The sequence below is a fragment of the Lepisma saccharinum genome, chromosome 2, assembly GCF_977018435.1.
Source record: "Lepisma saccharinum chromosome 2, izLepSacc3.1, whole genome shotgun sequence".
NCBI lineage: Eukaryota > Metazoa > Arthropoda > Insecta > Zygentoma > Lepismatidae > Lepisma > Lepisma saccharinum.
The window spans coordinates 8,897,766-9,028,038 of NC_139230.1; the positions used below are offsets into that span (position 1 = coordinate 8,897,766).

Sequence of the window (130,273 nt, forward strand, 5' to 3'; positions counted from 1 at the left end):
TTTATGCGAATGTATTTGCGTGTGAGCTTTATTGAAACCATTTCCTACAAGACACTTAACTTTGATTGAAAAATTATACTGTTTTTTGAAGTTCGATTTAGGAGTTAGGGTCCTTTGGTTCCCTGGTCACAGATTCGAATTTCGACAGAAGTGATGTCGTTTCTTTGTGATTGTTTTCATTGTGTCATTTACTCCATCAGTTCGTCATTCATGCTCATTGCAGGAAATAAGCTATTATAACCTGTAGTTACCTGCAATGAACCACCTGACTGAAATACAACATAATACATATAATTTGTGTCCTCTTTCAATTTTTTTCCAATTTTGATAATACTGGAACTTCTTTTTGACTATGCGTAGGTGTCAGATTTCACCATTGGAAATCATCGGTAAATTTCATAATTTTCAAATAATATTTACTGTCAAAAGTCGTACAATTTTTTAAATAGTCGATAGAGAGTTTCAAATTGTAAATAATCAATACTGTATATAATGGTGACAGTACGATATATTCCATTAAAATGTAACAGACATTAACTGAATTGCATCCAATTCGAAGATTCCTAGATTAATTACATTTCAATGCCTTTCGCATTTTTCTAAAAGCAAAGTATGAGTTTCTTTTTTAAGTCCACTTTATGCACAGATAGGCTAATTGGGACTGGAGCCTTAACTTAAAGTAGAATCCGAACCACTGTGAGCATCCATCGGGTATCGAACCCGGGACTCTTTGATTACAAGACAACTAAGAGCAAAGGATCCAGTGTTCGACTACATGAGAATTATTGCATTACAGTTACAATTACCATGTAATTTTAAGTAAATGAATTGGAGATACGTTTAAAGCATTATTACCTATCGCGATCATCACCAAGTATGGACCCACAGAACATCTCGAGACGTATGTACTGTGGGACCTTGAAGCACTATTACCTAGGTACAATTTCTGTACTCTCCTAGTCCATTTTGAATTTAATTTAAGAAACATATAAAGAAGGAATATTAATACACTAAATATAATTTTATATTCATCCACATACCACTGTTAAGAATTCTGGATATCGTTATGTTGATCGGTGCAGAGAAAGAGAAGAATCGAGCAAAATTATGTACGTATGTCCTTGTAGCGATATTGGTTCCTGAATTATGGATGGTTGACATTGACTACTGCACCGTTGCCACTTTGTATACATAGCAAATCTCGAGTGATTCTGGTTTTAAGATACAAACATCATTTGTAATTCGGCAACGTCACATGATAGCTTATTTCAGTTCTTATTTTAGCAGCATACTGATCATGATCAGTGATCAGAGTGCTAACAGAGCGCTCAGTTGACAATAGCTGCTGATCACCGTGCACCAAATTGCAACGTTGCACCTTTCCGTCGTGCACCAACAGTTGAATACCTCAGTTCAAGGACATGATAGGCACGACAACATTGTATGAGAATTATCACAGCATGTATCAATCAACAAAGGAGGATGACCCAAAGCATATGGCCTTCATAGTGTTCAATTCATCCCCCCTTGCATCTATCCCCCCTGAAAACACAATATCTGTCCCTACCATCATTTTGCATGCATGACGATTCGGCCTTGAGCTTTATGTAGCGTGAGACATCGAGGGTTGACAAATGGTCGGCTCGCTTCTGAGAAGGACGTAACCTTGGGGGGAACAGATCTAGAAGTGATAACCTGTGGCTGTTTTCATATCCAAACACGTGAAAGAAGAGAATTCCGGGTTCGATTTTCACCTTCAAAATTCACGCTTTTCAGGTTATAAAAATGAGACATGTCAACGAATCCATAGAATGTTACCCAATGCTAGAAACAATATCTGAACTTTTATTTGTCTAGTTACGACAGATCTCTTCCGAAGATAACCAGTGCCCTTGCTTACAATGACCATGGGTGAAGCTTGCCCAGAAATAGGTCGGATGTGGCTATTTTCCACGTGTTCATTTGTTGACGCGGACTGTTCAAAATATTTCTGGATATACGCTAGGGAAGTTCATCAGGAAAGGCGCGTAGAGAAAATTTTCATCTCAGTACTGCATCCACGTTGTGACGCCTTAAGCACAGCAACTATATACGGTTAACGAAGCTTTGGCGACTAGGACAAGTGGGGAAACCATGCGTGGTTTTACCCTCATTTGGGATAATTTCTCCGTTTCTTCTATTCCTATGCTATGGTCTGTAAAAAAAACCTCAGTAAGTTTATACTAGGATTGATTGATTGATTGACTTGGTTAATTTTACTTGACTTTTCTGCCACTTTTGGCTAATCGAAAAGATGAGGATGAGTGACGACATGATAAAATTGACGAAGGGGCACTCCTAAAGAAAACCCATGCCTAGGCCGGGATTCGAACCCGAGACCCCTGGCGCCGTATCGCGATGTGTTAACTACTTCACCACGGATGCCGGCTTTATACTAAAGAGACTCACTGTTTACACTATAGACTGTTCAGTTACAATGTCCCATTCCAGCACACGCGAGGAACAAAGAAGGGAAAGCCCAGCAAGATTAGAATAGTGCTCGTTTTTTGCACAGTAAGAAATTTCTCGCTTTTTTCGCAGTTGAAGAAATTTTCGCATTTCATAAGGAATTTCCCTCTCTACCGCAACATTGCCAAGTTCTCCGAATAAGTGTTATTAAAAAACACCATAAATCCAAAGGACCTAGTATCAAATTCCTTAAAGGAACTCGAAACCAAAACTTGTTGGTTTAAAGTAAGCGAGATCCTTGCTGGAGATCCTTGAAGTGGCAGTTTTCGCTGCAATGACCTTCAAAGAGCGCCTTAACGATGGCAACCCACAACACAGCTGTAAGAAAGTGCGAGATTTCTCATGGAATGACAAAGGAAAATATCTTCCACGCCATGCGTAGTTTTTTAAAGTTTTTTTTTTTACGGTAGGATATAAGCCCAAATATTGAAACGCCTTGACCAATTTCGTTGAAATGTAATACCAGAGAAGGGATCCAGGCATCTCTTTGCTACATGAATTTCAGCATAAAATCTGTAAATTTATTGCAGTTCTCGTGGTCACGATATTAGTGACTTACCCCTTTCCATCTCCGCCCATTTTAAACAATGTACTGTATTACGAAGTTTTTACTAAGAACATATAGCTCGAGTGATGCCGTAACATAGTTCAGATTTTCATTTCCCAATCCACGAAATATATTAGTGGAATTTGAAGCTCTCGCAAGAAATTAAACTCGGGATTTCTTCCGCTATCTTGAATCAGGTTCACCGATTTTGATAAATATAATGCAATAGGAAACCAATTCTACAAAACATTCAGTTTATGGTATTTGTCGTAGTTCACAATAGTGGTTGCTTGGTCTCCACTCCACTCATAAACTACACATTACATTCAGTTTCCCAGAAGAGACATGGTTGTTTGGATTCTGCTTTAAACGGTAGGCCCCGTCCCGATTAACCTATTTCTGAGCATAAAGTGGCTTAAAAACAAAAAAACATTACATTTTAAAAACGTTTGCTTGCAAATTGTGTAGCTAAAATTAGTTTAGGTTCCTTTACATTGAAAATTTAGTCTAGACAGACTTTCGAAATATGTATGACGGTTGCATATGGCAAATTGTATATCTTCTGCTTATTGGCCAGTTACGCTGTTGGATGCATTCCTTGTTCTTTTTACCTCTTCTTATGCTCAAACAGCAGCGGCGATTGGGTTCGAAAACTTCGGGGGGGGGAGGACAGTTTACTTTCCCTTGGTAGATAAGGTTTAGCATAATTCGGGGGGTAAAGGTGGTAAAAAGTGGGGGAGGGTCACGCCCCCCCTAATCGCGCCGCCACTGTTCTCAAATATGACAGTCTACAGCTGTAAGCATCCCATCTCCCTATAAACAGTTCCATCTGTTGCTTGCTAATGGAGACAGCTACACCATCTGACGGTGACAGCATCATCAACGTGCGGGCACGGATACGTCGTTCTATCAGCAAGTTGTAAACTACTGCCATCTGTTGAGAGGAATTTAGAACACCACATCCGCTGTTGAGTGATCACCGTAACTGCGCATTCCATTAGGTTGTCTTTCCGTCACTGCCACGTTCAAATGCCTTTATGTGCTTTACAAGATGTCATTGCACTTCAGTGGCGGGAACTGGAGTTTGATATTTAGAAATTTAGAACTCCAGGGAGACTTATATTTTACTGTACTTGCATGTAAAGGGAAAAGTTAGATTGATTGATTGATTTAGTTTATTTTACTTCGCGTTTTGTGCCTCTTGGCTAATTGGCGAAGATGGGGATGAGTGATGAAATGATGAAATTGATGAATGGACATTCACAAACAACCAAGCCCGAGCGGGATTCGAACCCGGGACCCTTGGCGTCGCAGCGCGATGTGCTAATCACTTTTTTTTTTTTTTAAAAAAAAGGAAATACCCCCTACACGGAGGTATCCCCCACCATTCACTCTTTTTATCACTTTTACACTTTTCAATTCTTACATTTTTCTTTGTTTCTTATCAACTGGACGAACACAAATACCCATGCCTTACCCGGGACTCAAACCCAGAACCCCTGGCGTTGCAGCGCGCTGTCCTAACCACTCCGCCACGGAGGTCGACACCACTCGGCCACAGGGTCCGGCGGAAAAGTTAGAACATGGTAAAACTGTCCCCTGTTGATTGCACTGTACTATGAAGAGGATTCAGAGGTAGGGCTCCACATATTCTCGATCTCAACCATAGTGGAAGCGATGTGATTAGCATCCCCCTCCGGTTACCCAGGTACCCATTATGAGAGGCTCGGTGAGCATAGGAAATACTTCCTTTATGAGATGACCCTCCCCGGAATCGAACCTATGTCTCCCGCGTGACAGTCAGACGCCCGGCCTACTGATTGACCTCTATCCGTGTAAGTTGCTCCTCTTGTCAATCAGCAGTAAAATCAAGTCTGCTTGGATTTGGTTAATAAAGGACTGGCTATTTCATATAGTTTGCTAAATAGAATATATTGTCATCTCAGTGGCCGAGCGTGTTGATCTTGATCTCACCAGTGAAGATTCCAGGTTCGACTCCCGGCCTCGGCATGTGTGTTCTTTGTGAACGTTCCTTCATCAGTTTCATCCAATCATCAGTCATCTCGATCGTCGCGATTAGCCAAAAGTGGCAAAATAACGAAAATAGAAATGGACTGCTCTAATATTTCAAAAACATGGAATGTTCATGACTACCTAGAAGTTTTATATCTTCTTTTTTGAGTAACTATTTCATTATTTTCTATCTTTATAAGTATATGACGTAATTTTTTTAAGTTGGAGCAAAGTACAGCGATTGTTGTTGTTGTTGCGTGGAGTTTTAAGTTCACTTTCGAATCCTGGTTTGGGCATGGATATTTGATAGTGTCAATTCATCAATTCATCACATCATCACTCATCCCCATCTTCGCAAATTAGCCAAAAGTGCCACAAAAAGCGAAGTAAAATAAAGCAAATCAATCAATCAATCCAAACATTCTGAATTCGAGTCCCCTCATGGAATTTTAATCGTTTTCACTTTCATGCCATTTGTCTAATGATCATTCATCTTCATTGCCGTGATTAAAGGTTGTGAATACTTCGTTCTGAGGACCCCTCCCCCGGTTTCGTTAATTTTCAAACTCTGTACTGATGGCCAGGAAATGCGTAATTCAGATAATAATTTTTCATGCATGGCTACCAAGTTCCAAGCAGAAATGTACATGAGCTCTCCAATTGGTGTGATAGTGGTTCGGAACCTACTTTATACTGTAGGTCCAGACCCAATTTACCTGCACATAAAGTGAACTCCAAACAAACTTCAACAACTGGCAACATTTTTCTGCCTAGCATCAAGCCCAATATTATCTTTGATTGTCTCAAGTTGGCACGTGGCTGTTGTCTACATTATATCTATGCTTACTAAATCAAGATCAATTATTACAATTAATAGCAAATTACAAATAAACTTGCTTTCATCTTTATAATTTTTATTATGACCATTAGATGAGGATTGGACGTACGGAAAGAGGTAACGCAAGCACCCAATGATAACTTGCTGAAACTACCTCATATATCATCAATTTATCATCGTTAAGATTAACGAGAGGCAGAAAAGCAATAAAAAATAACCACAATACATTACAAATCACTCCTGGGGCTTTCAACAGCGGAACAAGAACAGTTACGACAGAACTATTGGATGAACATATGATTTGGCTTTCCATTTCTAGAAATCCATTTCTGATTCTAGAACAAAAAAAAGAGAAAATAACAAAAGCGGGTTGCTTCATTTTCGGCAAACATTGTTCTGTGATGCTGCTGGACCATCCTATTAAAGCATGTCTCCTGTAATCAAGGACGGATTACTTTGATGACTCGAAATTACCCGCGCGAGTTGGGTACGCACATGCAAAATCCCCCCCGTGATTGTGCTCCGCGAACAATGAAATCGTTGACCCAAAACCAACATCCGCAGCCGCTTCCTAACAGGGCGGGAAGCTTCGCCCAGGATTCAAAAAATATTTCTATATCCTGGTATTATAGGTAGTTCCCGGCACTTCATGGTAAATTTGAAGAGGAGGAAGTGAAGAGATGTGTCAGGGATGGAGACGGCTGGGGTTGGACGTCCATTCAGAGCCTTCGGGTAATTGCAGCGTTCGCAGCCGTTGCCCCACATGGCTGAAGCACCGTTACTTGGATTTCGTCATGCCACTTCGGGTTTAGGTGTTGAGCAAAGTTTGTCGGGACAATTTTCCTTGCAACACCCCTGCATTGAATCAAACCGTATGGATACAACACAATGGGCATCGACGCTGGACCATCGGCGCTAAGAGATACAAACGCGGGAGTTAGGTCATACTTTCACAACACAATCAACATTCACATTCATAGACTCAAGAGGAAAGGCGGGAAAAATTGTTTCATCTAGCAGCCAATTACGACTTGCTTCGCAAACAAGCACTTGGCTTGGTAGTAGTGTTGCCCACGGGACGAGACGGGACAGGCTTTTAAAAATTCGAGACGAGACGAGATTGACCATGTGTCATAAGACAAACGAATATTTTCGAGACGAGACAGCATTTCCACGAGACTCCACGAGACGAGACAGACCAAAGTCTCGTCTCGTGGGCAACACTACTTGGTAGTAGAATGGAATCAAATACTTCAAATAAACCTTTGGTTTGTAATCGCTCGCGCGGATTTATATATATGAAGGTCTGGGGCTAACAGCATTTGAATTTGAATTTAAAATTTTGGGTGCGTCAGCACTTAGGCTATTCTGCACCCGTCACATTATACGGGGGCCAGTCCCTTACCATTACAAATAACAACTCTAACGTTGCATAACTAAAAATTTTAAAATATTCTGACTTCTGTTAAAAGCAAAACAGGACAACACACACAAAATTATACTGGTCATAGTGCCAGTCGCCAGAGCCTCGTTCGTCTGCAAAATGCAGTCCAGGTTGTACTGCGTGAAAGTGAGGTTGACTTTTGGGCGCCTACTTGGAAGGTACCCCTTACATCCCTGGGGCTAAGAGCATACCGAGTTTCTCTATTTACAGTTTTAGTTATCACTTTTAGTCGGTAGCATACCAAGTTTTTTTTTTCGTAGGGGGCTGGAATTGTAAAGGTGAATACTACATAGCTACGTTCTAGAGGTAGCGGAATACGGAATACAAGAAATAGTAATTTCCATTTAACCTTCGTTTTAAAAGTTGTTCAAAAACAGATATGGTAATAGGGGGTCGTAAGAACGGCCCACGAGGCCGAAACACGCCTGCTTACATAAAGACCATTCTATTCTATTCTATTTCAAGGAGGGTTTGCATTTATCACTTTGGTTTTGTCCGAGTTTACTGATTCAATTTCAAACTTTTCTTCCTCATTTTTTTTGGGGGGGAGGGGCATCAGCTTCCCTCTGCGTGCGTCAGTGCTTTTAGTAGAGGTCAGATGGTTAGGTGTATATTTTTATATATTTACCACATTTTACATTCAAATTTTTAAAAAAAATTGTTTCATTTTTCGAAGCCTTCCTTAGTGAAAACCTCTTTGCAGACGGAGACCCGGAGATGCAGCCCCCCCCCCCCCCCAAGCCTCACCTAAATCTCGGCCTCTGGCCAGTCTGAGACGTTTAGCATCCATTGCGTTACGCTAACCGCTCCGCCACGGTGGCCGACGATCATCATCCATTCTCATCGTTGCGATTAACCTTGAGAGGCACGCCTACGTCATCGGTGCTTGTTACAGTACCAGCGGAGAATGAGGTGGTACGTTGTCTATCTCGCTATTTGTAGTCTATATTATGGGGATCGGGACTACACTGCGTCTCAAGGTAAAAATAAGAAGCTGAATGAACATAATCTGGAAATCTTTCTCTCAAGAAAATAAAAGCAAAGAAACTTACATTAGTATATCCTACAAACACAGTCGGATCCTTTGTGTGATAAGCTAAGAAAAACAAGATAAACAATAAATTAATAATTAGCGGTTATCTTATACATTGCTTGAAGAAATCAGGGGCCGTGTTTCGAATCCCCAGCCCTTTCTTCATTTTTGTGAAGACCGAGACACCAAAGGACTGGGACACAAAATACTGAGGTACCAAAAGACCGTCACATCAAGAGACCGGGGTATGGCAAGACCAGGACACGAAAATAACGGGGCTCCAAAAGAGTGGGACACGAAATGATCTGATCACCTAAAAACTGGGACACAAAACAACAGGGCATCGAAAGCTCGGGACACAAAAGGACCGGGGCATCAAAAGTTTCCACTGATTTGTGCAGAGTTTTTTGTGCAAAATATGAATATTTACCAGCACAAATTATAGATAGGTAGACACTCGAAGTTCTTATATTTTCTCGTAACAAAACACTACGACTAAAGTCATATATTGTACATTAGTCATCGATGGTCATCGATAGTAAAATTGATTATTGAAAGAAGAAACCTATCAATGAGACATCCAAACAGGTCATACATTCAAACTTCGAACATTCTTGTGTTGCATCAAAAATTGCCTTTCTCGTTGGAATAGGTGCCTTAAACATAAATCCATCATTTTCAAGAATTGAAGCATGCTAAAAAAATATGGCCTTGATTTGAAATCACGTTAGAATTTAACGTTGGAAAGAACTAAAGAGTAAAGTTCAAACAGCAGTGCCATCGGCCTGATTGGAAGACAGTATCGCTTCATTCCGTGCTGGAAGAGTTTTATTTCGTTTTCAAATCGCTCCACGCGAAGGGAAGTAGTGAGAAATCATAATAATGATTTTGAAAGGACACTCCTGATCGTTATCTGTCTTCCGCTGATTGAAGGTCATTTCTCAGGCCATCCGCTGTGTCTATCTCTGGAACATCAGTCCCTTCCAATAGAAGGATTATTTCATACAACCGTCTACATATTTCTCAACTTTATTTGTCCTTTATAGATGTTCTATTTTTCTCAGTATTTGGAAGTTACCTTTTTTTGAGGAATTGTAACTGTGACTAGTTGATTTCAAAAGTAAGTAGTTTAACTGTAACAGATTTACTTATTTGCAGAAACGTTATCAACAGTTACTCTTGCTACACTTAAATTATTAACTTGAAAACCCTTACAACGTGGGGGACGGTGGTGCGCCCAAGGTGCGTTAGTGGGAGTCATGACCACCCCTTTGACCAGTATTCCTAAAAAGGAATGTCAAAGGCAGAAAAATATGGCAAAACGAGGGCTGACTTCTGAACCCCCTACGCAACCCCCTTTCGAAAATCCTGCGCGTTGCTGGTGGGAGAAGAGCAAAATTTGGCAACTGTGTTTCCAACTATGCATCTTCTCTGGATGCTAAGGTGAAGCGATTTTTGTGGAATTGCCTAAGGCAAGGAAGCTAGGCTTCCACGAAGGTCACACTCGGTACCAGCAAAGCGTAGTTCTGCCGTCTTCTACGTTCACATGTCTATAAAGTCTCACACGCAGTCTGTGTTGTATTTGGTGCTCTCCCTTCCCCTCTCTATGTATAATTAATTAAAATGTTCACTCTTTCCGCGAACAGTCAATTCCATATCCACTCATATCCACACCCACACATCCTTCACTTACGATTTCTTTTCAATATATCGGGTGGCCAGAATTAAAGTTACCCAACTCAGAGCCCTCTGTAGCCTGTTTGAGGCATCGTAGAACTCTGAAATTTGGTGAATCCACTATGCAGACCATGGGGAAGAGGATGACGATAAAAAAGTTCAATTTTCCGCCACCATGTTGAAATGTGGCAAATAATCACGTTAAGTGATTTAACTGAGTTATTAATTAGAAAGACATTTGTTAGTGGCTGCAAGTTGCGAGAAAGTAATCTCTCGTTTATTGCAAGATTGCAAGGTAAAGGCAAATCCATAACCAATTGGAGCAGTTTACGTCATTATTACAACCCATCATGGAAGTACAGTGTGTGTATTATCTCAACAAACAGCAAGAAAACTGATTTTTCTGCATCTGCATATTATATCAGTGGTTAGATATGAAGATATTGTAGGAACAGTTATATTTTAAACAGTTTGTTGGCTACGTTTGATAAACACACTAAACTTCACAATAATTTCAATCTAATTCCTAACTATAGGACCATCATATCTTTATTATCAATGTTAAGTTAATAATTATATTCACAGTTTTCTGAAAAATTCGTAAATTAAAAGAATTTTGAGTAATTTTATATCTACAAATATATTAATATTAAAAATAGTATAGTTATTTTCCAGTAATAAACAAATATTGAACTCTGTAAATTATCCCCCTCCCACAAAAATTAATCTTAAATACGATTATTCTGCTGGTAGAATGTAGTGGGAATTTCCGCAAGCGCGGAAGTGTAAATGATAGAGATTTACTATCTCCATATCAAGAATTTGTTGGCAGTTATCACAGGTTTTGAACGCAAGAATGGTGACTACTATACGATATAGCCTTGAAACCGAGGGAATGCGGAACACGAAAATATTCAATGCGCCTTGCACTTGGTTTCGATCGATGAGATAACTGATAATGCATGCGAATCCATTTTACCTTCCTTGAAACTGTAATACAATGTGTGTGTCTTCCACTGCTGTTCATTCTATAATATCCATTCGCCCACCACATGATAATTCTATTCGTATGTAACAGTCGCGCAAAAGAGTAATTTGAAGTCCAACTAGAGGGGGGTGGGGACACTGACGTATGCATGAATTTTTTCGGAGGGGCGGGAATTGTAAAGGTGGATAGATATTATATAGCAGCGTTCTACGAGGGAAGATACAGTACAACATATTTCGTATTATCCATTTTAACATTCGTTTTAAAAGTTCTTGAGAGACAAAAATAGTAATCGGGGATCATTTTAAGCGGAGTTTGAATTTAAGACTTTTTTCCACGAGATCTTTACTGCTTTAATTAGAAAATTTTGATTTTCTTAAAATTTCGGAAGGGGCTGTAGCTTCATCAGCCCTCCTCTGCGTACGCCAATGGGGGAGGGTGTGCAGAACATGATCCTCCTGTTCCAGGAAGTTCAAAAAAACACTTAACATGTACATTTTTAAACCTGGAAATGTTGAGGAGCGAGTGCCTCCACTGCCCCGCCAGGTTACGCCTATGCAGTCACAAATTACCTCCTTGACTTTCAGTGGGCTTGTTATGAGCCAGAAGGTCAGTGACTGTACAAGTGATTTTATAGTACTTAAGTCAATTATTCACTTGTATTTTTCTAACAACTGTTGTAATTTCACTCAAATACATGAAGCCTAGATCTCGCGTTTTCAGGAGATGAAGGCTAAAATCTTAAAATGGGCGAAAACTTAACATCTTGGAAAATTTTATAACGTGCAACTTTATTCGGACCATGAAAGATGAATGTATGATATGTGAAATTTAAAATTCAGGTTACATTGAGGTTCCACTGTATTTATAATTCTACCAAATAATTTTATTTGGAGCTTCATTTAAATACATTCGCCATTCAATATGTTTTATGGTAGTATTTCCATTTGTTAATTTTATTCCATTTATTAATATCCATTACAGATAATTGGCACGCAACAACTGGCGGAACTGAAGAAAATTAAGCCCCGCTCCAGGACTATGATATATGTGTAAGTATATGCAAGTTGATCTTCAGTATATTTTAACTAAAGAATTAATCTTCAGGTATTGCATATTACTTATAATTAAGTATATTCTGCGCATAATGAACACCAGTAGTGTGCCGATTAATTAGTACGGGAGGGGAAGGGGAAGTATTCTTTGTTTTGATTGTTATTTTCCCCATCTTTCTTTGCATTCATCGCTCTTTTTTCATTATGTCAGAGTGGATGGTGTATAAAATCTTTTTAAACCTACAGTGGACACTAAGTTTACAAACACTATTTCTCACACATTCCATATTGTAAAAAGACATCTGCGCGAAGACTGAAAAGTTCAATAACGGTTGCCTATGTTTCATATCATACAAAGTCTATACAAACTTGTCGTCAGTGAAACAGACGAAGAAAATAAATGCCTGAAAACAGTTTGTATATGTTCCTTAATCTAAACTTCCATTAAATTCGGAACACATTAAATTGTCCTTTCCCGTAGGGCGCAGTGGCGCAACTACGGAGGGGGCAGGGGGCATTACCCCCAACCTTGGACGGAAATGAGTTCTAGGGGGGCAGGGGGGCCAAACATTGACGACCAAGTGTACTTGCAGGGGGCAATTACCGCCCACAACTTCAAATTTTATGCAAATAAAAATACTTTTCGTAAAATTTTCTTGCTCGCTTCGCCCGCAATACCTACGCTTCTTAGTCTTATCAAGTTAAGGACCGAAGCTAGGGGCTGCGGGAGTCGGCCCTGGGTGTCGAACGATCTAAATGAAAATAAGTTTAAAAATGGATTGATTGATTTGTGGTTTTAAGTCCACTTTACGCACAGAAAGGTTAATCGGGACTGGTCCTACAGTTTAAAGTGGGATCTGAACCACTGTGCCATGTGCCTCCACCGGGTATCGAACCCGGAACTCCTTGATCACAAGGCGACGATGTTACCATTACACCATCGGGGAGGGACAAAGTTGTAAAAGAGACAATGCGTTCGCGTCTCGTGAAGTTATTTACGCCCTATTAAGTCAATATTGATTTCAGCCGGCAAAAAAATTTGGATCCAAAAATGTTCTTGATCGCTTCGCTCGCAATATATCTTTCTTCTCTGTAATGCATTGCAAATTACCAGACAGAGAAATAAGACAGGTCTTAATTGATTTTGTTTTAAATACATAAACAATTGTTTTGAGGAAAGGGAGCATGCACAATTGAGAGAAAATTAATGTAATTTTTGCTGTTGGTTTATTGTGAGGTGGATGAATTGGTTGTGTAATGTATTCAAATAATATATGTTGTATGTAATATGTATTAAAGAAACTTTGAATACCCTCCATGTTGCATATATGTGAAACATATATCGTGCATGAAAGTTATACATGTTAATGTATAAAAGAATTATATTTAGAATGCATTTATCAAGCATTTTCTGTCTTTCAAAAAATAGTTTGTGTGCTTGTTCTCCATTATTAATGTCAAATTGAACGTGTTGAAAAAATAATTGAAATCTTTTGTTCGAACACAAATGCTTAAGCACCAACTTCTACCCCCTTTTTGCATAATTTTCAAGGGTAATAACATCTTTGATACTACTACTACTACTACTACTACTACTACTACTACTACTAATAATAATAATAATAATAATGTTGGTCTCGGGTTTGAATCCCGGTTTGGGGATGGATGTTTGTGAGTGTCCATTCATCAATTTCATCATCCCCATCTTCGCAAATGAGCCGAAAGTGGCACAAGAAGCGAAGTAAAATAAAGCAAATTAATAATAACAGCAATAATTATAATGTTATAATAATAACATTACACAACCAATTCATCCATCTCAGAATAATAACATTATTATTATTAACATTATTATTATTAAAATTATTATTATTAATATTATTATTATTATTATTGGTACGTTTATTCTGGTACTTGCCCCCCCCAGACAAAAATTCGTGGTTGCGCCTCTGGTAGGGCGTAGATACTGGACTGTCCATAAAGTGCGTGGACTCCATACTGTGGAGATAAGGCTCCCTATATTATCGATGTTGGGCGTATTACCAAGCTGAAATTTTGCACATAGGTGGTACGAGCGTGTAGGGCCCCACACATGAGCTTGCTGCCACGGCTACATGTCAAACTGGGTCTTATTTTGTTAACATCATTGACAAGAATGGTCCTGGGCTCCCATAACTGGACGACAATTTTTCGAAGCTGAGTGATGTATAAATTGAAGAAGGTGCGTTTCCTGTCTCACATATTTGAACTTCGCACCAATATGAGTACTTAGATTGCATTTTCAGCCAGGATGATTGATTGATTTGGTTTGTTTTACATCGCATTTCTGCCACCTTTTGCTAATCGCGACGATGAAGGTGAATGGTAATACGAGAGATGGATGAAGAGGCAATTACAAAAACATATGCCGACCTCCATGGCGGAGTGGTTAGCACAACCCGCTACAACGCCAGGGACCCAGAGTTCGAATCCCGGTCTGGGCATGGGTGTTCTTTGTAACCGTTCATCCACGTATTTCATTACATCATCACTTACCTCAATACAGCTTGGCATAAAGTGACCTAACCACAAGGCACAATTAAAAATGCCTTCTAATTTGTTTCACCAAACCTACAAATTTTATTTCAATTTTTTGGGACGCCCTGTATTCATCCGTTCCATATAGAAAGTACAATCCACGCACATGAAAGGAAATAGTAAATATGGATGTCATTTTTTTCTCTTCGTACATTGAATCCTAGATTCAGTCGTGGGCTTACGGTACCGGATATGGCCTTTTTTAATGCCTACCGATCCTATTTCCGCTGCAGCAAAATGCCTTTGCCCGAAGTGCTATTGAAAAGAGGTTAATGATCTGTATCGAGAGCTATTACAGTTCGTAATGTTTAAGGGTTAAAAAATATGAACAGTGTCAAAGTCCTTATAAAATGCAGGAAGTACGAAGTGATCGAACCCAAGTCCATTGCACTACATCTTGCTTAATAATATACGTATGCAATTTTTGCAGATACCGATAGTATACCAATATAAAATTGACAGATACCGATAAGTGATATTCTACTGACGCTATTTAATATCGCAAATCTCCAAATGTTCCACGATAAGTTGAGTGGTTTAACATCCTTAAATAATGTGTGTAACAAGTGACTGGAATATATCTTCATCAGAAAAAGAGTCCGTGAATTATATCTTGGATCCTACACAGAGCAATTCCAGAAAAATGTCAATATTTGATGATCAAAATTATTTATTAGTGAAGAGCAATGTTTGAATGAGTCTTTAGACTGCGAATATACAATACTTGTGTTTCTCAACTTTAAAATTTGTCTGCAAAATTTTACCTCACAATGGCTGCGGTTAGGTGCCAAAGCTGGGGGCAAGTACAGTTTACTTTCTCTTGGTAGACAAGAATTAACATTTAGAGGCCATAGTGTTGGACAAAAAGTGGAGGGGGCAACTGCCCCCAAACCCACTCACCGCTACTGTTACCTCATCAAGCACTATTCCACTAACTTTGATTCAGAAAATCCAGATTCATACGTTGCCAATTGTGTCAGTCTTTTACCTTGAAATTTATTTTTATATACAGGGTGATCCGTTTGAAATGCCAGAAAAGTAAACCGTTAACTACAAGAGATTAATGTACGTATCTCTGAGCAGTTTGTTGTAATGTAAAAAGAAAGGAGGTAAGTTTCGAGAGAGTTGAGGTTTATTGACTTCAGCCGCGTGGCGGCACTAGCGTACAGATAACACTCGATAAATTCGATTGGTGTAAAGAAAATTGTCGATGCTTGTTTTGTGCTCAAATAGGCTAATCAGGACTAGTTTGCAGTTTAAAGTGGGATCGGAACCACAGTGCAATGTACCTCCACCTGGGATCGAAGCCAGGAATGATTAATCTGTCGCCATTCAACCCTTCCAAACTTTTAAAGTGAGTGAACTTCAAGATAAACAGTTCTTTAAAAACAATTCTTTGCTCCTGGAGGCTTTGTTTTGAAGTTACGACCCTCCGAACTAACAGTGGTTTGGATCCCACTTTAATCCTAGAGAGGTAAGGTGGAAAACCAGTAACGCTGAAGCTAAGGCGTGGTCACTTTGACGACCTTACTCTTTAGCTTTATAGGAAGAGTTTTATTGGTTATAAAATTGGCTACTAACATAATTTGTTTCTGATAGTATTAGTAACAAACAAGTAAAAGTTTTGACATGATTTAACGTTCGTAGTTAGATTTAAAATAGCAATTTGTTTGGTATTCTTCACATATTGTTTTGGAACAATGGCTGCAATTCATTCTTGTCATCTTCTGTTCGTTTCATGGTTATCATAGGTTATTCGGAAGTTTGATAGATGGATGCTGTGCCATGAGTTGTCTCAAGCTAAAAAACCCTCTTTTTTAAAATTTTTGTTTTGCAAGATACCAAAGGTTTTTTTTTCCTCTTGTTGCAATGCAGATAAAATAATATCAAATAATTTGTCAACTGAACAGCAATTCAACCCAGACAGTATCACTCCCTCCCCAGTTCAAGGCCAGTTGAAGGTACTGAGGGTGCCAAGCGCATCATATGTTAAGAAAGGGTGGGGGATACCTTTTTGTATTTAGGCGTCGTCAATTTGACCGAGCTTTAGCTTTCTAGGGTTAAACGGTCCAGTTCCGATTAGCCTTACTGTGTATAAAGTAGACTTAAAACCAAGGGCGCCGACATTCCAAAATTTCTGTGGGTGCATATCAATGGCGGTTAGATCTGCAATTATCAAGTATTTTATACTTTAAACAACTTACATGCACAATGATTGCAAGAGGCAATGATATTATCAACACGTTACTAAAAGAAAATACCACATTCATACAAATTAAAATGAAAAAATCTTCATAAATGCAAATAATTTTAATTGTATTGCAGAAAGAACTATGCAAGGATTTTGTTGTGAACAGAAACTACAAAATGACTAACTTTATGTACCAAACAATAATAATAATAATAATAATAATAATAATAATAATAATAATAACATGTTAACTTTCAATATAAAACACATTCCTTCTTACGTCATTTGCACTTATGAATTTGTTTGCAATTTTGGTAATGTCAATATTTTTAGTCATTTCTTTATGAACTTGCAAAATTGCCAAATCATTCAATCTTTTTTGGGTCATTGTTGACCGCAAAAACGTTTTCAATCGTCTAAGTGCTGAAAATGACCGATTAGAGGTACAAGAAGTAACAGGTATAGTTCAAATCACCCGTACAAACTTCACAAATTCTGTGAGCATTTCACGCATACGACCACTGTTTTCTCTACTTAAAATATTTGTAATGTCTGACAAGTTGGCCACTTTTTCTTTGTTCGTTCTGCACACATCTAGAAACATGTCCCTGTGCAATGTTAGCTTGTCTTTATCAGAGTATGTCCCATAGAACTGCAGAATTCGATCAGCACCAATTTGACCGATAGCAAAAGCTTCAAATTGTGAAATAAGTTCCAAAACCTTTGTTTGAAATCTACGATTTAGCAAATCCACAGCCACATCAATTATTTCAAAAAATATTTGTCTGTACATTTCCTCCGGCGTTTGATACGTATGAGGATCACTACCTTCGTCGTAGCGTTCTATCATCTTGCTTTTTCTAGGCAAAACTGGTTTATCAATGTTCAATTCCTTCCCTTTCCTCATGGTTTCATTCCACAACTCAAAAAATATATCCCTTTGTGAAGCTAAACTTGCAGACAAAGTTTCCACCAAAGTTTTGATTTCTCGGTATGACAATGATTTCTTCTGAAAAGAAGAATGAAGTTGTTCAATTCTGCCGAAAACTGAAATTAACATTTTCAGGAAAATAAGAAATCTGAATTGATGTAGGTTTGAAAAATATCCACTAGCCTTCCCACCGACTTCACTTTTTTCTTCTGACAGATCTTCCAAAAATTTCAAGAGAACGTCATAATTACTTTCCAACGATTGTAGTGATTTTACCCTCACACACCACCTTGTGGGACAGAATGGTCGCAAAGTCAGTCTGGGAATGTTTTTTACAACACCATCTTCGTTGTCTTCTTGTAGCGATTGAAACACTGCTCGCCTCTTTGGCGAATGTCTTAAAAATTATATTAATTCACGAAGAATCACCATTCGGTTTATTCTTTATTAGTGCTCACTATCTGCAAGTAGTTATTTTAAAACAATTGTTGACGAATGGAGTGGGCGTATTGTAGTGTGTCACTTGTAAGGAAACATCGAAGCAAGCCGAGAAGACGGGATTCTATTCACAATACAATACACTTCCATTGTTATTGTGGGGACTGCCTTTGACTTGGCCAGAGACAGGCAAGGAAGGGGGGAATGTGTTGCTTGGTTGTCTTTGCACAAACACATTTGAAACAATAATGTTTTAGAGGTAAGTAATTTTAACTTCCATCTCAATGTTTAATTGCTTATTATTTTTTGATAATGGCAAGTGAGAAATATTTATTTTATTTTGTTTTTATCAAACTAAAAATCTTGTGGGTGCGGCGCACCCACAAGATTATTTATGTGGGTGCTCGAGCCCCGGAGCACCCACGTAGTCGGCTAAGCTATCGCCTATCGAGCTATGTTCAGTTCCCACCAAATGTAGCTAATCTCTAGTTGATGCGCCACCGGACGACAATCGAGAAAAACTGCGTGGTGACAATGACAGATTTATATGAAACTAGTTTAACTCGTTGCCAACAGATGGCAGCACACACCAGACCCGACAATTTTTCTTCAATTTCCGCTTTGTTGTATTGCTGACTGTGCTTCTTTGTGGTGCTACGCACCAATTCACAAGAGCTGCATGGGTGTTTCGGTATTCAAATACGCACATTTTCAGCATCTTTTCGAAAACGAACTTTATGAACAAAGGCTGGTTTTCACCTACGATGTTAGGAAGTTTGAAATGCTTTCATTCATTTGATTTTTGTTATTTAACTTCGCCTTTCTGCGATTTTTGCCTAACCGCGACGATGAGGATGAATCATGATATGATAAAATTGATGAAGGGGCATTCACAAAGAACACCCATTCCCACGATGACCTGACTCATGGGCTGAGTTGAGTTTTAAGTTCACTTTATGCAGAAATAGAATAGGACTGGACTCGCAGTCGGTTCTAAACCACTTACTTATCTGCTGCAACAACACGAGCCCCACATAGGATTATACCGGTTGCGGGTCCAGACGCCAGAGCCTCGTTAGCCTGAAATTGCAGTCCAGGGTGTACGTTATTTTGTGCTCTAGTGCCGATATTACAGGCAGTTTCTTGTGTTTGATGTTGTGAGAATTAAGTATTAATCACGGGAAATTGGTATTCGTTTCGATTCTCTACTCCTCTTGAAATCGAAACTTATCGATACTTGAGTTCGGATGTCAGCTAAGCAATGAAATTCAGAGTATTTTCCCACCTTAATTAAACTTTTCAATTAATCCATTTCCTTCTTTGTGCGGCGCTTTTCTGCCATTGCTATCTGTAATGGTTCGTGCATTCGAGTTTTACACACTCCAGGCGAATTCTAGTATGGTACCTTCAATGAAGGCCATGGACGTTTCAATTTCTTGTAGCTGTCCTTCCATTGCCTCCCAACAAACCGTCAATAATGATACAATCATGGCCGTCCGGAAGGGGAGCAAGGGGAGACATCCCCCTACCCCGTGGAAAATGAATATCGACAAAAAAAAGTATGTATTTCACACATATAATTTGATTCCAGTGACAGTAATTTATGTTAATTATTATAAGGGCGTTGGAGGAACATAACTTGAAACTGAAGGAGTATTTTTGAGGGGGGTAATGCTATTATGGGGGAAAATATGCTATTGTCGCCCCCGCCTCACTTTCTTTGAAAAATTCCTTGCTACCCTCTCACTGGCAAAAAACCCTGCGGACGTCCATGGACAGTGGCGTGCCCAAGGGGAGGGTTGATGGGGGTCGTAACCCCCCTTTGGTTCAGTATTCCTAAAAAAAGAACGCAAAAAGCAGGAAAAAATGGCGAAGTGAAGGCTGACTACTAAAAATGTATACGTAACCCCCCTTTCGAAAATCTTGGGCACCCACTGTCTATGGATACAATTTATAACCAGTTGTTTATACTCAGTCTGGTGAAGAACTTATTTCTAAACATCCTGTCGGAGAATGACTTAAGAACAGGCAAGTATCTAGAAATATGTTTCAAGGGGGTCCGAACCAAATGTCTCAAAATAATAATAATAATAATAATAATAATAATGTTTAAACTAAAATAACTATAAATAAATTAAATTAATTAAAATAGTATTAATTAAAATATTCAAATTAATTAATGTATTTGTATTACATGAATAGGTTAAAGGACGGTATAAAATTAGTAATATCACAGTACGTATTAATTATCTAACTTATGCGTAGTTAAGGTCGGCAAAATTTTGCAACAAAGGAAAAAAAACTGCCCCTGCCAAAGGAAATTAATGTCAAATAGATAAAGAATTGAAAATTTATCGAATGTAAAGAATGGATGTTAGATCCAGTTGACGACAAGTAATGTTCCTGTTGATATTTTATGAATGTTACGTTATATGTACTGTAGTAATAAATCTTGCATAAATCTTCTTTGGTACTGTCATTCAAAATCGTATGATCACAATATAATTCTTGCCTTCCAATGAGTTTGGCGGAAATAAATAATCCTAGATTAAACAAGAAATATAGGCCTATTCGTTTTTTTTATTATTATTTCATTATTTAATTTTTTACTTACTAAGTTTTTCGGGGAAGGGAGTCCGGACCCCCTGAACCTCCCCCTAAATACGTCCTTGTTTGAGAACTAAGTAGTTAGGGCATGTGGGGGTGCTTCTAGTAGAAGTCTTGAGGGTAGACGCATTTATCGAACAATACTGTACTGTTAAGACTGAATGACGTCACCGGTATCGACCTTTCCAAGCAGAGCAAGTGAACATCTCGTCGGTGTTTCGACAGGGAACTGAAGGCCAAGCGTAATATGAAACCGGATGCACGTCCATGAATAGGACGACGTGCTGCTCAATACGGTTGCATTGGCAACCGTGCCCTTTGACCTAACCCTGTCGTAAATTAACGAAAAGAGTGAGACCGCTGGAAAGCTTCTATCGTGTTATTCAGTGGTGCCAACTTATATGGGCCTGTGTAGACTTAGCTCACCCAATAATTTTCCTCGAATTGGTATTATATTTTGTAAATAATGTCCGCGCGTTAAAAAAAGAAAGACACGGTTTCACACACAAAGAATTATCATCCTAACTTAATTGCTGTTCATAATCACTTGTTAGATCCCCAATTTGATACCTGTTAGGGTTCCATATAATTTACAATATCCGTGGCAATGTCGTTATTATGAAAGTAATAAAGGATTGGATTTATATCCAATGTTTTTCAGAAGTTGGCGCCACTGACTTCTTATTGATATTGTATCATCGTGAGGATACATATATGTCTTTGAAATATTATTTTAATATTTGTTCGGGCTCTAAAACAGGTTATCAAATGTCTCTTGCATTAATTATGCATCCTCTAAATTCAATTGCGAATCTTAAATAGCATACTGGATGAAGTTGTTGTTTCGTAGTCAATTATTTATTGTCTTGATTGGTTCAGATCTTACATAGGTTAATTTACCCTGTTTGCTCCATGTTGAGTTCAATGCAAATTTTGAATAACAAATTATCCTTTTCTACCAAAGTCATGTGGTAGGCTTGCAGAAACTATGGATCCATGCGTGGAATTCAAGCCGGCCTCCGTGGCGGAGTGGTTAGCACAGCGCTCTACGACGCCAGGGTTCCCGGGTTCGAATCCCGGCCTTGACATGAGTGTTCCTTTATCAATTTCATCATATCATCACGCATCCTCATCTTCGCGATTATCCAAAAGTGGCAGAAATGCGAAGTAAAATAAACCAAATCAATCAATCGGATCGCTCCTAAAGTACAGTAGAATCTCGATAATCCGATGTTCCGTATAAACCTTCGGTGCGTTTGAAGCGGTAGTGACAGTAAAGCGACGCTTAATAACCAATCAATCAATCAAACAACGTTCATAATAAACTGTATATCCCATTGTTTACATACTATAGTTTTCTGTTACATTGTTTTTTCTTTCGTCTCTTCAGATTTTCCCTGGGTTATTCCGTAGCGCCAGAGATTTTTGTAATTGAAGGTGTTCTTGGTCCCGTCCACCTCGATTAAATGATTCGGTGCATCAGCACTTAGGCTATTTGCGCCCATCACATTATGCGGGATCTAGCCCTTTAGAAAAACTAAAAGCAACGTGTCTCTGAGAATTAAAATATCCTTACCCAGACCAAAAGGCTGTAAAGGGACACTCAGCACATGTAAGGAAAAAAAGGAAGGGCAACACACAACTCTACAGAGAATTATACTGGTCGTACTTCCAGACGCCAGGGCCTCGTTGGCCTGCAGAAATGCAGTTCACCAGGGTGTAATACGGTTTTAATTGATTGATTTGGTTAATTCACTTTCTGCCTCTTTTGGCTAATCGCAAAGGTGAGGATGATGGAATTGATGAAAGGACACTCAGGCCGGGATTCGAACCCGGGACCCTTGGCGTCGTAGCGTGCTGCGCTAACAACTCTGCCAAGGATGTCGGCGTGGGGTGTTCTACGGGGAAGTGAGATTGACACTTCAGTGCCTACAGCGAAGGTCACCCCTTTTATCCCCCGTCCACCTCGAATTGTCGCGACTACTCTTACTGTATGTGGATTCCTGGTGACCTCAGAAACTAAGTTTTCGTCCAACATGAATGACCGTAGTACGACACACGTGTCCTCCTCCATGCCACCACCGTCACACACAGGAACACGCACGCACGCACAAATATTCGCTGCTTTGTGTCCCGTGGCTCGTACTCAGGAAATGCTTTCGTCGTTTATTTTGTGCGTCTACAGTTCGGTGGTTCCTTTTCTGGGAGATGTAACGGGGTGAAACAATCCCCATCCCCCTGCGCGACACTTCCTGACGTCCAGTGGAGCACGCAGTCAGGTGCGTTCTTCCGCAATGCGTGTTGATGGGGTGTTCACCAAACGTTCCCAGGCACTTGCCTGTAAACGTCGCTTCGCAGTTCGGTAGCAAAGTAATTGGGGTTGTTCGATGCATCATTCTGTTAACGTTTCAGTTCTGGCATCGCCTCTCGTAGTCCACCAAAATGCTTTGATGCTGAACAGAATATAACTTCATAGATACCATGAATTCATATTGTAACTTAAGTTTCTACGTCACGTTTTTTACCTCTCAAGGTTAATCGCGACGATGAGAATAGAGGATGAACTGACGAAATAGATTTGTATTTGTATTTTTGTTATTCTACGTCGGTTTTCTGCCACTATTGGCTAATCGCAAACATGAGTATGAGTGAATATATGAAATTGATGAAGGGACTCTTACATATAATATTCAGGCTGGGGTTCGAACCCTGGGACTTTGATGGCAAGATGAAAAGTGGACCACTTAACGAGCTCGGACACCGTATCGGCAGCAAAATAGATGATTGGGCAATATACGAACCTTACATTCGAAAGTTAGTAAGCCAATAAATAACAAAAATAAAAGTCGGCTCCGACGCCCACCCAGAGTTGTATAAAGTGGATACCTGGAGGAAACTCTGGGGGGCTAAATGCGGTGCTGATCACATCACCCACACCTTCGGCCGTGATCAAGAAAGTGTGAGGCCTTAACTTCACACCCTCTACTAGCCTTCATGGCGTGGTGCAAAGCACAGGGGAGCACTTTATATTTTTATTCGAAAGTAGGTTCCTGTTTCTGTAATCACTTTGCCATTGAGACTGTCGACATTATCCGCCCCCCCAGCCTGGGCATGCTTGTTCTTTCTGAGTGTCCCTTCATCAATTTCATCATATAAGCAGTTATCCTCATCGCCGCGATTAGCCAAAACTGGCGGAAAAGCGACGCTAAATAACAAAAATAAAATAAAATAAAAATCAGAGGAGAGGGATTATAATTAACCATCAGGTTACACATCGCGCTACGACGCCAGGGGTCCCGGGTTCGAATCCTGGCCTGCGCATGGATGTTTGTGAGCTTCCATTCGTCAATTTCATCATATCATCACTCATACCCATCTTCGGAAATTAGCCAAAAGTGGCACAAGAAGCGAAGTAAAATAAAGCAAATCATCATCATCATCATAATTAACCAGCAGAAATAAACTGGGACACCAATATTTTAGTGAATAATGTCGTCCTCTTGTAATGAAAGGCTCCCGGATTAGACAACAAATGGGGAGCACGCACATTTCACTGGTTTATACTTTAAGTTGTAGATCCGCTCCAGATTAAACTATTTGTGCATGAACGATAGAAAATAAGCGGAGAGTAATAGTAACACTTAAAATATGGAAAAGTGCGCTATACAGTTAAAAATATGTAATAAAATAAATGGAGAAAAAATGGACGGATATTTATATGGATGGATATACACAGCCGTTATAAAAAATACTCAATGAGAGAAATAGTATAAGAAAACAAGGAGGGAAGGCATACGGGCCGTGTTGAACAGCAACACATAGTACAAGTGGTTAACAACAAAACAAATCAATTTGAATAAAATAAACTTCGCTTCTTCTTCCTTGGCAAAGTTCCTTATTATCGAACATCGAAGCCAGGAGTCGTAGGTTCTAATCACATATTTTGAGTATTTGTGTTTGTGTTCCCCTGACTATTTGACAGATTTGCCATTCATCCTCATCGTTGTTCTTCAATTACAAAGAAAACGTTAAATAATCAGAATGCACCGGATGTTACTAATATTGATAAATCAACATTTGTTGTTTTAAATATTTTTTGTAAGTAATAGCTGCCTCTCCCAGCAAAATTATCAAAATATGCAGGACGGCTCACGGATCTTCTTTGTAATTTTGTTTACTGCCATTGCACAGCATAGACTTGCTCATAGACTTACAGAGAAATAGTGAGTGGATGGGCAGCAGCTGTTCAATGATATGTAAGGTAAAGTTAAACTCCCCCGTACATGTAGCACCGTGCCATGAAGGCATGTCTAGGGGATGTGAGGGTAGGGCCCCACACATTCTCGATCTCGGTCAGTTTGGGGGTGATGTGATGAACACCACGCTCCGGCCGCCTTTACCACCTAGGGTTGTCTCCAGGTACCCATTGATTTGAGGCTCGGTGAGCTACAGAGCCGCTTTATGCGGGGAACAAGCCGGATAAATTCCGACCTGAATCACCCACCCCGGGAATCGAATCCGGATCTCCCGCGGGGCCGTCAGACATCATACCGGCTAGACCACCGCGGCTCACATTCTTTTTGTTTTTAGTATTTATTGACTGATTTGGCTTATTTTACATCGCATTTCTGCCACTTTTGGCTAATCGTAAAGGTGAGGATGAGTGATGATATGATGAAATTGATGAAGGGACACTCACAAAGAACACCCATGCCCAGGACGGGATTCGAACCCGGGATCCCTGGCGTCGTAGCGCGCTGTGCTATCCACTCCGCTACGGAGGCCGGCGATATATTATGGTGGGCAGGAAAGAATCACGAATCTTGTATCCGCCGTATGGTTAGCGCTCTCGCCTTTGGTGCGTGTGGTCCCAGGTTCGATTCCCCGTGGGAATTAAACAAATCGGTGTTGATCCAGTATTGTGATGACAATAAGGGAGCTATTATAAGTATAGATGTAGCGGAGTCCAGCCTCGAAATACAGAAAACAGCGGCGGTGGGCCATGCCGTTGTTAGTCCTTGATAGCCAACCGTAAACATGAAGTTGGAGTTGGTATTTCTTCTTTCCGCCATATTTCTTCCTTGACGTTTACTAGCTGTTTTCTAATTGCCTTCCCTTCTAACATATTTTGGTCGCATTAAGTAACATGATGTTGATATGCTCGTAATGCCTGCGAGCTAGAATTGACTTGGTAACAGAAACTGCATGTGAGGGGAACCGTCAGATTGGACACGAGAAAAAAAAAATCTCAAGAAGGAAGAAATAAACAACAACCCGTAATGTGAGATACCATTGTTCTCGATTATCGCGTTTGTTTCTGTTTTGGTTCAGCCTACCCTTTCTTACAATGAGTGGCTGTCATCTCCAATACACCGCTGAACATTAGCACGTGTGCAAACATTTTCCACACAGGATGTTTCCACTGGGGTCTCCATAGTTGCCAACTGTAGCGACAAGGCGCTAAATCCTGCTTGCAACGAAATTCTTGAAATATTGAAGAACGATTTCCCAGGCTTTAGGTGTCCTAGCAACTAATCCGGAGAACTTGGCCACTGTCTTTCCTGATTCAATTCAGGGGTTTATCCAGAATTCTCCATCGTGGAGAATGGAAGGGTTATAAGTATGGAACGGAACTTGTAAATAAATGTTTTTTTTTTTGTTTTTTTTTTGATAAGATAGACCCCCTCGTTTTTGCCATAATTCTAATCATAGCCTTATATGTCAACACAGCAAATTTTATTTTACATAAAAACACATATTTTCCAGTTTTCCTTATGTAAATACATATTTTGCGAATTTTCATTTTAAGTACATAAAATCGCTCATTGACTTCAGCTACCTCGAAATCCTCGAAGGAAAAATGTTTATTCTCCGCACCTCTTTCATATCGAGAGGGTTCGGTTTGTTTTGTCTTTGAACACGCTCGCTAGCAGACTTCTCGCGCCTCGCCTACGATCGTATTGGGGGAAAATGGATCTAACGCACAAGTGCTAATATCTAAACGTACAGAAAGTTTTGGGAAAAATGAAGGTTTTCAAACTTTCTGTCAAATTGCACGTGTTTTGGAAGGTGAAGTAGAGGAAGAGGAACCCTTGGAAAACTTCAGCGTTAGTGCATGGCATTTCGTGCTTCAAATATGCAAGAATTGTTTCTTGTGACGTGGAGCGATCTTTCTCACAATATAAGATGCTTTTTAGAGATAATTGTCACAGATTTACAGTGGAGAATTTAGAAAAAAACTATGGTAATCCACTGCTACTTTTCAAAAAAAAAAATAGCTCACTAAGGGTAAGCATTTAAAAACTGATTTCAGCTGTTTAAAATCCATGTAACATTATGTTTTTGTTACCAAATGTTTTGTTTTATTTTTGTCACATATTTTCCTGTTTCTATCACATGTTTTCAACATTTATGACACATAAAAAAATAAATATTTCTGAGTTTTTTTAGCACATAAAGTTCCGTTCCCTAGTTATAAGGGTGACCCTTTGCGAAGACAACCAAATGCTGTCCTTCCACGCAGAACGGCATTTTCCATACTAGCGAGACACTGGTGTCTGGATTCTCTGAGAGCATAATCATCCGTGGAGCTAGTGCTGTGTGCGTTGATTGTTTGCCAGTGTCCCTTTCATCTTTACCCGATTAGCCAAAAGTGCCAGAGAAGCGAAGATAAATAAAACAAATCCAATCAATCCATGTGCGGGTGTGAGTACGTATTTAGGGGGTGTACGGGAAAATTTAGAGCCACAATGACCATAAATTGGGCCTTTGTGAAAAGAAAATTAGGAGATTAGGAAGAACTAAAGCGGCGGTCAGACTTGTCCAACTTGGATACACTGGTACAATTGCATGCTGATCAATGTATTTTTCATGCGAAGATCAGTTTCTCACTTAAATTAGTCAAGGCGAGTTTTCTTTGTAAATGATGAAACCTGGTACTATGCCTAGTATGGTGAGAGACACCGTGAACTAAATTGTTGTTAGGCGAAAGATATAATCCACTGATAATAATCCATTAAATTTTCTTATATACTATCTATGTTATTAGAGTATGCTTATTTAAATAATCAACTGCAAATTTTCTGAAAATGCGTTTTAAAAGCGTGACAGTTGAAATTAACTAGGTAAATGTAAAGCTCCCCACTGCACATTGCAACCATTGGCGGTACAGACTTTCAGTTGTGTTTAGTTTGTTTGAGTTCTTATTTTAAGTTCACTTTATGTTCAGGAGGTTAATCGGGACTCGACCTACAGTTTAAAGTGGGATCCAAACCACTATGTACTTCCAGCGGTGTGGGCGGGGGGCCACTGTTGACTGGCAAAGATTGACGGAGGGAGCATGCTTTTAAAATTGGAGATTGAAGGACAATAAATTACACAAATATTAAAAATGTGTTTCATTCTAGGTTCGAGTAATCACAACATGTACTAACAATTACAAATTATAGCCATATTAATAGTATAATTTGTTAATGGGAAATATAAGAAAATACTATTATACTACAGCTCAACGATCCAAGGGTTTGCATGTAGTGAGCTCTTAATCTAGAGGTCCTAGATTCGAATCCTCAAAGACTTCCCATCATAGTCATCATTATCTGTAAGGCATCTGATGTTTGTTAGGGAATTTGCCTACATTACAATAGGGTGGATTACCGTTAGCCTCATCTTTGATTGCAAAATGCCGTGAAAACATTTGGAGGAATGTGAATGTAAATGTAGTTATCCACACATTCACAATTTTTGTAGAGGTGATATAATCAGCACCACACTCCGGCTGTCTTTATCCCCCTCCCTCCCCAGGGTTTCCCCCAGGTACCCATGTATTACAATTTCGTCGAACCCCACGCTTGATGCAGGGACATTGCTGGAAGAACTCCTACCTTTCCGGAATCGAACCTGAGTCCCAAGCGTGCAGTCAAACGCCATACCTACTGGACCACCACGGCTTTTGAAATTAACTGCCGTGTGAAAATTGATCATAATTAAATTAGATTTTTCATTTTTTAATATTTATTTAAACACACATGCACTGTAATTTAATTTATTGGTTGGAATTATCTGGCTCTATTATATTTTTAACATGCCTGCAACAAATTGGAGGAATCTCACTTCACGAAAGGATATTTTGACTTAAAATTTGAAAAATAAAAAATAAAAAAAGAATCCCTGGAAAATCCGGAATTTATCCTGAAATTACAATAGCAGCTCTAAAATCAAATTTTACGACACGATTTTTACATGTAGACAGATGCAACTTTCTTTATATTTTATGTGAAGATTTAGCGTCTTTCTCGTATCAACTGTGGCAACACTGCGAGTGAGGCTAGATCAAGCCAACTTGCTTCGTAAAAAGCTCGCTTCATACGAGGAAGTAAATTTTCTGTATTTAAACCTTGTGAGAAGTGCTGCACACATTTTCACTTCTGATAAACTAGCTTAGGAAGGGAAGAAAGCCCAACATTGATTGATTAATTTGGTTTATTTTGCTGCCACTTTTGGCTAATCCAGAAGATGAGGATGAGCGATGATATGATGAAACTGATGATGGAACATTCACAAAGAACACTCATACTCAGGTCGGGATTCGAACATGTCGTGGCGCGCTGTACTAACGACTGTGCCACGGAGGTCGGCAAACCCTAAGATAGGGAAAGTGGGTTTTCTGCTGTGTAAAAATTTCACCTCCAAAGTTTTGAATTTACAGTGTTTTCAACTGTGCAGCTTTTCCTCGAAATTTTCGTGACGTTGTGTGATGCAATAGATACCTTGAAACTACCGAGTTTCGTTCACGTATACTCCGAAAGTCAGGGACGGCGCCAGAAATTTTCGACCGGGTGGGCAGAAGCTCCTTATTGATAGATTAGGGTGGGCAGTATAAATGTAAGACCATGTATGTGTACGTATGTATCCCCCTCTCTCTTACACTCCCGATTTTCCTCTTACTTCTTTTTCCTTTCCTTGTTTTCCTCTTTATTCTTTTCTAATCTATTCTCGCATATTGTTCCATTTCCTTTCGTTTTGTCTCTGATGGACACAAGGAAGTGTTTACACATGCGGAGCCATACCCCAGCCATACATTCTAAAATATGCATGTTAATACAGTGAAATAAATTTGAATTAGATTTAAGTTTGTGTTGCAAATACAAGGCACATACTTGATTTTATGTATTCGGCGACAATAATAGAAAGTGCGATGGTAGACAATCGTGAAGTTTCTCGTAATTTAAATGCATGTTCCTGAGCATAGTATTTTCATCGTATAAATTTTTGACTGAAAGAGTTTTCTTACTCCTTGGGGGTAACTTTTCTTAGCTTACAAGGTTTGTACAACTGACAAATCTATCTGAATGTTTGTAGTAGCGGCGATTGGGTGCCAACATTTGAGGGGCAAGGACAATATACAACTTTTTCTTGGTAGAAAAGGCTTAGCATAAAAAGGCCATAGTGCAGGGGCAAAAAGTGGCAAAATTTGGAGAGGGAACCGCATCCCCCACTTCCCGGCTCTCCTAATCGCCGCCACTAAATGTTTGGATTAAAATGAACGTCTTATTAGGAATGATTTAAAACACACACGGAAATCAAAGTCTTTGTTCATTGTCCATGAAGTATTCCTAGGATAATGAAAGGCTATTTTGACAGAATATCACTCACAAACAAGTAAGATCGAAAAATCTGTTCAGAATTGAAGAGATTGTTAGCTAAGTTGTTATTCATTTTCTGAACTGTCATGTTACTAATGCGGGAGAAGCAATACACGTATGGTTGGTTACATGAACATATTTTTTGAGGTAACAAAATGATTTAGGACACAAGGAATTCATCGAAGTTGATCACCGTGCCAGTAATAATTCATCTATTTTTCATAATGACTTGGGTTGCATGGCGTGACCATTTCGAACACACTAGAATGTCAACCTCTATACTGTGCAGCACACCCTAGAAACTTGATTCTTTCAGGCAACGAGTCCCTGGTGCTTGGAACCACTGTCAAAGTAATAATTTATGAGGGTTTGTATTTTGAGTGTCAGCTTGTGTTTGTTTTCGCCCCTTCGTAACTTTAATCTAATCACCATTGAACCTTATCGCCGTCATTATCAAAATTAGCAGAAAAATGACTTAACCTTTAAACAGCCAATGGGTCATATATGACCCATGGTGCGGATTACAACATTCACGTGCTTTTAGGACCTTCATACTTGTATGTGAGGTTGTAAACGCTGACAGATGTTGAGACAAGACATTGAAATGTCATGTGGAAGAAAACCCACCCCTCCCCCTTTCTCTAATATGCAAATTAGCTATTTTTAGCCAAAATGCAAATTGTACATATTGCTTCATATTTCAGCTTGTATGAGAACTAGAACTTGAAACAAGTTTCGCTTTGTTGCAAAAAGTCTACTCTTTGAAAACAATGCAAATGTTTGCGCCCTTTTTCCAAAATAACGGGAGAAGAGGGTGAGAACGCCAGATTTTTTTTCATTAAAATTTTGGGACTTGGCCCCTCCCAACCCCGTTTTTCTCACTTGGGCTTTCTGAATTGTACACGGTCACGTGCTCTGATGCTTTTGCTTTCAAACAAAAGTTATCCGAAGTAGATTGCTCAAATAGTATCCGAGATATAACGTTTTTCTGAAATAAGTGTAAAAATTTAAAAATCGCGTGCAAAGGCGAGAGAGGGGTTACTTTCGAAAACCGGCTCGGCTGTTTAAAGGTTAAATATAACAAATCAACCACAACTTACTGTTCCAAAAATGGAGTTGCATTAGTTCATACCTCTTAGAAAGTTGAGATGGTAGTTTCAATTGCACAGCGTTTCATTAATGGATCAAGTCAAGGCAGCTAATTCCGTGAACAATGATGTTGTTTTCCCAAAGTCTCAAATATTTGCTTCAGACAATCACCCTCCTAAAATGGACGCACCTGCTGTGGTGATAAAATGCCACGTTTGGTGCGAGTTCTTTCTGTACATTTTTCCCCAAAGGCATAACGCTGTCGCATTATATTGAAGACGTCCTGTGTTCGACTCCCTCCTCCTCTGGTGGAAGCGCAATGCACACTGGTTCCACGTTAAACTGTAGGTTTAGTCCCGATTAGCCTATCTGAGCATAAAAGTGGATTTAAAAACAAACTAATAAAATCGTCTTCTGGATACTTCGTGACATAACTTTTTTTCTTTACTTCAGCTGCATCTACAGATTCTGTTGACATTTTAGGCTGATTCATGTGGCAAAATTTATGTATGGAACGAGGATTTCTAAATAGGATAAGCCACTCATTAGCAATTGAATAATTCTGTAGCTTTTTCCATACATTACTGGTTTATTAAAATTTATTCACTGCAGTATTGTAGTGATTATTGTGATTCCTTCTTATTAGTAAAATGAATATAAAGTTGATATTTCGCATACCATATTGATATTTGAAGATAAGAAGTATATACAAATTGTAATGAAATAAAAAAAGGGACACTTCTGGAATTTTAATGCAGAGCTAATTGAAACTATATTATACTCTCTAGGTTTATGGCTTCAGCAACAGAAGCCTTCCATCTGTCCCTATTCGGGGCAAGATCAGTCCAATCTTTTCGATCCTTGCCGATTTCTTTTAGGTCCATCTCAACGTTATCCCTCCATCCTCGTCTTGGCCTTCCTACTGGTCTCTTACCATCAAGTTTCCCAACAAGAATCCTGTAAACTATTTTCTTACTCTGCCATTCGGGTCACATGGCCTGCCCATCTAAGTCTTCTTGATTAAATTATTCTAATAATAATAATTAAAAAGTCAAAATAATGTATTGTGTTGCCGGTAGAAGTAACGCTAAGATGATGATTTTATTTGTTTATTTAGAGATTATTTTAACCATGCCCAGGCCGGGATTTAAGTACATATGTGGAGGCCCGGAGCTGCAGTCCTCAAGTTCGACCTAAATTCTGATATAATCTTGATCATACCCTGCATAATTTTGAGCCTCCTAAGCCTACTAACTGCTTTTAATCATGGAAGTATTCATTTGATTACAGTTTTTGTTTCAATAGCTCTAGTATTTACTTTCACTTTCTAATGATAAAATTGGCTTTTTATGGGTTGATAATATGTGAATATTTCTAGCATAGATAATATTCACAAGTAAAATATATATGTTATGAACACCAGAATACACTTATTTATCGAATTATTCATATATCTCCAAGTATATGTACTTATTGAATTTGATTGGGTGGGCAATCGGGTGGGCACAGGAATTTTTGGGTGGGCGCTTGCCCACCCGTGCCCACCCCTGGCGCCGTCCCTGCCGAAAGTGCATGCGAGACAGTGCTTTGAAAGAAAAATTGTACAGCTCACGTAACACAACGAAAATAGGCTTCTTGGATAAAAAAAACTGGACAGTCATGGACACTTCTGGGTTGTAATGATCCCATTCAAAGTTAGGCCTCCCCGATGGCGCAGTGGTAGCGTCATCGCCTTGTAATCAAGGGGTCCCGGATTTGATACCCGGTGGAGGCACATAGTGGTTCGGATCCCATTTTAAACTGTAGGTCCAGTACCGATTAGCCTTACTGTGCATAAAGTGGACTTTAAACAACAAATCAATCAATCAAACCATTCAAAGTTAATGTGAATGTTACAACCCAGTAGTGTCCGTGACTGTACAAAACTCACCAAAACGCACGGGCCGAATTGAGATGGTACCAAAGATTCGACAAGTAACAATAGTAAAGGTTTGTGCAGAAAATGATCTAATTATTTTGTGTGCTGGCAACCGTGGTTTAGTAGTCACGTAAGCGCTGCGAAGCCAGAGGTCCCACGTTCGAACCCTGGTCAGGCATGTATATATGACCTTTTCAACAATTCATTAACTGTTGTGCAGCATGTGATCGTTGCGATTCCGGTATGAAGCATATCAACTCAGATAAACATAAAAAATAGCGTGACACCAATTCATTTCGTTTGTACTTCTGTCTTGAAGACCTGAATATAAGTTTATTTTTTCACACATTCAATTTTCAAATTTATAGACAATTTTAAAAAACGAGATATTTCAGGTTCTTGTTCGAAATCTTTCATCGATATTTTTCATGTTTTTATTTACGCGAATTTTTCAGGTGCTTATTTATTGGACAGCTTTCAAGCAAATTTTGTTTGTAAACACTTTTTACGTGAGTCACCGTATTCGAATGGGAGCCCAAAATCTGGTTTCTTTACATGCTGTAAATTCGGAACAAACTATTATTCTGGATCCGGGAAAAGTGATTATATGAACAGAATTTCATATTTTTTCCTATTTTTTATTTACAATGATTTGCCCAGTCCATGCCCTTTCAAATGCACCACGTATTCATAATACACCTTGACCTAATACAAAATTACAATGATATAAATAATGAAAAGTAAGTTTGTGAAAGTCGTTATTTAAACAAAATTCATCTCCATGTTTGGGTTAATCATTTAGGTTGACCATGATTTTGAGTGACAGCCCTTCAACCTCTGAATAATATTCGAGAAGAGTATTTAGACAATTACTTCCTCTGAATAAAAAAAAATGCATAAAGTTGTTCAAGCAAGTTTCTAAGGGCCCTGATTTGCTTTAAGCTGACACAGATTGAACACGTGATTGATTTAAGTATGTGGGTACCGAAAAAAAAGAGGGAACACCCTGATTTTCACACATAAACCTAAACGGTCTTGACAAGAAAGAGCACTCTGTTTTCAGCTCACAACTATTCATTCCGACATTGTGACACGGACACGGATATGCTCAAACACCCAGAATCCTCAGCGCCATCACTCTTGCAACTGATGGCTCCACGTAGTATCATCCGCTGAGGTTAAAGTACTTCATTTAAAAAAAAATGTGAGGGGGGGAGGGAAGAGGACAAAAACATTTGTATTGCTTTTAAAATCGATCAGGCGCGTCGAAATGGCGACAGACCAATATATCACAGCAAAAGAGTTATGTGTTCTGCGTCTGTCGTACATACACCATTGGAACGAAGCTTCGAATAATTTTCAGAAGGTGGAGTTTATCGCGGAAGAGGGCGTTATTGAGATGGCCGCCGGACAATAAGAATCGCTACCTGCTATTCAAATTCCGTTCTTTTCACATAACTCCTGTCTCCCCCCTCCACTTTCGTGTTTTGTATCGGGGGGAAGGATACGGCCAAGTGATTATGAGCGGAACATGTCAAAATAGTGTGTTGACCTCAGAGGTGCAGTGTCCTGTCGTTATGTCCTTTCAGGACTATAACGTGTGTTATGGCTTCCTCCTCTATGTTACACGCAATCACCTCCCCCCCCCCCCCTAATCAGAATTACGACTAGATCGGAAATTTTGTTCCTTGTTACTATATGTTGCGTGATTTCGCCGTTGTTTCTGTCTGCTGTGAGGCCTTGGCAGTGATTGTGGAAAGGTCCTTTGTCCGTTCGTTGCCTCACTGACACACAAGTTCCTTATCTTGGGATCAAGATACATGATATTTAGCTGCCTGTGCACTTTTGACCGGAGGGAATTATCCTTTCGACCTTCGAAATATGTTTCCATCAATGTCACTTGAATGTGAGTTGGCTTTCAATAAGGTAGATAGATATGGGGGGGGGGGAGATGTTTGAAATGTCTGTTTAAAAAAAAGGGATATGGATGATTTAAACATTCTAATTCAATTTACCAAATGAATATAATGATTATGAGGTCCAAACAGTCTCCCGTAAAACAGATACTAGCCTGTAACTAATATATACAGTATAACGTCGTTTATCCGCACGTCAATCATCCGCACACTCAAAAAAGCAATATTCAACGAGTGCTTTCTCATTTTCTCATGTGTTTTGTTTTCTTGTACATGTATACGTATGTAGTACTGTGTATTGTATGTATAAGATAAACCTGTACTGTACGTGCTTTTGTTAGTTAAATAAACACATGTTTGATTATCCGCAAAAATCGTTATCCGCACAACCTTCGGTCCCAATTAATGCGGATAAACGACGTTCTACTGTATAACTATAGTATAAGTGATTGAAGCCAGGACCAGATTTAGGCCTTGGTCCAGTGGGCTCGATTGATTGATTGATTTACTTTACTTCATTGATTGATTAATTTAGTTTGCTCCATTGATTGATTGAGTTAGTTTACTTCATTGATTGATTGATTAATTTAGTTTACTTCATTGATTGATTGAGTGATTTAGTTTACTTCATTGGACTGGATTCAAAACTATTCAACTTTCCTGAGATGCTCTCCAGCTTCCCAATAAAGAAGAAATAAGGCATAAAGTACACGGTGCACAATAACAGACAACTGATTGATTGACTGTATTAGGTTATTTTACTTCGCTTCTCTGCCACTTTTGGCTAATAGCGATGATTAGGATGAGTAATGATATGATGAAATTGATGAAGGAACGCTCACAAAGAACACCCAGGTCGGGATTCGAACCCGGAACCCCTCGCGTTGTAGCGCGCTATGCTAACCACTCCACCCCAACTTAGTTTATTACACGACGCGTTTCTGTCACTTTGGATAATTGCGAAGATGAGGATGAATAATGATAAGGCGAAATAGATAAACACACTTGGACAGGACGCAGCACATGCTCCACATTGTATACATTGGCTCTGATTCGAGTCGCCAGAGCCTCGCTAGATTGCTAAATGCAGTCCAGGGTGTAGTACGTGGATGGAAGTTTGACATTTAGGCGTCTTCTCAAAAGGTCACCCCTCACACCTCTCCAGTGGGCTCGATCTATAGGGGTGCACAAATTCGGGGTGGCCAAATTATCATATGAGTCCAAGAGATCCTTCAGACTCCTTAATTTATTTTACTTCCAACTACCAACGATTCAGACTGGCTATGTAAGTGCTATGCTGGCACAAATACATTCCTGAGGTCTATTTTGGGGCATCAGAGGCTCACATCTTCCCCATTTCATTTAACGGTTAAATTGAAAGAATGTTAACCACCCCTTTGTGTTTTATTTTGTTCACACTTTACACATTACAAGTTGCAAGACGGTACTGAATAAGCAATTCTAGCAAATAAAACTCTTCCGTAATATGGCATTATTATGTTAACCAGGAAACTCTAATGACGCCCCACATAGCTCTTATACCAAGAAGCTGTTGAGATGTCCTGGCGCGAAGACCTGAGTCGATGATGTCTTAAAAATCGACAGTTTGCTGCATAAGTTGGATTGATTGATTTGCTTTATTTTACTTCGCTCTTTGTGCCACTTTTGGCTAATTTGCGAAGATGGGGGTGAGTGATTATATGATGAAATTGATGAATGGACACTCACAAACATCCATGCCCAGGCCGGGATTCGAACCCGGGATCCTTGGCGTCGTAGCGCGATGTGCTAACCATTCCGCCACGGGGGCCTGCTGCACTGTGGTGCGAACAGGGTAAAGAGGCAGAAGAATGCCGGATAGCCCGAAAGGAGGGGGGGGGCGAGGTCAGTTTGCATAAAGTTTCAGTTTTTAAGTCCACTTTTTGCTCAGAGAGGCTAATTGGGACTGGTCCTACAGTTTCAAGTGAGATCAGAACCCTATGTGCCTCCAATGTGTGCGTCCAAACGGGATTACAAGGTGACGACGTCACCAGTACGCCTTCGGGAGGCCAGTTTGCATAAAGTGCACACTTAAATCTTTACTGGTGTAAATCTCACGTCACGAGTATTAAAAAGCCAGGGAAGAGTTTCACATTATGTGCATGTATCTTGTCTTATTGCAAATGTAAGAAGAACCCGAAGTTGATTATTAATCTTTAATTATCTGTGTTTTAAATTAATGATCAACATACATATTCAGAATCCCGAGTATTTCTTATGGAGGAAATTAATGTCTGGACTTTAGTTTTATTTTTAAATAAATAGTTGCCTTTCTGGACTTTGCTCAACTTAGGATGGCACGATTCGAATCTCTACCTAGCTTTGCATTTACGTTCTCATTAATTTCACACAATCATCATTAATCCTCACCATTGTCGATTGGCTACAGTAGGCAGAAAAAAAAATCATGTGCTGTGAGATAAAAAGAAACATTTTCACAAATGAAACTAAGAACTGAGGATAAAATCTGCATACCCTAATTAAAAGCTAAGGCTGTAAAGTGGCACTCGCACAAATAAGAACACACAGGGCAACATGACCCCCAGAGAGGATTATACTGGCCGTGGGTTGAGGCGCCAGAGCCTCGTTGGCCTGCAGTTTTCTAGGATCTAAGTGTTTTGCGTGGAACTGAGGTTGACTTTGGGTACTTCTCAGGTCACCCCTTACACAGACCCCAACTATGACTCTCCGTAGTCAGTGGAGGCTCAAGCCGGGGGGTTTATAATCCCCTATCCTCCAGTCTTTCTTCCAAAAGATAAACGCCGCATGACTGAAAATATGTTGAAATATGACAAGGACATTTTGAACTAAAAGGATTACCCCCGCCCCTTATTACGATATTCCTAGTTACTTTTACAGACTTGGGCATAGAATATCTTTGGTGGCGAGGTGAGTGCTTTGGAGGAAAACGAAAATGAATATGATTTGACAATGACACAGCTGTAGGTATGACTGCTTCAATGTTCCGGCAAAGACAGTTCACATTAGGCGACAAAGTTTTATTCAGAGCTCCTTGTGTGACACAGTGTCATACTTCCGGTGGAAGGTGGGGAAGGTGGAAGAGTAAGCTTCATTATATGATCGGAGTGCATCGTTCTGCATGCATGTCTCTTGGTCGAACTGCAACTCCATATGCTTTGTTACAAAGGGTGTACTTCCATTACAATCGGGACATGCAATAGCCCAGTCTAGTTCGCTGCCCTTTTTGACACTAGGTGTAGTGCAGGTGTATCCCGGTGTCAAGCTGGTGCAAGGAAATGACGTTCAACCAAGGAGACGACTCTCGGTGTTCAAGTTCTGAAGATTCAGCAAATGCCTGTCTGCTACTTTAAACGTTCATTTGATTAGTCAGCATAAACGTGATTATACACCACACGGGAAAAGAATGGAAAATGTACATGAACACACAATCTTAAGAAATGATTTTCGTACAAATCTTACAATTAATGCATGGTAGTTTTCCAATTCAATTAACCTAGTCAGCAATATAATTGCCCCCAACCCATCCTATCCGCTGGTGATTCATTTTAAGAACTACAACGGATATGCGATAATTGCGAAGTCTGAATATATCGTATAACACCCCTATAATATCGTATTATTTACTTTATTTTTTCTCGATTTAATAAAATATACGATATTATATGGGTTATACGATATGTTGTTTTTTGTTTACATACATACCTATTATCAATTTAGTTAATATCAGCTGCTAAAGTGGAAAGGGTTAGCGGTGGGAATGTTTGGTAGAGCTTTGGAGTTAGATGGAGGATGCTCTTATGGTGTAGTATGGTGGCAATGAGACAGTTGTGTGGATGCTTTGTGAAACTTTTGCTGACTGGGAGCATACCATCCCCCCCGCATCCCCCCCTCACTTCGAGCACTGGTTAATATATGCTAAACGCAATAAGACATTTTAAAGTGCGTTTTTACCTTAACTAACACTACAATTCTGTTATGAAATAGATAGTGATTCGGATCCCATTTTTAACTGTAGGTCCCGATTAGCCTCTCGCCAACCTCCGTGGCGGAGTAGTTAGTACAACGCGCTACGACACCAGGGGTCCCGGGTTCGAATCCCGCTCTTGGCATGGATGTTCATTGTGAGTGTTCCTTCATCAATTTCATCCTAACATCACTCATTCTTATATTCGCGATTATACAAAAAGTGACAGAAAAACGAAGTTAAATACACCAAATCAATAATACATGAACCGATTAGCCTCTCTATGCATAAAGTAGATTTAAAAGTAAAAGAATGCAAATTTTGGTCGGTGGGGCGCGGTTAACTATCTCACCACGAAACCAGAGATTTTAGGTTCGAATCCCAGGTAAAGATATACGTGCTTCACTATTTTATTCACGTATTCCATCAAGTCACTAATTATGTTCATCGTTGAAATAAACCCAGAAAAGTAGTAAATATACAACACATATAATACAAGAATATAAAGAGCAACAACAATAATGACACGACTTATTGTTATTACAGTTAGAGGTAAAGTTCACTTGTTCCACACAATGTATAAGTTGAGGTACTAATCGCGAATCAAAGGGAGTGGGTGAATTCCCTCGCCATACAATCCTTTAATGATGAGCATCCCCAAACATCACCACATGGAATAATAGGAAGAGAGAATAACGAGATACTCTCTGTACGGTCATGGGCATTTCTGGGTTGTAAGGATATAATTGACTTCAATGGCACCATTACAATTGTGACTGTACAAGTGATAAACAATTGCGTTGTGATCATTTTCGGATCTCCCCGATGGCGTAGTAGTAACATCGTCGCCTTCTAATCAAGGGGTCCAGAGTTCGATAGAGGGTAGAGGCACATAGTGGTTCGGATCCCACTTTAAACTGTAGGTTCAGCTCGATTAGCTTATCTGTGCACAGAGTGAACTTCAAACAAGAACAAATATTTTTCAAGAACTTGATTTTCTCGGGTACCTATGTTGGGTTTGAAAACTAAAGAATGCCAGCTCTCCATACTATTTGTTGTATCTATGTACTTACGATCAAAACCTCAAATATAGCAACTCGACACGTATATATAACTTTTAAGTACAGTATAATCTATTTTTGCTTCTGACGGTATATACCTCTTCACTTGATCCGTGTATTTCTTTGCGAATGCAAGCTGAATTCTGGGGAGAAACAAATACTATACTTGCTTATCGTTTCAAATACTTAAGCCAACACTCGTTGTGGAGTGTTTAGCGTGGGGTCTTAGATTCAAATCCTGGGTGATATTTGGCCGCTTCATTGTGTTGTTCATCACATGTTTCATCAATTCATCATCCATTGTCGCGATTATCTTGTAAGGTAACCAAGATACAGTACGTACTATTTAAGGGGAAATTGCACAACAATAATATTCTGTAACTACACAACTGATCACAATAGGGATTAGATGAAACATTGTAACCTTTTATCTAAAATGATTTCACTTCACACACATACCGTGCTACCATGGACAGACACAGACATGATAAACACGCTGCAACCTTTGTGCTTACCAGCCGATTCTAAAGTCTTCTGAAGAACGCTGGAAAATAATGGAAGTGAATTTTATACTTCAGGATAGGAAATAATGGAAGGTTTGTTTGTTATTGTACTGCAGTCAAACATCGGGGCCGGCTCTGTGGGGCACTATAGCAACGAAACCCTGAGTAGTAGGTTCAGATTCTTGGTAAGGCGTGGTTATGTTATTACTCACAGTTTTCACAATTGGTCACTAAACCTTGACATTTCTCATGAAAAAGACAAGCAAAAACTGGTACCAAGAAATATCTTAGAAACCTAAAAATGAAACAGTGTGCACTCAATACTCAATTAAATTTAACGAGGAGATTTGTTAATGAATTATAATTTTTCAATAACAAGAAGCAGTTCGTTTTCACCCTGTTTCTTAAGAACCCAAGCAAAATTAACACATATTGCATCATCATCACCACAACTGTTATGGTTTGTAAGCATTTACTTTCTCTCTATGCTCCAAACGACAAAGCAAACTCAAAAGAATAACTGTCCAATGCTTGTGTTGATTGTTTTGTCGCCTTACAACGCTTCACAGCCTTTTGGAAGGGGGTCGACCCGCCCACCTTGTCATTCATGTCTCGCGTCTTAGTCAACCGCATCTTTCAACATCTAAGGGAGAGACTTATTACTTTTCGTTTCCAAAAATATTAGGTGGGACAGGAATTCCAACATGTCCTCATCTTCTCGGTTCTCAATAATGGAAAACTCAGTCTGACAAAAGTTTGGCGAAGCTTGTTTTAAGCCCACTTTATGCTCAGATAGATATGTCAGGACCGAACAGAGTGGCATGCCCAAGGGGGGGGGGGGGGTATGGGTCATAACCCCTTTAACCTAGTATTCTTAAGAAAAAAATTAACGTTAAAGGCAGGAGATAATGGCAAAATGAGGAGTGACTACTAAAGAAAGGTATACGTAACCTCCACCTTTCAAAAACCCTGGATACGCCACTGCCTTTAAAGGAGCATTGGAAAATATCTTTCTGATATGATACACGAAACGTTAGCTCAATAATTACCAATCGCAAAATCATTTACTCCAGAAATATTACTCCAACCAAATAAGAAATCTTGAAATGCGTTTCTTTAATTACAACGACAAAAATAAAATAAAAAAATTGAAGAGCAAAGGATCGGGCATGATTATTGGTACATTTTAGAGACGATGCACATTTCATACATTTAAAATCCACAATAATTCTAACATCTACTTAAAAATACTGTTAAGAGTTCATGATTTTTTTCTGCTCATCTTGTAAATCAAAAGAATCACGCACCAAAGTAGCAGCTAAGTGCTTTTTGCGTCCAAGAAGCAAGTAGCAATTATTTGATACTTTTGGTGTGAGAGCTCCTTAAAGCAACACTTGGTTCCTTTCGGGAAGAGCAATGTAGGCAACTAGCAATGCATAACATTGTAGAAAGGTTAGCAACTTCGATCGTTTTAATTACTACTCCTTGAAAAGAAAGTGTTCCCAAATAAACATAAAAGTGATAATCATAGTTATGCTTTAGACCACACACACACACAAACAATAATAAATAGTTTGATATGCGGTATCCACATGGTTTTTGCAATACCGCTCAAGACCAAAGAATAAGTAAGACAAAATATACATTGTATACAAGAAGTAGAAAAACTATACAAAAATATAATATTGTGCCACGATACAGATGAGTGCAGTGAATGACAGTACTTATGTTGCAGTATGTTGCGCTGGCTGCTAGGTAGTAGAAGCCAGCTACAACAATACTACTACTATCAATGGTGAAAAACTTGAAATATTCTGTGAAATACACACTACCATTAAGAACCACCTCAATCAAAAATCCCCGAAATGACCGGAAATGGCTCTTGGAGACTTAGCTATCCATTAATCACCTCAACTGATGAAATTTTGACCCACGCTTAAACTCTAAAACTAGGCTTGTTCGGTGAAAGCTTTTATTTCACAGTATCTATTGTCAATGTTTCTGAATGTTCAGTGTCTATTAAAATTCAAGTTTTAATTGTAAATCCGTTTTATCCACAGGTAGACTAATCGGGACTAAAACTATAGTTTAAAGTTGCATTCGAAGCACCATGTTCCTCCGCCGGGTATAGAACAATATACGCCTTGGCTACAAGGCGACAACGTTACCACTGCGCCATCGTGGAGGTCCAGTCTCTATTTGAGAGTGAATGAATTTGCCTTTTAAATCCACTTTATGAACACATAGGCTAATCTGGACTGGACCTATAGTTTAAAGTGGGTTCTGAACCAGTATGTGCCTACACAGAGTATCGAACCCGGGACCTCTCGGTTACTTTACCACTACGCCATCGAAGAAGGTAGAGAGAGACAGTGAATGTTTTCCATTGTTACGATGTACGTTGTTGGCGTATGGTATGAGTTTGTATCTATTGTTGTACGAGGTACAGACGAGAAGAGACGGAAAGAACAACTTTCTGATTCGTATTGTACTAAATTGTAACAAACACACTAAAGTTTTGCTGTTTAGATAATGTTCAAAAGCTTGAGATAGTAGAAGAGCAGAGAAATGTAATTAATTTGTCCAACTTTTACTTTCTGTGACGGTTTCATCAACCCATCTCCAACTGCGCCGATGCCAGAGCCATCTACGTTGACATGGAAGTTGCTACATGTTGGGTAAAGAACTGGGAGTGGCGCAAAAAGTCAGGGAACCGTACAGGACATCCGACTGGGGGAAAGGGGGAGGGGATTCAATTGACTAGAAACGAGGTGTTTGTAACGAAATAAAACGCCAAGGACAATAAATCTACACGTTGGTTCGCTGGACAGCCAGCAGCGAGCCTATCAAAGCGGCTTCCTCTTTTACGTCACAATTTGACCATTGTTGATGGCACACGCGAGTAGGATGCTGGGACATGAGCGCCATTCTATTATTATTGGTGGCTTGAACTGACTGCTAGACCACGTATTCTATTATATTGTAGCTGTGTTTGTTCTAGTATATGGGTTTTTTGTTGTGTGTGTGCGTGCATGTGGAATTTCCGAATACTGAGGACGTACTGGAAGGTACACAGTTTATCGTCGTAGCCTTGTTACTTAAAAAAAGTAACATGCTAACTTAAGTACTTTTTTCAGGTGATCAAAATGAGAAGAAAACACTATCTTCCAAGCATGGTCCAAGCAATCACAGTTCTCACTGTACTGAAAATGTTAACAGATGGTAAGTACCAAATTTTACTATGCTACTTTCATTGCTTTCTAAGCTTTGAGATGTTCAAAACAATGGCAGCTTGGCTACTCGTTTTCACAGCTTCTTACTTGCACTTACTATTGTAGATGTTTTTATAAAATGTACAGCACGATTTGATAAATAACATGTTGCAATTCTAAACGTGAAAATATTACCATTTTAAATTTTAAATTATTTAATGATACTCATGTTTGAGAGGAATCGATGGAACATAATAACTATATGATCGCATGATGCTCCATTGATGCCTTCCTAATTTCATTTCCATTTTCTAGTCCGTTCCACAGTTTTAAAATACTCATATTTTACTCAGTTATATAAAATGATTAAATGTTTATATGCACAATCTTAGTGTACTTTGATCTTATATATATTTCGTGGAAAGATCAATGAAGCAATTACTATATATGTTTTCTTTTGTTAACTAGCATCATTTGTAAACTTGTGGTTTATGAAAGTTAACTATTAGTTATATCCATGAAGATCCTCACTGCGCAGGAGTTAAATTGCGATGGTACGAATACAAAAGCTATGGTTCTAATTCTCGGTATATTTCTCGTTTTGTTATGTGCTTATTATTTACAATGTGTTTTTCGGAATTGTGTACTGTTCAATCATTTTGGGTTATATTCCGGGTTCGATTCCTGCTGGAAGCATATGACGTATTACACAGTGTTACTTTGAACTCTGTTCCAGTCTAGATTAGTCTATCTGAGCATGAAATTGTGACAAAACAAACCTTAGCGCCTAATCATATCTATTGTAAATATGACTCGCAGTGCATCACCTTTTGCTCTTTTGACAATAATGGTTCGGAAATGGTTCGTGCTTAGGAAATTCATAAGGAATTTCCGTAAGAAGGGGATGTTGTGACTTCTTGGTTTGATTGATTAATTTAGTTTTTTACTTCGCGTTTTGTGCCTCTTGGCTAATTTGCGAAGATGGGGATGAGTGATGAAATGATGAAATTGATGAATGGACATTCACAAACAACCAAGCCCGACCGGGATTCGAACCCGGGACCCTGTGCTAACCGCTCGGCCACTGGGTCGGGCTTCTTGGCTATCATTGGTTAACAATCAGTGTTTATTTGTTAAAAGGTTTTTACCATCGTTTCGTGCATACATTTTATTTAGAAAATGTAAAGGTTGGTGTGTTTATAACTTCCCGATTTGCGGACACGCTGTAGATGCTTGATTCTCTTCTACTGTCATTCATTATTCAATACTGCAACTTGAAACAACGTAGACCTCCGAAAATATGAAAACCGTAAATATTTAACATCCCATACTAATTTCAATTAACAAAACAACCCGTTGAATCCTTGTCGAGTCGTAGTTACTGCACGTCATCTCAAGTTTCTAATTATTTATTAGTTAGTTCGTGGACGTAACTCGGAACTTAACTTGAGGGGGTGGGGGGCAGGTACGAAATTCAAGCTTAACTTTTGGGGAGGACTGAGTCGGAAAGTTTTTCATCCCTTAAAAATGGTGTCCAAGATTATTTGCTAAATAACTGTTACATTTGCTAAATCACAAATATTAATATTTATTACTGAGCTCATCAGTTCTCAGGATGCCAACAAAAGTATCATTGACTTGTAAATTTTAACAAACCTGAAAATTTGGAGGGGCAAATACCCCCTTTGCCCCGTTAAGTTACGCCTATGAGTTCGTTACTGCCATGAAAATAGACGGAGGCTAGAGTTCACACGTTCTTGATCAAAAACACTTCGTGCACAGATAGGCCAGTTGGAATTGAACCTACAGTTTAAAGTGGAATCCGAACAACTATGTAACTTCACCGGGGATCGAACCGGGAATCCCTAGATTACAAGGCAGCGGCGTAAGAACTACGCCTCCGGGAATGTCTTCATTCTTGATCACGAGTGTATGTGAAGGAACCCTTGTTCGTGTACCTTACATGCCCCAAATACTCATCTGATGAGATTGGACTAATGGCTAATAAAATTGGACCAAGATCAAGTAATTTAATAAAGACAAAGATGCACAGACAACAGACAGGGTAATAAGAGCAGTAACTACAGTTGAATATGTGCCGTTACTCGACAGAAAACCCGAAACTTTTTTATTGTAAGGGCAGAAGATGCTAATCCAAATGTTTCAGTTCCCTTATGCCGCCTTATTTTCGTTCTTACAAACTCCACAAGTGACATGGGGGTTTTTGTGCTGTTTTTATTATTTCGTTTCTAATTTTGTTTTAATTTTAATCACTTGATGAAAGTTTCAACCAGTGTGACGATTATTTTCTAAAAACATTTCTAAGAAACATATAATGGATTAGTCGATTCGTCATTTAGTGAAAGCCCAAGAACTTCTGGTTTAATTACCGGAAAGTTTCCAACCTTGACGATATCTCGACTTGAGTATGTTACATAAGAGGGCGCCGCCACACGACAGTTTTCAACCCTTCAAATAAAGAACACTTTATTGTCACTTCCTGGGCATGGTTCGTGGTTTACGGTCTTCCCCAGCAAGGAAATTCCAAGCAATTAGTTGTCCTGAAGGAAGCTCAACAACCTTGAACTTCACAACGCAAGGCTGTTCAGATCAAGAAACTGCTAGAGCTTGAAATAGAGGTCTCATGTCTGTATTATACAGTTTGAATTCTTTAGTAATTACTGATCCGTCTTGATGCTTATGACTTTATGAACTTTAAAATGTATATTTCTTCTCAAATTTCATCTTGGGGTCGAGTTTTGTTATCCGTTGGGGCGTGCTTCCAAACCAGAGGGACTGTGATCGAATGTCGTGTATGGCACGGATGGTTGCGTTTATTCAATTTACAATGTAACCATTAAATATTCCCACTATCACGGTTAAACTAATGGTAGAAGTATGCAATATAAAATACGTGAGTAGAGTTGGGGGTTAAGTAAGCTTTCAAATCTCTGTGGAGTAGTGGTTAGAAGAGTGCAACTTGTTGGTACGAATTATCCGTTTCCAACATAGAGTTGAATGTCACAAGTTTGTCAAAAGTACACTTTATGCTAAGTTAGGCTAATCGGGATTGGACCTTCACTTTAAATTGTTATTTGATTGATTGATTGATTTGGTGTTTTAAGTCCATTTTATGCACAGTAAGGTTAATCGGGACTGGCCATACAGTTTAAAGTGGAATCCGAACCACTATGTGCCTCCACCGGGTATCGAATCTGGGACCCCTTGATTACAAGGCGGCGACGGGGAGGACTCATTTTAAATTATTATCCGAACCACTGTAAATAGGCCTCCACAGGGGATCGAACACGGGGATCTTTTATAGATGAAGGCGTTAAATTAATTAAATTATAAAACTTAAAGCTCTAATGCGAGAAGCTCGTACAACGTTATACTAAAATATTATAGTGCAGTAAGATTTAACATATGCTTCTAATACGAGTGTAGATATTTAAAATGTACCTCTCTGCATTATTCTAAATTACCAGTATCTGTCATTCATATTTATTTCTATGAGCAAATAACATAATCAAACACATGCATACACACACAAACACCACATACACCATCACACACACGCTTGTACGAAATTATGACAGGACCGTTATTTAGGTTGTCTGGCGGTTAGGAGTAAAATTATAGGTAATTCGAATTTTCTATGATTTCTTATGCTGCAAATCGTTTGACAAATTTTGACTTTGATTCTTCATTAATTTGAAAGAAAATATGGAATTTCTTATCTGTCGATTGTGACAGTTAACAATAGTCACTGGTAAGTGGATAAAATTGTCTTTAAATACAAAATGTCAATCCTGTTCAGGTTTTGGGATGTATCAAATCGCGGATTATTCTCGTTGGTGCAGAGAAAAATCTGTCCTTCTGTCCTACATGTACGTACTGTATGACATGGCCTTGGTTACGAAACAACATATCCTCTCGTCCTTTTTTAGTGCACAAGGAAAATATTCAGTTTTTTTACGATTGTGAAATACGCTTTTTTCAATGGAAATGTTTCCTGCAGAAAAAAGCACATTCTCTGAGCAATGGAATTTTTATTGAATCAATATACTCCCCGATATTTCAAGCAAAAATAAATTACCAGGGCTCTTAAAATGCATGTAAAACTTTTACAAATCAGCGTGTCGAGTGCCAATAATCGTTGAAAGTACAATTTGACCTGAAAACGAGTCAGCTCTCAAAAGGGTGAGCTATTTTACCCACGCAGTGGACCCAATTTCAATTCACAGCGGCTGCTGTGGGTATTTCCCATGGTTGCCAACTTTTTGTTGCTTCAACGCACATTGGGCCTTACTCAAATGGCGCGGGTGGCATATTTAATTGATAAAATCGATTTAAGCGTTGTGATGGTCATATGATCTGCACCATCGCCGGAAAACGAGAATATGCAAACATTCGAATTTCTAAGGGGCTCCCCGATGGCGTAGTGGTAACTAGGGAACGGAACTTTATGTGCTAAAAAACACAGAAATATTTATTTTTTATGTGTCATAAATGTTGAAAATATGTGATAAAAACAGGAAAATATGTGACAAAAATAAAAACATTTGGTAACAAAAACAAACTATAACATGCATTTTAAACACCTGAAATTAGTTTCTAAATGATTACCTCTTAGCGAGCAATTTTTTGGAAGAGTTGCAGTGGATCACCATAGTTTTTTCCAAATTCTCCATTGTAAATCTGTGACGATTATCTCTGAAAAGCATCTTATATTGTGAGAAAGATCGCTCCACGTCACAAGAAACAATTCTTGCATATTTGAATCACGAAATGTCACTAACGCTTAAGTTTTCCAAAGCTTCCTCTTCCTCTACTTCACTTTCCAAAACACATGCAATTTGGCACAAAGTTTGAAAACCTTGTTTTTTCCCAAAAAATTCTGTACATTTAGACACTTAGATCCAGTGAGTTCTTGCAGTTTCGATTCTACTATACGGACTTTAACAATGGAAGCTGCCAAAGTGTTCGCGGACGATTCAAGCTTTCATATGGAATTAGAGAGAATGGACAGGTTTGTTGAGATGTATGCCAATTCGACTTTTACGGAGGGCTCCATCAACAGTTCTTGCAGAATTCTTCTTTGTCGAGATCATTTACAACAGATACAATTTTTTCAAACTTCTGGGCATAACATCTGCATCCAACCAAGTGCCCCATCGCGTAACTTCAGGTGTAGGGGGAAGGGGAACCTCAGGACATTTTTGTTTAAAATTGTCTATTCTTCTAGCCAACTTGATAAAAACTTTCTTGCCATTTGAAACCAGTTTATCGACATTGGGATAAAGAGCTCTTATCTTTTCACATATTCTATGCAACGCATGGGCCACACATTTAACGTGCACCATTTTGGGGTAGCTAACGGCAAGGCCTACTGCAGCTTTTTTCATGTAAGCTGCAGCATCTGTCACGAGGAGAAGAACATTGTCAAATGTTATGCCTTCCGGCCACAATAGCTGCATTGCTTCATTAAAAAGCCTTGCTATCATTACGTGTAGCCAGCCCCAGCTACTACTTACAGCTATTTTCTCCCAATAGGATCGTAGGCGAGGTGCCAGAAGTCTGCCAGCGAGGGTGTTCAAAGACAAAACAAACCTAGCACTCTCGATATGAAAGAGGTGCAGAGTAGCCTATAAACATTTTTCCTTCGAGGATTTCGAGGTGGATGAAGTCAATGAGCGATTTTATGTATTTAAAATGAAAATTCGCAAAATATGTATTTACATACGGAAAACTGGATAATATGTGTTTTTATGTAAAATAAAATTTGCTGTGTTGACATATAAGGCTATAATCAGAATTTTGGCAAAAATGAGGGTCTGTATCTTATCGCAGAAAAAACATTTAATTACCTAAAGTTCCTTTCCCTAGTGGTAACACTCTCCTCGCTTTGTAATCAAGTGATCCCTGGTTCGATCTCACTTGAAACTGTAGGTCCATCCAGTTTCGTTTAGTCTATCTGAACTTAAAGTGGACTTAATACAAGCCTTGGCAATCATTTGACAAATATATTGACAAATATATACATGAAAAATAGAAAAATATTAATGGAAAGTCATTATTCGTATACTTCTACATTCTAAAATATTGGTATGGTTCAACTTTAGATTTTTTCATTTGCTTTTGTTTCTGAAGAGATATTTTACAATGGCGTGGAATCTTTACATCTTATAGTTCCCTAATATTAGATAAACTTATTATTAATATTATTGAATGATCAAGATCCATTATTATTAAGATTCCATTTGTGATTTACACAATTTGTCTATTTACTGCTAAGTGATATCCCTCCAAGTAATTTGTTTTTAGGTTAGTCGGAATATTGAAAAGGAGAGAATAATACGAACAAAATGAGTAAAATATTTGTAAACTGGATGCCAATAAAATTGAGCTGTGCTGGTTCAGTCTGAGTAACGCAAAGGTCTGAAATTTTGAGGTAATAGGAGGGGAGTTGAGAGCTAGTATAGTAGCATGGTGTTGATCACACACCTTCATCTACGATCAACCCCTAGTCGCCCCGTAATCAAAGGGTCCCGGGTTCTATATCCGGTGGAGGCGCATAGTGGTTCGGATACCACTTTAAACTGCAGGTCCAGACCCGATTAGCCTATCTGAGAGCATAGCGGTCTTGATAAAAACGACCATGGTCGAGAATATTTGCAACCTTATCTGTCCTCACAACGTCCCTATTTTCAAGGGATATCTTGATTTGGATGCTCAAGAGCCTCTCCTATGGAGTAGTGGAACGTAGTATAGTGGTTCGGATCCCACTTTTAACTGTAGGTCCAGTCCCGATTAGCCCATCTGAGCATAAAGTGGACATAAAACAAAGTTTGCCAAACTTTGACTTCTTCATTGGGTGGCAGTTGTCGTGGTTTCCCTAAAAATGCCTAACAAAAGATAACTTATCAAGTTCTTACTGACTGTATACGTAACCACAGCCAAAATTGTATGCTATGAAATTAATTTTTAACATGCCATGTAAGTGTGTTACGTACCACGTAACGGTGTGAGGTGTGTGTAATTTACCCAGTGCTAACGCGTGGGCGTTCGTGTGTAAGTGAGTATGTCATAATGTTTAAGCAAAAAATACTCATCAACTCTAAATGGATGCATGAACATGGGACAGACAGTCATCAATGACTTGACAACCTTACTTAGCAGAGCACATGAAATACTCATCAACAAGATTAGGAAGATGATGAACATAATGGTAGCACGTTTTCCTGCAGAACCAGATAATATTGTTTTTATTTTGATATGTTGAAAGTTTTTAGTTCATTGGTCAGTTTTCAGCACTTTGATTCAGTCACTTACTCCAATGTCTCGAGGTTTATTTACTTCCTTTTGCACCTTCACGGTGACGACCTCCGTGGCAGAGTGGTTTGCACAGCGCGCTACGACGCCAGGGATCCTGGGTTCGAATCCTGGTCTGGGCATGGGTGTTCTTTGTTAGTGTTCCTTTATCACTTTCATCATATCATTTCCCGATTAGCCTAAAAATCGAAATAAAATCAATCAAGTCAACCCTTCACGGTGGTTTCGTGCATGTGAGCCACATTTGCTTCCTCCACAATCCTGTATCTTGAATTTGTTTGTATGGTCAAACTGGTAGGCAAAGGAATTTTTATTTGCCTGCCTCCTTCTCGCACCTGGTGCCGTCTCTGTAGATGTCCTGTTGCTTTGGGCAGTCGATCTACGATATCGCCACAGAAGGATGAGGGTTTAGTCTTGGCTGATAAATTAATCTAATCATCACCCATCCTTATTAGCCAAAGGTGGCAGAAGAGTGATATAAAAAAGAAAAAGACCAATACAAGACGTTTGCACTGAATTTGATAGTTCTGGCGAAAGAACAACGGTGGCTATCCTTAAACGAGACATCCTGCAAAGTTTGTTTTAAGTTCACTTTATACTCAGATAGGGTAATGAGGACTGGCCCTACAGTTTATATAGTAGTATCCGAAGGACTGTGATATGTGCCCCACAGGGAATCGAACCAGGAACCCGTTGATCAAAGGCCCCAGTACACCATTGGGGAGGTCCTCAGACAGTTACTAACTTCATCAACTGTAGTATAAAGATAGACACCTTACAACAAAGGCAGGGATTTATATAGAATTTTCTATTGGGGGGGTAAAGTCATTTTTAGGGATATAAGGAATGGTCCTTTGTGAAAAATTTACGGGTGTTGGGTTAAATTGGGAGAGTTTGAGGGGTGTGTGGATAAATTGTCACTAGGTGTTTGGACAATACCCCTCAATTTTATTGCAATAGTCCAGCGGTTCTCACACTTTTTCCTCGTTGTACCCTTTAGTCGTAACTAAACGTCTAATGTACCCCCACCATAGGTTTTCTTCGAATAGTGGGTTTGGGGTAATTTTTTTGGCTGCCTGATTGGTGGAGCGTATTTTGATATGTTGGAGGTGTGTATCTGCAATAGACCAAAATGACATTCGGGCTGTATATGGAAAGATGGTAAACCAATAAACATTAGAATTCTACGTTAATAATTCCATTGCGTCTTGCTATGTTCCTACGTTTACAATCTTTATGATTAGTTACAAAAATAAAAATGTGAAACACATGTATACTAAGAAGTATGTAAAAAAAACTTTCATTTTCATACTTTCCAGGGTTATTGAAGAAAAAGTAAAGGACGAAAATATGTTTGTAAACAAACTGTCAAGAACAATTTTGGAGATTTTATTGTAAATCCTCAGAGTTTCTAGTGAGAAGGATGTGCCTGCATAGCCTGACACAGTTTCTTGATGTCTGGTTATGCACTTGAAACTTTCAAGCGGAGATTCGGCTCCAAATGTAGTGTATTATAGATTTCGAACGAGTATTTAATTTCAAAACATAAGAGTGTCAGTGACAAAATCAGCCTTACTTTCCTGTTGAGTGTTGAAGTCGGCTCCACACACTTGCAGCAAAAATGTTGCCGTGTGGGTGGGCACTCTCGAACATTTCTCTTCCGACCTGATCGCGTATCCCCTTCAAGTAGTTAATGTACCCCTGGGGGTACGCGTACCGCAGTTTGAGAACCACTGCCCTAGTCGGTAAGGTCCCTAGCATCTACATGGAACAAAGGCAAAGGAGAAGCGAATATAAACAATCCAATAATTTGCGGCAACTGTCAAAGTGAATCAGAATGGCAACATGCGTTAGTGTCGGCCCTTTAGGTGCTGCAGTAGCGGACCTCATAGTAAACAAAGCAGGGGAAGAGTTCATGCAGAAACCGTTTTAGAATTTCTGGATCAGGTGTTATGCTATTGAAAGCTGGCTGGTAATCTAACTGTAGCTTTTGAAGCGTCGCGAATACAAGGGTGCTACGTGTTAGGGTCGGTGACCAGCGGGGCTTCATCTTAACACGCGGGGAATGGCGGCGCATTGTGCGACCATATATCTCTGTACGGTGTGGAAGGTCAACGCTTTCCGGAAAACGATTACCCATGATTCCTGTCATTTAATTTGTTGGGGGAGGGGGTTAGTTATTGGCCATTGCTTCCTTGTACACAAAAGTTATGATTCAGCCTCCTGTTGCATATTTACTCGTGCGTGACGTCAACCCAGCCTAGCCACGCAAGGCACAGCGATTCTTTCGCAAATGTGGTGAATTTGTAATGATATTGGCGGCAATCAAAGCGTTGCTTTTGGCTGGGAATAAAAAGCCAACAGTGTAATTGACACGTTAGAGGCGACACTTCCGTGATCATTTGCATACAACGTAGAATTAAAATCAACCGTTGAGAGAATGCTTCCTTAACTGCGTATACATTTCCGTGGGAATGCATAAAAGCTATTACTATGCATATGAGTGGTGTTGCACCGGAAATGGTAAAGATGTAAAGATGGGAACGTTGCCGGAGAGCAATGTTGCATGGAGAGACGCACTGGATGGATCTCGCCACCGAAGTTCCCGGGTTCGATTGATTGATTGATTTAGTTTATTTTACTTCGCGTTTTGTGCCTCTTGGCTGATTTGCGAAGATGGGGATGAGTGATGAAATTATGAAATTGATGATCATTCACAAACAACCAAGCTGGATTCAAACCAGGGACCCTTGGCGTCGCAGCGCGATGTGCTAACCACTCGGCCACAAGGTTTGGCGTTCCCGGGTTCGAGTTTCGGCCTGGGCATTTTTTGTGTGTCCCTTTGTCAATTTTATTTAATCGTCACTCATCCTCATCTTCGCGATTAGCCAAAAGTGGAAGAAATAAATTCGACGCACAATCACATCCAATCTCCTTAACGGAGTGGTTAGCACAGCGCGCTACGACGCCAGGCTTCTTGGGTTCGAATCCCGGAGTGGGCATGGGTGTTCTTTGATTTTCCCTTCATCAATTTCACCATATCATCACTCACGCTCATCTTTACGATTAGCCAAAAGTGGCAGAAAAGCGAAGTAAAATAAACCAAATCAATCAATCAAGCAAGCAAAATAACAAAAAGAAACTCATAATAATAAATTAATAATAAAAATGCCGTAAAATGGAACATTCCCAGAGGAGGAGTCCTATTATTTAAAAACGTAAGATTTATCAGTGCGCTAGCTATCCCAACTATAGGTTCATGTGAGGTTGATAGTGCATGGGATTTGTGCGATCAGTAGTATTTGAATTGACAGAGGGAATTCAGGCACTTTTATCCTCTAGATTTTGTTCCTCTGGCTGTACACTCTATTCTTTATTTCTATCTTTTTGGGTTATTGTACGTCACTTTCTATCTCTTGTGTTACGATGAGGATGAATGATGAACTGATTAAATGAATGAAAGGGTTCGAACCTGCTTTCTCTGACTTCATAGCGACCACGGAGATCATCGCTGTATTTCTAAGTTCGCTTCCAACCGTAGGATATAATTTCCTATCGTAGTTATAGTATTGTTATCAATATTTTTTTAACTTGAAATTGATTTGAAGGTGTTAAGTGCTAATTGCGCTACTGGTGTATCAAATCTGTGTAAAATGGATGGGAATCCAGGTGCTACAAATCACAAAAGTACAATTATTACGGCATACCTAGAAGTATCAGTACATTAGCATTTCTGATACAATGACAATGTACCTAAATGTGATGCATGTGCTTAAAACCGTTTCCGATTTTTAAAATCAATCTACAAATACTTTTAGCCATCAGCGTTACTTTCTACGTACAGTCACCGGCAATAAAAATGGGACACCTAGATCCTGAAACACTTTCTTCCCTGCATGTGTGTTGCCTAACTCTACGGCGGTGGTAGAAGTTGCCATTAAAAGTTTGGTATTAAAACCCACTTATCACTAGGTGTCTCATTTGTATTGCCGGGGACTGTACAACACACCATCACGAACAAATCGGAAACAATATATTTTTATTCAATATGTACAGTCACGGACAATTCTGGGTTGTAACATTCCCATTAAGTTTCAATGGAATCATTACAAACCAGAAGTGTCCGTGACTGTACGTACAAATGACTTTTACAAACAAAATTGCAATACAAGCGCAGCAAGATTTTTTCGGTTTCATTTGCAAACTGACAATAATATTATTTTAATAGGGCACCTAAACTTTCACGGGGAACAGCAATGTTTATTCTTTTCCAACTTTATTTTTCTGTTTTTTTTCTCGTTCAGCGTTCCCTTTGCCTCGCGAACCCCCTCCCTCACCCCTTTATCCGAGGTAAGGTACTCGAGTTACGCACTCAGAAGTCAGATCATCTAAGTATAAATCCAGGGAGGGCAACATATAGACCGGACCTGGTCGACCCGCCGTATGCATGGAAGAGCGCTCTCGTATGCACGTGTGGACTGCAGAGAGAGCAGCGGTACTGTAGCGTTGTAAGGGGTGGAAAGGAGTGAGTGAGCCAGGCAGAAGGCTTCGTCGGTCGCGTTCATTCAGTGTGAAAAGTCTCGTCATCTGATTCGTGAGTAAGAGTGCACTGTGGCATTGTGATTATGGCAGAAGAAACTGTAAGAGGAGGGCGCACTTCCCAGCAGTATTTTTACTTCTCAACGCAAGCAATTCGCTCACACCTGTTCTGATGCTTACTGACCTTGAGGTGAAGTGTGCAGGTGGGGAGCTCCCACTGTACGGAGCGCTCGCTTCCACAAGTGCAAGCGAGCAGCTCAAGCCTGATATAAACATATTAGAGGCCACCTTCTGCGCTTCTCGGTTTTTTATATATAAAATACAACTATTAACATACTCGTACAGTATAATCATGTCATTATTGCCATACACAATATTCTGTAACAGTTTTTGAACTTCTGAACTCTGTCCTACCCCGGCGCTCATTCTAAATTTTTGGCGAACAGTTCAAAAGAGTGATACTTTGAATTTGAGTTATGTTCTGAGCCCACTTTTAATCGGGACTGGGCCTACATTAAAGTGGCATCCGAACCATCCCGTTCCTCTCCGCAGAGTATCGAACTCTAGGTGCTCGATTACAAGGCGACGACGTTACCACTAGTTCATCGGGGAACAAGGGGGGTAGAGGGGATGTCTTGCGTACATTTTTCTAGCATTTGAGTCTACATGCTTTCCATTTCAAACACTTACAGGAACTGCAAACCTAGCAGTCATGAAACAGATGCGATGAAAAAATAAGTCTCTCTCTCTCTCTGTAAACTAGTGAATCTCAACTTTCGTAAGACCGCTTTCCCCCCTTAAATTATATTTTAAAAAAGTCGAGGCCCTGATCCACAAAATACCTTACTAATTTTTAACTTATGCATTAATTAATACAGTACCCCTGAAACTAAATATGAATAAATAAAGTCGAGTGGTTAGCACATCGCGCTGCGACGCCAGGGGTCCCGGGTTCGAATCCCGGTCGGGCTTGGTTGTTTGTGAATGTCCATTCATCAATTTCATCACTCATCCCCATTTTCGCAAATTAGCCAAGAGGCACAAAACGCGAAGTAAAATGAACTAAATCAATCAATCAATCAATGAATAAATAAATTATAGAATAATCATAAATAGTTTGATTGTATCTGAGTATGTTGACAAATATGCGTAAAATTAGGTTCAATGTAGTTGTCAACCACTGAATCCAGTGATATCTTGTTTCCTCACGCCAACACCATTAAATGAACTTGGCAGTTGCTGATTTTGATTACCAAAAGTTCCCAATTAATATTAATTAAGAAATTTATATTATTATATTCGGAAAACTCGTAACTATATTAATTTTAATCTTGGTCGAAGAAAATAATGTTTCAAGAGGACCTCTATTGGCCTGATACAATTTATGCCGCCGGACCGCGGCTCGAGGGTGAGATACACGGCTGTAGACATTAATAGCGACCTTCAGCCGGAGTGGAAGGAAGGCGAGTTGTTTACACTTTCTGAAAAGGAAAACACTCGGCTCAGGAACGGTTAATAACCCTGCTGACCTCTGTTCTTGGGGGGGGGGGGGGAGAAGGCGTTCACATGTGAAGTTAGGCGTCTCTCTGCTACTGACAGAAACGTTTGATGTTTTGCTAACTGCAAGGAGCACAAGAGAGCACGTCGCCAGAACTGAACAGTGTTGCCAGGTGAAATGAAATTTTACTCACTGTAAGGAAACTGCAGTAAAATGTGAAGTGAGAAAGGAAAAGCAAAATTATATATTTTTGAAAAAGTCGAAATACAAATAGTGTTTATTTTACAACTAAATGTCACAAAACTTATCACTGGTGACGCATTGGTTGCAAGGCTGTGCACAGGACCTTTTATCGACTGAGTGACAGTGGCGTCGCCAGATTTGTTTGGGGGGTAGGGCTCAAAGAGTGCATAAAATATCTTTAGGTGGGCTCTGGTTTGGTGGTCATGGTCAGGACCGGCGCTGGGAATTTTTCAAGGTGGAGCGACGACGTTCGTGAACGTTGTGGTGTCTGGAACATTCTTCTTCATGGCTCAAATTCATACTTATAACGCAATTATTACAAATATTTTGTAAGCAAGTTTTATTAATGTTAAAAATTCGGCACGTAAATTTCCCGTATTTTGTAAAAAAAAAATGAATATTATAAAAATAAAGCGAAATAAGTTTTCATCGGTTAAAGAAAAGCTTTTCTAGGCTTTTACAAGACAAACGAGCCGGCCCCCGTGCCGGAGTGGTTAGCTACGAAGCCAGCGGTCCCGCATTAGAATCCCGGCCTGGGCATGGATATTTGTGAGTGTCCATTATTCAAATTTCATCATATCATCACTCATCCCCAAAATTGGCACAAAAAATAAACCAAATCAATAAAATGAAACAATAAAACAAGACAAACGAAGCTTGGAAACGTAAAAATGGAAAAAAATTATATTCAACTGATAACATTCAGAAAAGATTTAATTTGCAGAGATTCATTTAGTCACAGTTACCGGAATAATGAAAATAATTCTAGAATAACAATTTTGATCAAATTTATTCAATAATTTTATCCTGTTTTTGTAGGTTTACTCATTATTTTTACACGTGTTAAAAGTTTAATGTGATCATTTTGGCGCACGTAATCATTTTTTGCACGTTGATGAAAGGAAACCAACCTAATGGAGAATCTAGAAACGTTCTTCACTTTTGAAACTGAGTTATGTTAGTCAATTGTTAAGGCCACTTTGTGTGCTTTAACTATAATTATTAACCAGTTTGTTACTTACCGTTATCTAAATATTATATATCATGTATTCATTCTATTTGGGTAGGCAGACGGGTGGCCTGAGACTATTTCAAGGTGGGCTACAGCCCAACCTCGCCCACCCAGTGGCGACGCCGCTGCTGAGTGACAAGGTAGATATCTTTTCCCCTATAAATGTACCATCGTGCACCTCTCCTGCCCCATTTTCAGACACCCGACTGTATATACTGTAGAGCGAGTCTGTATGAATCTAAACGTATTGCTAGATCGATTGATTTGGCTTATTTTACTTCGCTTCTCTGCTACTATTGGCTAACCGCGAAAATGAGGATGAGAGATGAGTTTGAGTTTGCCTTTAAGTCCAGTTTATGCACAGAGAGTATAATCGGGACTGGGCCTGCAGTTTGTGGGATCTGAACCGCCACGTGCTTCCAACGGGTATCGAACTCGGGACCCCTTGATTACAAGGCGACGACGTTACCACTAGAGACTAGAGGATGAGAGATGATTGGATGAAACTGATGAAGGAACACTCACAAAGAAAACCCATGCTAAGGCTAGAATTCGAACCCGGTACTTCTGGCGTCGCAGCACGCTGTGCTAACCACTCCGCCACAGAGGTCGACTAAACATATTGCTTTGTATATCAGCCATATATAGGGCATGTATGTGATATATTGCATATATATGTCAATACGATTTCATGAAATGCATTGGGCGGCTATGGAGAGGTGATATTGTGAACGAATGTGATGGGCCCCCTTACTTTGGATTGATTGATTTGGTTTATCTTACTTCGCATTTTTGTCACTTTTGGTTAATCGCGAAGATGAGGATGAGTGATGATATGATGAAACTGATGAAGGGACACAAAAAGAACATCTATGCTCAGGCCGGAATTCGAACCTGGGACCTTTGGCGTCGTAGCATCGTGTGCTAAGGTCCCTTAGTTTTAAATAGTAAAAGGAACGCTAGTAACATATGGTAATATGAAACAATTGTTATAGTAAATGTCTTAATTTCTCTTGGTACTACGGTTTTTGAATGGGTGTGCAAAAACTGAATTACAATTTCAACCGGTCTACCTTCATAACAGGCTTTATGCAAGATTTCCGCCGGTATGCCATGATTTCTTATAATAAGTAAATATTGACCAATTTATTACGTGGTAGTTTCGTTTTCGGGCTCCCGCGTAGCCAAATGCATAGTGCACTCGCCTCTGGTAGCAGCCGTCCCCGGTTCGAGTCCCGGTGGGAGCCTCAGAAATGTCGGTTGACCCAGAATAATGAGGACAATTGATTGATCGATTGATTGAATAGGTGTTTTAAGTGCACTTTATGCACAGATAGGCTAATCGGGACTGGACCTACAGTTTAAAGTGGGATCCGAACCACTATGTGCCTCCACCAGGAATCGAATCCGGGACCCTTGATTACAAGGCGAAGACGCTACCACCGCGCCATCGGAGAAGCCATGAGGACAATTTGGGAAATACTTGAATGGGAGGTGACTCGATGGACTGCCCTTACGTCACCCAATGGAAGAACTGCTTGACATTTTTTTGGCCGTTCGCCCTCCCCACTGGAAAATGAATCTCAGTCTAAAACTACATATTTCGCACACATAATTTACCGACACAGAAATTACTAATAATACTAGTACAGATCGCCACAGGCACTGTCGTACGCAGATGGGATGATGGGGCTACAGCCTCTCCCGACATTTTCAGAAATTAAAAAATAAAATAAAATGAAAGCAATAAAGAACTTGGGAGAAACCAAGGAGGAAATGCAACCCCGCCTTAAAATAATACCCGATTACAATATTTTGTCTTTGACCAAGGTTAAAAGTGCTAATTATGAAATATTTTATAGCGCATCCTGCCCCCTAGAACGTAGTTATGTAATATCCACATTTACAATTCCAGCCCCCTCGAAAAAAAAATCTGCGTGCGCCAGTGGTCGCACGTACACGAGAACTTCAAACTAAAGCAGTGCTTTGGGAAAAAATGCCTTCCTTGGCATCCGTCTCTGAAAACAAAGCCTGCGGACGCCCATGACCAAACGTCTTTTCCTCATTGACATATGGAAATTTGCAAGTTGCTAACACCGTATTACAACACTTAATGCGTCTGCAAGATACATTTTGTATAGTTTAGAAATAAAAAAAAACTTTTTTGGGGGGTGGGAGCAAAACGTTTACCAGGTAGGCATACAAAGCTTTCTCAGGACAATACCTAATTTTGAATAATGTGAAAAGGGAGTAACATTTATTTCACTTTCCAATGTAAAAAGTACAATGAACTAAATTAATTTTTCATCACTCGTTTTCCCAGTGGGAAGTGCCTCCTTGCCCCATTTTGGATACGTCCTGTTACATGTCGCATGAACTGAAGTCGTACACAAAGATGTGGCTTAGATTTGGTTTGATTTGGTGTTTTAAGTCCACTTTATGCGCAGTAAGGCTAATCGGGACTGGACCTACAGTTTAAAGTGGGATCCGAACCACTTGTGCCTCCACCGGGTATCGAACCCGGGACCCCTTGATTACAAGGCAATGACGCTACCACTGCGCCATGGGGAGGCCCGTGATGTGGCTTAGAATAGTTTTGTATCATCGTTATTAGCTTGGAGAGACAGGAAGGTATAATTAAAAAAAAAAAAAAAAACTGAAAAAAATGCAACGCCATAGAATAGTTTGTAGGAGCAAAATCACTCCACAGCAGAGGGTTCAGAATTCAGATATTGCTTTTCTTTATGTCTGCATAACTCACTAAAGCTTCAGGTATTCATCCGGGTGTTGAGGCACTGTTTCTAATACGTTACGAGATTCATGAACAGTACAATTGAGTCATTTGCGTTCCTGCACTGTAGCTGAGAAAATATGCGTCTCAAAGATAAGGTTCAGCAATGAATAATACAATGGAACAGAAGGAATAACACGGCTTAAGCTTGGATTGATCTAACAGCAGAGTTGCCAACCTGCAAATTTAATGCTGTCCGCCGTTAACAACAAATAATAATTTTCAAAAGGTTTTCCACGTTGCAAATTAAAGTGTGTAACTACCAACACATCCCGATGCACAGTTTGAGTCCATTTATAGGAAGAGGTTGGCTTTTTTAAAAACTTGCATTTGTTTAAATTTCATTCTTTTCATATATCCTTTTTTTCAATTTCAAATTCGTGTTATTAGCGGTACGTAAAGAAGAAATCATACCCTCCCCCTTTTGGCCTAGTATTCCTAAAAAGAGAACGTCAAATCCAGGAAAAGGTGGCAAAATTAAATCTGACTAGTGAAAAAGTATATGTAACCCCCCTTTTCGAAAATCCTGGGCACGCCACTGTTCTGGGTTAGGCAGGAGGGTCTTTGGCACTATTCTTAAAACAGAGACAATTTTTAACAGGATCCAAACTACAATTCAGGCTTTTCCTTACACAGCGGCGTGTATCAAGCAACTGTAAACTACATAATAGGCCTATTGCTTTTATTGTCGTTACTATTATTATAATTTTAACTATATTTTACCTTCAGCTTTCTGAACATATTCATCTTAATTTTTCTTGTCAGCTATAGTACGCGGCTCAAAATTTAATGTGAATCTCATTTTCGATTCATGCCCAATTCACAGACTGTCTGAATTCCTTCCCATTCACCGATTATGACCCCCGGCGGAGTGTGACACGTGCAGTCTTATCGAAACTCTTCCAGATTCACAGATTTCTCCCCTCTCCCCGTCCACAATACGGAGGAAGTACCTTACCACTCCCACCCAAGCACCTTCACGGACTCATTCAATAAACACACACACGAATTGACGTGGTTGTGCGAAGTGAACATTTTGTGTTCCAAGTGAAAGTTGATTGGTTTATGCGATATGGACCCTGGAAGAAATAATGATGGAGGTAACCTAACCTAAAGTGGGGAGGAGAGGGGTGAAATCTATGAATTGGGAAGAGGTTCTGCACGTGTCACACTCCGCCGGGGTGTCATGATCGGTGAATCGGGAAGGAATTCAGGCAGTCTGTGAATTGGGAATCTGTGAACTGGGAAGTCACCTGATTTTCTCTTTAATGTAAAGCCAACCCCCGTGGCGTAATGGTTAGAACACAGGGGTCCCGAGTTCGAATCCCGGCCTGGACATGATTTTCTTTGTGAGTGTCCCTTCATCAATTTCATCATATCATCACTCATCCTCATCTTTGCGATTAGCCAAAAGTGGCATAAAAGCGAAGTAAAATTAACCAAACCAAATCAATCTAATGTAAAGGCACAAAGAAAAAGAAGTTTCCGAAATTGAGGAGTTGAACGAGAGAAGGGCCCAAGCCACAACAAACATGGTGGTGTGAGAAAAGAAAGGAAAATGTTGCCCACTGACACTCCCCACATTCTGATCTTGGTTGTGGAGCCACGCCAAGACGCTATTGTTTTGCGAAAATCTCAATAGATGGCAGGCACATGCATTCCACCATGTAACTCATTTTTCATAGCATTGTGACTTGGCCTCTTCTCTCGTTCAACGCCTCACCTCACCTCAATAATAATAATTATAATTATTATAATATATTGATTGATTGATTTGGTGATTTAAGTCCACTTTATGCACAAAGTAAAGTAAAAAAAAATAAAAAAGTAAAGTGCTCCCCTGTGCTTAGCACCACGCCATGAAGGCGTATAGGGGGTGTGGGGGTAACGCCCCACACTTTCTTGATCCGGTCGTGAGTGGGGGTGATGTGATCAGCATCACGCCCCTGACCGCCTTTACCCCCCAGGGTTTCCCCCAGGTACCCATGTTATTCGACGCTGGGTGGGCGCCGGGACCGCTTCCAACGTTAGAAAAGTTCCCGGATTTGAACCGGCCGGAGATCGAACCCGGGACCTTTAGCATGGTAGTCAGACGCGTTACCGACTGAGCCACCGCGGCCAATGCATAGTAAGACTAATTGGAACTGGACCTACAGTTTAAAGTGGGATCCAAACCACTATGTGCCTACACCGGATATCGAACCTGGGACCCCTTGATTACAAGGCGACGACTCTACCATTGCGCCATCGGGGAGTTCTAATAATAATAATGATAATAATAATAATTATAATAATATATATAATAATAATTATTATTATTACTGTCGACACTTGGACGCTTGTAATTCCTGTCTTTGCTCTCTTAAACTGAAGTAGTAGAACTGATGACCCAGTAGTTCGAAAGAACGTAATTCCTGTTTCATCTCCCACAGGGAATGAAGTGAAAAATATATGGCCCATTTCTTGCTCCTACGTAAGAGCTTTCTCCTATAACATTCTACTCATGGGAAGAATGGGGAAATATTTCCTTATTCCTGGAGAGTCTGGCTCTGCTGACATTTAACATTAATATCATACGTTATATGTTTAACGGTGGTGTAGAGAAGAGACGAAACTTGGTACTGTCTCGGTCTCGTCTCGATTATAAACAAAAAGATTGCAAAATATACGATTAGAAAAAGGAACACGGTCTGTACGATTATGCACCCACTCTCGTGAACTCCCTGTCCCAGTGGCATGTCCAGAATTTTCGAAAGAGGGGTGTTAGTATACTTGTTTTAGTAGTCGGTCCTCATTTTGCCATCCCTTCCTGCCTTTGACGTTCCTTTTTAGGAACACTGGCCCAACGGGAGTTATGACCCACTGCCCTGAACATGTCATAATTACTGACTATCCGAGTTAAACCTTCATTTTCCGTGAATTGTGTTCGAGAACATTTTTTTTTGTTTTCCTTGATTGGTCGATTGATTTGATTTATTTTACTTCGCATTTCTGCATCTTTTGGCAAATCGCGAATATGAGGATGAGTGATGATATATGATGCAATTGATGAAGGGACGCTCACAAATAACGCCCAGGCCTGGATTCGAACCCGGGACCTCTGGCGTCGTAGCACGATATGCTAAGCATTCCGCCACGGAGTCCGACATTTTGGTTTCCCTGATCAATCTTTGTATCATTACTTATTTATAAACTTTTGTGCATATTTTGGCTCTTTAATGCAAATTTGGATGCATATTCTGAAATTTTTACTGCATATAAATTATCCCCCTGCTAAGAACGCACACGTAGCCCGAAAACGGTTGGCAACACTGTTCAGTGCCGTTCTTGAGGCAGCTAACGTTATGACGTTACTCCTTCAGGAATGTGAGATGGGAGTGTCGAGAGGAAGTTCGACTCAATATGATTCGGCTGCTCTCTCAGAATCATTTCCTTTGCCGATATAGACTCCTCATTACATTAAACCACTACAAGAAATTAAATTTCAAATTCAGCTTCAATTCAACAATTTATCACCCCCTTTTCTCTTAAGAAAATGGATAAAACATTTTTCTATGAGTTTGCCTAATGTATTCCTAGAACAAACTATTAACAGAGTTTGGAAGGCTACATTTACAGTTTCTTTATTTCTTGATTGATTGATTTAGTTTATTGTACTTTGCTTTTCTGCCACTTTTGGCTAATCGTGAAGATGAGGATGAATAATATAATAAAAGTGATGATTGATTGATTGATTGAGTTGGTGTTTTAAGTCCATGCTACAACTTATAGAACATGTTACATACATGAAGTGTAAGAGGATTGTTATTTATTTTTACTGAAGACCATGTAAAATTTATGCTAATTTTCATTAGTGGCGGTGAACAATGCCAAATCCCATCAATACCAAAAGCGTTTCTGTTACATCAAGTCTGGGTGTTTGCAACATCATATTTACTATTGCTATGCACCACTCCTTTTACAGCGTAGTAGTTAAGAATATCGCCATGTAATCAAGGAATATTGAGTTCATTTATCGGTTAGGGTTTGTTCCGTTGGATCACACCCCAGTACCAACCGTTTTCCTGCACATAAAATGGATGTTAATGTATGCATAAAAACATATGTTGTTGAATGAATGAATGAATTGGTGTTTTAAGTCCACTTTATGCACAGTAAGGCTAATCGGGACTGGACCTACAGTTTAAAGTGGAATCCGAACCACAATGTGCCTCCACCGAGTATCGAATCCAGGACCCCTTGATTACAAGGCGAGGGAGCTACCAATGCGCCATTGGGGAGGGCTATATGTTGTTGAGAAATACATTGTGTGTATATATACATACATACGTATATATCGTCTCATTGTGCGTACAAACATTAACATATTTTCTTTTTTAAAACATAATATAATCGTGAAAAGATTCTCTCGGGCTATCGACCAGGTGAGTTGTGGAAAATAATAATTTCATCATTCGTCGCCAGGAAAGCTTCAAGACTTACTATAATAGGTATAATCGGTTTCACTTCATAGAAAACACAACATAAAGCCTTCCCACTATTCTTTTTTCATTGAGAAAGCCCTCTTTTGATAACAGTGAGACTTGCAAGGCTCGAGTTCCTTGGTACGAGCTCAGGCAAAACATGCATGCAACCTCCACATAACCTCCAACTTCACCGGGAATAAATTTTAATATTATGTTTGATGTTACATTGAAGAAAATACTTCAACCATTCAATTAACACACTGCAAGACTAACTTTCTTATGCAATAATGAGATTACCTTTCATAAAATATAATTACTCTTAATTGAGAAGTCTTTAGGAGAATGTACTAAACGTCTTCACTTTGTTTCCAAAGGCAACAACTTCAGCAGATATCTTGTTGGTATTCCTGGCAACAGGGATATATATCCATCTGATGTGCACACAATTCCTAAAATTAACTTTGACCCTTTACATCCAACCTAATATCCTAATCCAGAAGATGCTACGCCAACTGACTCAGCCAGATAAAATCTCTCTAACCCATAAACCATCAGCAGTGTTTAGGAAAAGGAGACATGATTCTGTTACAACTGCAGTGATTCCAGTTCGAGTGTAAGAAACGTTATTTAGTTCAGGAGAGTTCCAGCGATTTGGATCTTTATAATGACGAGGAGGAATTCATCGTCGCCCCACGACATGTCGCTTCGCTCAAATTTAAGGGAAGAAAGGAAACAGCAACAAGAAAGGCTTTAATTTGCAGTGTGAAAGCAGTTACAAATGAATTGTTTAGTGACAGATGGTCAAGAAGTCTTATGAATATTAATTAGCAACAGCCACAGATTCAACTGAAGAAAACCAGGCCACATGTTCTAATTTCCAAGAAAAAAATTGAACAAGTTTGGGAATCCAAACGTGTTGAGAGAAAATCAGCAGCAAGAAAGCTATGTCAGAGCAGGGAGTAATAATAGTTAAACTAGTGGGATGAAAATGCTAGAATCAAGCTAGTATTGTCACATCTGTGGTGAAGACACAGCTGCTGATGTGAGAGATTGGAACATGTATTCCTATTTGAAGTTTTTCACAAAATAATTTGTTACAGTTATGATATTTTGGCTATAGAAGTTTTAATGTTCGCACTTTATAGTCAACGCATTGGAGTAAATTTTACCATTTTTTCAACTTGTATCTATCTTGCTAAATAAAATTACAAAAATTACCAAATGTTAGGTGGGTCTCAGTTGGTACATGTTCCTTGTAAAAACTCGAACCTACTAATTACATTTTGTATGTACAACCCACTTTTATTTCTGACTGTACCATTTGCCTTATTCGAAACCGCCCTTGCAGAGGAAATGTTTAAAGTTCTCTTTAGAAGGCAATAAACTACAATACAATTACCTGCCGCACACTCACGTTTTTGGTGGTTGCAACTCACCCCCTCCCCGCCCCTTCTTTGAACAATGCATAGAGAACAATCAAACTGAGGCGTGGAAAGGCATGGCCGATAGCGACTCTCAACTGCAGGTGGCTAACAACTCAATAATGCTTCCAATGAACAGGAAATTAAGTTTCTTTTTACTGGAAACAGATCTATTTGCATGACTCGCGTTGCGTTTGCAAAAAGAGCAAGCACATGCTCTTCCCGAGTTATATTATTCTTTCCATTTTTTTATATTATTCTTTCCAATTTAAACAGAAAGTTCACTGTTCGATTCCTAAATGAGCTCATAGGACAAATATAGAGAACTGGCAGCAGCAGATGAGTCGAAATAACTGGCTGTAGAAGATGAATGGAAATCTGAGCAACTTGTAATATCACTTTCTCTTCCATTCTCTTCACACTCCACCCTTGACACCTCTCGTGGTATCAGGGCCGGCGCTAGCCATTTCGCCGACCTGGGCAAATGCCGCTCCCTTTCGACCCCCCCCCCCCGTCATCAAAATCAATATATTCCTAAGTAAAACATCAAGCTATAAAATAATAAATAAGATAAATAATGTTACACTATTGAACAAACGGATGTCTCTACTTCATCAAAACTTAAATGTACCAACCTAACAAGTATTATTAAAGAAATGCCTTGAAGACTTGGGCTCATATTCTTACCATTGAAGGCCTATGATATGATTGGATTTTTTTAAAAAATTACATGTAATGTTATTTTTCGTATGGTCTTCTTTGGTGCACTGTTCTGTTTTATGACAGCCTAAAGTACTTTCAGTTTATATTTTAAATAAGTAGGGTAAATATATTTGGAGCCTTCATGTGTTAATATACAGGCAAGTTTTGTACACTTTTGAGACAAAAGATCAGATGCATGGGCGTCGCTAGATTTTTTTTATTGGGGCGGTCAGGTCATTGATAAAACTTGAATAGTAGAAATAACAACAATAATAATTATTATTATCATTGTCTTGATTATTATGATATAATACCTATTATAAACCAATGAAAATAAACCCACTTTTTTTTCAAATTTATTATTATTATATCGTTGAGGAGAGACTTCTAATCGATCCACCGAATTAGTGAATATCCACTTCATACAGTTAGTGTACTGAAATGCATAGCTATTTTATTTTGTTGTTAACTTCTGCATAACTTGTCCAAGAAAACTATAAATATTTGGGAAAATAGTAGTAATAAAGTTCTGTTGTCTCGTCTCACCCCATAGAACTGATAGAACTCACTATTTTGGAATTTTGAAAACTGCAGAACCATTTATTATTTTAGTTTAAATGGTAAAATATGAAAACATAACCTGGTTACTGTATTTTACACTACTGTATTTTCGATCTAACGCTGTTTTTACTTTGGTTATTCTGTTCGAATATTAACTGGTCGTTATTTCTTCAATTAATAATAAAAATAACGAGCTCCAGATCTGACAAAACTATTTTTTTCGAACTTTAAATGAACTATGCCAATTTCTAGGATTGATCGCCGGACTGGTTCAAACCCCTTCCCGACGCCCATGTTCAGATGGCATGTCTTTAAGCTTACTAATATCAAGCAAGAAATCGACTTTGTACCGTGTTTGCGGATCTTCGACAAGTTTCGTCATACTGGAACTACTGCTTCTTTCGATTTCGGACCTGTACAGTATTGCCTATCTTTGATCGTCTATATCTAAATTTGATGCCATTCTTTCGCATCAACTAAGTACAGTGGTGCGATTAGAGAGGACGAGGGGGGCAGTTCCCCCCACTTCTCGCCACTTGTGCCTCCGCATTATGCTAAATCTTATCTACAAAGGGAAATATACTATCTTCCTCCCCACTAGTTTTGGCACCTTGCCCCCCCCCTGTTTTTGGAACCCAGTCGCCACCACTGACTAAGTAACTAGAATTTTTCATCACTTCTTATTTCAAAGTGCTCTGATATATTTGCAAGAAATCTAACAGCATCTATCACATCGAGATTAATGTTTTGTAGATATTTGCTCACTACATTTGTGTGGAGTAAAATTGAGCCTATTTCGAACAAGTTTTATCAGTAATATTAAAACTTCCAAGTTTTCAATAGGCTTATTTTTCTTCTCTTCCAATTTTGCCGCCCTAGAAATTTGCCGCTCTGGGCGGCGGCACGGTTCGCCCCCCCCGCCCTTTCCGCCGGCCCTGCGTGGCATTCACAGCAAACTGCTGCATCATGTAGATATAGCTCCCACAGCATAGGCATCGCAATGTGTCCATTTAAAACAAGACTATAATAATAATAATTGTATACACATTTCTTCTCTGACTACTGGAATTCTCTTGACTTGTATCTTCATCATGAACTACGTTGTACACCACTTGCAAAGGCATAATATAGAATATTTCAAATGCTCTTCCATTACACAAACTTAAATACACCAGATTGGCAAGGTATTTATCTCTTGATCGACAGCCACGTAATCATATCTACCGCAGAGTAACACCTTTTGTGGTATCCGCAGTGAACTTCTGCATCGTATAGAAATAGCTCCTACAGTGTGGACATCATTCCATATCTATTTAAGATAAGATATTATTATTAATAATAATAATAATAATAATAATAAAAATAATAATAATTGTAGTTCAAGTTTATTCTCACTACCTCACCAAATAAGTGTATAAGCATATGTGGCGGCTCTACGAATAGATTTCAATTGTTTAATTAATATATTTCAGGTTTCATCATTTCTCACTGTCGCGATTGACGTAGAGAGGTTGAAAAGAGACTTAAAAAAAGAGATGAGTTATGAGACCTGAGTCGGCATTCTTTTCTTCTTTATGCGTAATTAATGCGTGAACTCCCTTGTACACTAATGGGGTTAACAAAGCGCGCCACAACGGTAGGTGTCCCGTGTTCGAATCCCGGCCTGGGCACGGGTGTTCTTTGTGAGTGCCCCTTCATCAATTTCGTCATATCATCACTCATTCGCATCACCCAGGGAAAAGCCGATTGGCAGTCCTTGGTCCTCAATGGGATGTTGGTGAAATCTGTTTTTTTTTTTTTGTCCATTATATGCACAGCAGGATAATTGGGACTAGACCTACAGTTTTTAAAGTGGGATTCAAACCACCATGTCCCTCCACCGGATGAAATTCGATTTGCAACTCTATTTCTATAGGACGCCAAAATTTCTTGGGAAGAAAAGATTATCTCCAAAAAACAAAGGGAAACCTTTTTGTATTTTGTTAATGTCAAGGACTTGTTGCAGAGAGTTTTCGGTTCAAGTTCCTGCCAGATCACAGATTATCGATTGCTTGTGTTATCTCTTCTCCCACCACCTTCCTGGTGGAGTGGTTAGCACAAGGTCCCGGCTTCGAATCCTGGCGTGGGTATGGGTGATTTTTGCTGTTTATGTCCCTTCATCAATTTCATCATAACTCGTCATAGCATCACTGATTCTCATCTTCGTGATTAACCAAAAGTGGCAGAAATGCTAAGTAAAATAAATCAATCAACCAAGATTTAATTTAGGACCGCTTTAGGGACTGATAGCCCAATCGGTAGTGGAGCAACAGTTTAAAGTGTGTTCGAACCACTACGAAATGAGCCTCCAATGAGGATCGCATTCAGGATCCCGATTACAAGACACGACAAGATTACGAGAACGCTGACACTGCTACAGCGGGGAGGCCTTTTTTTTTATATTTTTGTCGAGCCAATTTGATGGCGCAGTGGTAACGTCGTAGTCCCGGGGGAGGAGGCACTCGGTGGAGGCACATAGTGGTTGGGACCCCACTTCTGGTTGTAGGACCAGTCTCGATTAGCCTTGTGCATAGAAGTGGAACAACGAAAACTAAAAAGATTTGTTGCCAAAGGCCAGGACTGTTCAAACGTCTTCTGTACAGCACCAGGAACTACTTGAATGATGTTTCCTGACCATATTACATTACATTTCCACTAAAATAAATGTAGAGGCTTGATAATTACTAAGGTGGGCCTCAGAAAAAGGCACGGCGGGCCGTATGTGGCCCGTAGTTTGGCCGGCCCTGTGCTAGGCGAAAGCATGGTGGTGAATGTGGAAATGGCTCTCGATTTTCACTCCCCGAAATCCAATTAGCACCAACATACGGGCTCGTCCTTTCGGGGCGAGAAAAAACCACCTGTTGGATCAGAGAAGAAAACCGCGAGGCTGGTGAGGTCGATGAAATTGCTCATGTGATGCTCGTCTTCCACGCATGTAGGTCGGTGGCCTCGGGGGGACGCGATAGAATCGCTCGCATGACGCTCCTCTGTCCCTAACTTTATCTGTCCTTCTACGATTTCCACCAGCATACCTCCGACCGGCCATCCCCCCCTGACCCCCCCTGCCTTCCCGTTACTCCCACGTACGCTCTCGACGAGGGGGAGAAAGGGGAGGGGGTGTTGAAAGGAAGCCGGATGTGTGGCCCAACTCTCTTCCGGCCTCGATGGCATGTCCGAACAGAATAATCACGGGCGTGGTTCGAAATTAACTGCGAAATGGCTTCGGGAAAGGTTATTACCTTCGTTAGACCTTAGGCCTTTATGTTTTCATGAAATCAATAGCTCAAAAATATATTTATTTTTTTATACCATAAAAAGGAAATATAACCCATGGAGACTTTATGAGCTGCGGAGTTCACGACCCTTGTTGCACAACCTTTCGATGCTCGGCTGTTTAATTCAAATCACTATCCCTTTATTCTCTTGGTTTTAATTCTGTCCTAATTACATATTACGAGCTTAATTAACTGTAAGGACATTGTGACCTCATCAATCATTTAACTGCTGCGAGATTTGAGTGAATTTACACCGAATGTCTTCCAAACGTACGCCGAGTGCTGTTTTTACATTATGCTAATTAGTTTACGGCGTTCTAAGGTCAAAAACTGTGGAACCATGATGGGATGTTGTTGTATTCGTTATTGAAAAAGCGAAAAAAGGAAAAAAAAAGCCTACGCAGAAACCGTTCGTCCGTCAGAAACAAGGTCGTTTGGAAGAGATTTCGATTTGGAAGGGACCTAATTCGGTCAAACTTGATGTTGCTGATATGAAAATTGAAAATAGTGCATCAGTAGATAAAGCCCTGTACCTGTGGACTTACCGTGAAGTTTGGTTTCTTTCTTGCCTCCATCCTCAAAATACTTTCACTCTGTATAAATCACTGGAACAGTTTCAAATTACAAGTTAACTTACTTGCTCTTGCATTGTTTGTCGCACCCAAATAACTTGTTTTCATAACTTCTGAGGAAATTTAAGGTACATAAAAGTAGACAAAACTGAAATATTTATATTCATTAATCAAATTTCTTACATAGGAGGACTTGTATTCCAGCGCACCTGGTTTCAAGTCTTGACAAGACGTATAAATTCGTGGTTCAAATCTTACTTAAAACTGTAGAGAACGGTTCGATTACCTTAAGCGACGCATAATGACACAAACCTGTATCCGATTAGCTTCAACAGCTGAAAGCAAAGATTTTATTTAAACAGTGCCAAACGTGATTTTGCTTGAAGATCGATTATTTGAGCATAAGGTGTAAATGAAACAAACTTTTTGATTCACCACCTTGGTCTCTCTGAAACTTGGTTATTCCTCACTTCCCTATACTCTTACTTCCTCATTCACCACATGAACTTACCGCCCAGGGGACTACCCGCATGTTCTGAATTGTGGGAAAAATCAGGCCAGTCTGCTGGGTTACTATGTTGATTCTTCAGTATGTGTCTGGCATGTGGGAAGTCCAGAAATTCCCTCGCAGAATTCACAATTTACTTTCTTCGTGATGATTCTTTGGTCGCCTGCAATACTAGCTTTGGGCGTGATTACTCCTAAACGTGAGTACATTTTCCCTTATTTTTATGTCCTGAACGATTTTTTACTCACATTCCAACACAGTGAATAGCTAGTACTTTTTCCTTTACCATAATCTCCATATCACATGGCTTGGTGAAGCGGTCGTTCTACATTGTTCCTTAATCCATTGCATCGCGATTAATATAAAGATACTAAGCAGCAATCTTATTCAAATAAAAACAGAACAATCCGAGCTCATGGTCATCTTCAGTTATTCGAAGTCACACAAGTAGCTGCGGATCCACGGGGAGGGCGATAGGAGCGATCGCCCCTACAAATTTCCAGGTTTTTGGATACATTATTATGTATACTATTATTGAAGACTCAAATGCTCGGTCTTTTATTGTCAAGTTTGATAGAGTCTAGATATTTTTGAAAGTTTGTTCAAAATCCACTTTATGCTCATAACAAAGTGATCGAAATTGGAACTGCAGTTTAATTTGGATCTGAACCACTGCGCAATATGCCTCAAAAGAGGATGGAACCTTTGTCTCCTTTATTTATTCACTTTTCTGTTTGCAGTACGATACATTGTTTATAAAAACAGTGCAAGTGTAGGTTACAATTGATCCTCGGTGAGGTGAGAGCCGGCCCCCGTGGCGGAGTGGTTAGTACATCGCGCTACGACGCCAGGGGTCCCGAATTCGAATCCCGGCCTGGGCATGGATGTTTGTGAGTATCCATTCATCAATTTCATCATATCATCACTCATCCCCATCTCCGCAAATTAGCCAAAAGTGGCACAAAAAAGCGAAGTAAATCAATCAATCAATCAATCGGTGAGGTAAGGTAGCCGACAGAGACTTCTTACATCATAGTACAAGATATGACAACGAAATGGATAGGTAAAAGTGATTGGAAAGGAAGTTGAGGGTACCATATGAGGTTACCATGTGTCCAAAAGAAATATCACCCCTTAGACACCATGGGACTCAATGCACGGAGTACGTGCTATCCATTGAAAAGTCGCTTGGTAGGCCTTGACCTTCAAAGATCTGTTGCTCCAAAAAATTTTTTAATTTAGTTTTGCTATATTCTCCAAATTGTAATTACAAATAACAGGATTGCAAGTGAAACGATTTATATTTCAGAACTACAAAATCACCTAATCAAGAGCTGAGGCGCTAGAGTTCCTAGGGTGGGTTTGTCACCGGACAGCTGTCGAAAATATATGCGTGGGCCACATCTTCCAATGCAAACGTATTAATACTCACATTTCTATTACGTCATCCAAAACAATAATTGGAAATTTAAATATTGGAGTAAACACAAATCATATAAATTCCAATGTTGCATTGCAAACAGGGGTGCCCATCACCCCCAAGGCCAATGGTACATTTCCCAAGATCATGTCATATTCTCCATAAAGTATTTCATTACGACAGCATGTCTACTACTATCCTATTACTGTTAAGTCACTTGTTTAAGTTTTACTGACCACTTTAATTGATCTGCCCCCTTACCGTAAATACTTTCTTTTCTTCATTTAGCGTATTAAATATGGTGCACCTACACCTAGTAGCAAAAGTGACTTGGAACCATCTAAAGTAAATGAATTACAAAGCAAACATCTGATTCCATTCTGCCTCATCGCATATTTTACAATAAGCGCACCCCCCCCGAATGTGTGTGGGTGAAGGGTGGGTACAACTAGGGGGTCCCCCCTTTAGAAAATGGTTGAATTTTACATTATTTTAAGAAAAATATCCCTCTCGCCATCCCCCATGTGGGTGTTCCTGATTGCAAAAGTGTTTTTGGAGAGAGAGAGAGTAAGAAAAAGAGAGAGAGACAGAGAGAGAGTAAGAAAAAGAGAGAGACAGAGAGAGAGAGGAGAGAGAGAGAGAGAGAGATAATGTATTTCTCTCTCTCTCTCTCTCTCTCTCTCTCTCTCTCTCTCTCACTAAGGTTCAACCTCCATGATCTCGGCGTTAGTAGAGCGTGCTCCGAAACCAGAGGTCCTGGGTTCGAATCGTCTATGGTTTGTCGTAATATTCATGATTACCTATATACATTAATTTTTTTTTATTACGAAATTTGTCATCTCATCTTGACAAGGTGGGCCAGCACGTGTGCCAACCTGATTTTGGATGGGCTTTGTCCCACCCTTGGGGCCGCTGCCCTTGCTAGTGAAGTGCTTAGAAAATATTCTGCTTTGCTACTTTAGGCAACGATTTTAGGCAATGAATTTCAGAAGATGTTGGGACACAACCCTTTTTTTTAGCCAGCAATATCTAGATTTGTCCAGGATATTTGAAGTAATACGATGAAAGAAGGAAACGTCAGTCGCCACAGGTAGCAATTACAATATTTTTGGAACCTAAAGAGGGTATGCAAAGTTCTCTTCTACTATTAGGCTAAAAATAAAAGTTTCAGTGGTGGAAGACTTCCGTTGCGAGCATACGCACTGGCTTGCGTTGGAGTCTTGCCAACATTTGCATCCAGGACATTGAGAGAGTGCCCTCCTCTCTTTGTTGTTGGATGGTAGGATCATGTCTCAACGAATCCACTTTGAAACACTATGTCATGAACGTAAGACGTCATTGTAAACCACGCCTTTTCATCTTCTCCGACTTTGATAACCGCCTGGCCAATCAACGCTGTGGTCGCCCATTCGAGCGAACTCCCATCCTCCCACGGTTGCAGGTCTTACATGTGAACTCTGCAAAATCTCAGTCGTTCTTCACCAGTGACGATGCTAATACATGACCATAGGCGTGCGAAGACCTTCTGATTAAGGGGGGCAAAGCCTTGATGAAATTTCAGTCGGAGAAAGAAAAACCTCATTCCATCTCACTGTTTTATTGTATTGATGGGTACTAAACAGGGGAGTATATAGTGTGTGTCCGGACCCACAGAAAATGGCTATCAGAAGAAAAATCCCAGCTTCCGTGGCCCAAAAGTTCTCCCCCTTAATTTTCCTTCAGGCAGGAAGGATTTTTGGAGAGAGAGAGTTTTATTACAGCAAATTCAAAACTACTACACATAATACAGCGTAAGTCAAAATGATGTTCCCGATTTCAGTGTCTATTTATTTCATTGTAATGATATGTAAATGACTGAGATTACACACACAGATTGAAAAACTCAAAACGTTTTTCCTGGCATATTATAAATGTTCTATGTGCGATGCACGTGTTACACGACACACATTTAGTCTATAATCAAGTTCCTGCCACACTCTTCCTAGCATGTCAGGGTCCACGTCGGCTATGGCTGCAGTGATGCGCTCACGCAATTACACCAATGTTGTAGCAAGTGGTGGCACAACAACTCGATCCTTGGTGAAACCCCATAGGAAAAGCACGACAAACTTATTGGTATGAAAATCGAGAATACAGAACGCTTTCTGCTGTCCAGTGGTAGCCATTTCCCTCACTGTGATTTAATTGCCTCCTGGTGGCCGACAGCGCAACTACGAGTCTGCAATAGAAAGAAGAAAACTTTTTGAGATTATATTCCATAAAAAAATTACATATGCAAGAAAATCTCATTACCTTTCGTATAAGAAATGAACGAAATCGGGAACATCATTTTGACTTACGCTGTATATTCATTTCTAATGTCTGACAAATTTATTGTGCGACCACATAGATTTAATACGACTAGGCTAACGAATAAAATGCGCGAGTCTTAATAACAAGTAATTTGCCGGAGAACGAAGTGAAATAGTCCAATTATATATGAAATAAACCCGCCGTAGTTGATTGAAAATACTTTATTTTTTTAAAGATAATAATAGGCGTTTAATAACGGTAATAAGATTTCTCTACACTAAATTTCTAAGTGAGAAAATTAAGAGGGGCAATTGCCTCCCTTTCCCCCCGTGCGCACGCCTATGTGTATGGCCTGCTACCCCCGACCCTTCATCACTATAAACGATATGAAGGCACCATTTAAAGAATAATCTTACCATATACATTCTACATGAAATATTTTGTATACATAAAGGTGTTGCAACGGGCTACAAACTAGCGTTCGCAAAATAGTTGCAGTTAACTTCCATTATTGTAACCATTCCAGTGTGCTCTAGTCCCTCTCTGAGGAGCCCAATGGGAGATGATTATCCAAGCGTTCCTTCAATTTTGAAATGCTGGGAAAAGTAGTGGATAGAACTGCGAGTATTTGCGGCGTTTTATATAAGCATAATCTCAATAAATGTTATTCAGTAATTTCTTAGAAGATAATATTATGCACCCGCCACTGTGCCCGGATTTTTGGAAAGAGTGCATCAAAACAAAATTGAATGCATTCTGAAACATTGTATCAGTTTCAAACTGTAGATTGTAACATGGCACACACTTCATTAAAAACACAAGTTCTGAACTTCAGAATAAGGGAAACAAAAAAACTCGCTTCAAACCAAATACCCGTTCTGATAACACTGGATTTGCCGACACAATCGCAACATTTAAATATCAAATTATATGACAACAATAATTATACAATGAAAATAATAAAAAGACCTCAACCGACTACGCAATCATCGATCGCCTCACTCACGAGGTACTTAATATCGTCCTGGTCCCCAGAACGGCAAAAATAAACAATTGCTATAAATTGAGTACCGTGCAATATTTTGTTTTATTTTTATTTTACTATATGTGTATTATTCTATCATGTTTATTTTCTCATGTATGTTGTAGACTCCCCGATGGCGCAGTGGTAGCGTCGTCGCCTTGTAATCAAGGGGTCCCGGGTTCGATACCCGGGGAGGCACATAGTGGTTCGGATCCCACTTTAAATTCCGATTAGCCTTACTGTGCATAAAGTGTACTTAAAACACCAAATCAATCAATCAATCAATCATGAATAAATAACCAATAAATGAAAGAAATTGAATGGCGGGTGAATCGTTAAATTCATGAATCTGACGTCCTGGTATATTTTAAAGCACCAGGGAACTAAGCGCACCTAATCTCGAATGTATGAGGGTAGAGGCGGGTTTACTTCGGGGGCTCCCCCCACATTATGTGTCACGGGGTCTTGCCTTTGTTCAAACCTTATTGAATTTTATTTTCTGCAAGGGTGCCATAGTAGTTACGTGCGTATTTTTTGGAGTTGTTCTTCAAATGGCTGATAACTCATTTTCAAGTTCAGAAAATTACTACATATTTCTTTGAACTCCTGCTCTTTTCGCAACATAAAAATGTAGATATTTTAAGAATTTGGAATTTCAAAAAAATGAAGAATCCTTTGTTTGAATTTTTGACCGATTTTCTTCCTCTTTGCATAAATTATGTTACGTTTATTTAACTAAACCATAATAATAATTAAAGACTGCTTTACAATAGTCTTCTATAACTATGTCAAGTGACGAGAAACGCGCCAGAAATTGAAAATAGTGAAACAGCTAGATCACAGTTCAAAATCAAAACAGCGGTCTGACAGACTCCTGCTCCATAGTACAGTAGTTTGTGATTATCAACGCCCATAGTAGTTAAGTGTTAAAACAGTTGAACTACTAAGAACTGGCATTAATGGATTTATAATTCCATTTCGAAGGTTGCTTTTTTTGTGGCGAAGGTAATTTAATTTGTGTCTTCTACATCTACACACTCCACAATTTTATTTCAATTGAACTTTAGAACACTCATATTATAAGTGCAGTACTGTATGAAATAAAGATTGTCCAGTATTGCACGTCATCGGTGAATCGAAAATAATTATTTGCAAATTTATTGGGTTTGATTGATTGAGTTGGTGTTTTAAGTCCACTTTATGCACAGTAAGGCTAATTGGGACTGGACCTACAGTTTAAAGTGGGACACGAACCACTATGTGCCTCCACCGGGTATCGAACCCGGGACCACTTGATTACAAGGCGACGACGCTTCCAGCAAATTTATTGGGAGGGGGTGTCCAATCCTAATATCCCTCTCCTATAAAATGTATAACCTTAAATGGAGTTATCTAGAATTCCTTGAAAAAACACGAACAGCCTTTGCCAAGCTTAACCATCTCTGTCACATCCCTTTATGCACAGAAAATGGTGCAGGTGGTTGGAAGCACTGCCACTCCTTTTCCTGCCTATCTCCTGGTAAGGCAGGAAGAGAGAGAGAGAGGCACAGTGGAGGCCACATGGCCTTTGATGCTGCCGAGGAGAAGTGAACCCTCTCTGATTGCGTCACCGCTCGGTCTTATCCTCCAAGTTGTTTCATCACAAATGATGCACTTGGCAACTCGGAAGCAGCGTTGCCATCCTCCCGATAAGAAAACGTTGGCAAAGTTGCGGTCTCTGAAAAAAAATGGTTTTCCTTATTTATCGTCGCTCTTCTGCCACTTTGGGCTAATCTCCACGATGAAGGTCCATGATGATACGAAGAAATTGATTGACATTCGCAAGGAACACACATGCCCAGGCTGCAGCCTAGTGTCGTAGCTCGCTGTGCTAACCACTTCGACACGGAGGTCGGCTATATTGAACCGTGTCATAAAGACAAGTTCTATATACTCTCAACGTTGGTTATTGTGAAGGTTGTGCAATCAGCACAGTACTCCGACTGCTTTACCTTTAGCTCCCCCCAACCATGAGGGCCTAGGTAACCCCAGACTAAAGATACTTAAACAGGAACATTGACGAGCTACTTCATCCCTGGTATCACCAAACGCGGGAATTAAACCCAGAACCATTATTGCCGTGACACTGGAAGGGGAGATAACACTGGCGAAGTAGGGGAAGGATGCTTTCGTATGAAAGTGTCACGTGCCACTTGTGTCTGGCCACTGATCGGAAAGGTTGTATGTGCAACGTGCCTTTTGGATGTATAAGCTCCTTAAAAAAATATTGAAGCCAATTCTAGGGTGTTCTTGAAAAGGCGCTGCGATTTTCTGTTGACTTCTTTCAAGTCGCACTGAATCAATTAAAGAGAGTATCATAAATCATAATTTTATGTTGGGCATGTGTAAAGATTCTCAACAGTGATGATCCAACATGTATAATATTTGCTATTAAAAGAATAAACACAAATAACTAACTACCTGCTGTAAAATTGCATTTTTTAAATTTCCTTTTTTACTTAAAGTGCTTTTTCTCGAGCAGAGGTTCCTGAACCTATTTTGCCTGAAAGTCTGATGGGGAAAACACAAGAAAATTGAAACGATGATCAACCACGGTTCTTGATCTCGAGAGAAGCAAAAATATAACTTTAATTGCATTTCACAAAGTCAAAAATCAAATTTCACATGATTTTTTGCTCTCACACTTACGTAGACCAACCATTCTGTTGAAAATGTGCACACAAACCCGACCCTAAACCTGCATTTTAAATGAATTTTAGCTAAAGCCTACCCTAAAAGTCCACCACGATTAGGTTCGCAGCATGATATTTTTTAACAATGCGTTAAATGTGAGCGGGAATCGTCTCTGTGTGAACGCACTAATTAAATCAATATAAAAATGTATTGCATGGTATCGCGACGGAACATCGAGGCGACAGTTTGCAAAAGCTGAAACTTATCTACTGGTCCCTAAACGTTTTCCTACTCGTTGATTGAAAATGTAAAAGTCATCATCTTTTGCAATGAGAGCACAATCAAATCTACTAGGAATTAGCAAAGCTTTCCGGGGCGGCAACTTTTCGAAATCCTGGTCCTTGATAAGCAACCACGCTTGTACGTAAAAACCATGTATAACGTGCGATCTGTTCTGTTTATTGACGCCTATATGCTTCACAGTGGAACTGATATACATCATTCTCAACAAGACAGCAATTCTTTCTTAGTGGAAAGGAAGATGAGGCCGCAGCATGGTGCTAATCACACCATCCCCATCTACTGCCAAAATGGAAAGCACGTGGAGTTTAAATTTTCAGATTACCCATGGTTGAAAAATGCTGATGTTAATAGAGAATAACTATAGGATTGTAAAATATAGTTTTTAAATACTATTGTTGTAATTAAATCACTTTCTTCTTTGCAGCTCAGACAACGTGTAATAACGGAATCGGAAGAATCGTCTACGAACGTTTGCCGGATTTCCAACTCCAGGGCTACGACGATGAGGTTGTAAGTATCGTTATCTAATTGTTATTAATAGTTATTAATAAAGGTAACCACACAGTGGAGATACATTTCCTCATCGATACAGCTTACTGCCAGACAGATAACAGATTGAGATACTATAAGCGGACCTAGACTACAACTATTCACATGTTTTTAAACATATTCTTAATAATCATCAGTCATTAATAGCTGTCAAAAATACTGGAACCAATTGTAATAAAATTATCCACAGAAAAAGAGAGAGAGAGAGAGAGAGAGAGAGAGAGAAAGAGTGAGAGGGAGAGAAAGAGAGAGAGGGAGAGAAAGAGAGAGGAGAGAGGGTGAAGGAGGAGAGCATGGGCTAAGTCACTAGAAGTTGTACTTGTTAAACTCTCGCAGCACCATTACCTATTTGCGATTAAAATTACCACCTGAGCGCTAGTGTCGCTTCCAATATGGTCGCTCTATGTAGGATAAATCTTTGTTTACATTCAGCAGTACATACGTAATAGCAGCGTGTTGTCATTGCTGGTATGGAAGAGACGTTTAAAATACGCGATATTTTTAAATATTGCGCATGCGATGTGAATTCCAGGAACGTAACGAAGGTGAAGCTGTGCTGAGCGCGAAGCATTTAATTATAATTAATTATGATAGCCAAAAATAACACGGAAAACGCAGACGAAGCTAATGTATAAGCAATGGCTCTTCAAAGCAGTGCTGTTTCATCTGCACCTCCGTTGTAACTGGGGCTCTCAGAAATGATTTGAAAATAAAACAATTCACCTGTATTACCAAACTTGGGCAACAGAAAAATGTAAACATGCCGTTGCAGTTCTTTCACCAAAGAGGCAGGCTGGTTTAATAACAACACAGGATAATAATAATAATAACAACAATTTCATTGAGGCTATCTTCACTGAAAATTGACTTACTGAATGAAACAGCAACATTAGCATGTCAATTTCCATTTTCTGACTTACCATTATGATTACAGACATTAATTAATTCTCAAACTATTTTCATCTTCACACTTAATCGACTTGCACCTGTTCCAAATTACATACATACTACATTGTTTTCGAAGAAAAAATGTTATATTCATAAAGAACAATAACTTAACAATCTTGTCAATCAGTTCTGTTTTCCGTAATTTATTTACAAATTTCATTTTGTTGATTCCACGGGGTGGAAAACACATGTAAGCTTTTCACTTGTCCTGACCCACAAAATGATTTAGAGGAAAAACTAAACAGTAGACGTTACTTTCTCGCATGTTCCCCATGCGTTGAACGGCTTCAATACATCGAAGTGTCCTTCTTGGAGTGGTTCCTGAAAATCTCACCAGATGGCATATCGGATAATAATCGCGAATAGTTTAATACCTAACTCATGGTGTCTTCAAGGCACAATAGTGACGTTTGTGTTGCTGTGGAATCAAACATAGTAAACTGAATTTGAATAAAAATGATGTGATGGCCATAGAAACGAACGAAACAATTCAGCTTCGCTTTTCTGTCACTTTTTTGGCTAATCGCAAAGATGAGGATGAGTGATGATAAAATTAGATGGATGAAGGGACAACCACAAATATTTACCGACGACACGACACGAGCCCCACATTGGCCGTGAGTCCAGATGCCAGAGCCTCGCTAGTCTGTTAAATGCAGTCCAGGGTGTAGTACGTGGAAGGGAGGTTGACATTTGGGTGTCAGCTACAACGTCTTTTGCTTTCTCCTTATTTTACGCCGTTTTTCTGCACCTTTAGGCTAATCGCGAGGATCAATGATAATTTAATGAAATTGGTGAAGGGAAATTCACCAATTAATTACTATGTATACACCAGGACGAACCTGGAACCGTCCGTGGTGAAATCGTGAGCTCAACGTCCTCCGCCACCGAGGCCACAACTTTTACAGTGACTGTATTAATGTACATGTGCCAATGTTGTTTTGCATATGGCATGTATTGTTTACGGAAAGGAAATATTTTTTTATCGCTAAGACATGAACGTTACTTAATCGTAGCTCAGTTAATTGTTCTCGTTAGTTCATATAAGAAAAGTATGATTCTATTGTTGTTTACTGCTCTCTTTTCAGCTTCGAGACAGCTCCCCGCCATTCCGAGTACTAGAAAAATGTCAAGAGTTGTGCCTGCGGGACAGGACGCCGACCAACAACCTAGTAAGGCCGTGTTCCTCCATCGACTTCCAGCCAGGAAATCGAATAGCCTCCTTCAGCGGGACGCCGGAGTACGAAGATTCCACGTGCTACTTTACAAGGGAGCAGGCTCATCCTGAAGGCATTGGGACACTCTTCCCGGTGCCTAACAGCGTCCACTTCCAAGAAGTTTGTTTATCCTGTAAGACATGTTCATGTTTCTTTATTTATATTGTAGCATCTTCTTAGTATGGACGTCCGCAGTATTGTCTCCATGAAGGGACAAGCAAGATATTTTTTCCAACAGGAAGGGGTCAAGCGAGGCATATTTTAACCCCCTAGTAGAGGTGTTCCCTGAAAAAAAAAACACTCATTCAGTTTCAGGTTATCATGATCCTGCAAACGAAATGTTATGTGTGAAATTTATAATTTTAGGCTGACATTCATTTTCCAGGGGAGGCGTGGTCCTCCCTTGCCCCCTTCCGGACGTCCATACTTCTTAGCTACACATTTAAGCGCCCTATGACTGCAAATGTATTGGGGTCCGAGATTTATGGTGTACCCTGTCCGTCGCCCTGGAAAGTTTTTCACCAAACGTAGGCGATGCCACGTTTCCTTCTGACGGTGTTCATAACACTGGGTCCCCTATAAAATACTAGAACAAACATTGCAGTTCAGTGGTTATCACTGGTGTGCCCAGAATTTTCATAAGGAAGGGAGGGGGAGCTATGAGCATAAAAGAGGGCTACGCATTCTTGTTTTAGACTATTTATCTCCATATTTTACCCGCGGGTACCACACGAAAACATTTTTGCAATTTGAAAATGATCCTGATCTTCTATTTCCCTCATGTGGGGGTCTTTTCTTCAGTGAACAAATGTCCAACTTCCAAGTAAAAAAAAAATACTATTCTTCGCTTTAGTATCAAGAAACATCTTTAACTGGACTGTTAATGCCTAACATATTTAAGAGACCGTGAATGTGTATACTCTGTAGTTATTTTCTTATTGATTTCATAACAGTGAGTGGTATGAAAAAAATCACATGTAGGTGGTACCCTAGTGCAATGTTACTAATAAACCTACAAATGGATTTTGATTACATGAAAACAAACACCGTCAGCAAAGGCAACTGACATATAACATCAGTATGTCACCACAATAAGAATTAAAATTTTTGAATTAAACTGTTTTGGGTGCGTCAGCACTGAGGCTATTTTTTACCCGTCACGCTATACGGGGTCCAGCCCTTATCATAACAAAAATAAAAGCATGTCTGAAAACTAAAATTTCCTAACCCTGGTTAAAAGCTGAGGCTAAAACGGGCGCTCAGCACAAATAAGGACAAAAAACAGGACGGCACAGAATTATACTGGCCATGGGGCCAGTCGCCAGAGCCTCGTTAGTCTGCTGTCCAGGGTGTACTACGTGGAAGTGAGGTTGACTATTGGTTGCACTACGTGGAAGGAGCATCCCTTACACTCCACCCCACCACTATAAGAGATTTAATTTGTACACTATTGTTTCGAATTTTTAACAGTAGTTGTAGCAGATTTATGAGCAAAAATATATTTAGAAACATACTCTATGATAGATTTATTACTGCAGAATAGGATGATAGTATATTTATGTGATTTTAATGCCTTTGCGGTTTTCTTCCGACAGCAAGTCGTATAGAGATGGAATGTCCTCATCAACGCTACGTATTTGAGCGATATCCAAGAAAGACGTTAAAAATGGCCCCAGGATCATTCAAGGAAGTCTCCGTAGCAAACCGTACTGAATGCGAAGACAGGTATTAAAGTAATCTCTTATAAAGTATCTCCATAAAACGTGCACGACAACAAAGCTTAATTTATTCATTTAACCTTTACCCTGCGCATGAGTTGAGAAGATCAAAATTTATCCAAGAATAGATTTCCAACGCAAAATAATTTTCTGCTAAGAAACCAAATTATAATCAAAATTTCATTCCTCGTCTCTATTTTTTTTAAACATTTCTGATTTCAGATCCAATAGTTGGATATGTTAAATGCAATATCTTACTTTAATTGCTGTAGGTATAATCGACTACATTAATAGTTTAAATACTATGGTTAGAAGAACGAACAAGACAACAAGAGAGTGTAATCCTCAAATTTCTGAGTTTGAATAGTATATTGTTAACTTCGTACTTTGCCTAGGCTTTTGAATTCCAAATAAAAGTAATGGGTGGAATTATATTATTCTATAATTGAATAGAAGCTTTTATTTTACGTTATTCATAAAATTAGGTACATAGAAAAATAACTTCCATGAGTATTCTATTTTTAGATGATAAAAATAGTATAAATACATTGATTTCCGTTTAAGAAGTATATGCTGTAGAAAGAATAAAATATGTTGATATCCACTAACATGTAGCACTCTATATGTAATAATTATTGAAATACGTCCTGATTGACTAGTTATTGCAGAAACGTCGACAGTTGAGATGGACAGATACGACCCTTACTTTTTTGTACTTCAGCTTCAGTCATTAGTGCACTAAAACGTTGTTTTTGTATTGTAACTAAATGTTTTAATTAATGTACATTTTGAGTTAGGATTTTTCGTTAATGTTTACGCTGAGTGAAACCCATCCCGTGGCGTAAGAGACGTCAGGACCAGTGCATATCTTCCCACCGCAGGCTTCACTCCCACCAAATGAAATCCACCAGTGTATAAAATTCTAATAGGGCTTAGCATATAATATAATGTTTTATGCCGTTTCCTAAATCCTGAATGAAAGTATGTAAATAAGTATATAATATGCAATAAATTCAATTTTCTCTAGGTGTTTGAACGAGTTCGCCTTTGTGTGCAGATCTGCCATATTCGACTACACAGCTTTGAGCTGCAAAATGAGTCGCTTCACAAAACGCACGATCGGTGGAACTTTCGATGACGATCCAAACTCTGATTACTTAGAAAACACCTGCATTAAAGGTAAGATATTATTTCATATTGCCTTAGAGTTAGTGAAACCGCAAGACAATGTACTGTTTGTTTTTATTTGTGTACAATTTCGAGAGAAATTCGTAATTCTTAGGAATTATTTTTCTTGCATGTATCATAAATGTGGGAATGTGGGAACTTGGATGAATAATCATATTTCCACATTGAGGGAAAGCTTAGATTGTTAACATAGTGGTTGTGAGAATCGCCTTAATCAAGAGTAAATTCGTGACCTGAATCCGCGTAGAAACTTCAGTTAAATGGATAAAGTAAATTTAAAAATAAAGTTTACTAAGGAAAATATGAAGTTCGGAGACCAGATGCTACGGCAACGCAATGAATCTTCTGTTAGTTGCCTAGATCACATGACGTCGGAGCGTGGTTCTTGTCGCAATATTTCAATACAATATATACCATATTTGCAGCCCTTAGTACGCCGCGCGGTCTGACGAAAGTAAGCCTAGTGTCGCCGAGGCTTTGAGCGCGAAATTTGAATTCGTATACATAATGGAGAAAAATCGTAATAACTCTGGCACTATGGGACCAATCTACTTCGGATAACTTTTGTTTTGCAGGTAATACATCGGTGCATGCAACCATGTAAAATTTGGATGCCCCAACCGCGGGGGGGAGGGGCGTTACGGGTGGGGGCTGCATCCCCCGAATTTCATTGAAAAAACATACAAATGTCGAGTTTGCCCCCTCTTCTCCAGCTACTTTGGGGAGAAAACCGGAACGTTTGCTTTTTTTTTTTCTTCAAAGGATGGACCTTCCGCAACAGAATGAAACTTGATTCATGTTCGTGGGTGCAATACAATTTGAATAATAAGGCAAAACGTAAAACTCTAGCGAATTTTTGCCAATTTGCATATTATTCATAAAATTGTTATAATTCTGACACTATGGGACCAATCTACTTCGGATAACTTTTGTTTTGCAGGTAGAACATCAGTGCATGCAACCATGTAAAATTTGGATGCCTCAACCATGGGGGGGGGGAGGTTACGGGCGGGGGCTGCATCCCCCGAATTTCCATGAAAAAAACATAAAAGTGTGGAGTTTGTTTGCCCCCTCTTCTCCAGCTACTTTGGGGAGAAAACCCGAACTTTTGTTTTTTTCGTTCGCACTTGCATCTTGTGTAGCTACTGTGAATCTATTTCTTCCCTGTTGACTCGGTTCTTTGTGGAAATATGTCCGGAAGGAAACGATTGTGCGTCAGGGAAATCGATGAGCTGTTATATGATACGAACTGTTTATGCTGAGGCCTTTCCTAACAGAGGAGGGAAGTGAGCCTTTGCAATCGTTTGTTTTGTCTATACTTCTGGATAGACTCACGCTTCTGGCTTCTGGCCTCTAGCTATCGTCAAGCTTCATTGCATTTCTAACATAGAGGCGACAGAAAGCTGACACCGCCAAACCTCATCCAATCCCCCTCTCTCCTTGACCCCCCTCCGCCACTACTTCAGCTGGATCACCAGGTCTAAACACAAAGCAGAATGTGTGCCTTATCAGTACTAAATCACAGCGTTGGAAGCTTGGAGGAAAAGAGCATCGTAAATACCAAGCATTTATTGTGTCTGTCAACTGACGAGCCAACACGTGAGCCCAAACACGTGACATATTCCGAGAAAGGAGGAGAAACATGTTCCCGAACGAACTGTCAGTGTTTCAACTTCAATATACAAATATAAGTGTGGCAAAACCTCGATAATTGTATCGAAAGCTGTTTGTTGCATATCTGCAACAGCGGCTACAAGGGACACACTTTTTTTGTTGCATATATGCAATGGGGGCGAACTAAGGGTAATTCCTTATGTACCTATGTTTGATTGATTGATTGATTTGCTTTATTTTACTTCGCTTTCTGTGCCACTTTTGGCTAATTTGCGAAGATGGGGATGAGTGATTTATATGATGAAATTGATGAATGGACACTCGCAAACATACATGCCCAGGCTGGGATTCGAACCCAGAACCCCTGGCGCCGTAGAGCGATGTGCTAACCACACCGCCACGGGTCCGGCTTTATATACCTATGTGAAACTGCAATAAACTCAATGGCACATTAGATTTTTCCTTAGTGGCGGAGTGGTTAGCACAGCGCGTGGAGTTCCAGATTTGAATCCCGGCCCGGACATTAGTGACGTTTGTCAGTGTTCCTTCATCAATTTAATCATATCGTCACTCATCTTCTTCGTCGCGATTAACCATAACAAAAGTCATTCAATCAAATCGATCAAAAACTTGCTATCAGAGATTCTTAATTCGTGTCCCGGAGATGTGAACTGTTTAATTAAAGTATTAATTTTCAACGCTGTGATTAACCTAAAGCGTAGAAGAGACAACCTTAACCAAGCAAAGAAGAAATTGGAACAACAGTTTTGTTTAGCAAAGATCGCGTTCATTTTTACCACTGGCAACACTGAAATGCCAAGAGAATCGACGTGCACCACATTGCTCCGAGAAAGGGTTAAAGATCACCACGGTTGGTTTTCGTGGGTTCTCAGAGTACTGTGCGCTTCCAGTTGTTTAGTCTACTTGATTTTTCACGCGCAGACACCCAGGAAAATAGAAGAGATTTAGGAGCGCATTTGGTGGCCAAAGTATACCAATAGGTGGGGGTCGAACTTCCTTTCTTATTAGATTCTCAGTTCAGTCTCTTATCAGTTTTTCGTGGGACGCTGACGTCAGCGTTGGAATTTACGAATAAAGTGCACCCACGTCTTTTTACCCCTCTCTCAAAATATTGGTGAAATTTGTGCTGATGTTCGCTTCTTGAACTAAATTTTTATGGCCCAACAGCCCTCTGAATGTGAGGGCTTGCCGGATCGGCATTTTCATTGGGCGACGCGTGGTCAGCGCTGCTGTTTTTTGTTTTTCGGTACTTATTATTTTTCAAGTAACTTCCCAATTGTCCTCACGACGCTGGGCGAACGCTGAAATGTTGAGGTTCCTTCGGGAATCGAACCCGCGACTGCTCGTACTATTAGGCTACACAGGAGCCCTCACTTCTTGAATTTTGTTGAATTAGTTTTTAGGCCCATTTCATTCACAGATAGGCTAATCGGGACTGGACCTAGATTTGATGATGGTTTAAATCCACTTTATGCACAGTAAGGCTAATCGAGACTGGACCTACAGTTTAAAGTGGGATCCGAACCACTATGTGCCTCCACAGGGTATCGAAAATCGGGACCTCTTGATTACAAGGCGACGACGTTACCACTACGCCATCTGGGAGGCTCCATTGATCAGGACTGGCCTAAAATCATGTGAAATCCAGAATACAGTCTTTTTTACTAAAATTCGACATTGTACAGTCATGCACAATAAAAAGGAGACATTTAGATCCTGAAATTATCTCTTCCCTGCAAGGCGTTATGTGTGTTGCCTAACTCTATGGCGATTTACGAACTTTCTACTGAATGATTCTTATCGAAGTTCACTCCTGGTAAAGTTAGGTAACACTAAACACTAAACGCTGTGATAGAAGTGAGTATTTCAGAATCTAAGTGCCGCCTTTTTATTGTGCCCGATTTACTATATATTATCTAGACTGATTCAAGTTGAACAAATAGTAGATACTCGAAATTGTGACGGTTGGTTCCGGGTTCGACTACCGTCCTTGTCATACGTGTGCGTTTGTGTGACCCTCTTGAATATAATATAACACCATTCATAATCATCGTTGCGATTATCCTAAAGAAAAGCGACGAAAAATAAGAAACACACAACTACTCTCCTATTTTATACCGTGGCCTTAAGACGCGTGAGCAAAGCTCCGGTTATTCTCGACCTTGACCATAGATTTGATTTTTCTTACTTTAACGTTGCTTATCTGGCTCTCGAACCCGGAAAATCCGGAAGCAAGATTCATTCCATGTGCCTCTGCCATCTCAGCCAAGATGAAAATAACCCATGCAAACTCGTGGCTCTGACGATTACCCAGCCTGAAATAAATGGGTACCTGGTGCGTGGGTAAAGGTGGCCGGAGCGTGTTGCTGACCACTTCACCTTCATAAAATGGCCGATATCGTGAATGTGTGGGGCCCTACTACCTTTGCATCACCACTTATGGGTCTTCAAGGAATGGTGCAACATGCACGGAAAACTTTACCTTATCTGTTGTACCTTCATCAATGTAATTTGATCATCATTCATACACATCGTCGCGATTAGTATAAGGATGGAGAAAAAAGACGTAAAGTTAGAAAAATGCAAAGCACCAATACGGATGTGTTGAATGGATTTGAAAATGTAACCTTTAGAAAGATTCAATTACGCCCTTGTGAAATATGCACATTTTGACTGATCGGCCGGACCACGGGACTTTGAACAAGATTGGAGAACAATTTTCGCGACTGAAATAAAGGAACGAAAAAAGCAAAGAAAAAAAAAATACGCGCCTCGGTGGCAAATTGCACTTAGTGGTCCACTTACATAGCTTCCGTAGAATCGGACTTCGAAATCTGACCACGGCACGTTAATCCTAGCTTAACTTACTTACCTCAGAGGGAGGGAGGTGAGGGAGGAAGCTCGGAGATCACTGAAACTCTAGATACCATTTTGCTATTGAATCATTGCTTTCTTTGTTGTTTATATAGGCGCAATTAATAATAATTATAAAAATTGCCATTGATAATAAAAAAATAAGAACTGATTAATGCATGTCACACACATATTTTATATAAAAAAAGGTAAAGTGCTCCCCTGTGCTTAGCACCACGCCATGAAGGCATATAGGGGGTGTGGGGGTAACGCCACCCCCTCTATACACACACACATATTTTATCATTAACTAAACCTAAAAAAAAGTGTTGCGTCAATGTTTTTCTTGTATATCTATACGCAGTTATGTAGCAATTAGTATAATTACAAAAATTACCATAATTACCAACCAATTGTACACTATTAACACTCATTCCATGGGGGAAGGGGTGCTGATAGACCCACCACGTGAATTTTTCCTCCTATGTATGTTGACTTTATGAACAAGAGTAATGCAGAAACAATGGGAACACCCCAGGGACAATACAATTTAGTTTGAATTTTTTAAAATAAAAAATATTCACATTAAACAATCGAAAATAAGATGTAGCTAAGCTAAGGTTAATAATTTTGTTTCGCGGTTAACCTAAAGTAGTATTAGTGACACGTTTAATAAGCAAAATGAAAAGGAAAATATTCAATGCTGTTCAATTTTCAAATAAAAGAAGAGGCATGACTCCCACCTGCGTCGACGAGTGTTGAAATCATGCGGAAAATTTTCCTAATGATGGAATAGGACAATACAAGCGTGTAATAGCAAAGGGTTATACGGAAGCGTACGGGTACGTGTGAAAGTTGGATTATCGGTGCGTGTATCGTCGAGAAAGTCGCGAGCGATGAGTTGCCTTCGTGTCCGTGCACATGAGTGTGACCACGAGCCTTACGTTCAGGCGATTTTCACTTGTTGATAGTTTTCATGAATTACGAAATCATCCGAATTCATAGCTGCTTTTATTCTTTCCAGCAGACAGGTAGACGCGGATCTATAAATTACACCCACATAGACTCAGAACATACATATATACGCACACCCACACCGTGTTGAAAATATGTATATAAAAATGCCATTTGATTCTCACCGTACTTTCATTTCCTTTAGAAAAGGGACACTATTCAAACGCTGAAAAGTGTCCGAGAAATTTATTTCGTTCACCACCACAAATGCTCCATATCGAAACGAATTAGCGTTCGTTATTTTTTTAATTGGCAATATTACAGAATTTTTAACACATATGTAACATGATATGATGAGAAACACTAGTAATGGATCCGTAACACTCCAGTGTATTTTTTATTTCTGGTAATTACGTCGCTTTTTTACCTCTCTATTTGAATCGTGCCGATGAGGATGAACTGATAAATTAGATTATGGGACTAGCACAACGAAACACCCATGACTTACATAGGGATCGTATTTTGGTCGATTTATCGAATTACGTTTTTCTCCCGTCGCTTAGCACTTTTGGCTAATCGTGACGATGAGGATGAGTAATGATTATGATGAAATTGATGAAGGGACGCTCACAAAGAACCCTTATACCCAGGCTGGGAATAGTATCCAGAACCCCTGGCGTCTTATCACGTTATGCTAACCACTCCAACACGGAGTTCGCGGATGATTGGGACTTTCGAAGGTCCTGCGTTCGAGTCTTGTCCATGGCATAAGCCTACTGCCATTCAACTACCGTTAAAAAATTTTCGTTACCGTTTTTAATGTAGTAACGGTCATTCCATAGTTTCCCTAATTAATCTAATTTGAATGATTCAGTTTTAAACAATATATCTTAGGTATAAGCAAGTGTAATTTATAACAATTATTTATCTTCATGCATGATAAAGCATTCAAATTGAAATAAAAAACTGTGTGCACCTCCATTTTTATAAATTAACAGGCAGGCTGTTAATTTTTTAACGGTAGAATATTGTAAATTTTTCGGTAAGTTCTAACAGTGTAGTGTTTGTTCCTATACATATTTAATCTAATCATCGTTCAAATTCGTGAACCGAGAGAGATTGAAAAGCAATGTTAATAACCGAAACACAGACTAGCAAAACCAAAGACAACTTGCTTATCAGAAGTTTCAGTGTGGTCACTCTCTTGTGTTTTTACACTAAACCGTGGAAATTCCTTGTCATGGGCAAATAAGATTGTGCGAACAGACTATATTTCACAAACAACCTTAAATAACGAAATATAATACGTAAAATAATAGGCTACTTTGTTTTCAAATCATATATCTTAAGCTCTCAAACTCTTAATGGTGCCCCAATTTGGAAAAAGTGACCACTTCCGTGGCGGAGTGGTCAGCGACACGCTCCACGAAGTCAGAGGTGAATGGTTCGAACCATGGGTAAGATGTGGGCGTATCGCTGTATTCGTCCCATCACCCATTTCATCATTCATTGCCGCGATTAACGCAACATGTAGAAAGGCGAAGTAAAGAAAAAAAAGAAATAGAAATAACATTTGGACTAAGTGTGTAACACGTATATGTTCTCTTTTGCAGGAAAAAGACGCTGTGAAGGCCTTGAGTTCTTTATTAAGGAAGAGAATGTTCGATTAGGCGGCCCTTTTGAAATGGAGCATTTTAGCAACGTCACCCATGAAGAGTGCGTAACACAATGTTTTAAAGCAGAGAAGTAAGTATGAATTTATAGTGTACTTTGAGTTATTATTATATTGCTGGTTCACTGACAAAAGATCAATTGAGGTTCAGAGTACTAAGACACTTTGGACCAGACAGTTTTCATACATTTATTAATTCACCTCTAATTCAAATTAGTTTACTTTGCTATTTCATGTTCATATTACATACTTGATTGACATCATTTCTTAAAATGCCATTTCTATTACTTCAAATTAGTTTCAAACATTAAGCCACGATAAATTATTACTTTAAAATAGTTTCAAACAATAAACCACGATAAATTATTACTTATTTATAATTTTGTTTTTCAAACATTGTTCAGAATATTATATTTAAATTTAATTATCGCTACAGTCCAATGGTGGGTGATCTGTTGGAATTTTTCCGGCCTTGTCCTCGCACAAAGCGGCTCTGGGGGTCACCCAGCCTCATATCAATGGGTACCTGGAGGAAATCCTGGGGGGAGTAAAGACGGCCGGAGTGTGGTGCTGATCACATCACCTCCAAAATGGCCAAGATCGAGAATGTGTAGGGCCGTACCCCAACATCCCCTAAATGTACCTTCATGGCACAGTATGCACGGGGAAGTTTACCTTACCTTTGCCTTATAGTCCAATGGGTAAGAGCCTGATGGCGACGCAGAGGACCTTGGACCTGGATTTGCTTCCCAGGATGAGTGATTTCTGGTAGTAATTTTTCCGTTGATGACCTTCCGGTGATAAGCTTCTCTGCGACCTCTTAGCATTGCCTAGTTGGAAGGCAAACTTAGAGTGGTTAATTGGCGGCCGGAGCCTAGTGCTGTCACATGTATTTTCATCTACATTGATAAGATGTGACCTTATATCCGCACACTCATACGTGCCCTCATGAAGTGGTGCAAAACAAAAGAGCATAATTGTAATACTACTTCACTTTAATATTAATTTTCACACATCATTATCTTCCCGACAAGAAGATTTTATGTACGGTTTTGAGGGATTTGATTGGGAATAAGCTACTAGTTCCATAATAATTTGGAAGGGTGAGAGTACCAGTGGACAACTTGTATGTGTTTTCAGATGCATGAAAACTAACTCACAAAATGTAACATTATTTCTTTCTAGGTTCTTCTGTCGGTCTTTGGAATACGACGCTGAGACTCGTCAATGTTCTTTGTCAGATGAAGATTCAATATCACAGAGGGATGAAGTTAGGCCAACCAGCAGCCAAACATATAATCTTTATGACGTCATATGCTTTGAAAAATGTAAGTAAAGACAATTTGCTTCTTTCCTTTCTTATCTTGAATGTAAATTAAACAAATTATTGGATAACGTTAGTTGTGTGGTATGAAAATGGCATTACTATTGCAGGTTGGTATTGAGAGGAGACGAGACGAGACTTGGTAGAGCGTCTCGTCTCGAGTTGTAAATTCCTGTCTCGTTCTCGTTCAGATTTATAAACATCTGTCTTGCTCTCCTTTCGGATTCGAAGGGCCAGTTTCGTCTCGAAATTGTCACAGAAGAAGCTTTTACAGCTACAGAGGCATTTAAGGCAAACACATTTTCTTAGTAACATTTTTCATCTTCGTTGTTCAATATGGACGACTTATGATTTTTGAAATGACCTACTATAACAGTAAGAAGAAGGCATTCAAGGCAAACAAATTTTCTTAATAACATTTTTCATCTTCGTTGTTCAATGTGGACGACTTATGATTTTTTAAATTACCTATGTTAACAGTAAGAAGACAATCTCTGTAAAAACTTATTACATTCGAAGTAAAGTAAGTTCCCTACAATACCAAAAGCAGGTATGTACTACTACTTGATTATTATCTGAACTAATACGATGTGTAGCAATAATACTCATTAACATTAACATTATACATTTATAATTTGCAATTTATTGAGTAGAATGTCCTAATTTTTATCAACTATACAGCAGGAACTGTAAAGGTCGTATCCAAAACAAGGCATCGTGACGATGTGATTGTGTCTGTTTTTTAAAATAAATAAACACAAAAGCATGTTGAGTGCTGAGAGTGTCAAAAATATAAGTTCATACTTCTACTTGCGAATATGTTTTCAAGTAGAATATGTCACTAGGACAATATCAAGTTAATACCAATACGCTATCGGGATTGTCGATGTCTATAGTATCGGTACGAATTAATATTTTTCGATATTCTAATATTGACATCCAATTACGATTTTCATAGCGTACATACAGCTCTGTCATCACGTCTTGCCCTACATCCGGTAAGTCTTTGTGCAAGAGCACAGTTGGTCATTGATATTATAGAAACTTTCACGTGACGTGTTGATGTGATTGAACACACTGTTGACAAACCTGTGTGAGTTTCCTAACGACATAAGGAAATATTTGTACAACACACTGCAAGGACCTCTGTGATTACCTGGCCAAACTGATCAAGCAATAGAGAAGATTTGGTGGTGAATAAGGGTTAGCCGTGTGTGTGTTTCTTTCGGGCACTTTACCTTACTACGTACCACTGAAACATAGTGGAGCGGCCGAGGCTGTAATCGGGTCAGTGTTTTGAGAAGGAATGATAATGATACTTTTTGAAATGCCCTCCCATTCTCATTCTGATGTGGAACTAAATCTTGGCGTTGCCGAACGCGCGTAACTACATCTATACACACACACTCATTGCAACATGACGTGAAAGCACTTGTGGGATGTGGCGGCAGGGCCCCACAACTTCACAATCTAGTCAACTCGCGGATGTGTTGTGAGCAGCACCACGCTCCGGCCGTCTCTACCCCTCAGGGTCGTCCTTACTTTCTCATGTATTAGAATGCCTCCCCTATGGCGTAGTGATAATGTCGTCGCCTTGTGATCAAGGGCTCCCGGGTTCGATACCAGGTGGCGGCACATAGCGGTTCGGATTCCACTTTAAACTGTAGATCCAGTCCCGATTATCTTATCTGTGTATAAAGTGTACTTAAGAACAAACTCAAAGAAACAAACCTATTTACTAGAGGATGGGTGAGCCCCAGAGCCACGTTATGCAGGGATAAGAGACAATGCCAGAAAAATCACACCTGAGATCCCAGGAATCGAACCAGGGCCCTCCGCGTTGCAGTTAAACTTAAACCCGTGTGACTTGACCACCTCGCCTCCTCATTTCATATGGACTAAATTACGCAAATTGAAGAGATCTCTGCGGTGAATTTACCCTACAGTAGATAATAATATGCAGAATGATTTTTGTTATCTAATATGTAAATATGCGTAAATCAAAGATTGAGACACAATAATCTGTGATTTTAAGCTTATGGTGCAACGTGCACTTTAACAAAAAGAGTCCGTTCCGTTGTTTATCCAGCATCCATGAAATCACAGCGGTGACAGGAAATTCGTCTGGCGGATGCAGAAATAACACAGAAAAATCGTGTCTGAATTTCTCGGTTGAACGGCCGTTGCCCATCTATTACCAAACAATACTTGAGGGCTATGACTTCGGGACTGGCTAGTTGTCTCCATGGTCAAGTGAATTCGACTTGTTACTATCACGCAGGTCTACATTACTTTTGATCTAAAATTGGACAAAGCATGCAACAGCATAGAATTGTGTCCAGCACCAAAGATTAGCAAATTAATTTTACTGTTGGGGCCGATTCATGTGTCTCAACTTCTCAGAGCGTAAAAGAGCTGACTTGTGCAGAAGAAGTTAGCGTCAGAGTGTTCAGTTCCCGGTTCAGTTTTCTCTTGTTGTTGTCTAGTCCGAACAGTTCTGCAATCCATCTAGCAACCAACGTATCGTATTTCCACCCGAGCCCAAACTCTATGTTAAGTAAAGGTGCATGATACTGATCACCTCATCTACAGTACATGTGCTGCCTAAGATTGTGTGGAATTTCATGGTATGGTGCTTTGGGTTGGTGTGTCATATTTAGCATCTTACTACAGATTCTTCTCCCAAACTATCAGTGTAATTGTTCATTTTTTGAGAATGGTGGTTGTGGAGGGACTAAACTACAGGGTGTACCAAAAGTCCCATTACCCTCCCCCCTTTGAATTGTAGACAAACCTGAAAAATGTTGTTTTAACAGCACGCGTATGATGAGAGAATGGTAGCTATACCATTAAATCAGACCAATGACCACCTTTACTCCAGAGGATCTGTGTGCACACCGCAATTTTCATGGCACAGTATTATTCGCCTCCTGCAAACAATCGTACGAAGAAATGGTCCATTGCACAAAATATGAACCTCAAGCCTTCCGTCGAGGCTAGACTAAAACACAAGATGATACGACCCCAAATTCCTGCCTTTTATTGAAAACGAATCGTAATCAGTGGTGGTGGTGATACTAGCTTGGAGGATCCTTTGAGGAGATATTATCTCGTGCCAGTTCGCCCAAATATTTGTGTGCGGACAAGCATTCCCTTGTTGAAAACTGGTTCCTTCAGACGTGAAACGAGAATGAGATTTTTAAAAACCAAGAATTCATTATACAGGATGAGACAAGATTCAGTTTACATAGGAGTACAAATACGTGCATACAAACATGCACATGATTGATACGTAATAGTTACAGTTGCGCACCATCTGCTTCAGTTCTACGCTCCCAGTTGCGTAAGACGTCTGCTAGTGTGCTGGGGGGGGGGGGGGGATTTGAGAGATGACGCCTGTGATCCTTTCTTTGAGGTGGTCCAATTTCTTAATTTTCTTTGCGTACACGATGGCCTTTGAGTTTTCTTAAGTAGATTTTACCTCAGCTCTGTCCTCACAAGTAAAAATTCAATGGATGTTAGGCCTGGAGACCGTGGTGGCCATTCACCTATGTAACCTAACTTTTACCCTACCCTGTACGTATATTGGTAAAGACGCAGGTATAGAAGTGTACTATAGTGTACAGAACCTTGTTATTAATTAAACCAATTATCAAACTAATGATTGTCGTATTTTCTTTCCATTTCAGTTCAAGAAAAAGAATTTCCGGATAACGCTGTTACCTCCCACCTCTTCTCGGATGGCAGGCGACCTGAGACAGCCTTTCAGAGATATCGAAACAGCCGTCTAAGTGGCGAATATCACTCGGAAATTACAGGTAGAACATTGTCTGAGTGCTTAGACGAGTGCCTGCGCCAATCGAGTTTTCAGTGTCGCTCGGCGGTCTATGATGAAAGATTGAAGATTTGTCGACTTAGCCGATTCAATCAACAAGATGGCTACCGCATCATCTACGATGCAGACCATGATTACTATGAGACGTTGATGAGTAAGTACTTCAATTGGTTATTTGATCCACTTATGGTTATGTACGTGTTTTGTATGTTACGGCCACGGACAGCTGGAAGATTGGTTGACTTCTTTATTAGCTTTTATAATGTTTGATTCAAATGTTTTCTCATTATAAGTTTTAATATTTAACATTGTCAAAATCTGGTTTCTAATTTTTGAAAGGAAAAATATTTGCTTTCCTTTTCAACGGGTAAAATTAGGGTGATGTTTCTCACTTTATTATTTACCGCTATTGTCAATGGAATTGACATGGTGTGATCGGCACCATGCTTCATCTATCCATCTTTATCTTCAAAGAGAGGTGAATGATGAAGAGAATCTAGAGCTACAACTCAGAATATTTTTAATGGAAATTTTCTCGCAATATATTTTTCCTTAAGTGAATGATGTGAATTCACACACTACAATAATTTCCTACGTTATAGAGAATGGTTTTGTTTTGTTTTCTAGTCAGCGAAGTAAATGTGATACGGTGGAGCAGTTCGATAAAATAAAATTCCACGTATTGTAACAAAAGTTGACAATTGTAGTTCCTTTTAAGAGCAGTTGCTGGAAATTGCAGTCAGCTCCGAAGGTCATATGACGTCAACACATTGTGAAGGAGCTTTTGTTTGATTTCAGTCGAATTCACCTTGATTGTTTAGCACATATGTTGATTCTATTGTCACTTTCTTGCATTGTTAGTTCCCAAATATAACCTTGTTTTTGCAGTGGTTTCTTTCGTGGAATATTATATTTCTGTTTGTCTTTTTAGGAATCCCTTTCGTCATTTTGCAATTCTTGCGTCTTCTCGAGGACCCAGGGGCATGCCCAGGAAATAAATGAGGTTGAATTTTGGCAAATTTTTTACAATATATGTAAAAAGTTTGTCACGGTTTAAGTCCATTTTGTGCACAGATAAGCTAATCGGGACCGGACCTACAGTTTAAAGTTGGATCGGAACCACCATGTGCTACCATCGATGGTCAAAGCCGTGATCCTTGATTACAAAACGATAGTGATACCACTACTGTGTGTGTGTGGGCGCTCACGCATAGGGCCTCCCCGGTGGTATAGTGGTAACGCCTTCGCCTCGGGGCAGGTTTTACGACTTAAATATTAATATATTATAATGCATATTTGGTAGCATAGTGCGCTCTTTTTAATTTGAACTTGGATAATTCGAATTATTCGGTAATTCGAACATAAGTTTATTCCCCTGCAAATCATCTTTAGTGACGTAGACCTCTATGCTTTGGTTAATTCGAATATTGGATAATTCGAATTTTTTCGTGTCCCCTTGACGTTCGAATTAAAAATAGTCCATTGTAGTATTATTTCGAGGGTGTTGAGCTCTAAAGCTTCACCTCGGTATGCTCTTGATACTTCACATTTATGAAAAACGTAAAGATATAATAGGTATATGTACGGAGGGGTAAGTATACTAATTTAAAGCCGTGAGTGCGAGGGCATAAAACTGTTGGCAGAAAAACGGGACTGGAATCAAAATATTTCGGAGGTGGCAACTTGAGCGCTCAAAACTCTCTGCTTTAATTTTGTACAGTATTCTGCAAATACGTACTTCTTTCGTGATAAAAAGTGCTACATTATTCAGAACGGAAACAATACATTGCTCTAAGTAATAGCTCCATAGTGTTTTTGGTTAATATTAGTTATTCCTCGTTGGAAGTAGCGTGGATTATATTCATGCATTCCCCCAAATTTTCTAAAAAAAAAAAAAAATAATAGAAAAAACAGTGAAACTACAATAAAATATATCAGTGTAAGTAATGACCCTCCCCGGTCGTATTTTTCTTCCGAAAAGCCTGCTAGGTGCATGTTAACAGTAAACTCTATTTTCGATTTAAAATGAAATGCTGTTGAACAGTTTGTGACACACTTTAGAATTTCTAATGCACTGTGCTTGTCGTTTATTGAGCAATTGCACAGTTTACACAAGGTATGGACGCGATTTGTAAATGTGATTGGTTTGGAGGTCATTTGGGTGTGTCGCTGTGGCCTTGTGATCTTTCTACATCAGTTCTTTGGGCAGGGTAATTAGCTGGTTGGTTGGTTGGTTGAATTGGTGTTTTAAGTCCACTTTATGCATAGTAAGGCTAATTGGGACTGGACCTACAGTTTAAAGTGGAATCCAAACCACTATGTGCCTCCAGCGGGTATCGAACCCGGGACAGTAATTAGCTACTAGCTATGTTCATGCAGTGCTCCAGCACTGATAATCAAGTGTAAACGTGCTTTGTTTAGCTCTGTGTTTGCAGGTTGAAGTTTGAATTAAGAACGTTTATGATTATCTCTAATGCATTTAATGTTTGACGAGAAAAGTTGCTTTTTACCTTGAGGACACAAGATTTATGGATGTAAGGTATCATACAGGCCTTCTGCATAGAAAAGTGATGTAGCTAATATCATGCTCCAATTGTCTTAGCTCTCAGGAACAAACTAACCTCTTGTTTCGTTGGTATCTCAAATAAATTAATGTCTTACACCATTTCATAGAGAAAACCTAGGCATACCTTTACTGAGAGGTAAACTTGAAATGCATTTCCAACTCCTTTTTAACAGAAGCGTGTGGGGAAATGGGACAAATAGCTAATAACATCACAAAAGTTTCATTAGTAAAACTAGATGTACACTCTTTCGAAGTTTTCTTTCTGGACACGTTTGTTTTAATCAAAGTAGGCTACGACTTAGGAAAACACGTGTCTCTGGGCGTTTTTCATGTCTAAATGCAATTACAAACATACATTCATCGATCTCAAGTTATAAGATGCAGATATTATCTCACAACATTTAGTTTGGAATAGTGTGCAGCATGCATTTGCAATTGTTTCTGAGAATAAACTAGCAGTGTGTATTGAGGTCCACATTGATATGAAATTCATGAGGATGATCCAATCTGTTTTGTTTCCAGTTGTCGTTTGAAAGGCATTCGCGTCTATCTCTAGAGACGACTACGACGAAGCTAGAGTTAGCACTTAACCCAAGTTTTTATTTTCTAGATAACCACTTTGACGGGACTGGGGCCAATAAGTATCGACCCGATCATATTGGTCAGGACACCAGTCATCATGGAAGGCCCCCATATAGTGGCTTAGGTATTTCCGTGTTAAGCGTTTGTTTGCCAGTAAATAAAGCATGCACAATTTTGGTCAGCATACTGTCTGATTGGCTGCCAATGGTTATTTGTTTGTTTGCTCCTTGAGTATTGATCCTTTGGTAACTTTATTCCCCATTTCTTAGTTATTTGAATCTCAAATCTCAACTCAGTCATCTTGAATGATTCAGCGCTTCGAAATCGATTCTCGGTCTACAATTTATTGAAATTAAATACTGGCCAATAAAGTTTGATGCAAGGCGACGAATTAGGTTATATAGTAGTATGGAATTAATAAATAGTGAATTCAAACACAGTGCAGGATTCTAAACTTATTCATCAATTTTAATAGCACTATTATTTGCATCACTGTAAAAAGTGGAAGAATGCAATCCAAGATATATCAGTATCGAAGAAAGAGTGGGTATGTCATTACCAGCTTCCTATTGTACAGCAAATAGTGAATATAATTTTTGTATATTTACAAGTCTACTTTGGTATGGGTTGCTTGCGTTCGATTACCGTCGGAAACCTTGTAAGAACAATTGAGGAGACACCTGATTGGGAATAAGTATGAGAGAAATCCACGAAAGTCGATGGGGGCTACGCGACAGTCGACAAAAATTCACCACATATCACTCCATTTTCTGCTTTTGGGTTTCATTTTCTTACAACTTTATCTCCAAAAATGTTTTTTTTTATATATAATTCTTTTAAAACACTCTTGTTTGAAGAATGCGCGCACCTTATCTTGAACAGTAAATAATCTTGTAAACCTTTATTTTTGCTTGAGCCTACTTTTAAGTCCACTTTATGCACAGAAATGCTAAACTGGACTTACAGTTTATAGTGGAATACGAACCACTGTTCTGCCTCCACTGGGTATGAAACACGGGACCCCTTGATTACAAGGCGACGACGATATCACTGCACCATCAGGGAGACCCTATAAGCTGTTATTAATATGCGCAAATGATCATATCAGGGGTCCCGGGTTCGAATCTCGGCCTGGGCATAGGTGTTTGTGAGTGTTCATTCAACAATTTTCATAATATCATCAGGGCCTCCCCCATGGCGCAGTGGTAGCGTCATTGCCTTGTAATCAAGGGGTCCCGGGTTCGTTACCCGGTGGAGGCACAAGTGGTTCGGATTCCACTTTAAACTGTAGGTCCAGTCCCGATTAGCCTTACTGCGCAGAAAGTGGACTTAAAACACCAAATCAAACCAAATCAATCTTAATATCATCAATCATTCCCATCTTCGCAAATTAGCCAAAAGTTGCACAAAAAGCGAAGTAAAATAAAGCAAATCAATCAATCAACTGATCATATACATAGAAGAAAATAATGCCCAAACATGGACACGTCCAACACAACCCTTTTCACACATATAAAAATGATGGAATACGGACATAATACAAGTTTCCAAAGCTCGTACGGTGTTGCACAACAAGAAGAAATGGGTGATTTTTTATAGCCTATGAAATTTGTTGGGAAATAAACTATCAGGAATTTTAACGCTTCCGACCTGAATTGCCATCATTGATGAGATCAGAGAAATCGAGGTCAGTTCCGGTTGGATCGTCTGTCCTCGTTTTGAACGTAATTTCCATTCGTTTGGTGGACAACGGCTTTTAAGCGTTACTCTCCCTTTCACGAGGATGACAACATTACTATCATTCACAGAAAAAAATACTGGACATACGAGTGCGAAGTAAGCTTAGCATCGCAAATGTCTTGAATATCTATCACCATTAGATACAACTCAATGCGAACAGAATTTATACATTGATGTATATTAACCTGCTGTGGTTTGAAATTGTGTGTGCTCGAATATAGAAAATTTCAATTATGGACAGAACGTAAAAATAACAACAATAATGTCACCAATGTGTGTCCAGAAGTATCTTTCTAGGAAAATACGAATTTTATATCGTACCGTCCTTAATTCACAACTAAATTTCAAACTCTGTATAATTCTACTATGATAACATTTTGTTTTCGCCCCTACGTTGTAAACATTTTGTAACTACTGTTCTTCGGACTTTGTTGACGACAGAGATTCTTTTCGTAACTTAGAAGTGGGGATGGTGTAGTATTGCGGCATAAAATACGCATGGTGCATGCCAGTGTGATTTTTATTTTTGCTCGCGGAAAGTCAACTTGGGGATGTAAGTTTCCGCTATTCTCCGTCGAATTCGCTACTAACCAATCAACGCTCAATTGTGTTCGGTTCGCTGCAAAGAGGATGGATATCTAAGGAGGACAGTTGGAATGTCACAAATTATGGAGGATATGATCCCTTGTGTATCTATTCCAACCTCCATTCTTACCATCCGAATGCTCTCCTGGCTAAATAACTTCCTCTGCAGTAGAAGGAATGCAATTGCCTGCTTGCATAACTTTACTTAAATGCCACTGTGCATTTCTTCTTTGGTTTGATGCATGGCTCAAAAGGAGGATTTCGAAATGTGTCTTCACTTTGTGTCCTCTAATAATCACTTTGAATAATTCGTGCACACTGTAGAAATGTTGTGCATGCTAATCTGTATTTTCTTTTATAGGCATGTGCATGGGAAATTAATTTTGCGTCATTAATAAATCTCGTAATGGCAAATACGTCGATGATAGTCATTCTCACAAAATAACTATTTTCTCTTCGAAATGTGCATGTGTTTTACTGTGAAACTAATTGCTTCATACTGGTGAAAAGTATTATCATAAAGCAAATGATATGTGACAACAATGTATCATCTGCCACTACATCATCTGGTTCAACATCAATATGTTACAAGAAAATGTTTCCTCATGCCTAATGATTTGGAAAGAAAAAAAATTGTATCTTTGTTGTAAGCGATAAAATATTTGACAATTAAGCCCTCCTCTATCAAGAATTTTGATGAGATTAACTTACTATCGTTAAGAAGATTACGTAGCTATTCATTTTCTCTTATTTCTGTTTTGAAATTTCGATGCTATCTTTGTTCTTGATGTACATGTAGCACCAGCATTATGATATTTAAGTGTGATTGAAGAGTCAAATATGATTGTTATTGGGAGTTGTATTGGGGAAAAAATCGGAGATTGCGAAGAATCTACATTATTGCAACCAACCTCTTGGAATCTCCTCTATTTCTAGATTTTATTTTTTCCACTAACATCTCAGACTTCTTTATACCATATTTCTAAATACGGGTTCCTCGGCTTCATTCGTTCGTCCTTATCAGTGAACTGCGTGCGGTTTTCATTGCCATGGAAATATTTATTCCCTCTCATTTCATGATTCACTTACCTTTTCCCACGAGTTATTATATTATTCAAGTACCATGGAAGCTTATCTATTTTCTGAAATTATTCTAAGTTTGTGTGCAACTAGATAAGTAATAAAAACTTAAATGTGCGTGTGAAGTTAAATAAATATTATTTTGTAACTTTTGCTTTTAATTCTTTGGGACAAAAAGGAGAGAGCGCATGAACACTTCATCGAAACTTTGTAATTCATTTCTACCTTTCTGCCGACGTGTACAATTTGGCAAAAATTCAATATAATTACGTGTAGGGTAACTTCAGTGTTAACAAGAATCCTTCCATCTGAGTTTTACCTGAACATACTGAAGAAAGTCGAAATTGAATTTCTTGAAATTGAAAAATAAAATGAATAATTCCTATATACAATACCCCTATACGCCTTCATGGCGTTGTGCAAAGCACAGGGGAGCACTTTACCTTTTACCTTTTATTCCTTGTTTCATCACCTAAAGTCTCTGCTCTCTGCAGAATTCAGCAGTGTAGTGAACAGTTAAGTCACCGTATTACAACTTTCAGTTCTTGTCTTTTAAGTGTTTGAAGTATTTGCAGTTTTTTTCTGCTGTAAGTCAGTTCACTGGATTTGACTTTACTTGTATTCGTTCCACCAGATAGCTGAAACTAGGACTTACCGAGCTGTATAAGTTTGTATTATTCATTATTACATATATATTCTTTTATGCAAAGTATTTTATTTCTTTGTTGAATCTGGGATTTCATAACACTTCTGTTGCTATCCTTGCAACTAAACGGGAAAATACAGACCAAACAATCATTGCAATATACTACAGCAGCAACCAGTTTCAGGATCATGGATACCTTGAGCAGAAGGTTAAGTAGGCTTGTACTTTTAGGTGGTGGAGTCGGAGGGCCCCCACCGTATGGAGGAGGAGGAGGAGGCGGCGGCCCTGGTGGTGGCTACTATGGAGGGAGCAGCGGAGGTGGCTATTATGGAAGCGGTCATGGAGGCAGCCATGGTGGCAGCCATGGAGGCAGCCACGGAGGTGGCCACAGCGGCTATGGGGGCAGCAATCACTATGGCAGCGGCTCAGGCTACCCCGGCGGTGGAGGCGGATATGGGTCGGGCGGTGGTGGACATTCTGGATACGACAATGGTTATTATGGGAACACCGGGAATGCAATTGGACCTGGGAGACCCCCAACGCGTTGTGAAGATGGAGACAATTTCAAGCAAGTAAGTCATCTCTCATTGTGTACTGTTCACATCTGTTGGTGGTTTGGGCATTTTGGGGGTGTAAGGGGTGGTCTTTTGACAAGGCATCCCACTTTCACGTAGTACCCCCCCCCCCCCTCAGAGAACTGCAGGCCAGTGCCTGGACCCATAGTCGGTATAATCATCTGTGAGGTCTTCGGTTGTGTCGTTCATATGTGTTTGTTATTGTCCTTATACAATCCCTAAAATTGATAATGAAAATAAATCTAAACCTAGGATTTGGGAGGCCCAATATTTAAAATAAAACAAGTAGCTTGCTCTATTTTCTCCACATTTCCCGTACCAGAAGAAAATTTGGAATAACTAAGACAAAGTCTTTTGTCATGATATTATAAATACATTTCCATATCAACTATCCAAGAATCAATGACCTGAAAGAATTGCCTCTGTCAAGGAACACAACCTTTTAAGAATTCTATTCCTAAAACGTATTTGATCCTTTTCTCATTACAAGGCAATGTTTCCATTTCTAGCTTTGAAGTTTATGCAGTTATTTTGGAAACCTATGTCTGTTAATTCCCTTACAATTTCCAATGATCAACCCGGTATCAGATGGTCTCAGAAAATGTTCTAAGTGATAATATCTTTGAAAAATCGAAATATTTTGCACGTCCATACGAGGACATCATGCTAAATTAAATTGATAATATTCACATTTCTTAATCGGTCCTTTTCAGGGTAGTGCTTTGGCATCTTACAAACTTTTATGGAAACAGAGTGAAATTATACATGCGATTGAAATACCATACAACCAAGCCCTTGCCTAAGTGATATTTGGAAAATATTCCAACAAAGTTAGATATGACTTAACTTAATCGTCCTCTTACTTAAACATTTTTCATTTATTTTCTAGGTGGGAGTTCGATTGCGAATGAGACGCCAATTTATTCGCCGATTTGCCAGCAGTCAATCCCTTATTTTGTGTGAAAAGGAATGTGCGGAATCCCGTGACTTCATCTGCCGCTCTTTCAATTACAGGTAGCTATGTCCTTTGTCTCTTTATATTAAATTATACATTATCATTGTTACCATTGCGTGTTTTATATTTCTCTAATCTATTTACCTACATAAGCAGAAATCTCTTTGACTCTAACTGCCACGACTTGAGCGAAGTTTTTTAAAAGCCAGTTTTATGCTGATGTAGGGTAATTCGGACTTGATATGTAATTTCAAATTAGATTCTAACCACTAACGGAAATGTACTCATCTGGAGCATCACGTATTAACGAAAAAATTATAGGGGATTGCCAGGAGCAGATTTCATGCAGATCGGGTGTTAATTGGTTGCATGCATTGAAAATTTTGTATCAGCTTAAACATGCATCATAAACCAACAAATATACCCATTTCAATTATTTATAACTCTGAGATTTTTAATCTATTATCAATATTTTACCTTCAGTTTGTTTTTAAGTCCATTTATGCACAGATAGGCTAATCGGAACTGGCCCTACAGTTTAAATGGAATCCAATCTACTATGTGCTTCCACCTGGACCTCTTGATTTTATTTTTTGATTGTTGTTATTTAGCGTCGCTTTTCTGCCACTTTTTCGATAATCGCCACGATGAGGATGAGTGATGATATAAGGAAATTGATGAAGAGACAGTCACAGAGGTAATCCATGCCCAGTCCAGGATTCGAACCCGGAACCCTTGGTGTCGCTGGGCGCTGTGTAACAACTCAGCCACGGAGTTCGGCTGGACCTCTTGTTTACAAGGCGACTACGATACCGCTATGCCATTGGAGAGACCTTCAGTGTTTTATGGTATTTTTGAAAAGTTTACCATTGTAAACAGAAGGGACTTTTACAATCAATAACGCTTATGAATTTCTTTCTCTCTAGACCATATTCAGTGCCCTACGGAGCAGAACGTGAAAATTGTGAGCTGAGTGACAGGGACTCCAGAGAATTGGATGTTAACAATCCATCATACTTTGAAACAACTGGGGATTATGATTTCTATGAAAGATTTGGAGGCAGGGCTGGCACTGACTGTTTGGATGGTAAGTTATATATTATTTCTGTATTAGTAGTGGAAACTACTTATTTTTCCTGAATTTTAGAACTGCTGATTTTAAATTATAGTTTCGTTATTGGTTTTGAAATTCCCAAATATATACGTAGAAGGCAAATTGTTCATCAGTATTTTCATTTATCTTTCTCCAACTGATTCCTTGGAGCTTTATATCAATTCTTGACCCTCGCATTGTGTAAAACAAAGGGAATGAACATGCTGATGGACAATTTGCCTCCTAGCTGCATCCCACTCAATTTGAATTTATTTTTCACAGTGTTTTCATAGCAATACCAAAGGTATCAGGAGTGATTACATAGTTAATTATTGAATTCAATTGTAGAACCTCAAGCATACTTCAACGCGATTACCCTTGTGCAGAAACAGGAGACATGAAATGAATTATTAGACTCTACGAGTCCCTATAAATGGAGCATTTCGTCTCTCCGAAGTGGAATATTCGATCGCTACAGAGCGCGGTGATCGCTCTGTAATTCGAAACATATACAGGATATTATATTATATTACGTACGAAGTACAGCTTCTCAAGTTTGTTCATGTTTGAACTTCTATTTCAGTAAGCCAAGTTTGTAGTGAAGATGGCATGGAATTTACACTAAGGACACCTGAGCCATTTGTTGGAAGAATTTACACGTATGGCTTCTACGATCGATGCTTCTTCAGAGGAAACGGGGGAACACTCAATGTTCTTCGGATAAGTGGAGCTCAAGGATATCCGGATTGTGGAACTCAAAGGGTATGATATCAGTCATTCATATACTTATTTATAATGTTAGGATATCGCTATTGATATTTTTAAAACATTAATATTTTCATATTTTTGGTAACACAAACAGATATTTTCATTATACCATAATTAATCAAACATTTGTTTTTCGTAAATTGCCATTTAAATGAAAATTGATGACCATTTGATAAGACAGTATAACGATGGAACTCATACAAGATTGGAAGATTCGAAAACATATACTAATAAATATTTTTCATTTGAGCAGAGCATTGCTTCTAACGAAAATACTACATTTGGAGTGTCTTCTGTATAAAGTACAAAGAAGAAGGCCTCTGTGGTGCAGTGTTGTTAGATAGCGCAAGGGAAAAAGTTATGGTCATAGGCCAAGCACGCTTGCGTTTCTCTTTCATTCATTTCTTCATCATCAAGTATTCACTATTCTTTCTATTTCGGTTCGTTTACGTTGCTTTTCTATCTCGGAAGTTAATTACGATTATGAGGAAGCGCAATAGACTGATAAAATGAATGACGGAACAAACACAAAGATACATTTACGCCTTACACTTGGTTCGAACCTGCGACCTCTGATTTCTTAGCGTGTTACGCTGATCACGCTGCCACAGAGTCTTGAATGAATCAATCAATTGTTACTAACAAATCCATTACTAACACGTAACGGCAACTCGAATATTTTCTCGCAAACTAATAAAATTCCTCAATGAGAAAATATTTAAATCGGTAGGTGATAATTTCACTAAAGATTTATTCTTATTTATTTACTCATCTTTTATTTCCTTTTCTTTGCAGTATGGAGATACAATGACCAATATTGTAGTGGTGCAGTTCAGCGACTATGTGCAAACAGGGCGTGACAAGAGATACAATTTGACCTGCCTTTTCCGTGGACCTGGAGAAGCTGTAGTCACATCGGGCTACATTGGCGCAGGGTATGCACTTTTTGAAAATGTTGTCTTCTTTCCATCAAATAGGAATTTTTAAAATTAGGTCTATACTTCATAGTTTCGAATTTGTTTAGGAAAGATAGAAGGCTGGGTGTGACCAGTAGGGGACTTAAATTTTGATTTTGTAATACTTCTTCCATGTCTATAATATCGATAAGAAATTGAATACATTTTTGAAATCTTATACTGGTAATAATAAATACAGTTATAAGACTATCATTAGATATTATACTGCAGTTTCTATGACGTGGTACTACATGCCTATTCAGCCACCTCGATGCTCGAGTGAGTTGAGTGGTCACCAGGCCGTAGATATGCCATCGGTTTCGTCTAATTAACATTCATCTTCTTGTCGCGATTATCATAAAGAGTAGCAAAACTAAATAACTACAAATGCAAAACATGTCCATCTTAATCAAATTCATTTCCTTGTTTCAGATCTGGAAGCCCAATACCGATCGAATATCTTCCTGCCGAGAACACGCTTAGTTCCAGGGTCCGGCTTCTCATTCTGTACCAAGGAAGACCAACAACCACCATCGCAGTTGGTGATCCTCTCACTTTCAGATTGGAGGCACAGGATGGTTACAATTATGCCACTGATATATTCGCCACTAATGTCATTGCAAGAGACCCCTATTCCGGAAGATCTGTTCAACTAATAGACAGATATGGGTATGATATTTCATTCAGTTCTGTAATATTAGTTTATTTGGTTGAAAAAAAAATATATAAATCAGTAAACAATTTAAGTGGAATAAACACTTAATTACATTTTAATTTACTCGAACATTTCTTTTCATATCATCTCTTAAATTTTCAAATTGTTTCGTCCAGCTTGGTTAATTGCAATTGGATAAGTTCATTGAGTTTGTGTGGACATTGGACTATCTCAGTATATCAAGCAATAGAGAACAAGGTTATATTGAACTTGCAATTTTAAAAATGTGAAAAATATACAGGAATATACATGTAAAGATTACATTTTAGAAGGAAATCATTCTTACCGTCTCTACTTTAGGTGCCCTGTTGACAACTACGTGTTTCCTGCCTTGGACCGTTCACGGGATGGAGATGGCTTGGAAGCAAGGTTCAATGCTTTCAAAATCCCAGAATCAAACTTCCTGGTTTTTGAGGCGACTGTCAGGACTTGTCGTGAAGGATGTCAACCTGTAAGTATAACATTTATTTACTAATAAGCTTTCGTTTGGTGTAATTTATGCACTTTAAGATCTACCCAACTGAGGGTAGACAATATGACTCTTGTTTGTAGCAAGTATGGTATTAAATTCTATCACATAAAACATGTATTTGTTAAAATGAAAAAATACATAAAAAAATCATTATATTGAATTCAAACACTTATAACAGAAATTGTAGAAAAAGATGAAGAATTTGGAACACTGTTGCGTTATTTATATACTTTCTTTATTTTATGTTTCTTTCATAGGCTTATTGCGGAGGGCACTCAGGAAGAAACGAACCTTCATATGGCAGGAAAAAGAGAAGCTTGAATGACACTGAGATTGCTGATGTGCAACAAAGCAACAACAATTTGGGAAATGGCACCGATGAAGGGGAGAAGATTCGGGAAATGATCAAGGTATATAATTAATAGATATATAATTGACATATTTTGTTTTAATCATAATTTAGCAAGATGTAAAGGAAAAAAGGAAACCCCCTTCACCCGCATACATTAAGAAGTATGCGCTACTGCCCTGGTGCCTTTAAAATAAACCAGGGTGTCATATGAGCAGAATTTTACGGTTCTCCCGTTTTATTTTTTATTTTTATTTCATAATTCAGTACAATACAATGAAATAAAATGATAATACAAGACAATATAATATACTAGATCCGATGTTCGGGTAACCAGAACCATATATTGACTATTTTTAGTAGTTGAGTTGATGGTGGTTAAGGGAAGTACGAAATGAGGGTATATTAGAATATTGGATCGTGATCTACGTGATGAAAGAAGTAAGAAAGTGTATGTACTGGAAGCCGGCATAAAAGTAAGAAAGAAAAAAAGAGAGAAGAAAATAATACAAGAATAATAATAAGTAAATTAAAATAATAATAATAATAATAATAAATGAAAATAATCTAACTGGAAATAATTATCAGTAGGATCGTGGATGGTTATTATTGGTTATTGCTGATTATTAGTTGCTCCTTGAATCTTCAGTATAGCTGTCCTGGGGAGCTTCAGGAAGTTTGGTTAAATGTTAATTCATTTAGTGTGGGATGCGTAAAAGGTGCACGTGAACAAGTGGTTAAAGTTTATAATTTAGCAAATTAGGCGTGTTAGTTGTATGCTATCATATGAAATGTTGGTTATTGATGTTAGCGAAAATGTAAATGGTACTAAGTTAGTAAGAATAATGAATGTGTTTACTATTTTTTCTGATTTCATGTATCACCCTACTACACTGCTCAAGTATAACCAAAATTTCTTTCCAGGTATTTGAAAACAAGTGGGATCTAATTCAAGAGGAACAGGTGGAACATCTGTCTAGCGATGCATGCCTCTCGACAGGAGAATACTATGGTCTCATTTCTGCAGTTATTATCCTACTCATAGCCTTAATTGGAGTGACTGCGGTTGCCGGAACATGCTATAGGTAAGTGAAACATAATTATTCAAAATAAAGGCTTGGATTGATTGATTGATTAGTTTTTAATTATTGTTTCTTTTCTACCACTTTTGGCTACTCGGGAAGATTAGGATGAGTTATGTTATGATGTAATTGATGAATGGACACTCACAAAGAACACGCATGTGATTCGAACTCGGGACTCCTGGTGTCGTAGCGTGCTGTGCTAACCACTCGGCGACGAAGGTCGGCAAAATGAAGGTTTCAAGACGATGTGACAAACCTAAGTAAATAAAAAAGTAGCAATGGAATTATATATTAATGAATACTTTCCTTAATCTCAAGGCACAAACAAGCATTCGTTTGATTTTTGGTAGGTGCTCTAGATCTGTCTCCTCCGTAAGTCCATAGACGGCTGGAGCTTGGTGCTAACCGAATCACCTCATAGGATATTGTAAACTACGAGGGATAGCGTATAGTTCAAATTTTTACATCACGCACAGCATTAAGAAAGTGGAATCCAAGTTATAAACTGAAATAAATTGATAAATTTAACAAAAAAGTGTATGTTCGTCAGAAACTGACAAAATGTTATAGTTTTGTATGGATTTCGTTTCGGATTTGTTTATGTAACACTAACAGTACTCTAGTGTTTAGAGTAAAAGAGCAAAGGTGACGTCACTATATACGGAATGGAAGGGGAAATTCAAGGGTCTTATAGTTTGTGTTACCTAAAGCAAGAGAGAGAGAATAGGATACGGCGTTAAATTATTTTTTGTGTGGATTATGGTGGCGGAGGGGGTGATCGACCTTCTCTTATTGACGTATAAATTAAGCTATCAACCCCTCGTCTCAAGATGTATAAAACTAACAATAAACTTTACATGAATATCGCAGTAGGAGTCGGATGCACCCCCTCCCCTCCAGAACTTTCAAATAGGGAATGTATGAGGAATATTAGGGTGGTGTAAGGTAAGTTTAGCCCCAAATGACCACAAATTAAGCTTTTCTGAAAAACGTTGGGGTTGTGAAAAATGGAAGGATGTTAGTGGGTAATGGTAAAGAGGTTGTCAGGGGAATGTTGGAGATGCTTGTACTCTCTGTCTCGGGAAGGTGTTGAGGAAGGCCGCATATAACGGTAGACAAGGGGATAAAGCGAGTGGGCGGGGCAAAGCAGGCCGCGCTGCTGCAAACGGCTGGTAGCTGCAGCCGCGCTTTCCTCTCCATGCACTCACTTCCATCTTACGCGTTCATTGGTCAAGCTCTCACGAATCACTATACTCGCGGATAGACTTGTTTCCGTTCGCTTGCTCCAGAGATTCCCGGAACGGAGTGTAGAAATCAATGATCCCATCCTCTTACGAGAGAATATTGTTAAATCAGCACTGATATATTTCAACCTAGTCTCAGGCATCTGCTGGTGAACAAGGTCATCGTAACAGCTGTGTTGCTTACCTTCTTACTAGCTCTTTAGTTTTGACAAAAGCAATTATGCTTATAGCTGTTAATTAAAATTGCATTGTCTTAGATGTACAATTTAACCATAACTGTGCATTTACTCTTTATAATGTTCTTTCAGGCGCTACTGGACAGTTCAAATGAAGAACAGTTGTGCAGATAGCACTTCACCTACCCAATACAGTACGAGCGGATCCCATGGACAATCAAGCCGTCACAGCAATTTCTCTTTCCATATCACAACTTCTCAGAAACCGTTTGAAACTAGGCAAGTGATAACAGGATGCATAATATCGTGAATATGACAAATATTTAAGAAAATATTGACTGTAGGAAAATTATTAACACGTAATTCTTAACAAATTACCACGAGTCTTGGCTGCATATCAATGGATTTTGTGGTTCCATATGTTGATAGCAGACTATGGTGGCAGCTTAAGGCAGCTTCTGCAAATTTCTTTCTAAAGTGTCATCATAATATTTTTATAAATTTTAATTATCCAGGCAAGCTTGTCATTTGGAAAAATAATTGGTGGATTTTGTAGATTTGTAGAATGTAAAGTTTCATTGCTTTTCCTGTCCCAACGAGAAAGTATAGAATGCATGTCCCTCGCTCATATCTATATGTATATTAATTACACATGCATTTCTAAATATATTCTCAATGAAGCTAATGAACAGAAGATAACGATACTGCTTTATAAAAACTGTGGCAATATCCAAATAAATATTACGTGGAAACAAAGCAAAGCACAAGTTAGTAATAAATAAAAGAAAAAAAAATAAATGATACAATTCCTTGATATCAGGCCAAGCACAAATCAGAAATAGTTTGTAATGCATTTTACAAAATATAATTGCACACAATAAACAGTACATTTGGCCCACACTCCACATTTGAATGATATGTCCAAAAAGAGTTTCATATGTAGAAAATATATCTGCATGAGCAGTAAAAGCACTGTGTTGTGGCAGAGTGTCTCTTGTCAGGGAGAACAAAGAAGCTTTACTCATATTACTTGTACAAAATCCACCAATGGATAATGACAATAATTCTCCAGTTATGTTGACAAATTATTTCACAGCGGCAAAAGAACATTGGATTGAATTAATTGCAACACATTACAACAAAAGAGACATGTATCTGACACGACTTGATTAGACATATCATTATGGAGTAATTTAATACAGCCACCACTGCTACCACTTATATCTGTTTGTTTGGACAACAATATTATCAGCGTTATTGAGTTTCACACAAAAAAATGAAATATATTAAATAATTATTTGATCAATGTCTACGCTCTTTACGCTTCAACAGTAAGGACATGGCAAAGTGGATTGTGTGGGCCAAATGCCATAATAAACAGACAATAATAAAATAATCTCGCAACGTTTACACAGGAGGGAAGATTGTGCAATATTGAAAACAATTTCTGATTGTGCCAAACACAACCATTAAGTATGATCTCAGCTATATGTGCCATATAAAAAACTAAAAAAATGTGTGAATATATTCAATATTACGAGCTACGCTCAAGTTAATAATGTTTCAAATAATGAAATATATAGCCTACTGAAACAAGTTATACAATTTTGCCATGTCTGATTGCACTAATCATATAAAATATCACTGACTATCTTCGTTTCAAAGTTTCCTTTCTTCATATAAGTTTGGAATGCTACATATTGAAATTAGTTAACGTCAAAAAATATTATCTAATCAAATCAATTGTCTATTTCAATGGTAAAAATCAAGAAAAGAAATAAGTGAAGAATAAGCACAGTATTACATTTCTCGTATAAATTTGCAAATTTATGAGAAAAATTATCCATAGTCAATGTATATTTATCGTTAAAGCCTCATGAAACGAATTTTCACAATATAATACCATTACACCAAATAAACGATGTAATAAATTCCTTTTTTGTTTATGAATGTTCCAAAGTGTTGACTTTGAATGGATTGTATGGAATTATAGATTTGGACACTCTACCGGAAACCAGTAATGCCGATATTTAATATAAATGGCTGAACGGAAAGTAAAGAAGAAATAATGATATCTTATGGGAACAGTAAATCTGTCAAAATCTATGCTTAATGAGATTATCGAGGCATCTTATGAAAAGTGCATTCCATAGAGAGTAACTTCAGTTACTGCGAAATACAAGTATGTTACTAAACAGAAGGAAAATAATATTAAAACTGGTCGTACAAATTGCAGCAGCAAAGTTGTAAATTGGAAGTTGATGGATTGAATATATTTTTGTTGGCTTGATTTTTTTTTTTTTTTTTATATTTGATTTAGTTTATTTTACTTCGCGTTTTGTGCCTCTTGGCTAATTTGCGAAGATGGGGATGAGTGATGAAATGATGAAATTGATGAATGGACATTCACAAACAACCAAGCCCGACCGGGAATCGAACCCGGGACCCTTGGCGTCGCAGCGCGATGTGCTAACCACTCGGCCACAGGGTCGGGCTTTGTTGGCTTGATAATCAACATTATAACTTAAAGTTACAAGTTGGACAGTCTTAAAGAGAATACTAAAAATACTATAATTGTTTTCACTATACAATTCCGAGAAACGAATAAATGGAAGTATAACAACAACAGAATTGAGAAAGGAATATGCCTATTTATTTTGCTAAAAATTCAATTGAAAAGCCAGTAACTCCAAAGAAACAATATTTTTTTTTTCTGATAAACATCATGGTGGATTGCACAACAGAGAGTCAGTATTGATAATAATATGTATGTTTAAAAGTTCCTTGCTATCGAGATAACCGCAAAAACAAAAAAAGAAACAACTAATTATATAAATTTATCGTACGTGTGGATACATTAAACTGAAATCCTTACAAGGCTTTGATCATACCACATATTTTTATCACGTCAAATCTGGAATATATTAAATTTTTTAGAATTCACATAATTGTGAAGTATTTTCCTCTTCAAAGGAAAAACATGAATGAGGAATAGAATGCTTCTTACGCAAGTTTGGATTTTATTAGCAAATTGGACATCCACAAATAGAAAAATAAATTGATCTCACTCATATCTTGTGCTTTGTTACATTCCACTCCTCAAATTCAGTGAACAGGATTAAAGAAGTCAACCAAGTGCTACATTTTCACAAGCAATTGAAATGCCAAAGAAAAATATTCAAATAAAAGAATATATTTTATTTGATCTGCAATTAATAACGAAGAGCAAACTTTTCCCTCAAATTTTTTAAAGTTATAAGTTTTGGAATCCATGTGAAGGAACAATAAATAATCATATGTATTAATTTCTCAGAAGAACATTATTGAAGAGCATGTCTGGAAGGACTACTATACAAAAAACTACTGATAATAATCAATGACTTCAGATATTACAACTTTATAGATACCTCTGGCTCTGATATTGAGGGGAAGTAAATTTGAAGCATCAAATTCAATAAAATATCATGAGCACACGGAAAGCGGCATGAAACTTTACATTCTGCAGAAGAATTTTGAAAAAATAGACTTGGAAACAGAATAGTCTGTATCACCAAGGCTAGAATTTTAGCAGTTAATGTAGAAAAAATGTTTGGATAGAATTGGTAAGTTTTAGGTAAGATCTTGGCTTTTTAGTTTTGCGCACGTTATATTTCACGTTTAGATACTTTAGGTTACTCTTCATGCCTTTGTAGTAAAGTAAGATGTACATATTTTTTTTATATTCAAGCCATATACAGCTCGCAAACAAATTTTTATATTTAAATTTAAATTAAAATGTAGTCAATTTGCTAGCATTTTAGTTAGTATTCTTTAAATATTCAATGCAATATGGAAATCGGAAACGCACGTGTATGTATTCATGTGTACTAAAAATATTTTTTATTAAGATCAAGTTTTTGTTGATTTTTGTTATTTAGCGTCGCTTTTTGTCACTTTTGGCTAATCGTGACGATGAGGATGAGTGATGATACGATAAAATTAATGAAAAGACACTCACAAAGAACATCCTTGCTCAGGAAGGAATTCGAACCCGGAACCCCTGGCCTTGTAGCGCGCTGTGCTAATCACTGCGCACTAATATGAAGTAACAAAGTATTTTTTTTATTAACACCTTGAAAACAAAGTCTGATACAAATTAATATCAAACAATGGCTTCTATGTGACCGTAAAGGGAAACATAATACACTGAAATTATAAGCGAGTTGACAATGAATAAGAGGTGCGAATAAACAAAATGTGAACTTTATTAAAAACATATTCATTACGCTTCGTAATAAACTTGTACGTACTAAGAAAACTTTACAACCCTGGCTCAATTTGATTTAATTTTTTGTTATTAAGCGTCGTTTTTCTGCCTCTTTTGGCTAATCTCAACGTTGAGGATGATGAAATTAATGAACAGACAGTCTCAAAAAACACCTATGCCCAGGCAGGCATCGAAACCGGAACCACTGGCGTCGAAGCGCGCTGTGCTAACCACTCCGCCACGGAGGTCGGCGTTATAACCCTGATATTTCTCAAGGCAGAGAAGAAGTGGGAATAATGATTCTGCTCATTCCATTAACATCCCAACATGACGGAGACAGAAGTTAACTATCGGTTCATATTTTCTAAATTTACTCCATTTGCTTCCCGCCTGTGGGATATAATATACATGAACTTGTAACAGAACTTGCTTACAACTTAAAAAAAAATATTTAGTTTTTTTCATGTCGGATGCATTTAATTACACTTAATTAGGAGATTGGTTTATAAAGTTATATTTTCTAATCTTGCAATGTAGAGGAGAAGGTCTAAATATGGGCGAAGGTTTAAATATGGGTTTTGGAGTTATCAGTACTCCCGGGTGCTGCAGCCTGGCAGAGGCTATGGGAACTGGTTATCTGTCAAGGACAAAGGTTGCGGCGCTAATTCACAAGAGAAAGTGGTGTTTAGTTTCGGCCTTGGGCTCTGTTATAGAATTGCGACCTCCGAAAACTTTTTGCAGGTATGTTTTAACTCAGCGTTTTCTGAATTCTCATCAGCTTTGTATAGGTTATGATATTAGCGGTACATAATACAAATGTGGGCTTTTATAATGCCATGATTTGTTTGTGAAATATGTACCACAGAGAGCGAAAATAAATTGAAGAAGAAAAATAGCGCGATGGTCTAAATATGGGCTATGACATGAGGTCTAATGCTGAGGCCACATTTCCAACAAATATTTGGATGTTTTTCTTAATTTAGATTTTTCCTATTCCTCGTGATTTTCAAAACAACCGATTGTTCATAAATATGAATTTTATAATGTTTTAGCGATAAATGACTGTTTTTTAAAATTTTAATTGCTTTTTGTGATATTGCCACTAGTAGTCCATATTTAGATCACAATTTTGAAATACATCATTTTACCATTTTTTGGAAATTGCTTTTTTTTAAAAAAATGGAGACCTATACTTTAGCATGCTATTACATTTAAGTATATATTTCATAGATATACATTTTAAAGGCAGGTGCTTGATATATTAATTTCTTCCTCCGAAAATGACAAAATAAAAAGGGGGGCATATTTAGACCTTTTCCTTTACTATTTTAATTAATTAAGATAAGTTAATCGTGTATTTTATATTATTTACAGTGTAGTCATTTTTATTATTTTATTTATTTTACCTTGTGCTTTACTTTTTCACAGTATCATCACAGAATCATTCTATTCTTGATTACAGACACTTGGAACTTTTGTGATTAACAAAATCACAGCATTGTTGTTACACATGCAGTACTACATTTTCCTTACTAATTTAAATATATGAAATACTTTTTTCTTAGGGCCCCCAATTGTCTAGTAGAAACAGGAGTTGATGATGCACCAGCAATAGCTACAATTACAACTGGACATATGAACAGGGCCTATGAAGATCCCAGTGAGCCTATCTACACTGATCCATCTTTGTTTGAGCGATCCCGGAGCCTTAGAAGCATTGCTGTCTCACAAGTTGGCCAAACTCGCAAAAGAAATGATGAAGATTAGTTGCTTGTGTTATAAAGAAATTCTACAAAAAGTCTAAAAAAAATCATTTTTTCCTAAATCATGAAATTCGTATCAAAAATCCATTCGTAGTTCATTTCATGTACACTAACTTTGAGGAATCTAGAACATTTTAGAGCAAATTTTTTTGGTTGAAATTGAAGCAACTTTTCTCATGATGGCATAAACTAATGGATACATTCATTGACTGTTTTGCAGTTAATATTTGAGAATTTTCTTTTGTTTTTCATTTTAATATTGGAGATTCTTAAGTAAGTGCTTCTTTTCTACTTGCATTGTTTATAAGCACAAATATCGAGAATAAATTGTTCTACGTCACTGCTTTATAACTTACTAAAGTGGAATAATTTCACATTTTTTTGTATTGATGCTATTGACTATACAGGGTGTTTATAAAATGGTGTCAGAATATCTTTGTTACAGTATATATTCTGTGTATGCTAATAATGAAAATTATTATTATATATAAGATCTAGCCGGAATTAAATACTGCATATTCACAAGATTTTTTATATTATATACATATAGCCCATGAACTTTGTATTTATAAATCATTTAAAAATTACCGTTAAAGTATCTGCCACAATTTGTACCAACATCCTGTATCATTCAAAAATATGCTAATTATTGATATATGATATTGGGGATCTTTTGAAGATTAAAATAATTGTGCTCATGACGGAAGAAATATTTTCTTTTCCCTCCAACAGGAGCAAACTTTGATCGTCAAAACATCTTCAATAATTTGTATGTGTAGCGTTCAAGTAGTTGTTTGTGGTGATTGAGTTGGACAATTAGACATTCCCCATAGGCTGAATTCAACAGAATGATTTTGTCCAACTTAATTTATGTGTAAAATAACTGTGATGTGTAACAATGTTTTTATTATTGTGAAGTGGCATTGTATATTTTATTTATAAAATACATAGCTCCTTGATTATGAGAATAGTTCTTATTGCAATTACCCGTTTCCTGTTAGACTGGTAACCAATGTTCTACAAATTCAGTTCTATGGTCTGCGTACCGTTTTGCACCAGTCCTGCATAACAGAACATGTTGATGAAGAGGTATTGATCAAGAGTAATTGACGGTCGCACTTTCCACAACTAATTATATATTTACACGAAAATTGTAATTCAAAGTTGTTGTGAATGGGAATCTCGCAAGAAACTAAAGGTAGAAATGTCTATGCACAGCCCCGTATTTTGGCGCCGTAGACAGGATTGTTGTTTGACCCTCTCCCTCCCCCGCACTACCAAGCACCGGCATTTTTTTTTTTTTGCGCGTGCTTAAATATTTTCTTTTCATAACATGGTTTGTGATATTTATATCCCAGAAATTGTCTCAATTAATGTATTTCTGCTAGACCACGTTAATGGGATTGTTACAATCCAGAAATGTTCTTGACTGTACACTGACAGAACAAATCAAAGTTATGAGTTCTCATCGTAGAAGGTCTGTCTGTTTAAGAATGAATCTTACAACATGGAAATGCTGAAAAAATCTTGTGGCCATTGTAGGGGTGAATTTGATAGGAACTGTAATCTGAGAAGAACAAAGTGTTCATTGAAAACAAAAAAGGCAGGGTCGGATAAGTGTCGAAAGCAGAGAAGAGGACAGGGAACAGATTGGTATGTGGCGATACCTTTGCTGTGCAGCTTCCAAATGCTGACAAACATAGTGCTCAAGTTTGCTGCGACAATACTGAAAGCTCAAGAAAAGTTTACGTGCAATATTATCAACAACAGGGTTGATAAGTATTTCTCCCCTTAAATTATCGTCACATTATTCAAAAAGCAAATATCCTAGTTTTATCTAATGTAAACAGAAATATTTCCTGAAGGTGTGTGTGTGTGGGGGGGGGGGGGGGCTCGATCCCCCTGATTCCCACCTTGGATACGCGCTATTAACAATAACAGGGTTATAGAACAATCTTCGTCTTGCCTCGATAATTGTATCTCTTTAAATTATCATCACATTATTCAAGAAGACAAGAATCTAATTATATCTAGTATAAACTAAAATATTTCCTTTCCTGGGGAGGGGGCTCGAGCCACCTGATTCCCACCTTGGATACGCGCTATTAAAAATAAGAGGGTTATAGAACATTCTTCGTCTTGCCTCGACAATAATTTCTCCTTAAATTATCATCATAGGTCTATTATTCAAGAAGACAAATACCTAATTTTATCTAGTGTAAACTGAAACATTTCCTGGGGGGGGGGTGTTCAGCCACCTGATTTCCACCTTGGATACGCGCTAGTAACAATAACAGGGTTATAGAACATTCTCCGTCTATTCTCGATAATTATTTCTCTCAAATTATCATCACATTATTCAAGAAGCCTAAATCCTAATTTTATGTAGTATAAACAGAAAAAAATTCTACAGGGGGGGGCTTGAGCCCCTTGATTTTCACCTTGGATACGCACTATTAACAATAACAAGGATACAGAACATTCTCCGTATTGCCTCGATAATTATTTCTCTCCTTAAATTATCGTCACAAGAAACCAAAAACCTCATTTTATCTAGTGTAAACCGAAAACTTTCGGGGGGGGGGGCTCGAGCCCACTAAGACCTCTCCTTGGATACGTGCCTGGCTCAGTACACCATGGTTATGGTTATTCCGCGTGTTTTGAAGTTATATTGAGTCTGTAGTTGAAATTTGTGTCACGAAGAACGCTTCACTGTAAAGCGAACGGACTCCTTTCAGTCCTCTTCAGCAACGATGATGACGTCATACGCCGGAAGGGAGAGTTTTCAGGATCGGCTTGCATCCACCTCTTTAGTCTTTACACCATGGGTGATACCAACACGCCAGCTGAGAGATTCACCACGCATAGACAGGCCTGTAGCGAGGGATAGGTTAGGGGAGCTAAAGACCTAGGGCGCCATTCAGATATATAGTTTATAACGATGTTATTTTTTTCTAATTCAATTTTTTGTACTGAGAACATATTGCACATTTTAATATATTATTCATAACCGTTCTTCTTCCTTTACTAGTAGGCTTGCATTCTGGAAACACGCTTCTGAGATTTCCTGTTTGACAAGGTAGCAATATTAGTAGTTTTTAAAAATGTTCTTAAAATACTAAGATCTTCGTGAAAAATTCTTAAATATGCTAAACTCTTTTAATCAGAACTGCAAACTACGACTATTTAAATATAACCTATAGCTAGGGACGTGAAGTTTTTGTTTTATTTTTCCCTAAATTTCGATGTTACTTTTTACTGCAATTCGGTGTTATTTTCCGCTGTTTAGGGAAAAATTCGCTGTTATTAATTTAAAATCATTGAAATCATTCACATTGTTTTAGTTCTGAGAAATGAGACAAATTTTAGTTTTATTGACAAAAATAATAAATTTATGACGTACCTTTGTGAAAATTTCTTCCATTTGGAAAACTCTTTCAACTCATCTGCCACTAAATATGAAATGTATATTGAATGATATCACCAAATCTTTGAACACAGTCATACACACACATTTCCCTAACAATGCAAAATAAAAACATCAAAATACCGTTTTGTGTACACACACATACACGGCCCCTAATCCCCTGCAACACAACAGACGCTTCTACTTGAAAATTTTCACGTTCCTATGAAACTTCCCTTCTGGGATTATCCCCCCAGCGAATTCGTTTGTCAGGACGTGGTCATATCATGACATGTCAGTCAAGTCTGCGCCAATGAATCGTGACAATCTCTTTTGAATCCATCTTTCACCAGCTAGACTGGAAATGACAGTTCTACGTAATAGCACTTTAGGTAGTTTTATTTTGAACAGAATAAATATTATTCCCAGATTATTGCATATTGCATATTTCGCAGCATTTTTGGCATTAAAGTGGAAAATTCGGTGTTATTCTGAAAAATTGCATAATTTGCGTTATTTCGCGATTTCGAAACACCGAAAACTTGCCTTCTTAACCTACCGAAATACATGCTAAACACTCTATTTTGCTTTCCTCAACTTTTCGGTGTTAACGCTGAAACGAAAACTTCACGTCCCTACCTATAACTATTACTTCTCAAATGAGTTTCTTAAATACGTCGATACCCGGCAATCACATTCGAGGCTTCTTGGTCACAATGCAATCAAGTTAACTTGATCAATGAAATCGTCACAACCCAGAAGTATTCATAACTGTACAATCGATGAACGTGAGCACTGGGAAAACCGTACGCTCACGTTCGTTCAGGGCCTTACAGTGCTTCACATGGGCGGCACAGGAGAAACGAACTTATTTTACAACAAAATCTCGTTTTTGGTCATCTGTTCTTCACAGTCGACTCTATCAATTGTAGGCAAGGTGAAACCAGCCTAAGTAACCGAGAAGCAACCCTCCCTGGCAGTCTCAAATGGAATGACACACATAATACACTAACTAACTAACTCTCTAGCCTTCTTAAACCCGAAGGTTAATGGCTGTAGCAACACAGGCCTTCCATCTTTCCCTATCTTGAGCAAGTTCTATACACTCTTTTCCATCCCTACCGATTTCCCTTAGGTCCATCTCAACGTTGTCCCTCCATCTTCGTCTTGGCCTTCCTACAGGTCTCTTACCATCAGGTTTCCCAACAAGAATCCTGTAAACACAATACACTCTGCATCGCAAATCTGTGGGGCAAGGCCGCGCATAGTGGTAGAGAAGGGAAGGAAGCGAGTGGGCGGAGCAAAGCAGTATGCACTGCTAAAATCGGTGGTAGCTGCAGTCGCGTTTCCCTTCCAACAGTTCTCTTTTGCTCCTAGATGCATGCAATATGTAACCAAGTTCCTGCCATGAAATATAGATTTCGAAAACCTCTTAATAGTGACCCAAGTCAAAATATGTTTGACATAATGGGGTAGTGCAAGTGTTCGCCCTACAGAAAGTGTTTTCGTTTTGTATGACTTTTCTGCTTGTCACGTTAAAAATCTAGTCTTTACTTCCAGGTGTCTTTATGACATTCTTGTAAGCACAATCATAAATCGCTTAACTCGTAAATAGCTCGTTCCATACTAATTTGCAATTGATTGATTTGGTTTATTTTACTTCGCTTTTCTGCCACTTTTGACTAATCGCGAAGATGAGGATGAATGATGATACGATGAAATTGATGAAGGAACACTTAAAAAGAACACCCACATCTAGGCCGGGATTCTAACCCAGGACCCTTCTTCACAGAGGTTGGCATACTAATTTGTGAGATGAATCGATAATACTTTAACGCGAATATGTGCATTCTAATAAGTGGATTGAACGGAATACATTTACCCATCGTCTTTTATTTGTACAGTAATGTTAATCACAACGGTGAGTATAAGAGAATGAATGCTGGAGAAGAGCAAATAGAAAACGGACGGAAACATCAGAGCATTCGCCTGGATCAACTAATTCTCTACTTGACCTATGCACGAGCACGCAAGCTACGATGAAACAAAATTAGTTAACTTTCGAATCCCATCGCATTTTCTATTTTAATAGGACTTACAAACCCTTCATTTTTTCGAGAAAAAGTAGATCAAAGGCGAGTTGGTTGGATACACTTCTACAACCTTTTGAAATAATGGAATAACAGAATTCCTATTATCAAGTTACTGCTTGTTATAGCGGAGAACCCTCTACAGATTTACTTAAAGAATTCATGAAGATGCTTTTCGTGTAGTCATTTTCTAAAATTACATGAAATTTTGCTACCTCGGCGATTAAAAAAACTTTTCTAAATTCGTCGATAATTTTGAAATGAAGTTTCTTTGCATAAATGACTTCATTTTTCTGATCATATATTCTCTGAAGAATCAGTTTCGTACCGATTGGGTTCCAATTCCAACACTGCGGAGGGAGAGGGCAAGATGTCAAAACTGATGGAGGGGGGGGGGCAAGGATGGTTTACTTTCCCTTGGTATATAAGGTTTAGCATAAGTTCGGGGCAAAATCGACAAAAAGTGTGGGGGGATTGCCCCCACGTGCCCCTAATCGCCTAATCGCCACTGGTTTCGTAGAACGTCATGGAAAAGTCTTTCATATGTGGCATTATTAAGTTTAATTTGTTGTTTTAAGTCCACTTTATGCATAGAAAAGCTAATCGGGACTGGAAATACAGTTTAAAGTGGGACCCTAACCATGTGCCTCCACCGGGTATCGAACTCGGGTATCCCCTCTATTACACGGCGACGACGTTACGCTGTCGTATAACTTTTTATTAAGACATTTCAAATACCTCATTTCCTTTTCTTCTTGAAAATGAAAGTATGTATTATGGCAAGACTTTTAAATTATTTATATTTTTGTAATGACAAGTATGTAATTAATTAACTTAAAGATAAGACATATTAACAAACACATCAATTTTACGAAGACAATCCATCATGGTAATTTAACTGTAAATTCAGCTTTGAAAGTGGTATAGTTACGCGCGGAAAGGTATATTTGAAAGTCTTGAACCAAAGTCCTGTCGACCTCTGTAGCGAAATCGTTAACACAGCGTGATACGACGTCAGGGGTCCCGGGTTCGAATCCCGGCCTAGGCACGGGTGTTCTTTGAGAGTGTCCCTTCATTAATTTCAACATATCGTCGTCAGTCATCTTCATCGTCGCAATTAGCCAAAAGTGGCAGAAAAACGACGCAAAATTCAAATGAAAAAGTTTTGACGATTCTGGGGTTGCTTCTTTTTCTTACATGGGAAATTCCTACGGATCTGTGTTGCTAACAACATAACCAAAGGCTTTGGAATACGCAATCAACATGGACTTTCCAACGCTGTTTCATGAACCTTCTCCTTTCTCGACGAAATGTTTGACGTCATCTATTTCGTAAACATACGCACCAAAGCTTGATCCAGTATGCCAACCAACCTCTTACACTTTAGCGGGAGGAGTATGATTTACACTCATAATGGCCCTAGTGAAAGACTTTTTCTCTCTCTTTCTTTCTCTCTCTCTCTCTCTCTCTCTCTCTAGGAGAGGCGGGATGAGGAAGAAAAGGCCTTCCTTTCTTCTTTCCCAAGAAAGAGAGAGAGAGAGAGAAAGTGAGACGGTATAGAAGGGGGAGAGAGAGGAGAGAGAGGGGGAGCAATACTTTTCTCTCACACTTTTCTCCTTTCCCCCCTCTCTCTCTCTCTCTCTTTCTTTCTCTTCCCTCCCCCTCTTCTCCTCTACCTCTTTTTCCCTGTTTTTCTTTCTACATTCTCTTTCTTTCTCGATCTTGGGAAAAGTGAGGAAGAGAGGGAGAGAGAAATGAAGGGGGCACGGAGGGGGGCGATGAGGAAAGGAAAGTTCCCGTTTCTCTCTTTCTCTCTCTCTCTCAAGGAAAGAAAGAGAGAAAGAAAGAAAGAAAAGGTGTGTGTGAGAGAGAGAGGGTAAATGTTAACTCCCCTTCCCCCCAAGAGAGAGAGAGAGATAGATCCATGTCACCCACTTCCTCCCCCAAGAGAAGGAAAGAAGGAAAGAAAGATCTCGGGGAGGGCTCGGGGACCATTTCTCTCCTTCCCTCGCTAGAAAGTGAGGGAGAAAGAGAGAGAGGGGAAGAGAAGAAAAAGTTAGTTGTGGGGGAGGGGTTGCTCTTCCTCTCCCTCACTTTCTCTTTCTGGAGAAAAGGAGGTAAAGGTGAAATTGGGGGAGGGAGGGAGAAGGACTTTACTCTCTTTCTTTCTCTCTTTCTCCTTTCTCTTTCTTCCTCTTTCTTTCTCTCTTCTAAAAATAGTTCTTCCCTTTCTTCTCTCTCTCTCTTTTCTTCGCTTTCTTTCTCTCTCTTCCTTCTCTAGACAGAGAGAGAGAGGGTTAATAACCCCTCCCTTTCGAAAGATGGAAGGGGAAAGAGAGGAAAGGGCACGCCCCTCCTTCCCTTCCTCTTCTATCTTCTCTTTTCTTCTCTCCTCTCCTCATCCTTTCTTTTCTCTTTTCTTTCCAGGGGAGAGAGGGAGTAGAGGAAACTCTTTTTCTCCGCTCCTACCTTCCCTCTCCTTTTTTTTAGATACTTTTTTCTCACACTTTTCTCCTTTCACAGAGAGAGAGAGAGAGAGAGAGAGAGAGAGAGAAGGAAAGAGAGAAAAAGGGAGAAAAGGAAGGGAAGAGAGGTGGCCGGAATGGGACTCTTCTTTTCCTCTTCTACTCTCTCTCTTTTCAGCTGCTCTTCTCTCCTTCTCCTAATTTTTTTCCTCTCTCAATCTCTCTTTCTCTCTCTCTCCCTCTGTTTACACTCCTCTTTCTCTTTCTCCCTCTTTCTATTTCTCTCTCTCTCTCTCTTTCTCTCTCTCTCTACCAGAGAAAGAGAGAGAGGTCCTCTTCATCTTTTCGTTCTTCTCTCTTTTAGAGAAGAGAAGGAAGAGAGAAAAAGAAAAGATAGAGAGAAAAATGGAGAGAGAGGGGTTGGTGGAACAAATAGAAAGGGGGAAGGGAGAGAGAAAAGGAATCTCTTTCTATCTCCTTTCTTCTTTCTCTCTTTCTTCCTGGATCACCCCCTTCTCTCACTCTTCTTTCTCTCTCATACTCCCCTTCTCTCTCTCTCCCCCCGTTATTTTCACTTTCTTTCTCTCCTTCTCTCTTTCTCTTTCATTGCTTCTTCTTTCCAGAGGGAAGAAAGAGAAAAGCGGGTGGGCCCGAAAAAGAGGGAAAAAGAAAGAATGAAGAGAGAGAGAGAGAGAGAGAGAGAGAGAGAGAGAGAGAGAGAGAAAGAGAGAGAGAGAAGCACCTTTCTCTCCCACTTTCTTTCTCTCCACCCTATTCTAGTCTCTTTCGCCTTCTCTTTCCTCTTTTTCTATCCTTCTTTCTTTCTTTCTTTCTTGAAAAAGAGAGGGAGAGAAGGTGCCAAGAGAGAGAGCTTCTTTTTCTTTCTCTTCCTCTTTTTCTTCTCTCTCTCTCTCTCTCTACTTTCCTTTCTTTTTTGTCTCTCCCCCTTATCTCTTTCTTTCTCTTTATATCTTGAGAGGGAGGAAGAATTCTTTCTTGCTTGCTTTTACCTTCCTTTCTGCTAGTCACTTCTCTCTCTCTCTCTCTTTCCTTCTACCTCCATTTTGTAGTCTCTTTCTCTCCTCTCATCGAGAAAGAGAGAAAGAATGAAAGAAAAAAATGGGGGCCTTCTTCCTCTTTCTCTTTCTTTGAATCTTCTTCTTCTTCTTCTTCTCCTTCTTTTGCTTCAGAGCAGTGGAGGACGAGGGCGAGACCCGTTTTCTTTCTCTCTCTCTCTTTCTTTATCCTCTTTCTTTCAGCCCCAAACCAGAAAGAGGGAAAGAAAAAGAAAGAAAAGAGAGTGAGAGGAAAAGTGGAACCCAAGAAAGAGATAGAGACTCTCTATATATCTCTCTCTCTCCCTCTGGAAGAAGGAAACCGTATCCCGAATCCTACTTCTCTCTCCCTCTCTGTGCCCCTCCCCGATTACCATCCACCGCCGAGACCAGTTACCCCCACACCCCTGTTTCTCCCTCTCTCTCCCCCTCCTCTTTCCTCTACCAAGCCCCCGGCCCCCCCATGCCGGGGGTAAAACTGAAGGGGGGTAAAAGATGGAGAAAGAGAGAGAGAGATTGTTTCTTCTTTCTATTTTTCTCTTTCATCCTCCCCTACTGCTCTCCTAACCACTTCTCCCTTCTGGTGGTGGGGAGGATGGCTTTTCTTCTCTCTCCTCTTTATGAAAGAGAAAAGACTCTTTCTTCCTTCTAGAGAGAATAGAGAGAGAGAGAAGCGGGAGGGTCAAGGGGTTAGTACAAAGAAGAGGGTGAGAGAGAAAAAGAGAGAGAGAGAAACCAGAGAGAGAGAGGGAAAAGAGGAGAGGGAGAGAAAATAGGAATGGACAAAAGAGAAAGAGGAGAGAAGGAGAGGAGAAAAAGAGAGAAAGGAAGGACCCAGAGAGAGAGAGAGAGAGAGAGAGAGAGAGAGAGGTTTTTTTTCCTAACTTTACAGGTTTCTTCTTTCTCTCAGAGAGAGAGA

General features: G+C 38.9%; 1 protein-coding gene across 2 annotated transcripts; it reads left to right on the forward strand.

Annotated features, from left to right (window-relative positions):
* Positions 1–12,028: 12,028 nt before the first annotated feature.
* nompA (no mechanoreceptor potential A) lies at positions 12,029–121,294 on the forward strand. Of its 2 annotated transcripts, XM_083117025.1 has the most exons (21): positions 12,029–12,100; positions 44,101–44,185; positions 81,274–81,359; positions 83,435–83,696; positions 85,159–85,288; positions 86,309–86,460; positions 93,525–93,657; positions 94,769–94,911; positions 98,597–98,896; positions 101,919–102,014; positions 106,173–106,513; positions 107,406–107,530; positions 108,398–108,558; positions 109,148–109,326; positions 110,128–110,267; positions 110,721–110,957; positions 111,304–111,454; positions 111,733–111,885; positions 112,749–112,909; positions 114,462–114,608; positions 120,141–121,294. In XM_083117025.1, the coding sequence occupies exons 2-21, from the start codon at positions 44,110–44,112 to the stop codon at positions 120,340–120,342; spliced, it is 3,375 nt and encodes a 1,124-aa protein (XP_082973151.1). In that variant the 5' UTR covers positions 12,029–12,100; positions 44,101–44,109; the 3' UTR covers positions 120,343–121,294. The 2 variants fall into 2 exon arrangements, with proteins under 2 accessions (XP_082973151.1, XP_082973152.1); XM_083117026.1 differs by lacking the exon at positions 101,919–102,014.
* Positions 121,295–130,273: the final 8,979 nt, after the last annotated feature.

Bases quoted from the DNA above. Each gene is read 5' to 3' on its own strand.
- nompA (XM_083117025.1), top strand. From the start codon at position 44,110: ATGAGAAGAAAACACTATCTTCCAAGCATGGTCCAAGCAATCACAGTT. The intron at 44,186-81,273 runs GTAAGTACCAAA...TCTTCTTTGCAG, and splicing joins ACTGAAAATGTTAACAGATG to CTCAGACAACGTGTAATAAC. The intron at 94,912-98,596 runs GTAAGTAAAGAC...TTTCCATTTCAG, and splicing joins CGTCATATGCTTTGAAAAAT to TTCAAGAAAAAGAATTTCCG.